The sequence below is a fragment of the Seriola dumerili genome, unplaced genomic scaffold, assembly GCF_002260705.1.
Source record: "Seriola dumerili isolate Sdu_G_001 unplaced genomic scaffold, Sdu_1.0 BDQW01000056.1, whole genome shotgun sequence".
In the NCBI taxonomy this organism is placed as follows: Eukaryota; Metazoa; Chordata; class Actinopteri; order Carangiformes; family Carangidae; genus Seriola; species Seriola dumerili.
Genome location: NW_019174311.1, coordinates 4,182,682 through 4,326,860, shown reverse-complemented (window position 1 = coordinate 4,326,860; position 144,179 = coordinate 4,182,682). Strand labels below are relative to the sequence as shown.

At 43.1% G+C, this 144,179-nt stretch overlaps 4 protein-coding genes across 8 annotated transcripts; 3 read left to right on the top strand and 1 right to left on the bottom strand.

Moving 5' to 3' along the window:
- The first annotated feature begins 28,297 nt into the window (after positions 1–28,297).
- Positions 28,298–76,964, top strand: samd11 (sterile alpha motif domain containing 11). 4 transcript variants are annotated; one of them, XM_022741521.1, is made up of 13 exons: positions 28,298–28,997; positions 30,129–30,220; positions 41,015–41,190; positions 49,787–49,896; positions 57,612–57,704; positions 61,340–61,504; positions 67,405–67,558; positions 72,500–72,615; positions 72,852–72,930; positions 73,148–73,932; positions 74,711–74,844; positions 75,922–76,032; positions 76,304–76,964. In XM_022741521.1, exons 1-13 carry the CDS (start codon positions 28,298–28,300, stop codon positions 76,586–76,588), a joined length of 3,000 nt encoding a protein of 999 aa, XP_022597242.1. In that variant the 3' UTR covers positions 76,589–76,964. The 4 variants fall into 4 exon arrangements, with proteins under 4 accessions (XP_022597242.1, XP_022597243.1, XP_022597244.1 ...); XM_022741523.1 differs by lacking the exon at positions 28,298–28,997 and adding an exon at positions 29,202–29,275; XM_022741524.1 differs by lacking the exon at positions 28,298–28,997 and adding an exon at positions 29,825–29,890.
- Positions 76,965–79,220: 2,256 nt separating this feature from the next.
- On the bottom strand, positions 79,221–97,923 carry noc2l (NOC2 like nucleolar associated transcriptional repressor). Its single transcript, XM_022741520.1, has 18 exons — positions 97,881–97,923; positions 97,328–97,468; positions 97,040–97,229; positions 96,704–96,947; positions 95,474–95,564; positions 95,307–95,385; positions 94,972–95,082; positions 94,752–94,865; positions 94,292–94,480; positions 91,802–91,941; positions 90,304–90,415; positions 88,237–88,350; positions 86,542–86,643; positions 86,066–86,209; positions 82,988–83,101; positions 82,718–82,853; positions 80,676–80,774; positions 79,221–79,492 (listed from the first exon to the last, which is right to left on the bottom strand). The coding sequence occupies exons 1-18, from the start codon at positions 97,898–97,900 to the stop codon at positions 79,368–79,370; spliced, it is 2,265 nt and encodes a 754-aa protein (XP_022597241.1). The 5' UTR covers positions 97,901–97,923; the 3' UTR covers positions 79,221–79,367.
- Positions 97,924–98,201: 278 nt separating this feature from the next.
- klhl17 (kelch like family member 17) lies at positions 98,202–110,885 on the top strand. 2 transcript variants are annotated; one of them, XM_022741831.1, is made up of 12 exons: positions 98,202–98,373; positions 100,925–101,189; positions 101,966–102,087; positions 102,197–102,418; positions 105,420–105,536; positions 105,670–105,883; positions 106,576–106,720; positions 107,057–107,224; positions 107,365–107,453; positions 107,603–107,676; positions 107,799–107,980; positions 110,580–110,885. In XM_022741831.1, exons 2-12 carry the CDS (start codon positions 100,976–100,978, stop codon positions 110,806–110,808), a joined length of 1,776 nt encoding a protein of 591 aa, XP_022597552.1. In that variant the 5' UTR covers positions 98,202–98,373; positions 100,925–100,975; the 3' UTR covers positions 110,809–110,885. The 2 variants fall into 2 exon arrangements, with proteins under 2 accessions (XP_022597552.1, XP_022597551.1); XM_022741830.1 differs by lacking the exon at positions 98,202–98,373 and adding an exon at positions 99,089–99,167.
- An 8,800-nt stretch (positions 110,886–119,685) lies between these two features.
- On the top strand, positions 119,686–133,266 carry plekhn1 (pleckstrin homology domain containing N1). The gene is made up of 16 exons (XM_022741786.1): positions 119,686–119,837; positions 121,568–121,658; positions 121,853–122,014; positions 122,947–123,027; positions 123,566–123,656; positions 125,517–125,650; positions 126,338–126,487; positions 127,695–127,775; positions 127,888–127,963; positions 128,222–128,367; positions 128,700–128,852; positions 129,555–129,797; positions 130,378–130,533; positions 130,946–131,227; positions 131,463–131,523; positions 132,451–133,266. Exons 1-16 carry the CDS (start codon positions 119,764–119,766, stop codon positions 132,633–132,635), a joined length of 2,166 nt encoding a protein of 721 aa, XP_022597507.1. The 5' UTR covers positions 119,686–119,763; the 3' UTR covers positions 132,636–133,266.
- Positions 133,267–144,179: the final 10,913 nt, after the last annotated feature.

The window sequence follows — 144,179 nt, the reverse complement described above, 5'->3', positions numbered from 1 at the left end:
TCTGCCTGTGTGGAAGTTGTGTGGGCACCCTCTGGATTGCCTCACTGCCGAAGCATGCCGGACCCTGTTATCCAGCTATCCATCTGTGTTATTGATTTTTTTCCCTCTTTGTAGAGTTTCATCTTTCCTCCACTTTTCTGTAGAGCGATGGAGAGGGAGGGAGTGCAAGAGGGAGGGGTGGTGGTGTGGTGGTGGGTGGTGGGGGTGGGGCGAGGGGGGGGAGCAAGGGGGCAGAGCAGAGATCTGAGAGCTGGTAGAAGAGGGGGGATGGAGGGAAGGAGCGTTGGAGGAGCGGAGCAGCAGTGGGGCTTCTGAGGGTAGGGGTGTAAGAGGTTGGGGGGGCTCTCAGCCTGGACTATGGATGAGCACAGGGAAAGAGAGAGAGAGAGGCTCTCTTGAAGCGTTGGAGCTTTTTTTTTTCTCTCTCTCTTTTCGTTTCTCTCCATTCTCATGGGATCACCCTCCCCCTCCCCCTCCTCTTTCTCTCCTTCCTCCTCCATCCTGCTCTGAGGCGCCTCTGGTACACACGCTCCACTCGCCACCCCCTCCTCCCCCTCCTTTTCCTCCTCTGCTCTCGCTCCGTCCGCCTGCCTGCCGTCTCTCCTTCCCGGGGGGCTTGGGCAGTGCTGGCGGCGCAGCCGTGATTTGCAGGAGATTTGTCTAAGTGAGAAGCAATTAGTGCGCCTAAGCACCGCTAATGTATGCATGCTGAGGCCGCCGCCGCCGCCCTCCTGCTTGGTGGTGCCAGGGCCAGGCCAGACTGGAGCACCACTGGTGTTCTCTCTCCCTGTCTCCCTTTTTTTTCATGTGGAGGTGTCATCTTGTTCTCACTCCCCTTCAGATGACCCTGTCCTCTCTGATTCTATTAGCACAATAATTAGTGGACCAGTGGTGCTGAAGTTTGTATTGTTATTTACCATGTCACTTTATTGCAAGTATTCAACTATATGCAACTGTATATATTACTGTCTCCAGTCCGGAATCTTCTCCAAACGGTGCCAGCTTAGAGTCGGGCTGTGAACTTTCTACCTTCTAAATGAAATGAAGGCTCATGGAGGTGACGTCTGTCCCTCATCTTCTCCCACTTCAGTTTCCATTGTAGAGTCGAAGGAGGCTTCAGTAAGCCTGGAAATTTAAGTCTGTTAGTGATGGTGAGTGGTAGCATAATTTGAGTGCAGTAATCCATCCACACACTAGAGTATACACTCAAATGAACACACATCACAAACACACACATGCACAACAAAGTGGAACAGTGGTGGGTGGTAGGATTCCCTTTGAAACTTGCGGTGTAGAAAGGCTTGTTTGCAGGCGTGCATGCATGAGGGACGTTCTGCATGGTGCGACTCCCCAGCTACTTGAAGATGAACTTTGCCCTTTTCTACACGTTCACTCCCTCTTACTCAGACAAAAACAAGATTAAGTCTGCTCATCTTTACGCCGCGCTTTACTGCCTTCCAAGTGGAGGCCTACATGGACCGTGGGTGGTTTTGGAGCGAGGTGCTCGTTAATTAAAGATAGGATAATTACTGGTGCTTCTTAGCATGGCTTTTGCGGAGCTGATAAGAGGATAATCCTGGAGAGAAAAGCGGAGATCGAAGTGGTCCCCGGTAGACCAGGCCTCCTGCTTGACTGGGCCGGAAAAAAATGCATCCCCAACCCTCCAACCCCCTGTCCTGTCTCTGCTTCTTTAAAGAGCAGGACTCGCAACCAGAGAGTATAGAATATTCAAGAAGGCTGCACTTCAGGAGGAAGCCTACATAAAAGACTGGAAAGACATTAGCCATTGCTTGTTAGGCTGAGGCTTTCTGAGGCTTTTTTAAAGCTACATTCACTGGTTTAACTGAATTTGGCTAAAGTAGCTTAATGCTGTGTTTTAACGTAACAGTGACTTTTGGAAAATATTTATTTTATATTTTTTCCCTCTCTTGGGAAAGCTTTGAGTACAATATGGATAAATCTACACTCCTGAAAATGTAGTGCCTTGCTCAAACACACTTCAGCAGGGTGGATGTCTGCCGCTTCGGATACTCTTTTATGGGCATGTCATTGAAATCTTACTAGTGTATTCATTGGAGCCTCCCCTCAATCCAGTTACACAAACAAATGCACAAACCAACACACACACACATATGTAAATAATCAGATTTACAGTCCACCTCACACTCACATGACTGTAAGGTTGCATGACCTAACTATCGTTCACGTGTCTCTAACCCACATTTTGTCAAGGGGAGTTAGCCATTAGCACTTGCTGAGCTGTTCCCATATGCTGGGCCTCCACAGATCTATAATTCAAGGGTGGCAGATGTCCCCACGCATTATTCATGAGTGCCGTTCCATGCCGGGCTAGCAAGCGAGCCAGCGGCAGAACCGTCAGAAAGTCCTTGCATATAGAGGGTCTCTTCCATGTTGACCTGCAAGTGCACCTTCCCCACAACTCCTTTCTGAAAAATGAGGCACAGCAAGCTTTTCATAGATGGAGAATCGCAAGTTGCTCTCTCAGAGGATAGACAGAATCATTGGACTTGGAAGTCACATGCATACAATAGTAATGGCCGTCTGTTTACTACATATAATTGTAATAGTCAGGAAAAATAAGAATCATTTTTTAAGGGGCACTCCATCAATGTTATTTCACCTGTTACAGGAGATCTTGGCCTTTGCGTCAATAATTTTTTTTTTTTTTCTTGCACACCTCCCATCTTAATGGGACTATAGTACTACATGACTGGAGTGCACCTCAGCACCTCTTTAACACAGTTTCAACAAAAACTGAAGATAGCCATCATGAATGGCGGACTGTTGTAGTCGACTGTTCATGACTTGTACGACAGGTCTGGACCACTGGTGGATTTTGTTTTTATCTGAGAGAAAATTTTAAGTATGAGAAAATTGGAGAATACCACAGGTTCCCTTAAATCACTCATACCTCCCACTTACTTAAGAAAGAATCTGTTTTCTGAACCTCTATTACTTTTTCTTTCATGAGGCCCATTGTCTCTGGGAATGCTGTAAAATTCACCTCAATTGTGCTTGGGTGGCAGCAAAAATCCCAGATTGATATCTCAAAATCAAAATAAAACACAAACTATTTAAATAGATTAACGCATAGAAGTGAGTGAGAACATGTTTCTTTGTAATTTGGGTTTAAAACTGCTCACTGCTCCTGTCTTATTACACTTGAGACTGTGTAATGCAGGATAGAGTATTCTTGGTGCTTTGGAACTGAAGAAGAGGTCAGATTTTGCACGTGTGCACGCATGAGTGTGAAGCGTCTACACTGTAAATCACACCTACATACCTGGAGGAGACAGCAGCATTGTGTGCCGATACCCTCAAAGAGTGGGAGATAAAATGTGCGCGCGAACACACACACAGACGCACACACACACACACACACACACACACACACACGCACACACACACACACACACACAGGCACCCAAGATCACAAGCTGCCGCCAGCGCCAAGCCTGGCCGGCGCTGAACTGGCAACCTGATACCTCCTCCGGAGCCCTGCGGAGGGAGAGAGTGGGTGTGGGAGAGAAGCTTCTATAAAGTCTGTCCCGCCGGTCGGCCGTAACCTGAGCTCCCAGCAGACAGCCGCGGTGCCTCGCAGTCAGGCACGGAGGAGTGTGTGTGTGTGTGTGTGTGTGTGTGTGTGTGTTGTGTGTGTGTGTGTGTGTGTGTGTGTGTGTGTGTGTGTGTGTGTGTGTGTGTGTGTGTGTGTGTGTGTGTGTGTGTGTGTGTGTTTTGAGATGGGATGGGTGACATGCTGCCACACGCTTGTTACCACACTTTGGATCAGGCCTATGTGATTGTGTAGATTACATGTACACACACACCAACACTAAGACCTCCCCTTGATTTTATGTCTTTCTCACAACTTTACACATACATCCCCTAACCCACTCTGAAATTCATTTCCGCAAACTGTTAATACGTTGATTCTTTTTTACTGTGACCCTCTCCCTGAAATTGATACAGATGACGAGATGACGGGACCTTTGTCACTCAGTCACTGAGCTTTTCTCTCCTTCAGGCTGTAGACTTGTTAGATATCTCCTTCCTCTTTACATCTGCGAGCTTCCAACGTGACCATCATTCAAAACATCGCGGACGTCAGCGAGCAGAAAACTGCCGTCAGCTGCCATATTGCTTGCTGTTGCTGCCAGGGTGCTGCCCTTTATGGATGTGAGCGAAGTGTGTGTGGTTGGGGAGCAGGATTGGAGGAGGAGGATGAGTGTGGTGGGGGGTGATCGTGCTTGTCTCTGGGCTGGCAGAGGGACAGGAGCCCCTTGTGCGGTTGCAGTGGGTAAGGAGGTTAACAGAGTCACAGTAGAGCCAAGATGCTGCCTGGGATATTGACAGGTTGGAACCTGAGGGCTCCTTCAGGATAGGAACACACTGCCAGAGGGTTGGTTACCACCACCGCCTGCCTGCCTCGGAGGGAGGGAGGGGTAGGGAGGAGAGAGGGATGAAGGGGGAGGAGTAGGAGGGAAAGATAAGAGTGGGTGAAGGCAGGAGTCTGTGATTTATTCCACCAAAATGGCTAAAAAAAAGAGGTTCATGGGAAGGGCATGGCATAAGGGTGATTGGGTTGGATCATATGGTTACATTTATTATCACAATTTTAGTAATGTTTTTCTAATAGCTTTATACACTCTCTGAGGTCTTAATTAGGAACACCTATGGACCTGCTTATTCATGCAATTATCCAATCAGCTGATCACGTGGCAGCAATGAAATGTATAAAATCATGCAGATACAGGTCAGGAGCTTGAGTTAATGTTCACATCAGACATCAGGGGCCAGATGCATAAATGATCGCGACACACAAAAACCATGCGTACGCCATTTCCCCCAAATAAATTGGTCACTTCTCACATTCCTTTGACCATGTGAACACATGGTTTTCCAAAGTGATTCAGGTCACAGTGAAGTGAAAATATAAAATAAGGCGAGACACGTAATTTAACATGAAATAAAATAACCAACTTCACGGAGCTTCATTTATTGTTTACACAGCAATAACAATTTTACAATTCATAAACAGAAATAATTGTATTTGTGTGCTCAGTGTTTCCTTTAGCATCATTTAATATCCTTATTATTCTGTATTCTGTAAACTGTTTCATACTATTTTAATATTTACTAATCACAGTTTTAGAGCCTGTCTGGAGCCTCATTAAGATTCTCTCATCCCAATAAATGACGTTCACACAAAAACAGGACTTTACATTAGCGTGATTGTACTAAAGTAAACTTTGCCTCCCGTTGTAAGAGCCTCGGTTTCACAATTGGCGAAATTGCGCTTCTTTCTGGTCTTTCTTTCTGTACCATGTCTGATCACTTGTGGTGCAGACTGTGTTTTTTTTCTCATGCAAACTGATTGCTTAAGGGAGTGTCTTCATCAATTTATGGATAATTGTGGGAGTGGAAATGAGGCTTGTGCACATGTGTCCAATTTCTCAATAAGTGAGATTTATAAAGTGGAACGGCTTTATAATTCTGATGAAAACAATACATATGTATATTTCTGGTTTTGTACGTACACATAGTTTTAGTTATGAATCTACACTGAGTTTTATGCATCTGGCCCCCGAATGGAGCTAAAAATGTGTTCTCAGTGACTTTGACTGTCGCATTGATGTTGGTACCAGACTGGCTGGTTTGAGTGTTTCTGAACCTGCTGATCTCCTGGATTTTCATTCACAACAGTCTCTAGAGTTTTTACTCAGAATGGTGTGAAAAATAAAAAACATCCAGTGAGCAGCAGTGGACAGAAACACCTTGTTGGTGTTGAGGTCAGAGGAGAATGGCCAGACTGGCTGGAGCTGACAAAAGGGCAACAGTAACTCAGATAACCACTCTTTACAACTGTGGTGAGCACAAAAGCATCTCAGAACACACAGCACGTAGAATCTTGAGGCGGAGAGGGTACAACAGCAGAGGACCATGTCGGGTTCCATTCCTCTCAGTCAACCACAGAAATCTGAGGCTGCAGTGGGCACAGGCTCACGAAAACTGGTCAGTTGAAGACTGGAAAATCATAGCCTGGTCGAAAGATCTTGATTTCTGCTGAGGCACGCAGATGGTAGAGTCAGAATTTGGCATCAACAGCATGAATCCATGGACCCAACATGTCTTGTGTCAACAGTTCAGGCTGATGGTGGTGGCGCAATGGTGTGGGGAGTGTTTTCTTGTCTTACTTTTGGGCTCCTTAATACCAAACAATTGTGGTTTAAATGCCACAGCCTATCTGAGTATTGTTGCTGACCATCTGCATCCCTTTATGGCCACAGTTTAACCATCTTTTATATTTTATGATGTGGTAGAACGAGAGATTGGCAACATGAATGTGCCGCTGACAAATCTACAGAAACTGTGTGAAGCAGTCATGTCAACATGGAGCAGAATCTAAGGAATGTTTCCAACATCGTGTGGAATCCATGCCATGAAGAACTGAGGCTGTTTTGAGAGCAAAAGGAGACACTACCCTGTATTAGTATGGTGTAATAAAATGCTTGGTGAGTGTAAAAGCAAAATGCAAAAACCTAAAGAACAAGCCCTCATTTCTTAATTTGTTCATTTTTTAATTTTGTTTGAATCATGAACTTGTACCACAAAATTTTGTGAAGCAATATTGCAGTTGGATTATATCACCACTGAAGTCGATAACAGTAATTTTGAATTACCACTAAACACTGGGGAGCGATGCAAAGAAAAGTGAATATGAAAAACATAGACCAAGCGTAACAGCATAGTTAAAAGCTTTAACTTAAGTTTGTTGTAGTTCCACCATCTTTGCTGAGCTCTGATTTGCTGCTTTCACTGAGTAAGGCCCAGAGTATGTGGTCTGTGTGGTTCTGTGTGGTTCAGGGTCATTTGCCATGGTAACCGTGGACGAGGTCAGAAGGTGATTGGCTTAGCTGAGGAGGGTGCTGGCGGCTGTTTGTTGATCCTCTGATAGGGGTGACCTACCCCTGACCTCTACACAAATCAATACTTCCTCCTTAAACTTTCATTTGTCCTCGTTTGCTCGCGCTCACCCCCGATTGGGAGCAATTAAAGTGGGGCTTGTTTTTGGCCTAAATTGATTATGGATGGAGATGTGTTTATTTATTATTGTTCATTATTACTTTGCATTATTGTGTAATTGGCATACATTGTTTTATACATGTTTGTGATAAAACTCCAAGAGAAGAAAGAAGTGATTGAATTTCATTGATATACTGTCAATATTTCAGGTCTACAGCAGATAAATTCAGATGTGTGTGGCTTTTGGATTGAAGTAGGTGAATATGAGGTTGGTAAATTTCCAGTTACACATGATTTCAGAGAACAGTCTTTGTACCGTGTTTATAGAGAATCTGCGTGGTGTAGGGAGTCCCTCCAACGCAGGAAAGCCTTTGAGAAGCTCCTTCCTGTCTCTTCACCTCCTCTTCGTTGCACTTTTGTTTCTTTCTCTCCTCTCACCCCCTCATTCTCACTTTCACTACCCCGTAATCTCCGATGTGGCCTACGAGGTTACCGTGTTCTTCTGCAGAACAGCAGGACTGTGTGGGCCCATGTTTTTTTTTTTTTTTTCTTGGGTACCTCTCATATTTATGTCTCCATTCTGGGGTCACCCTTTTCCACTCCCCCACACAGGGAATCACCTCAGTGAAAGGCATTGTGGTTGATTTAGTGGGTGGTTGCCCTGAAACGTTAGTCTTCCACAGTGAGTGACATGAGGCTGTGCTGTTGGTTCCTAAAACTGACAGGTCAAAATACAGTGTATGCCTCAGAGCATCCCTATTACTGTGTTTGAGGCTCCAGCTTCTGTACTTTATTGTCATATTAACATGGATGGCAGGACTTTGCCTCCGTGCAGCTCAGGTACGAAATGTAAACAGCAGCGGAGGTTTGCTTTACAGCTCCATACACAGCTCCATTCAACAGATTCTCATAGTGGATTTTATAATGTCTTATGTGAGCACACATTTTTGTATCCTATACATATTTTTGTTGCACTTCTGTGACACTTTTTGCCAAAAAAATACAAAATCTAAATGTTTTTGTTTGTTTTTTGTTAAGTAACAGTATTTAGGCAAAGTTTAGGGTAAATTATTGGAAACACTTTCATCTTAGTTTTCATGGTTTCAAATGCCTGGTTGAGTGCATGCATACCACACATTTCCATACAGTGTATGTATGAGGTGAAAGAGGGACAATTCTTACAACACGTACATTTCCTGGGAGAACAGGCTCCATAGTTACTTAAATGGACATTTTTAAAGTTTAAAAGAATCTAACCTCTGTCTTTTATTTGAATATTGTCTTTCTTTGTATGGGACTTTTTAAAACAGTCTATTACTTCACAAGAAACTATGATTAAAAAATCAAAAGTCAATTCAAAAAAGGCTGAGTCTGTTAGTCTGATCTCCTCAGGCAGGGCATAATTTCCACCTATAAATAAACTTTGTTTATAAGCACTCTTCACAGAGTGCTTTTCAGTGTGAAATACAAGACTTAATCCATTATAAACACACAATGTAGGAGTAATAAAAGTGGATAAAGATAAGAGTAGAGAGTAGAGTATTTTATCACAAAATGGAGTGGAAACTATAAAAATGCTGCCAAAATGCTGTGGTATAGAAGGTCAATATCTGAATATCAGACCAGAGATCTGCCATCTTAAAATGATATCCTGACAGCTTCAGCTTTTCTTCAATTTCTGTCTTTTTAAATGTTTATTCTGGACTGACAGCATCCACCAACAACCCACAAACAAACAAGCAGAAGACTTGAGGTTTACAGCAGAATTTAGAATTTAAAACAGTGCTGGTGCCCACAGAGATAGAGTATTCAAAAGATTTTTCACAGCACACATTTTGACATGTCATAGCAGGAAAAGCACAGGTGTAATTAATAACATTGATAACAACTGCATTCCATTTAGCTGACGCAGTTTCAGGGTCCCGCTGTTGTGCATGCTGGCTCACTCTCATGGCTTTCTGGTTCACTTAATGGACCAGAGCCATTATTAATGTTGTTAGTTACACCTGTGCTTTTCCAGCTTTGTCAAACTGTGAAAATGGTCTGTGTAATCTAATAACTGATAACAAAATCTACCAGAGTAAAATCACTTCTCAGTCTTGTCTCATCTTTGAGTGATCTTATCTATTTCTGTCAAATCTGCGTTTTTGTTTCACTTTCCCTTAACACTTGCCTTCCTGTAAATAATCTACTGTTTCTCCTTGGATTTTCTGTTGATGAATCTAAATTTTGATAGGTACTGGGATTTCCTTGGTATGTTCAGTCATTGCAGCTATTGATCTTCCAGCTCTTCCTTTACTCGCTAACAAAACCTGTTGAGGCTGCTGAAGTGAAACACATTACTTCCTCTTTGCTAGAGCATTTCTGCATGGAAATAGTGGTTGGTCTGTATAGAAATTGTAATGGCTTTCATGAATTGAGTATCACTCACTTCTCTGTTATATAAATATGTGATTGCATCAAAACAGTCATTTATTTGGAAATGTTGAAGATTAATAGTGTAACTCCAGTTATGATGTCACTCCCCCCACGTTTTGTTCTTTTAATATCTGTAATAACCTGAATGAAGCCTCTGTGCTGCTTCTTAGCGACACTAAACTACATTATGTTGTGAATGAATATCAATACACTGCCTCAGCCTCTTCTGGCCTGTTTCAACATTCAGTAGACGTGTGGTTGACTGTGTATTTGTGAGTGAGTTACAGTATATTATCTCCAGAGAGTTTGGCTGTCGTGGCGTTGGGAGGGCTGCGTCGTGGCCATGGCTGCGTGGAGCAGCAGCACAGGAAACGCGTCAAAGCACTGAGAGCTAACTGGAACCAGATGTCTGAGGCTACCGGCCGGGGGATTCTCACCGTGGAACAAGAGCGTCAGCGGGGGAAGTGAACTTCCCCCTGACTGTCTTGCTGTCTTCTATGTCTGTCTGTATCTCTGAATCTTTTGTCTTTGGGTTATTTCCTTCTTTCTCTCTGTCAAAACAACCTGATATATCAGTAGTTTGAGGTTAAGGCAGCTAAAAGACACCACAGCGGTCGATGAATAAAACAGCAAGTGAATAAAAAATTATTTTTAAATTTATTTTTCTCTTCTCTTTTTCTTTAGTCAAAAGGGCACATCTTCCATTCTTATGTGGAAACCAAATACATCAAAAGATTCAAAGATGATAGAAACCATGATGTGCACCATTTAAAAAAAAAAAAAAAAAAAAAAAAAAAAAAAAAAAATACAAATATGCGACCATATCCATCGTAAGAGTTGCTGTGTGTTGCAGCTGTTTAAATTTAAATAGAACATAACTCATAGCTCATCTCACGCAACTTCACTGATAGAACCCAGCGTATTCCACCGTCTCTGGCTTTACTACCCCATCTCTCTGAAGCTCTCCAGAGTGAGAGATGGAGTTGGCCTGCTTTCTATGCCTGGGAGCATTGCCTGCCCTCCTCCGCTTCACTGCCCCCTGACTTTCTCTCACATATACAGTACAGGCACACACACAGGCGCATTTAAGCACACGTGCACAAACACTGAGACATACTCTTAACTCATTCACTCATGCACAGAAATCATACATGGCACATGCGTACAAATGACGACCCATGCACAGCTGACACTGTATGTGTGTGACTCCAGCTGAGCCCCTGGTCAACTCGTGGCTTCTGTTGCCTCCCCTCAATCTTACCCCCGTCTCTTTGCCATTGGCAGATCCACTAACACAGGCCACGAGGCAACAGCAACCCACACCCACACACCCTCCTGCGGTGACAAGTGTTCTATAATATCATCTTCCAACTAATAGAAAGACTGACAAGCGACAATGTGTGTGACTCTGAAACAATGATAGTGATTGGCTAGAATGTGTTTTGAATGTGCATGACTGTTAATGGGCGTAAGATAAATACTCGGATGTTTTGTGGGAGCTATTTTCTTTTTCTTTGCTGCTTGGAGGTGAATCGGCGCAGCCTGAAGAACCTGGATAGCTCCAGGTGGGAGCAGCTTTCAGCAGGCTGTTAGTCTTATCATCACACACAAGCACACACACACACACACACACACACACACACACACACACACACACACACACACACAGACACACACACACTATCCCCTCTGACCCAGGCCGTTTCCTGCCCCTGGCTGATCTATTGGCTGATGCCTGCCCTGTGACTGCAGAGAAAGAGAGAAAAAGAGGAGGGGAAAGAAAGTGTGTGTTTGTGCATGTGTGCTTGCGGTCTGTCCCAGCAAATCGATATCCGTCTCGTATCCGTGAGCTGTTCCTGACCCCTGGTCAACCTTGCTCAGCATTGGCGGTTGGAGTTGGTTTTTTTGTTGGGGTCTGAAAACGTGAGAGGCACATCGAGTTTTACCCCCTCACTAATAGAGGTCTGGGGCTGTGGAAAAGTGAAAAGTCCTGACTTAAATGTGCCAGTCTGAAGAGGCAGCAACAATGTATCTGAGCGAGGGTGAAATAACAGAAAACACTTGCTGATGACTTTTCAGTTGGTCAAAGTATAGTTCAAAGTATTACCCTAGAAATTAGTCTGACATGATTTTAAACTGCAACAATGGAGACACTGGTTTTAATGTAAGCAGTGGAATCATGTCTTAGGTCTATCTTTTGGTTTCAGGAAAAAAAAGAAAGAAGTTTATCTCAGTTTTTAGTTTAAATTTTATATGGATGATCCTGTTATGCTCATGGCTGAGACACTAAAAGCCTCTGAGATTGTGTGTGTGTGTGTGTGTGTGTGTGTGTGTGTGTGTGTGTGTGCGCGTGCGCGCGTGTGCGTGTGCGCGCGCTCATAAGCGCACGTGTCTGTATGTGTGAGACCAACATAGAACTTGCCTTGACGTTAGTTTTCCTAGTTGGACTCAGCCTTGCGTGTTGTTGGTGTGTGCTGATAGAGGCTCCAGCTCCTGGGCTGAGCGGGGCTGCGGGTGCTAGCCGCCGCCGGCACTAATTGAACTCTGCCGCTAAGGTAAGGGGGGGAGGAGGAGGCTGTCAGCGAGGGAGAGAAAAGAAAAAAAAGAAGGAAGAAAAAAATAGCGTGGTGAGGGCGAAGTGCCCCTGGGGGGTTGGGTCCCTGCCTGCCTGCCTGCCTGCCTGCCTTTCGTTCTCCAGCTCCTTCCCCCCCTCCCCATCTAAATAGCCGTGCCGGCGCTCCAGGGCTTCCTGCGCCTTATCTGCTGATAATTGGGCACTGGAGCTCCACAGCTCGCTTATGAAATATAGATTCCTGACGGAGGGGAAGGATGGGGGGAGGGGAGGGTAAGGTGGTGGAGGGAGTGTGCAGGCAGAGAAAAGCCTCCGGTCGTATCAGAGAGCGTGGAGCCTTGTGGGCTCTGCGGTGTTGCTCTGGCTCGTTTAGCAAACACAGCCCCAATAGTTAGGGCGAAGGCCTCTGTGCTGAGCAGCCCACACTGTCACAGACAATTGAAAAACAATGCTTTGTTCCTATTGTTCGTTGCACCTACAGTGTTCAAATAGCTATAAATTGCGGGGGTGAATGCTTGTTGTGTAGTTTGTCACAGAGCATGTGAAATCTTCTAAGCAATTTCAAACATGTTGTGGAGAATTGCCCCATTGCAATGTTCACTGCTCTAAGTTTCTGTTTGCCTTATGGAGAGCGGTTGCATATTCAATACTGGAAATGGTGTGAATGAGTAGCCTGCGTAGTTACGGTGTCATTTAAGCGTGTCCTGATGAGGGTATGTTATGAAACTCAGTATTCCTCTGTGTATGAATGGAAGAGTGTGTTATTTTCCTGCAGCGAGGTTGGGATGCTATCTGCAGTCTCATGGGGGAACGTTATTGGATCACAACATGGAGACCAAAAAGAGCAGGGAATACTCTGCTGGGTGCTCAACACAGCAAGGATCCCTCTTGTCCATGGCTACTGTCCTTGATGGCTTTGAGTGTGGTTGTTCATTTAGCGTTTCATTTTATAATGTAATCTATTTAAGAAATACTTAATTACCTCAACTGAAAAACAAAATACTGTATAAAAAATGAACTATTTTATAATCAGATGCCCCTTAATGTTCTTTGCTGTCATGCCTGAAGTCAGTGGGAGAAGATATCTCTAAATGTCTCATGTTGGAATGAATCTCTGTAGTTGTGGACTTGAAAGTTTTTCTTCAAGCAGATTAGCATTGCTACATTTACAGTAATCATCTAAAAGGCTATTAGACTCAACAGCACAGAATGTATCGCATCAAAACATTGCTCTTCCCTGTGTCTTTTGTTCAGGCCGATTATACTGTGTCCTCAAATTCACACACACTCAGACAGGTCTGTGCATGTCCCAGTTAGCTAGTGAGCGATTGGGTTAATGAATGGGGAGCTACCTGCATGACTGTGAGAGATGGAAAGGGGGTTGGAGTTAAAGAACAGGCTGGAAGGCAGACTCCTCCACATGCATAAGTTTATGCATGAGTTTCTGCAGCTCTGTGCTCTCAGAATATAGTAGGTTACATACAGGCTATATGGCAACTGGCACATGAAGTTTTCTCACACTCACAGGGCAATGTTGCACACTTTTTGTTTTGAGGCAGTCAGTGAAAAAAAAAATCCAAAAAACAAATGGGCCGGGCTGTAGCAGCTTCAGGAGTGATTCCCCTCTGTAGCCTTACCACTGTATTTCACATTATTTTTTTAAACAATTCCAGCTCACAACTAAATTGTGGCCAAAAGTCAGAGAACCCTATACCCTGAGTAATGGCTTCATCATCATGTTGACCAAAGCTACCACAGGAGCCAACACAATAACTCACCTGTTACATGTTTCCCCTCTAAACCACTTTTATTTACGGGACACAAATACCAGCGCTGGGTTATGCATTGATCTTGGCACGGACATGCTGCACACCCCGTTTCATTTTGCTTGGACCACCAGGGCCCTTTTGGTCAATAGCAATTGCAATTCCCTGCACTATTTCAATTACAATTAGCATGGAGGCCCAGCGGCTGATTTATGGCCTTGTTTTCCTTCCCATGCCTTCCCCTGTGCATTAATCACCCCCGCGCCGGCCTGTGTGATCCTCACTTCATCTACCTGCCATAGCAGCCACCCTGCCGTGCCTTCGCCACCTCCTTTCCTTCCTAACTCCTGTCCTTCTTCCCTCTGTCCACAGGGAACAGTGGTTGTCCTTAAGTTTATACAGACCAGGGCTGCATGTAACTCAATGCTTGGACATCTGATTGCCACTCATTTACTATGTGTAATGAACAGATGTTCCTATGCAAAAAGTTGTGGTTTTTACCATAGGGAAACTAAAATGAGTTCAATACAGTATAATTCAATTTCTTGAATTGGATCCTGAGGAATGTGGAATTTAAAATGGTTCCTTGTCTTTGCAAACACACATGCAGGACACATACCTTCATAAATACATAGCTCTAATAGAGTGCTATCATCCCATGAGTTATGCTCATGGTAAATAACTACAAGATGAACATGCCCATATTAAATATATGGCCTCTGGTCATGTGCTGCAGGCCTGAACGCAGGTTTGGAAGTTTTCTGTCTTGACTGGGAAATTACGTTACAACTGACAAAGACTCTCATCCGTCAGTTGACATTTGGTTACCATCAGGCTGCGATTAACAGGCCTATTTTGGATAGTCTGGAAAGTGTTTGGGACAGAGCAGTGTCTCTCCACTCCTCCTGTGCCGTGTTGGAGGCTGAGTCATCCAGGGCCAGACGTTTCCACTGGGACAATGTACCATTCCCTGGTGGCCACACTCAGTCTTGTTTATACGGCCCCGTCCGCAGCCCCGTGGATCTGGCAGCAGCTCAGTTGCTTCCAACCTCTTGTCCCCTTCCCTGTTCCTTCATCCTTTTGACGTTCTACCTCAAACGCTTGGTGTGTGTTTGTGTGGGTCGGGCTGGAGTGTGGAGTGTGGGGTTGGAGGGTGGGGGTGGGGGGGTGGGTAGTGACCAAAGCAGTGTGGCCCTCAATGGATTCAGTGGGCCAATAAAAACACAAGGTAGTGTGCCGCTCTGGGCAGACTAAACATCTGTGCAGACAACATCCTGAGCTTCTCTGAGAGGTGGGTGGTGTGCAAAGCATGTGCATGTACCTGTGTAAAAACAGATCCCATATTTTCTAGCAAAATGGAAGGAAATTTTTCTGTTAGTTTTGATTCTGATCCAGTGCCAGACTGGTCAGCAAACTTTTTTATCACTTTATTTATTGTATTCTTGCCAGCAGAATGGGAAGAATGGGAAAACCTTCTTGCAGGTTATGCTCATTGCTATCCTTGTAGTTACCCCAAGTAATTGGAAATTAAGCCTCAATTAGCGATCTTTGTCATGTGATACATGTTGTATTTGTAGTGTTTCAGTAACAAGTGAAATAAGATTCAAACACTTCTTGATGTGCTTAATTGTTTGTAATAGTGTTATATTGCTTGATTCTATTCGGATGTAAATCGTAATTATTGCCATTTTCTCTCTCACATCCTGAAATTACAGCCAGAAGGCTGATGTGAATGGTTTTCCCCATCCGGCTTCAAACAAGGTCAATTATTAATTTTCAAAGTAATTGTTAATCCATGAAGGTCAATATGTGCAAAACCATCCCAAAGCCAAGAAAAGAAATTTTTATTGTCATGACGACATCCCAGTGGAAGTGAATGGGCAGACTGGGACCAGATTGGAAGCACTAGCATGCATTGTGCAGTTGGTCGCACAGTGTGCTCCAGGTGAGCAGTTTTTGTTCAAACAAATTGTGCCATCTTGGAGTCCATTATCCAGCTCTTCTACTTGGTTTGTGTTTGACCAGATTTATTATTTTATAAATTGTCACTACAGATGTAATTTATAGTTAATCATTATTATTAATGCTTTATAGCTGAATAATTACAAAGCATAAACAGAAGGAACATTTCAGGTTGTTGGGTTGTGAATGTTTATTTTTTGATCTTTTCTAACCTTTGACCCTTCTCAAACATGGCTGCTGAAGATCCTGGCCAAGAACCATTTATTAATGAGTCACTCACATTTATTAACTGCACACCTAATGGCTTGTTGTAAAGTGAAAAATACTGAGTAATGAAAGTTTGTTTGTTGTGTGGCCATCAAGCCTTCAGTTACGGACGTTAGTAAGTCATTAATAAATGATTGTTGACCCCGGCCTCTTCTAGAGGAGAGGAAGCCAAAGAATCAATGGGAGGGTCTTTTCTGATTAACGAGCTACCTTAAAAAACAAAGCCATAAAGACAGCACCAGTTCTACTCAGTACACTTGTGCACAATTTTTCAAGGTACTTGGCAGGTAGGTTGTTCCAAGCATCTTGGAGAACTTGGCACAGTTTTTTTTGTGGATTTAGTCTGTCTCAGTGTCTTCTCTCTCTTCATGTAATCCCAGACTAACTCAATGATGTTGAGATCAGGGCTCTGTGGGGGCTAGGCCATCTGTTGCAGGACTCCTTGTTCTTCTTGTCACTGAAGATGGTTCTTTACGACTGGCTGCCTGGCTGTATTTTTGGGTTCGTTGTCATGTTGCAGAATGAATTTGGGACTTGTCAGATGCCTCCCTGATTGGGATTGTGTAATGGAGATGAATCTAAACATCCAAAGTGCTTAACTTTTGCACAGTACTGTTTATAACTGTACCTTTACTGATTAATGCAGCTAGCTGTCAGTAGGCCGAAAATAATACCAACAGTGCCAATCTACAGTACATCCATTCACTGTGTATGCATTTGTATGACTCCTTAATGCTTCAGTTTATAAAAAGCAGCTTTTTGTGGCCAATAAAGGTAAAAATGATTTAGTTTTTAGGCATATGGAGGTAAAGCTTGTAAAATTAGGTTATTTATTAATTTCAGAGATTCTATTATTTGTAGCATCCTTCTCTTCTCGCACCTGAAACCTGACCAGAGCAAAAGACCAGTTAAACACAGGTTGTTTCAGATTTGGTTCCCAGTCGCATCATTTTGTTTGAGTTTTGAATATGTTTTTTGGCTTACATCTTGGACCTGCGAAGAGCTCTGTTATTGACCTTATCTTTTATGAAATAGTACCAGCCTTTCTAAACATTTTTCCCCACACGTGGTTTGCTTTTGTCCCAGGAGGTCATGTATTCACGTGACCTCTGCATGACCTGACCAGCCTCTCTTGTTTAACACCTGGATGCTGAGTGAGGAGGTTCAGCCAGTGTCTCCCTTTTCCACACAGGAAGTAAGGATTCCCTGTCTAAAAACAACACAGGAATCTGTAGGAGAAGCAGAGGAGAGAGGGAGGCAGAGTTAAAACCCAGTCCTCACACAACACAGGAAGCTGTCAGATAAGTAGAGGAGAAATTGAGAGAGAGAAATGAATGTTACCTCTCCTGCTTTTGAAGTATTTATGAGAATCTTCCACTAAGACTGAACTTCCCTCTCACAGACTTGAGAGTCAGCCCAGGTAGAACTTATCTTGGCCACTGAAGCTGTAAGGTATTCATATTTCGATAAAGTTAGGGCCAGCGAAAAATTGACCCATAAAATGAGCGCGCAGGGTTTTCTCATATTCAGGTCATCCAAGGCAAAATGGGCAAAGCAACTCTCATATTGCACTGATCAAACAATTCTACTCTTCCATTTAACATCACTCCAAACTTGTGTGTATATACATATGTATATAATATATGTATTTGTGTATATATATATATATATATATATGTGTGTGTGTGTGTGTGTGTGTGTGTGTGGTGTGTATGTATGTATGTATGTCTGTATATATATATATATATATATATATATGTGTGTGTGTATCATTTTACTGTGTGTCTTTCATACAAACACCTATCCAATCAAATAAACCCTATATTTGTCTTTCTCTCCTAATTGATTTATCACAGTATGCCAATTCACACAAAACCTTTCCTTCTCTGCCTGTTACACCTACACATTCTCATACATGGACACATGAGCATGTAGACAAGCAGTGCATACACAAGTGCGTGTGCGCACACACAGACACACGCAGAAAAAGCTACACTGAAAAGGAGTGCTGTATTGGGTTTTCTTCAGGAAGTGCGGCTCCTCTAAAGCTCTGGTCAGATGAAAGGCGAAGAGCTGCATCGATCGGCCCAGAGCGGGGGGTAGTGGAGCGAGTTGTGTGTGTGTGTGTGTGTGTGTGTGTGTGTGTGTGTGCGCGCGCGCACGCACGCACACTGGTAGGGGCCGGGGGGTGGGGGGGTGGGTAGCAGAGCCTGTGGTGTGTCTGCCTGATGCAGGGCTGCCAGCCAGGCGAGGAGCAAAAGGCCAGAGGGGTACGGGGGGCAGAGAGAGGGGGGCAGCGAGTTGTCGCTGTGGCCCCATGGCTCCACTGTAACCCCCGGCCCCTCTATACAGCACGCACTCGCACAAACACATTCATGCACACACAGCGCCAGCACCAGTCTGCTGTTGTTGATGAGAGCTGTCAGAGAATGAAACAACATGGCTACGAATGAGACACAAAACATTTTTCATCCAGTTATCTTGTATGACTTTTCGGCCTGAGTATCATTTCAAATTTTTCAATACCAGAGCAGATATAATACTTTGTCTGATACTTTCTTGCTTTGAGAAATCTAAACATGTTCCTCTATAAACCCTTTTTTCATTTAACAAAAGAAGCTTGAGTTTTGTAATGTGGTCTGAACACCAGCATCTGTACAAGAACTTTGCTCCAATAAAATAACCTAACATTACCAAAATTATTATTTAAATCAGGAGCTAAATGCTTCAAGAATCAATACATGGTTATGGATCTAACCATTTTCTGTTGATTTTCTGGCAGCCGAGCACCAATGTCACCTTTCCCAATAATAATATGCAGAGTTAATGATGTCAGTAACCTAATCATAATTACTCCAACACTAGAAGTGAATTAGAATCAGTTCGACTTATGTGAAATATGGTTGCAAAGTGAAATTGTTTCAAAAGTCACTTGCCTTTTTTACTTTTTCAGATGAAATCATTAAGCTTGTTTACATTTTTCAAATCCCCAACTTTTAATTTGAAAACAACAGGCAGTTTGGTTGGATAGCATCCTTTTTAACTTACAAAGATAAATTCAGCACTGTAAATGTGAGATGTCCTCTTACTTAGTGCTGTTACATCAAAAAATAAACAAAAATCCTCATGAAATACTTTTTATGAAATTCGCTGACACCGATAGTCTGCGCAAGTACAGAACATTAAGCTGTGGATAGTATTGCCATGGGCACACTATAAATGAAAACCATTTTCTGGATGGGCTGTTCAAATAAATAAGAGTTAAACAGTTGACAGACCATTATTTTACATCTCAAAAACATGTAATTTGAGCAGCTGCTGGTTCATACTGCAGCAGTGAAGACTTGTCCCACCACTCAATCTGCATCTCTCTGCCGGAAACAACCCATGTCAAACAAACCACACTCTCTGGAAGCCTTCAGAGGCTGAGGCTGGTTTGACCTGCAAACACATAAGTTTGTGTTTTGCACTTAAATGGAAAGATCTAGAAATAGACAAATAGTTGGCTGTGGCATGTATAAATTCTCTCACAGTGTCTTATCAGATTCATTTGAGCCAACACAAGACCATATGTGGACTTGGGCAGGGTGTGCCTGACCCTCTGTGCTTTGTGCCCCGGGGGAGAGATCGGCCAGGGCGGCTCGCTAATTGAAATGTGTTGGCGACTCATCGACGTCTCGGCTCCAGTTTCAGGGCTATTTCGAACCGCAGTGCTGATTGCTGGTTTCACATCACACAGGGGAAAAAATCAATAGTAGCTGGGAGAGCTAGGGTTTATTCTTTGCAAGCAGACATTAATGGTTTGCAGAGGAGGGTTTGATATTTATCATTTGTCATTTTGTCTCTGCAGATCAGCCTGAACTGTAGAATATATCCAAAATGCTGAGAGTGATAGCTGACACCGCTTGTGAAGAGTTTCCAAAGAATAATGCACATCGAATGCCGTGATGCACAGCAGTGTTCACAGGGCTGGCCAGGCCAAGTAATTATTCCACTTTTTCAATTTCCCTTAAAACTTTTCTTATGTCTGTTTTTCTCTGTTTACAACATGAAGAGAAAAACTCTTGACCTCTGGTAAGAACCAAATGAGCCTTGTTGTGGAAAAGTGATTTACAAGGACTTTGCTTGTGCTTTCAGCACTGCTCAGTTCAGAGGGCTGAATCTCAATATCTACCAAAGGCTTCAGTTTTCCTATGGACTTATTATTTTTGCATAGATTGGTGGCTACTAACACTTTTTAATGCAGTGAAAGCATTTCAAATGTTAAATTTGGTACACAATATGTCCACTTTGGGCCACCACTAAACTTCATAGGATCTATCGGACATGTAACAGTCCAGCTCTTACCACCTGCATCCTCAATTATACTGCTCTGCATTTAACTTGTGTCTGTCTTTGTAGTGGTGGTATTGGTGGACATTGTTTTGATCTTCTGTTGGATCCCAGGCGCCTAATTTGGTATTAAATCATGGTCATATATGGCACTGCTCATATCAATGAGTTCTGTTCTTATTGCGTTGTTTGAAATCACTAAGTCGAATCTCTTGAAGGCTAATGTAGCCTACTATCTGGGCTCTGGCTGTTGGCGCTGCTACCCTTCAAACACAGAGTGAGCCCTTTGAAAAATGGATTGCGGAAGAGATAAGAAATAATTTATGTTCCTATCACTGCCTCGCACAAATATGGTGGGGAATACTGTGCCAATAACTCCCACAAACTCAGAGAGGCACGCTATCTTTTACTACACAAATTATTAACGGCGCTGGGGAGGAAGGGGAGACGCTGTGCATTTTTTGCTAGATAGACCTGGCTCATTGCTCGTTGAAGCTTTGAGTTCACCACTGAGCCTTATGAGCAAAGATAAGGACCCCTGAAATGCAAAATGTGTTTAAATACAAAAACTGAAAAAAAAAAAAATCATGTAGAATTTTATAATTTTATAATTTCCAGCATCATCATAACGAGTGAAAGCTTCATTTAGACAAAATGAGAGGCTGTGAAATCATTATTTTCCATGTGTATGTGTGTGTGTGTGTGCTGTCCTTGTGCTGTGTGTTTGTGTGTGAACAGGGAATAGAGGGAGGAGGGGAAGGAGTCCAAAGGGGAGTGTTGAGGGAGGATACTCGGGGTCGGGTGTCCGCTCGCCTCTGTCGGCTGGCGTTGACAGCTACAGACGCTGGTCTAAAATGAGAATCCTCTTGGGCCGCCTGCCTGCCCATCCAGCAAGAAAATAAATCCCATGTGGAAGAGCCGCTGTGTGGGATCACAGACAGCCGCCTGACCCCCCAGATCCGCCGGGGGAGGCCAAGGGCGCCGGCACGACAGCATAAACCCCCCTCAGCCCCCTCCAGGGTCTAATGTTACTCTGCCTGCTTGCCAACTCTGAAATTCTGGAGTTGCAGTCCTGTGCTCCCATACTTGTTCAGTTTTAAAACAGTTTTTTGGGGAATTTTTGGACGAGTGTTTGGATGAAGATTTAGCTTAAGGCCCAAGTTATACCATATAAATAGCACAGAGGTGTCTCCGTGCTTCCAGGGCCATACACTGTTCAAAATGTTTTGAAACCTAAAACGAAGGGGAAATTCAACTTAAACCTTACTGAAAAGGGGCTGGTGTTCAGAGGCTGTGCACAGTGGCCAAAAACACCGCCTGGTGAGCAATTAGAGACACATACTGAGAATGAAAAGTTTTGAAATATGATGTGGTGTTTAGCACTACCACCAGATGGAGGGTATTGAAATGCCAAATTTAGTGCTTTCCAGAGACTCTTGTCAGACATTCAGCACTCTGATCCACATTTTTCCCCTCTAATGTGTGATGTTTCTCCATGTCTGCTAACATAGCACACCAAAAGCCCGGAGACTGTATCCCCCCTGAAACATTTTCTGATATTAAATTCCTCAAATTCCAGCTTAGGGGAACTAAACTCCCTCCAGGACCCCTGAGAAGTTTCATGTCTACATGGAATGAGAATGAGTCAGCTAAGGTAGCACCTTTTTAAAGGAGCAAATACACCTAATGAGTATGAACAGCTACAACAGAAGGTTGACCTGAAGGTGTTGTCTAGCTTCTTCTCTTTATCAAACAGCACATAAATGAAGTGTAGACAAAGTAGAGGAAGATACATGCCCTGTCAATCAGAATCAAGGTGTCCCAGAAATTTGATACATCACTGGTTCGGTCATCTCTTTGAACGGCCCAGTATCATAGGGATTACATTCAATTTGCCCTTTTTGTAGGGAGACTAAAGTAAGAGTGAGGAGATTGGGGTGCTGATGGGGGAGTATTGCATGTCCAGTTCATGCAGAAGACCAGAGTTTGTGTCCCATCACACACAATCACCACTGTCTTTCCCTAACCTTATCCCAGTATTTTAGATGCCTAACCCTAACCATGCCTTAACCATCACTGATTTGCCATAATCATGATCTTTCTCTAACTTTCTCTAATCAGTAATACTGCTGTTGCCATCAGTTTTGAAGAATCATACATTATCAATTTCTTGTCATGGATTTCTTGCAATTCACATATATGAATTTAAGGGGTTAATTCACCTAATGTACAGATAAGTCATTTTCTCACTTACCTTTTGAGGTATCTAGCCATGCAGATATGTTTGGTTTAATTTGCTCTCTAGATAGAAGAGACTTCATCTTCAGATGAAGTCTTGAGATATCAGACTTATAATTTTCTTTGCTACCAAACCAGTACAATAGAGCTGAATGGACTTTTGTCTGAGGCACTCATACCATTGAAAATTACATTTTAAAAAGCATCAATGTTTCATTCCAAAAACCTTGTCCCATCACTCTGGATAATCTACAAACCTCACATCAACAGTTTACACTGGAACTACTTAATACCAAAGAAACGTGAAACCTGTTGACAGTGAGGTTTGAGGAGCGCTGTGAGCACCACAAATTAAATCCTATTCACTTCCATTGTTTTGGATTGGTGGTAGAAATCCCGGACAGATATCTCAATCTCCTCAAAGCCTGTTAAGATAAAACCAAAACTATTTGCATGGCTAGATACCACTGCAGGTAGGTGAGATGATATATTATTTTCTAATTTTGGGTGAACTAACCCTGTAGGGTTTCATTGTAAACTGGGAATCAAAGCAGGTCACCAACTATGGACAACATGTTGGGATGTTTTCCAGTCTCCTGAGAAGTGGAACTCGTGGGTTAAATTTACACTAACAGGGTTCAATCTGTTCAGCTAAACACCTCCAGCAAAACTTAAGTTGCTTTCTTTTTCTTTAACTTTCTCCGGCGTGTTTATCCTCTCTTATATTTCTTTGGGGAAATTGGACAAGACTTACTGCGTACGCTTTCTAAAGAAATTCATACTCTGCTTTAAATAGTTAATTACTCTCGCCGTGTCTCCGGCGGTGTCTGGCTGTGGATGGGGGGAGAGAAGGAGACGCTTCTGTCTGTCTCCCTTTCTTTTTTTCCAGTAGGGGCAGGCCTATATATTTTGCAGCTCATGTCTGAAAGGCTGGCTCCAAGCGCTAGGGGTGGGCTCTCGCTCTCTGATGGTTTTCCAGTGAGTATTTGTCAGGTCAGACTGTGCACCGCCCGGCGGTCTCCGCTCCTCTCCCCGGGTTATTTATTACCTCTCTCCCCCGCCGGCAGCGCTGCGGCTCCGGGGCTGCTGCCAACAACGGCGCAGAGGCGGGGGCCGTGTTAGGGGGGTTCCCGTCGGACGAATAGAGGAAGGAACATGCATTAAATGCGTTTTGAGGAAGGACAGAATTTGTATCTCATTACATGGCAAAGTAACCGTCCTCGACATTTTCAGTAAACATCCATTATGGTTTGCAGAATTAGGACTGATCTCACTAAGTCCATTGACGGGTGTTTGGTTTAGAGATATACCTTTCTTTCTTTGTTTTTTTTTAACTAGTCAAACGCTGTAGAGCTGGAATTCACAACATTCAACACATTATCTCATACTATCACCTTTAATGATAAGATAATTAGTTGATTGAGTTGTAGATCAACAGATAATTAATTGCCAACACTTTAAATCCATGATTAATAATTTAAGTCACTTATCAATGAGCGTGCCAAACATTCACAGGTTCCATCTTTTCCAATGGAAGGATTTGCTGCTTTTCTCTCTCTTATATCATTATAGATCAAATATCTAGACATTTTACAAGGTAAACAGTTAGCAGCAAGAAATAAGTGAAATAAATTATGAAAATAATCATTAGTTGTGAGTTAATCACCATAGTCTGCCACATACCATGATAATGCTGATTGATAATAAAACCATCCACGCAAATCTTCAATATTACTGCATCTACGTGACATACTATAATTACATACTGTAAAGGGAAATGTCATTCCAACAGGCAAATTTTGTATTATTTAATCATGTATTATTTTTATCAACTGATTTTTGTATCATTTTCAGTTTCAGTGACTTTTATAAACAGCTGACAGCAACCCTGTGCACATGTAGACAGTATTAACAGACGGATGAGAACGTACCACAGTGCAGAAATTGTATTTGAGATTTGTCTAATACATTTACAGCAGTATGAGAGCTGTCATTTCAAAGTCATACATACAGTTTGAATGTATGTATATATGTAGGAAACTCCACAACAGTATTGTGATACTGGTGACAGTGTGATATTAGAAGGGTCATGATCTCTCTCAATATGAATTATATTGTCCACCTGAAAAGAAAAAATCCATCCTTGGTGGTAGATGAGCTCCTGTGGGTATCTAGTCATGAAATTTGGCTAACGCCTCAGTTTAAGATGTTGATGGTTTTGGTGTCAGACCCTGAGAATATATGAGTTAGGAGGAGATACCAGCGTCTCCAGAGTAGCTCGTATTGTTGCATTTTGAGTAACAGGCTCACGTTGTTGTCACTTGACTGGAATAAGTCATTCTGCTACAGCTGTCACTCCTCCTCGTGTATATTTGAAACCTACAGCTGCGTACAGAGTCAACCTCTGTGGAAATTGTTCAGAGGCTTCCTGGGAAACAAAAGGAGATCACTGACTAAAGAAGTTAGCAACAGAAAGTACATTATATCACTGCAGAAAATAAAACTCATTTCAGATTATCAGAGTATGAGATGCACTTTTTCTTGTGGCATTCATCAGTTCTGCAGTGAAATGTAAAATCACACCTATTAAAAAGTCATCATCAGATTAAATATATTATTGCTAGATTATCAGATCCATGCTTCACCGAAGTCTTGGATTAGAATTAAAATCTCTTTCAACTGTTCCATGTGAGAAGAGATCAGCAATATAAACAGAAGTAACTGTTTACTGTAATATGATATTGGGATTTCCTAATTCATTGTAAATTCATGGGCTGTAAAGAGCAGGTGTGGGTTTTTGTGTGACTTTTTGTGTGACTTTTTTTTTTTTTCTGCACAGGACTCCTATACACTGTAGTAAAAGTAAGAAAAGGTTATGGGAGGTAGAAAGGTTAAACAAGGTTTCCCCATCATATCAAGCATTTTTATAAAAAAAAGACAAAGACTGATGGAAAAATCGACTCAGTTAACACGAACCAACTTTTGAAGATGTGAAAGTTGAAGTTTCGTCACTGTACAAGTTTGGGGAACCCCTCCGTGATGAGCCACCGAGCATGAGTCACAATCAGGGACAGGGCGTGGGTGTAGGAGTGGGCACGGGTGTCCCCTTTATGACTAGTTTCATCAGGGCTCTCCCGATGGTGCAACCTCCAGCGCCCACGCATGCATCAACAAGGTTTCCATCGAGACATTTCGATGTGGCAAGGGCTGGTTAGATAAAGACACAATCAAAGAGCTTCTCATCTGAAATGCAGTGTTCCACTTCCTAGAAACGGCTTTGTAAACACACACCATAAATGTCAGCAGCTCATGATTTATGTCAGTGCTACTGTTCAGTGTACTCTCCAACATATGGGAAGTGACATTATTGTTTAGTTGAAAAATGTTGCCTTTCGATTTCATTTTTCAGGCTGTGTTCACTGTAAAGGTAACAGGTAACTTTTGAAGAGGTGATGTCAGGTCACCATTTTTTTTTTTTCTTTTCTTAAGCTGTGATTTTAAAATCTGTTTTTGTCTCTTCCTGATCCACAAACCCACTATTTCCATTACCTTCAGTCATCACAGCTCCTCAGCTCCAAAAGGAAAAATGTCAATCTACAGTCCGTCATCATTTTTGGTGATGTAGCTGGCCCATGTGTTTGCCTGCCTGGTCTTGGCTGTAGGCATAATACCAGTTCTGGCCAGCCTGTGGTCTCTGGCCTTCCCGTGCACCGCTTCCGCCTGCGGTGTGGTGTGCCTCCTTCCTGTGTGTGTCAGAGGCAGTTTGGCCTGATTTATAGGCCCCTGACACACAGCGCTTTGGACCCCACCTCTGCTGCTGGAATGGCTATTCCATGTGTCGGTGGTGGATCCACCTGGGTGGTTCTCCACTGATGGGGGTCAGATGTGGTCCTGCTCACGAGCTCCAGGAGCTCTGGGGAACATGCCCTGCAGACAGTGTGGAGAGAAAGTGCTTCCACGCTTAGGAGGTTTTACTCCAGTTAAAGCAACATGCAGCAGGAGTTGCACATATGATCTGTACCTAATTTCCTACACCTATGCTTGCTCGTAACCCAAAATTAAATCAAAATGCAATTCAAAGAACATCGATCAAGGTTATGTTTTATTAGTGTAAAAGTTAAAGATGAACAAACTTTAATAAAAGTTGTCTTTAGGCGAAAACAGTCTGTTAAACCACAAAAGCACATTAAGATTAAATTGTTGGTCTTCATTAAATAAGACAAACCTATCTTCTGAAAATAGCTTCATTTAGAACTCACAGGTGAGTCAAAAAGCACATCTCCACTGATAGAAGTTAAGCATCTCCCATCCAATATCACACCTTCTTTTTGTAATTATAAACATGGTAAGGTAAAGACCGACTGCACTTGATTATCAACAGGTTTCACAGAGCTCTTCTGTACTTCTAAAGAAAAGAAAAAAAAAACAAACGTAAAAAATAACAGTTTTTTCAAGATTTCTCAAGTTCAACTATCACTTTGTGTAGAACATTTCGAGGAGTGGTTTAGCACTGACATCTCCGCACACACATTTGAGCAGTGTTAGCTCGGCTCACATAAGCAGCTGCAGCAGGTGAGTGGTTTCATGTGGTGAGAGACACCAAGATGGTGTCGCTGTAGGTGGAGTATAACAAATAGATGGTTGGATTTAGATACACAACGAGAACAATAACACCCAGTGTGCTGACCTGCGGCTGATCTCATAGGCAGATCTAGTATCCGGTGACGTGCAGTCCAGGCGACTTCTTTCTGTATATTCAGTGGTGAAGGTCTGATTTGATTAAGAATGTTTTACCATCAATTGTTATAAGTGATCAAGTCATTGTTTTTTGGGGAGTAGAACATGTGTAGACACTGCCTGCCTGAAAGGGGAAAGCCTAATTTATGGCTGACGTTAGTAGGGTTTAAAATACAAGTTATGATTTTAGGTTGAATTTTACATGAGGAAACTATTAAATCAGGAAAAGTGCTGCACTGTGGAATACTCTGAAATCAATGTATGGTCTTTCTAAATTGCAAATATTAAAAAGGGAGCTGTCAAGAGTCTTAGATTCAGCTGCATGGGTGGAAATGACTGTTCACTTCCTCACTAATGATGGTTCCTCCGTTTACCCCTGAAGCGCCGTCCCTCGCAGTCCCCCCTCCTCTGTGTGGCTCTCGCCGAGCCTCCGCTGTTTAAATGGGCCAAGTTGAGAAGCGGCGGAGAGTGCAAATCTTGTTTGGTCTGGGTCTGTGAACTTCAGCGTGACTTCAACGACATACACAGGGGTTAAAAACAACTCTCTCCAAACTTTCAACTCTATTCATTTTGCGCAAATATTACTCAGGGATATCAAGCCTGATGTGTTTGGCTTATGTTTCTGATTAATGCCATATGCCACATTAGTTTAATTATCCTAACAGGAGAAATGTATCAGTTTCTCTTTTAATGTCTATTGGCTGTGAAATTGAATCTTGGCCACGTGCAAACTCCCCATAACTGAGTCGACGTGTCTTGTTTTTTTTAAGATAGCCGACTTAAAAAAATAGCCTCTACTCAGTGAATATTAAAAAAATCTCTTACTTCTAATTTCCCCAAAGGCAAAGAAATAAGAGACATGACGTGTGGCTGCGACTGGTAATGATCACCGTAGGTAACATAATGTCCGGGGCTCAGGGCTGCCCAGCATGTCAGGTATTAACAGAGCGAGTGTGATTAAATGTGGGAGGTAGGATCTGTGAGGCTGGCGGAGAGCGCTGCTGCCGCTGCGAGCTGGAAACTACTGAATGGGCATCTATCCGGCAACTTCAACAGACCGCTGTCTCACGGCGACACGGGGGCTCTGCGTAAAACCAAGCGGCGCGTCTCCAAGTCTGGGTCAGCCCAACTCACAGACGGAGAGGACGCTCAAGTTGGATCGGGCGAGCAGCTTTTCACTTGTTATCGGCGCTCGGCTCCCTCTAACATGCCTGCCATCAAAAAGGAGAGGCTGGATGGAGACGACATGGCATTGACTGCTTTCAACCAGTCCGAATACCTGGCCCCTTTAAATGCCACCGCTATCCCCGTGGTGACCCCGCATCCGCCGCCCTACGACCACATTTTCGCCCATCACCGCGCGTACTTGGGGCTCCACGACTCGGCGCTGCATCACCAGCATCTCCACCATCACACGGACGACTTAATGCTGGAGAGGTTCTCCTCCATCCCCGACTTTCAGCCCTTCTTCGATAACGGAGAGCCGTGCATCGAGGTGGAGTGCGGGGAAAACAAGGCTTTGCTTTACATCAATAAACTGTGTCAAGGTAGTAAGGGACCTTCAATTAAATACAGGGGTGAGTGGCTCACCCCCAATGAGTTCCAGTTTGTCAGTGGACGAGAGACTGCCAAAGATTGGAAACGGAGTATTAGACACAAAGGTAAGAACAAGCTTCACTGTCCTCGCGGTTCACGCGTAGAGAGGGGCACTTTACCATTACCGAAACACTTTTTAGACGCCGCTTATTCTGGGTGCAAACTTGGGTCTCGTGGTTCGGTGCTGAGTTTTGGAGTGAAAGGGTTACAGCAGTCAGTGCGTAAGGAGACAGATGAGAAAGGGCGCATATCCTCCACATACACTCCGAGGCTTTGACACAGAGTTCGGGCTGCGATCGTTCACCAAACCGGGGCATCAGGAGTAGACTGCACCGGAACTGAGGTGAAAAGTTAGACATAATAATTTAATGTGCGACAGTTAAATAGTTATTTTTCCTCATGATGTGATGACTCGTTCCTTTTAGTGAGGCTGCACTTGTGCTTGGGTGTTGACACTTTTACGCATGCTACGTTAGGTTTGAGAGAGATTTTTTTCACTGAACTGTTTATTGTGATAATTTTGCAACAAATTCAAATTTTCAACAGAATATTAAACGTAGAGTCGCTATTATTCAGTTTTATAGGTGTTTGTTGATTTTTTTTTTTTATTCGACTCAACGCTGACAGCATGAATACAATGATGTAGTTCGGCACCCTGTTTCTTAATGTTGACATTTATTGCGCAGTATTTTTATGCAATAATTACGCGTGGCGTTAAGCGCACCCTCTAACCACACGCACACACACACGAAGTTTATTCAGGCAGAGCTGACACGACTGAAGATGTGTGGGGGGAGGGTGTCGCCCCCAGGTCAAGAATGATAGCCTCATAGTTTAATATAGAAGCGATTCCTATAAACAGATGACAGTAGGCTGCTGTCTCTCTGGCTCACCACACTGGACTATGGGTAGAATTAAAGTTCATGGCAAAAATCTAGAGTGATAAGTTTGTCTGCAGGTACTGACTCCTCTTGAGTTTTATACTGTGTTTTTGGATGATAAAAAAAAAGAATTTTGTCTTGAAAACTTTGAGTACTGAGATGATGGAGTGAAAAAACAGGCCTTTTCCTGAAGCATGTTGATAATACCTTTTCACATGCTGTGTCATAGAGGAGATGAATTTACTGGCTGGACAAGATGTATGGTCATACACATTCCCTGAAAGTCTCTCGTTTTTTTTTTTTTTTTTCTTCCAGGGAAAAGTCTCAAGACTCTCATGTCCAAAGGAATCTTACAGGTGCACCCTCCAATCTGTGATTGTCCTGGTTGTCGAATTTCATCTCCAGTGGTAAGAAAATTTCATCTTCTGTCATACTGGTGTTGCTGCTGCACTCCCTTTCTCTTGCTGTGTCAGTGTGATAAGCTACTTAGGAAATTTGGTTTTTATTTGAGTTGAAGACAACTTCTTTGCAGTGGATATGTAGAGTTAAAAGATGCTGGATTGTGAAGAATTCTCACTGGTGAAGGCTGTAACTTGTCAAAGAGCACTATGCGTCTCGACAGAGCTGAGATAAATTGATGTGTTACTAATATTTGGGTTAAAAGTCTGGATATTGTCTGGTATTGGTATGGTAATATCGTGATAAAGCCTAAAATTAGTATTTTATAATGAAGCAATACAGAAGCTTTTTTGATTGTTTTTTTCCCCAGTTAAAGTAATGGTGATGTTTGTTTTTTTTGTTTTTTTTTTGCAAAGACCAGATCACTGTTGATTTAGATTTATTTTAGCCTGTATGAGAGCAGGACTAGGCACACTGACATTTCATTGCCGTTTTTGTGTTGTGTCACTCAGCTCCACGTGTGTGTGTGTGTGTGTGTGTGTGTGTGTGTGTGTGTGTGTGTGTATGAGAGCATTGTCTCTCTTTGTAACCTTGATGGTGAAGACCCTACAGGCACACATGTCAACTTTGATGATAATTTTTCTCAGCATGAATACCAAATCCACTTTCAGCCTTTCACAGACGCAGAGTATCAGACAGCCTTTTATTCAGAGGCATTGAGCTGTCCAGTATGGCTACTTGATGTAAGGTGTTGTTGGTCGGGCTCTTCTGTCCCATTGAATCAGTTTCCTCACCTGGCTGTTGAACTTTTGTTTGCCTTGTGCTTCCCTCAGGGCTCGGCCAGGGGCATGATGCCAAACCTCGAGGCCTTGCAGGTGTGTCACGATTACGGCATCACCACTGTGTGTCTGTGTGTTCGTCTGTGTGTTTGTGTCAGCTTTGAGCAAGCACACTGCCGGCTCACCGTCGCCAAATCTGTTCACACAGGTGCGGCGGGTTGTGAGTGAGTGTGTGTGTGTGTGTGTGTGTGTGTGTGTGTGTGTGTGTGTGTGTGTGTGTGTGTGTGTGTGTGTGTGTGTGTGTGTTTTTCTCACCACAAAGCGCATCTGTCGTCGCTCCCAAGCACTAATCTTGAGGGAAGGGTGTAAGAGGCTTAGCGAGCTACTGAGCGTGGCTACTGCTGATTATTGTGTGCGAGGCACGCAAGGCAAAGGCGGTTTAGATAAGCCGGAGGTGTTTGAGTGATACAGGTAAACTGGTGACATTTTTCACAGCCAAGAATGAAGACCTGTACCCTAACACATAGGGTTCAGCCAAGACGAATTTCCTGAGGGAGGTTGGGGGCAGTGAAAACAGATAATAGAAATGCTCATGTCTTATTTTTTTACAGAAGGATTTGAGAATCTCAGCATGTTTACTTATGTTTAGGCTCATTACAGATATCAGAGTGATTGGCTTTTTGCTTGCAAGGGCTTGTACAGTTCCACTTCAATTATAGCTGTGACGGAGTAAAACTTAGTTATTGACGTAAGCAGGGATATGAGAGCCTTAAGGTTGTTGTTGTAGCCTTTCTCTCCCGTTCCTTGTCTGGTGTTGAAGCCTGAAGTGCAACCCACCAAGTGAATACCACCGTGACACACATAAGCACACACATCCACACACACAGGCTAAGTATGTTGGCAGTTCTGTGCGAGGCGGTGAGGGTTAGGCGGAGGAGGAAAGGCAGTGGGACTTGTATGGCCTGTATTGGCGTCTCCCTCTCTCCCCACTGACTCCCCTCAGGGCATGGCAGCCAGCACTCCCTCACTGATGAGCTCTCTCTCTCTCTCTCGCTCACTCTCTCACTCTTACACACACACACACACACACACACACAAACACACATGCTATATGCCTGCCTACTGACACAAATTACCTCATGCAGACATTTATTTTGAAAGTTTGACGGCTGAACTTTGAGTGATCTTGTTTCGCTATAGGCATGAGGCGAGCGATCATAAAAAAGTGCAGCAGCTGGTGGGAAGACATTTCACCTGCCTGCTCAAAACCCGTGGAAGTTAATTTGCTGTGTCGGCCCAGGCACAAGCTGTTTATAACGACATGACACAAACTGAACTGTTGTTACACTCAACAGTTTACAATTTGAATATGATCATGATCATAACGATGTTTTTCCACACTCTGAAATTAAATCAGGTTGTGACTGACACACTGTTGATGACAGCTGTCATGGCGTGTTACCTTTCTATTAAGCCTGTCATTATGTGATAATCAGGTGCTTATGATTTCTCTGTCGTGGCAGCTTTAACTCTGAGGAAAGTTGCTAGGTGCTGCTCTTTCTGTGTGTGTAGGTGTGTATGTATCATATCTTTTTCATGTATACAATATAATGCTCAAGATTATGTGCATACATGTTGAACTAAATTCTCAGCTCTGTATGTTTGTGTTTTCATGTGTGCATACATATGTGTTAGTTTGTGTCTGTGTTTTTCTGTGTGCATGTCTGTGATTATTTGTCATCGTGACGGCTGGCTGACTTGCCTGCCTGCTGTGTGTTCGTGTGTGTGTGTGTGTGTGTGTGTGTGTGTGTGTGTGCGTGTGTGTGTCTCCTCCCAGGAGAGCTGGGCTTCCTCTGCTCTGTTATTTCAGCGGAACTGGCGGAGGCCGGGAGGAAATTACACTCCCCTCCTCCGGCTCGTAAAGACCTCCTCCAATCAAAGGCTGCTCTTGCAAAGTGGAATTAAACACACACACACATACACACACACGCACACACACACGCAAACAAAACACAGGCATACACACTTTAGCATACAACTGGATGTTGCCTTCATAGATCAACTTCCTACTGTACACTGCTTCTGTTGTATGTGTTGTGTGTTTGTGCGTGTGCTTGCATGCATGTTGCTCAGGCTACGTTGCTATGGTAACACTGGAATCGGTCATTGGCCCAGAAGTGTGCAGAACTGTGATCATGTGGAGTGTATTTGTGCACTTTTGTGTGCGTCTCTCTGTGTATTGGACAAATTAGGGATTAAGTGAGCCTCTGATGAGCTGTCCGCTCACTGATAGACATCAATACCAACTGGAATGTGTGTCAGACATATAGAAATTCAGTTTGCATGAAGAGGTTGCATCCATATACTTATCTCTTGTCGTCTGTCTGTCTAATTGAATTCAATAATTCAGTTAAAATAAAGTTTCCTTTAGCAGATAGCAATTAGCTTCCACTAGTGTCCATTTCAGCATGCCAGAGATTGATAGAAAGCTGAATGTGTATGTGTTGGCTTGTACATATGTACACATAGTGTATTGGCTTCCCAAAGTGTTGCACATATATATGTATGTGTGTATGGGTGCGGACCCGGACAAAAGGCAGCTAAAATAAGTTTGAGCATCTGTCTGTCAGCCAAATGTGGTTTATCACAGCAAAGCCAATGGTGATATTTCTAAAAACCCTCCTCCCAACATCTGGGTTGTGTGTGTGTGTGTGTGTGTGTGTGTGTGTGTGTGTGTGTGTGTGTGTGTGTGTGTGTGTGCGTGTGCGTGTGCGTGTGCGTGTGCGTGCATGCTTGCGTTTCTTTTTTTTCGCCATGTGATTTCCTCTGATAGTTACAGGCTCGCCCTTTTACATCAGGCCTTTGCAGACAGTACTGTACTGTCATAGTCCTATCATACATTCATAAATACACATAGACAAGTACACATGCAGTGTATATAAGCCCAGAAATACTAGGAAGTGAAATTCATCAATGGCGGGAAATTATATGTTCAGTGTTCAGCTATTATCACACTTTGTCAGCGATGTAGTTGTAAGAAAGTAGAGAAGTTCTGAGTTTGCTGATCGTTATAATCTGCATCTACTTTATATGTAAACCAAGGTAAACATACAGAATATATTTTTTTTGCTTTTGTAACTTGTTTTGTTTAATACTAATAATGTACCAAAAAGTAAGTATGAGAAAGATTTAAGACTTATGAAGCCCAAACTGTCGGCTAACTTATTTTTCCCACATGAACAAGGGTCATCTGAGTTTTCTTATCTTTACCTTCCTTCATTTCATGAAGGAAGGTAAAGCTCACCAAGGAGTATATGTAGTTAACGGTCCTGGTGTATTTTAAGTGTGCCAAACTTTAAATGAGGATCAAATTTTAGTCTTGTGGGGACCAAAACAACAGAAAACATGAGTTCGGTTTACCAAACACAACTTTGTGCTTGCCTGCACTTCCCCTGTGTTTGCCAGGGGAGAGAAAGACCCAGGCGTTACCTGTCTGTAAAGCTCCCCTGTGGCGGCCTCGGTGAGCCTATCCAAACACTGAGAGAGACACACAGAGAGAATATGGGAGGAGGAAGGGGAGAGAGAGAAACAAGAGGGAAAGGGGAGAGCGAGAGGCACACTGGCATGCTTGACTGCACCGCCACTGACCTCCCAGCGCTGCCCTAGCAGCCCCCCCACTCCCTCCCGCCCTGTTTCCCCTCCACATCACCGCCTCTCGCCCTCTGTGCACCTCACCCCCCTCCCCTTCCTGCTCCCCCCACCCCCCCCTCCTTGCCCTGTGCCGCTCCACTGGGCTGCAACTGCCCGCTCGACTCAGCGCGTGGGGGCCGAGGGTGCAGGAGAGTGTGTGTGTCTGTATGTGTGTGCGAGCGTGTGCGTGTGTGTGCGGGGAGAGGCGGGGGACTTGGTCGCATGCCTGTCCGCCCTCCAGTGCTTTCTCACTTTTTTTTCCTCCTTCTCTCACACGGCCTTGAACAACCAAGTGTTGCCTAAAGTCTGTACATGAAACACACACACACACACGCACACACACACACACACACACACACACACACACACACACATTTAGAAACAGATCAGATTTTTTTTGCCAGTACATTTTCACTTATAAGGAGTTCTACTTGATAAGGTGTCATCTTTTGAGATGCTCATCTTTTGAGAAATGAAAGATCAGATTCGTTGAGCCGCATCTGTTGACAATACAGATACTGTCTGATTTTATCCTTTCAGTAAGAAAGAAATTTTGTTTGTTATTTGGTGGTTGATAATATTTTTTGCGGCAAACCAAGAACAATAAGGCAAAAGGCCGTCACAAATGCATAATATATACACTCCGTCAACTATAATTTGAAAACATGACAGATAATTTACAGGGTATTTTACAAATATCTTCATGTCTTCCCTGTTTGTCACCACAAATAATGACATCATTATTGATGCTGTAAAAAGTAGAAAAGAAGATGTTTTCCTATTACATCCAAGAAAGGTGTTGATTATATACAGACAGACTAACAGAATGAAAAACTTTATAACTCTGATAAACAATAGTTATTAATGAGCAGTAGTTAGATGCAGTAATTGTTACCAAAACCGCAAAACATATATTGCCTCACTGGACAAATTAGTATATTTTACTGCATTGCATGCTTGTAGTTGAGTTTATTTTTGTATGTGTGGTGGAGGAATCTGTTTATTCAGTCTCTGTAAATAACAGTGTCTATATGAACATTTTATTTTTTATGCCAGAAGAGTTCAACATATTTCTAATTACATATCTGCAGTTTATTCACAGCCGGTCTTGATCGTTGCTGTTGTTGCAGATATTGCAGTAAGTGTGTTTACGTGCACACTAATAATTTGATTATAACCAGATTAGGCAAATATGAGGTCTGTCAGTTTTTCTGTGGCCTCGACCAGTATAGCATGCCTTTTGTCTGATTTTCACTGTTTAGATTCTGAACATACCCCTGAGAGGTCATGGAGAACAGTGGATACAAATGTGTGACTCTACACACAAACAGTGTCATGGTTAGTGGTAAATACAAAGAAAACACCAACTTTGTCTTGGGACGACGGCAAAACAGCTTTCATGTCAACTATAATGGAGATGTAATAGAGATTGCATTAAGGTGAATTCACCAAAGCAAAAACAATAAACTCTGTCTTTTCATTTACTTCTTGCTTTGCCGTGCCAATAAGACATTTTCAACTGGTGACTATGAATCATGACTATCAGACACGTCATATCAACTTTATTATTAGGGCACTGGGGAAATCTGCTTACAGCAAACCATGTAAACACTTTAATCAAACTATTGCTTTAATCTGATTATTCACAGTAATCAGGTTATATCTGTCATGTTTCCATACGAAGCAATCTCAATATAAACATTTATAGGTGCACCTGTGAAAATGTCAGGATGTCACCCCTGTGTGGGTGAGTCAGAGATAAGGAGGTGAGACTAAACAAAGTTAAGAATTTGTAATTTGTACTTTGTGATGAACTGGATCTCAGGCTCACACAAACACACAGCAGACCAATAGTTTGTTTTGGCCTTGTTTCAGAGCTCTTATGTGAGCGTGGTAATGACCGCTTCACCCCGCTCTCCCAACCTCCCCTCGCTCATTTTTTTTCTTCCTCTCTCCCACTCTGTCGTCTCCTCATTCCCCCTCCCCCTTTCCCCTAGTGCTCGCGCCAAGTCGGCCCTCCATCCCGCCTACACACACACACACACACACACACACACACACACACACACACACACACGCTGCGAGGTAACGGCAGACAGGCGCGTGACTCATTAGGCATTCGTCCCCCAGGGAGATCGCTGGGGGGGCGCGTGCGAGGGAGAGAGAGCGCCGCAGCTGCAGGAATGTCACGGGCGGCTACCGCTGTGTGTGTGCATGTGTGTGTGTTCTTGTGTAAGTGTGTGTGCGTGTGTGCTCACTAATGCTGGCTGGAGCCAGCGGCAGGATACTGCACCTTTCAGGAAATAACGCAAGGAGAAAGGGAAAAAAAAAGCCCACACTTATTAGTGCTGTTTTCCACCAAGAGCTCATTTAAAAGTCTGAAATAAATTTCGAGAGAAAACATTAGATTGCCTTATAATTTCTGCTTGAATTTGTGGGCCACTGTGCTGTAGCTGTGATATTAGCCTGTATTGTTTTTTTTTACCACAAAAACATTTTGTTGCTTTTAAACCAAACCCCTGCTATGGATTTATGAATTCAGCACAGCACCCAAATGAGTTACAGGAATGTATGTGGCTGGTTGCTCACCATACGTTGTCGCTAGATTAATGTTTTTCTTTGAAATATTTAAGCTTTATTACGCATATCTACCTATTATTAAATGACAATGTATGCGGAGGGTGTCTTTTGGCTCTTTTGGAGTACTTCTGACTTCTTGCCATTTCTCGAGATTGTTTTCAATAAATTTAGTGAGCCCACATTAATACAGTGCATCTAGTACTTCAGTAAATCTCAGCCCACCACACTAAATGGTTCCAATGCCATTGAAGTCTTTGGGAGACGTGAAATTTGGTAGGCAGTGAAAATTATGTGGATATTCACTAAAGCTAAAATGATGGTATTGATCATCTACAAACCTCTTAACTCAGTGAATTTATATCAAATCTCGTCCACTTTCCAAATTCAATTCAACTTCATTGTCATTACACTCGTTTACTACAAAATATACTGTAATCTTGTAAACTGTATATTCTCTTGTATACTGTATATTTAGTGGAGCATCTGTATAGATTTCACAAAGCTTACTGTCAATTACCCTGTAGTTTGGAACTTTTAAGTGTTTTTCCAGGAATGTTTAACATGAATGGAAGTGAATGGTGTTTTGTGAGGCTGACTGAGATAAGCAAACACCCTACACCCATAGTTTGTTTAAGACACTCATGGATAATGGGAATGGAGAATTGAGTATTTACACCTCATGCCATCTGAACTATGATATATCATGTAACTATAATGAACACAGTATCAAACTTACAGTAATGTGTCTCAATCATTCAGCGTTTTCAGTTCAAGTTGAATTTCTAGTGTTAGTCTCAGAGCATATTGTATCTATTGAAGAATTCATGTGTTATATGAATATATGAATGTGAGTGAAGAGAGTATTTGACTGTTTATGGGACGTATTTCTGAATGTCTATGTCATGACCCTTTTAATTGTCAGTCTAGATTGTGTAGTAAGTCGGTCAGTGTGTCCCCATGCATGTGCGTCTGTATGTACATGTGTCTTTTGTGTGTGTGTGTGTGTGTGTGTGTGTGTGTGTGTGTGTGTGTGTGTGTGTGTGTATATGTGTGTGTGTAAATGTGAAGCCCAGATATATTTCTTGGCTGCCTGACTGTCAGACAGAAAGCGTGGGAGGCGATATTCATAGAGGTGCTTTTAGTGGGACTTTTATGAGAGACTTTTTTCCATGGCTGAAAGGAGGTTGACCACACACAGTAAGGTTGCCTCAACTCTGCGCACAGGCTTGTGTGTTTGTGTGTGCACGTACGAGCCTGACTGTTCAGGCGCCCTTCCTTTCAGCGCTCCTACGTGGGCTGCCAGGGGTGTGTTTTGCTTCGTGTTTTGTTTCAGAGAGCCCTCCCCCGTGCTGCGGAAGTGTTGCCGGAAGCAGTGGGAGCTCACCCCCAGTTCTGCGTCAGTGCCACTAAAGAAAGGATCGGGGCTTTCCGGGAGGAGGGGGGAAAGGGGGGGGGGGGGGGGGGGCTGTCAGCCTGGGTATGTCACGGCCATGTGGGTGGTTGTCTACATGCTCACACACTCACATACACACACACAGCTAGAGTCACGACTGCTCTTAGACAAACTATTCTTGTATACACTATATTGCTGGCATGCTCCAAGTAAAATCCCCTGCTTTGGAGGGGAATTCTAAGGAACAGGAACAGGTGTGTGTGTGTGAGAGTGTACATGCATATATGTGTGTGAGGCTGACAGGCATATGCACTTGTGTGTTTTCCCTGATGTTGTGAGAAGAGCAATAAAGAAGCGTGAGGTTGAGAATTTGTGTTTAACAGATGTGTGTCTGACAGATATGACTGTGGCTGAATCCATAGAAGAGGGTTGTTCTGCTGTTGTGATGCAATGTTTCCCTCCTATTTCCTACAGCGAGGCCTTGTGTGGAAGTAGCAGAAGTATCAGAAAGTAATCCACTGTCCTCAAATGCTGGAGCTGGAACTTGTAGAAAGCCCTGAAAGGAAAGAAGAAAGGAGGAAAAACCTTTTTTCTGGCAAGGCACGAAAAAAAAGAAAGTAGAGAAATGAGCAGAACTATGTGGCCTGCTCATCCTGGGGGATGTTTTCATCTTTCTGCCCCCCCCCCCCCCACTCTTCTTAACGTCTGCCATTTGAGAGACTCCAGAGGGGCTGCACCTGTTTGCCTCTTGGCTAGGAGCCCCTAAATCCCTCCTCCTGCCCCCGTCTGCCACTCATGCTGCCGTGCCTCCTGGGATGGAAGGAGCGAGGGAAGGGTAGGAAGGAGCGGGGAGGAGTGGTGGAGAGCAGGGTTGCGTGTGGTGGAAGGGATAGCTGGAGGGCTTGAAGGCGTCCGGGAGTAAGAGCAGTGGTGTAGGCATAGACCGAAAGACAAGTTTCAAATCCAAGTCCACTCTCCCACACCGGACAGACCTTACTCCTGTGGAGCTTTCTCTTTCATGTTTTGACTCACCATTTTCTCTTTCATTTCTGTATTTTCTCTCGCCTTTTGTCTTCTCTCTCCTCTGCAAACCCACATCCGCTCTCACTATCTTCTCTGTTAACTTCTCTCCTCAGCCTGTCAATCCCTTGCTCTTCTATCATTTCCTACTGCGGCTCAACCTCCGTTACTTTCCCTCTCTCGCTGCTCCCATCTCCCCCTGTGACAGGACCACGTTAATCTGCAGTGACCTCTTCAGGTCACATTAAAGGTCACCCAGCTTTACTTCCTCACGACCCTAGGGCCACACTCTCCTCTTTATCCCTTCTTTTCTCTGCTTACTCCTGATAGCTTTGGGAAAAAAATAAACACTCAATGCACCAACTTTTTTCCCCATCAGTTTGGTTTTTGATTAGAAAAGTATGGTGTGTTGGAAACAGGGACGCTTTAGTGCTGCAGACATACCCAGTTGACCTAACAGAGAGTATTGGAAGATTTTTTCAGTATTACTTTATAATTTATTCACAAACAGTACACACAACTTGATGATATCTGGCTGGAGGCTGAGTGTCAATCTCAGAGATTATGTTGTTTTGGTTTCAGTTTGGCTCGTGGGTGCCAGCTACACTGACATTTCTATCATGGCTATTAAACCAATTTTTGCTCTAAGCTTGTAAATTATTTCAGCTTTTGATGAGAATGTTTTAAGATAATATTTTGTGTTAAATGATTTGATGCAGTGATTCCCAACCATTTTCTGATGTACTCCCAAGGCTCTGTCAGATCATCTGGCCTCAGTGACACCACATGGCACCTTGCAGATATATATGTGTGTTTGAGTTTAAAATCACATTTGTGTCAATATCATTAATTATAGAAAAATAGAAATATTAGCAAACAATTCCTTTTAATAATCTATTTCAATCCTTTATATATATATTTATATATATATATATATATATATATATATATTTAAATCAAATTTCAATTTCTTCTTTTTGAAAGTAATTGAGCTACTTCACAATCTTCCACATCTCCCTGGCAACTGCAGAAGTACCTCCTTGGGTGTGCGAGTAGCGCTGGCTGGGAATTACTGATTGAATTTATTCTTTAGGAGGTGTTTAATAAGCAAGATGACACAAAATAGCCAGTCAATACTACTCAATAAGAGTCTTGATCCATCTCAACTGTACATTTGAAGTGAGAGCTCAAACTTATAAAAGATTTGTACAAATGGCCAAAATAAGAATAAAAAAACATTGGTTTTTGCAGACAGCACCATCATATTTAGTACTTTAGTGTCTTGGAATAGTGAATCCTGTTGCTAAAATGTCTTCTTTTCTTTGTGCCATGTTGTGCAGAACCGTGGGCGCTTGGCTGAGAAACGCACCATCCCCCTTCCCCCCAACCGGGTACCCAAGAAGGAGCTGGCCTCCATCTTCAGCAGTGACGACAGTGAAGGCAGCGAGCGGGCCAGTGGGGATCATGCCCACATCAAGCAGGAGGACGAGTTGCATTACAGTATCATGAGAAAGAGGTGAGGCTCCTACTTTATGACTTCTATGGCCATGGCTTTAATGTAGTTTGAAGGGCGGCACAGACATGTTTGACGGTTGTGACCCATTTGATTATTATCCCAGACTTTTCTACTCTTTTCTTATTTCTTACATTTTCCTCTTTTCTTTTTCTGTGTGTGGTTAGACACTGACACATATTATTCTAACTGCTTTGGCTTTTAATGTGGCTGAAAATGCATATGTTGTGTTATGAAATCACCATGAGAAATAAATTGAGGTGTCACTTTTTTTTTTATTAAAAAAAAAAAGATCAGTAATAAGTCCGCTGATTTGTTTGCTTCTTTTCAGATCCTGTCTAAAAGCAGACAGATGCAACTTTTATTATTTCATCTAGTGATTTTAGGATAATTTTGAGGTGTTAAAGGCTCATTTTGAGACGAACAGACAAAGAGCCGCGTTTCAAAAATATACTTAGTATACTTGCTTTTGCTTTGGGATGTCTAATGGAGGGATGTGTGCTGAGCTTTGAAAGTGTTAATTGGCTTGTTGGTTTGCGTTTTGTTGCTGCTGCCAAGTCTCAGTGCATCTGTCTTGACTTGATTTTGAAAGACAAGTCACCTGAGTCACCGCTGTCTGCTTCATCCCACCCTGAGCTGTGCTTGAGAGCGGTTTGATCATAGAGTCTTTATTATAAAAAGAGTATAAGTTCTTATGTCTGAAATGGTTATAAAATAACTAGCTTTAGAATCTATTTTCATCTTGATATGTCCAGCTGTTCTTGCTACTCAAGTAACGGTGTAAGCAAATATTAGAGCTGAGAGTTTGAAATAAGTGAGAACACAAACATACTCAGAGAGACAGAGTAAGATTAATAATGAGAAGTAGCACTGCTCCTCAAAAACACAGCAGCAACAGTAAAAACTCACAGTTTCACTGTACACTCCAACATGTATCTGGAAACAGTCTCTGGTTCCTCGTCCTTCACACGTGTTATTTTCATCAAATCAGGAGGAAAGCAGAATACCTGACAGGAATCTTGTTCTGTTCTGTGTTGTCATTGCTATTTTTGAGAACAAGACTGCATCAAAAGTAGAATTTAATTAGCCATACTGGCCCTATTATTTTTTTCAGAAATGTCAGTGTTTTTTTGTTTTATCAAACAAGTCGCATTTTAGTGTGAATCAGTAAATGGCTGTTTGACAAATTGTCAAAACTGAAATTCTCCACAATAATGGATGGCTCAGAAGTTGTGCATACATTAGATTGGGTTTTTGGAAAAAAAAAAAAAAAAAAAAGTACTAAAAGCCTGTTTGGATTCAAGTGGATAACCTTGTTCATCTTTATACATGCAAACACACACATGCAAGGTTACAGTGAGGTCACCTCATTAAGATGAATCAAAAGGAGCGCTGCCTCACAATGATGGCATACACTCTGCTTTGTTAGGAGCTTGAACTGAATAAAACATAGGGTTGTATATTTAATAATTGCTCTCTGTACAATAAGTGCTTTGATCCATGCGAAATTAAGAGAAAGTTTTAATCAGGAATAAACATCACATGGATTTGTGATTAGTTGGAATGTACATAAACAGATTTGTTTGATTCAGAAATCAGACAGGCTATGGACAGATATAATGTAGAAGATGTTCATTGATTAACCCCAGAAAGTCCCCAGCTGCATTATAAGCAGCTTGTGCAACCTCATTACAGAAGGGGATGTTTTTCATGTCTTGAGACTTGCGTGTGACACGGCGGACAGCACAGCAACTTGTGAAGCTTAAAATGGATCCACTAACCTCATTTGAGAGGGCTTCCCCTCCCCCTGACACTTGTGCCGCTGGCGTGTTAAGATGATAATGAATTTAAAGAACACTTATGACTAATATGTCAGGCTTTTACCCTTTGAAAGGCGGCGGACTCGCTGGAGCCGCAGCTCCGGTCTGTCGTGGGCATCCATCTCAGCCTTGCTTTATCCCCCAATGCGGGTCTGGACGAACGGGATAATGGGATGTCCAATCACGGAAATCTTATTTTCATTGACCGCAGCTTCGTAAGTGAGTCGTAGAAGGGTCTTAACAAATTGGATTTGGCCAATGGATGTGAAAAATACAGGGCCTTTGTATACATGTGTGAGTGTATCTGTGCTGTCTCATCCACACATCATCAAGGCTGGCGGCAGCACCGCGTCACACCCACTTGGTTGCTGCAACCTGCCCACTGTAACTGCACTTTAATCTGCATGGGCACATCTGAGCAGCATTTGTGAATTATTTATCCAAATTTTTTTTTTTTTTTTATCCTTACGAAATTCCTTATGCAGGAAAATTTTGGTGGCATTACATTAGAGGATATTTTAGAGTCTCTGCCTCATTCCAGTTTTTCAGGGAATAGTTCAATATATATAATGTCACTTTGTGTAACATTAAAGAGGAGATTGTTTGCTTGGTTCAGGGGGCCAACTGTTGTGTGTTAAGGGGATTTGTCTGTCGTCAACAGGTGTTGTCTTCATAGCTCAGCGTTCTCGTCAGGACGTCTTCTCAGGTTCATTATAAGCTGGTCCATCTTGTTTTAACCAGATTAATGTTAATAGTTGCCGGCTTTACACACAGTTGTTTAATTGGTGCTCCATAGAGCCGCACTTATCCTGCTGAAGAAGCACAGAGCATCTCGGGACTGAATAGCAGCCAAGCCACAGAGCCAACCAAGTAATCATTATCACAGTAAGGTGTATACGGAAGCTCCTTGGGGTATCGAAGCCAGTGTGAAACACACAAGAACTGAAAGGTGGAAACAAAATCTTGTTTTGGTATCAGTACTGCAGATTGTTTGTATGTGACTTGGATTCGTTAACACTGATATATGGATTTCATCTCAGGCACTAAATATTTGATAGCAGTAACTTGTGATTTTAGTGTCTTACTCAAGGGCAAAACAAAGCCTACCTTAGTGTTTGTTTCAGTTGGCCGTAGATAACAAGGCTTTGATTGAAAATTGCTGACTGAGAGTCTGGGTAATTACCCGACAACCACTGTGGATTTTATAAGTTACACCCGCTGACGTCTACCTTTCAGCCTCTGCCCTGTAGAGAAAAAAAACCCCTCCATACCCATTATTAACCTTCACCAAGACAAACAAAGGCAGTTTCTCAGGTTTTCAATCATGCATGAGGCCATTTTCTACTTGATATACAAATGCTTTCATCTACAAAAGGGGAAAAATATTTAAGGTCTACAGACCTTTTTACCATAGACTGCCAAAAGTATAAAACATACCAGGCTGTTCAGTTTTTGTTGAGCATAGTCTAACTGTCAGAGGCCATCACTGGGACTCTTTATAAGGACCATCTCGTCCTGTGCTCATCCACTCAGCAGGGAGACCGGCTGATTGAAACAAGCAACATACTGAACTCAATATAACATCTTATTGGTTTTGGCTAGAGATTTTTGTCTTCACCAACAAGGTTATACTTTAGGTTACTGTGAATGTAATTTTGACAGACCTCGTCATAGTCTTTAACCATCGTCTGCTTAATGTCGTTTTTTTTATTCCGGTGAAACTTTGACGCAGCGCGAGCTTTGGTGCGCACTGAGAGAAACCGCGCTAGTGTTTGTTTGAGGTTCATGCTGCCAATGGGACGTTTGGTGAAATCAGACACAAACAGAAGATGCTCACATTCCCAAACATTTCCAAGAATCTAATAGTTATTTCATACTCTCACAGTTTTTTTTTTCCCAGTTTCCCTTTACAGTCTGTCCCTCTGTATGACAACAGATCTTTTCCTGGAGTAGCACGGGCTCAGATTTGTCAACGGGGATGCTGTACTCAATCTGTGCAATAACCACAGAAAGAGGAAGACATTGATGCTGAGTTAGCTACTGTATGTCTATTGCATTTGACATTTTGTCCTCTGGCTTTATTGAACAACTGTGTCATTGCCTTATGCCAGTCAGGGGTCACGGACAGTGTGAAATTACTGGAAATGGCTCTCCCCTGAAGCACTAATTAGTGAGCTTGGAGGTTTTATAGCTTTCTAGAGGAGCTTTCCGCTTCAAGAATTTTTGGCCTTGTTTACACCCGTTTACCATGGCAACAGAGTCACAGCAATTTAGTTGTTGATTGGGCGTTGGCTATCAGCAAGAGGTTCATTGTTTCCACATAGAGCAGTGTTGTGTCTATTAAGTCCCTGTCAAAGCACAGGATTAACAAAAAGATGGCCGGTAGTGTTCCAGCAGTGTAGTCTCAGATTTGGCGTTGGCTTGAAGCATGAGGTTCATCATTTCCGCATGTAAAGAACACAATGTTTACTATTCATCATTTGCTGCCATTCAGTATGTTGAAATCAGCTGAAGATAATAAGAGCTTTGGCCTCTCCTACAGTATCTACAGTCCAGTGGTGTGCTCTTTGAAAGCTCAGAGGGATTACATCACATACTGTGAATATAACAGATGTCTTCCTTTTTCATTCCAAACTTTCCTTAAATCTGTTGAAGAATTTCTTTCTGAGTTTGAAAAACGTGAATGATAATAGCTCATAAAATGTGAGCCAGAGGACAAATTAACATGAAGACCAGCAGCGTGTGCATGGATCAGTACGGGATGCAACATGGCGGACTTATCGTATATTCTATTTCCATTATACTTTTCTTTCCTTCCTTGGCTGCCTTATCGACCTCATGTCAGCCTGTACAGCAGAGGAACAACAGGGAGAAGTGAAGCCCAAGTGAAGCTGGGCTACTCTTACTTATTTATGTATCTATTTCTGTATTTATTCATTACCATCTCTGCTTGCAGAGTTCCCAGTTGCGAGTTGGCTTTCGATCCAACTGTGAGCAGCATGACAATTGTGTTTCCGCTGCTCACAGGAATCAGACAAAACATAAAATGTATATGGAAAAGATCCATATTCCTGCTTTAAACTTTATGCCTCCTAAAGTATAGGTATTTCCTAAATAAAAGACTTGCATTTTATTTCTTTTTTTCTGCGGGGCATCGTAGAAACTTTACTCATTCCTGCTTTTTCTCAGTATTTTGCCCAAGTCCACATCTTATTACGCTGTGGTTGCTGAATATTACATATTGCCCGGTAGTATTTGAATGTTGCTGTGGGCCACCTGTGCAGGTTGGATTGGGCTGTGTGTTGGGGCTGTTGTCTTGAGAGCAGATGAGGGTACACAGTAAACCTGAGAGCACCAGATGTTACACAGTGACCTGTCTCTCCTCTCTCTCTCTCTCTCTCTCTCTCTCTCTCTCTCTCTCTCCTCCTCCTTCTCCACTCCTCCACCTTCACATCCCTGCTGTCTGTCTGTCAGCACTTTCCCAGTGGTGGTGTGAGACATGGCGTCAGGGTGCCTGGGCTGCCAGCTTCTGCCAGCTCACACTGTGACCTCCAGCCCCGCCACCTCAGCTCCACGTGCCAATGCCGCAGCAGGCCACTGCTGGGCATTTATACTGAGTTGACTCCCTGTGCCAGGAGAAGAGTCTTTCCACATTGTTTGGACCATTTTGAATAGTAACGCCCACTCTAATGGCTGAGGAGGGCACAAGCTTCCCAAACAAAAGAAAAAGCCTCAGGCAAATGATTTGGCAGATGAAGTTAATCAGCTCATGTAGGAATAGTGGACATTTTCTGGTGTTTTTTATTAAATTTGTATTGACGTATGATTTATCAATAAATAAGCATTCCAATTACTGTGAGAATAAAAAACATCAGCATATTGTTATATTGAGTAGCTGGAACTGTGATAGTTACTGTATATTGTTAGTTTACTTAAAATGCATAGACAGGAATCATTGAAAGAAAACAGCAGTAGAAATTAGGGCTACTTGTCAGAACATTTCAAAGGTATTCGAACTTGGCATCGAATGCTTCTTTTCTTATTTTTGAATCAGATATTTCCTGACCAAAATCAGGAAAACCTTTTTCCTTTACTCAATATATTCACTTTAGGCAAGCGTCTCTATTTACAACAGATGTGTTTTTAAATGAAGAAATCCCCAAACTAAGCTCATGAAAAAAGTATTGTTTTGGTATCAGTACCTGAACTGATACCTGGAGGTATTGTATTGGCACCAATTTCAAAAATTATCAAATGATTAACAGACAAAATAGAAATTTAATTACTTGTACAGAGTTTGTGATATAATTTCAGTGATGGACACCAGTAGTATCCATGAGTGTTAACACACATTACTTATCCCAGTGTCTGGGTCAGTGTGTCTGTCCTGTGGCTGGGGATGAAGGGGCAGTATTGACCAGTTTAGGGATGAGCTGAGGATGAGATGATTGTCTCTGGCGTGCACCTGGGTGATAAGAAAGCAGCTCATGTCCTTCTTAGCTATCAGACCCAGCAGCCACAATATAACCCCCCACCATTCTCTCTGAGGCCCTCGTCCTCCCCAGCTAACGCTGGCCTTAGGAGCTCCTTTGGGAGCGCTGACTCAGGTGACTGGGTTTTAAACACCATCCCCACCCCCCTCTCCATCTTCCAGGGCTTGAGTATGACCTTGCCTCCACCCACAGAAAGAGAGGAGGGGAGGGGGATGAGGGAGGGCAGAGGTGGGTGGGGATAGGACTAGGCCCTCATTAGCCCAAGCCGAGGCGGGACAGCTCAGGAAAAGTGCGCTAATTACCCCACTAACAATGTCCTTGCCATTCATGGCTTAGAGCAGCCACTTTGCCACAGGATAATAACCCCATCACCTCTCTGAGGAGTTCAGGATAGCATTATCATGATCACTTTAAATGATGGACAGAGGGTAGTGTTAGAACGCTGCTACCTGATTGATGGATTTGGCTGCAGTTTCTCACAGTGGACCGTGTAACTGCAGCGTGTGTGATGTGTGTTTTGTTGGAGTCACTGGGTGACGCAGATGCTTTATTATATGACTCCAAGCACAATTAAAAAACCTTCCCTGCATCTCATTTTCTTTTTGAAGGAAACCATTGGGCTCTCAGACACAGATAGCTACTAATTTTAGCAAGATACACTCTAAAAAAGAAGTCTATCATTAGTCTAAAGAATTTGCAGTCGCAGTCCAATCAAGCGTCTCCTTGCTTAGCAACCAGTGAGGACTGTTTTGTCTGAGACCATTTTCTGAGTCATTGGTTCTCCGTGACTGAAAAGGTGACTGGTGAAGCCAGCATGGCCAGCATTAGGCCTTCTCCGCTCCCCTTCATTTTTTCTGTTAGCGTGTGGAAAACAGCTTGGCGACCGACAGCCTGACATTACAGCAGGAGCCTGTAATCATGGGACTGTAAAAACCCAAATCCAGCAGCCGCAAACAGTGTGGCCTCGTCATAGTGGTGGCAGCTAAGAACCATTCACCGCTTTTGTCCCATAAACTGTGCTTGCCGTGTCATACCAGACCCCCTTCATAGATGATTCTGCTTTCAATAAAGTTGCCAGTTAAGCCTATAAAGCAGATTTCTGCTGACACTAGAGGAAGGTGCTACCATCAGACTGACATGTCTCAATGCTGCATGTATTTAGGCTTATTTTGTGGACAAAGTGACAGTTTCCTGTTCTCTTGGGCTTTGGAGTGCTCTTCCATGTTCCATGTATGTCACAGTCATTTAACAGTAAATGATATGTAGACTGTAAACTAAAAAAATATTCAGTCCTCTACCTCTCCTACCACACAAGCTGTTTACCATTACGCTGTGACTACACTTGTACTGCACGGCTGCTGTACTCCCCTCAAACGCTAAGCGCCTATTTCCCATCATTATGCCATTTAATGCGATCAGGATGGTAATCAGATTGCAAATGAAATACCTCCATGACACAGTTGTGTGGGTGCAGTGGTGCGGGGTGGTTAGAAAGGCGGCTGGTGGAGCATTTGGAAGGGCAGAGTGGCTCCAACCAGATCTAGGCATAATCTGTAAACCCTCCTCCTGCTCCTCCTTTGGGTGCTGAAGGGCAGGACAGGGTGTTTGAGAGACTCTTGTGAACGGTTGTGTTGTGAAGGACCTCGTGTTGAAGTGTAGGCATGACAACAGAAAAGAAGACCATTGTTTTCAATAACACAGATTCAGTGTATTGTCTTATTAATATTACATTCCTAAGAAGTAAGACCAGTTCAAGTCTTGATTGATATTTTATTTGATCTTTAATATTCCTCACATGTCTTTTCACATTATTCAATTGCCATATTTCTCTAAAACAGCTGTTGGCGGCCGCAGTTTAAAAAGAGCCATAATCAGGTTTTAAGCTGCTAAACTACTTATGAGTTGTGAATATGTTCGTTAATACATCTTAGTGTGGAAGATGAGTAGGGATGAGGTCCAAAAGTGCTGGATGCGGTAGTCTGTCAGAGTGTATTACACACCTCAGCGCTAAGAGCCACTTTACAGGACAGACACTTGTAGCTGGTGAGTCTATGTGGAGGTATGCATATCAGAGAGGACAGGTCTGTCTGGATGGAGGATTTCTGTGGTAAGTAGTGTGTGAAATAGTGTGAATGTATGCACTGCTGCTTTATCACATGCTGGTTTCGATGGCATTGTGGAATTAAGTTTGTTCGGGGTGCTTTTAAATGCGTTTATCATCTCTTTCCTGTCTCTCTCTCTCTCTGTTTGTGTGTGTGTGTGTGTGTGTGTGTGTGTGTGTGTTAGTCGTGACAGTGACCTCTCTACAATCATCTCCAATCTGCACCACACCAGACAGCACGGCATGCCCGAGGGCGAGTCAGCCTCTGATCACAACACCAGTACTGGACACACAGGTAGGACCCCCAGTGATGGTGTGTTTGTGTGTGTATGTGTGTGTGTGTGTGTGTGTGTTTAAAGGATTGTCAGTATGTGTATGTAATACAGGAAGTGTAGGATGTGTTCTTTCTCTCTCTCTCTCCCTTTTCACCAAGACTGATGATATATCTTCCTATTCATCTCTTGTAACATATGTAAACGTTTCATTACCCATTTAATTTACTCTAATTTGTGTGATTGGAGGAATTTAACATAAGCTTATTACTCATTCCTGAAGGTCGCTCTCAAGTTGATTACTTAATGTTCTTCCCACATTCCCTGCCGCACTCCAGGATTTTTGTTAAACCCCCTGTTTTAAATTACCTCTGAATAAATAGCTTTGTTTGCCATTAATCCATTTTTATGTGAGCAGAGGAACCGTGGTGTGCGTATGCTAAGCTAAGAGCTTTTGTTACAGCTTACAGACAGAACATAGACAGCATTTAATCCCATCTATTTGTCAAGTAGCTTGTATGAGGACATTGTGCAGCCATCAAAGACATATGGTTGTAAATCAGCCTCTGTTGATATCACTATTCAGCGATCAACCTACTGTACTGGATGCTTCTGCCACATGGGGTTAGTTGTAACTGTTTACCTATTCACACGTGTGTGTATGTGTGTACAAGGTATGATGGATGGCAACAGTTCTACACTAGTTTCCCAGCAACCCAAACAAACCTTTCACATTATCATACATTATTAATGATGCTGACTTTTGCCACCAAGAAAAATGTATATCTAAAACACTAATTGTGACAATGAGTCAACTGTATTGACAACATCCATCATCAAATCTTAATCCACACTTTTAAACATTTACATTTACCCCTAATTAAAGAATGAGTTGCCTTTTTATCAGTGAAGACCAAACCTTTGCTCCAGTGTTGCCCGGGGTTCGACCCTGTCCCCTCTTATCCCATTAGCCAGAGGCACAGCAAGAGGCATAATCAGCCCAGACCCAACACCTCCATACCCTCTCTCTGTGTGCTCATCTCCTCTGTCTGCCAGATTAATTGTCCATACGGTGCCTGTGATATCAGGCAGGGTGGGTGGAAGGTGAAGGGTATTAGACTGCTCAACAGCCACCCCAGCCAGTGTCTTAGACCCCGGTTTGGGACGGATTTCCACCCAAATACCGGCCTAATCAGCTGCTAAACTTAATGGAGAAATCAGAGCCCTGAGTAGTTGTCTTAATGGAGAAAGACAAGAGGGAATAGAGGTGGATTGGGGGGGGTGGGGGGGGGGGGGGGGGGGGGGGTGGCGATGGAGGAGGGAGTGAGCACAGTGTGGCCTACGCCAGAGGGGGTCTAGGACCCTAAAATCTGTCCGTTTGAGCATTAAAGGGAGATTTAACAGGCTGCCTAAGCGGCTCGCTCCGTGTCTGTAAACAAGTCCAATCCGATCAGCCACTGGCTCTCATTTTGTCTGCCAGTGAAATTAGACGCACACACATTCACAAACACACAATTACACACAAGTAGCACATAGTTATACAGATGCGTGCCCACGCCAAGTCAGCACAGGTTCATATTTGCATCCAAATACATAGGTGGGTGTAATGTGTATGAAGTTTTAGAGCATTGGATTATTTGACTTGGAGATGAATGAGATGGTAAACGCAGCTAGCTGTCTATGATATTGTCCTCCTCTGTTCTGCCAGTCAACCCTCATATTTGACTTAGCCTCTAAAAGTGTTTAAGGTTCTACCAATGAACTGTGGAGGGAGAGAATCTGAGAGACAGGAGAGAAATTAAAGAGCACACAAAGAAAAGAGAAACAAAATCTGCAACAGAGAGAGACAGACACAGTGATGGAAGAAACATTTGGAGAGAGGGAGACAGAGGAAAGAGAGATGAATGAGTGCGGTGGTGGTATCGGGGGAGGGCAGGCGGCAGCTATGGCGGCGGACGGCTCCGTATGTTCGTGTGTGTGTGGGTCAGGAGGAAAGGGAAGCAGGCTTGCCGGGTCGTCTCTGCACCGGAGTGGGCCGTTAATTAAATCTGAGGGATAGACAGGAGGGCTGCCTCCCTCCTTCTCCTCTCCATTCCATCCCTCCCTTCCTCCCTCATTCGCTCTCTCACTCTCCAGCCGCTGGCTATTCAGAGACTCTGTGAGAGGTGGAGGGGAGGGAAGAGGGAAGGAGGGAGGGAGGGGGAGAGCAGGGGCGCCGACGCTGAGAGTCTGGCTGCCTGTGGAGACTGTAAACCGTGGCTCTGCGGTCAGACCGGAGACTCAAACAGGCAGATAAGGTGTTTTTGGACCGCCACTCTCTCTCTCCTCTGCTCCCTGCTCTCAGACTCCCAGAGGCAGTTACAGCCTGTCGGTGTGTGTGTGGTTGAGGGTTGTAGCAGTGGTTTGGGGCTTTAGCACATTTGTGTGTGTGTGTGTGTGTGTGTGTGTGTGCGTGTGTGCGTGTGCGTGCACGCGCGCGCGTGCACCTTTCCGTGTGTCGTTTTAAATGCCTGGTTTTAGATGTTTGCTTGCGTGTGAATCTGCAGCCTTGCGTGTTTGTGCAAGACCTTTTTTTTTTCAGTCTGACTGTGAGTGAGGATGGCTTTTAAAGTATTACCAGACAGATATTACATGATTAGCATAGAAAGGCAATTCTAAACAAAAGTAAACACTCAAGGATTTCTGATGATATTAACTCTGTCATCCATAAGTATAAAGGGAAATGTGGATTGTAAATATTTTAAAACATCCCACTGCTTAATAGGGATGTAATTGTACTGCAATAACAAAATGGCCTCTCAGGGTTATAATGCATAAAGACATACAGTATATTTATATAATGCTTCTGTCAAGAAACCAAATTCATAGATGGCAAACAATAAATAATTGAGTAAATAGAAAATAAAGCTTTAACTTAAAGATACATTTTTTTCCTGCGTTATAGGTCGAAACAGAAATCTCAATCCAAGTTCTGTTTTTTTGTGTTTCTCACATCTGTGCCTCTTCAGTGTTAAACAGTCATTGGTTGTTTTTTGTTTGTTTGGTTTTGGTTTGGTTTGTTTGTTTGTTTTTTATTCCACAAAGGTCATAATCGAGAAGGGTTTTGCTGGTCTTTTGATGTTTTTTTTTTCTGGTTAAACTACTTTTTCTGTTTATTCCTAGTGTTCAGAGTGATACATTACTAAGTAACGCTTCAGCAGAATCAGATTTCTCTCTCATTAAAGTAACAAACACTGAACTGTTACATTTTCAGTGCTGATTTAGTGAACTGGTGAAAATGTGTTACAGTATACATGTTATACTATGGATACATAGAATTTCAACAGAATTATTTGATGATGCTTTTGAAACATTAATAGCCTTTGATATCCTGTGACATGAGCATCGTTTTGTATATGTATTTTAGCAGAGGTGTTACACGGGAGGCGACAAACCACTTGAAGAATCCTGAATAGAAAAGTCTGTAATGCTAAAGACGGCAGTTGCATGACACATCCCGCCCCTCTCCCCAGTGCACCAATCGTCTGCTTTATAACAGCGGAACGGTAAAACATGTCAAGCCAACCGTGTTGTTGCACCGAAACCTTACACATTAATAGTAGACCTACAACCTGTGGGGAATGAACGTCTCTTATATTAGTCTGTTTTATCCTCGGAACTCGATCTCTCATTTGCCATTAAATTGGGAACATTTTAAACCTTATTTTAGAGGCAAAGTCACCAAACTTTTGAGGCAGTTTTATCGGGTGATTCTGTACGTGCATTTTTTTAAGTCCCTGTGATTAAAAGTGCAATTATGGCTCTCTCCCCATTCATTCAGATAGGAGCCTCGTATGTTTGCCCGAAATAACTGCCCGGGGGCATTGCCAAGATGGCTGTTGAGTGGCGAGACTTGCCTATAAGGACTTTGATATTCTGGCAGGAACAGTTGCCTAGCAACAGCCACTGTAAGCGGAAGAAGACAGATGAAGGCTGGGATGAGGGACACATAAAGATGTGACAAATAAAGTTTTACATTTAAGAATGACAGATGACACCAGGTGATTAGAGAAGAGGATATAGCTTTATTATTTTGAAATTCCTTAAAAGAAAGATTTCATCGTTCAAGTTATGTTCAGGAAACACCTGTTTGATAATGCAGGAGAAGGTTTATGTCCATCATTGTTTCCATTTTGATGGACTTTTAGAAAAACTCAAAAGCAAAATTTGTTGTATTACCTTTTATCAGAGAATAAATGAATCCCTTTATAATGAACACATGTAATTATTAGTGATTTACAACTTCTGGTAAGTAACTATCATCATGTCACAGCCCGGGACTTATTCTAAACAAAGCACTGTTCCTACTGACGGAAACGTCCCTTCTTGTGTATCACCACCTTTTTATTGTGTTACATAACTATATCGCATTGCAAAAAGGACATTTATATAAAGTTTTTCACTTTAAGGTCAGCCATATTTTTTTATTTTCAGTTGACTACCCATTCTCTTCTTCATATTCTCCTTCTCTCTCCGCCTCTCTTAATTTCTCACTTCCTGTTGAAAACACATAGAACATGAAAAACAGACGGGTATTGTATGGAGCAGTGTTATTGTGTGTGTACATTTGCACGTTGGCAGTGGTACATCCTCCCCTCAGCGTGAGCAGAAGCGCCTCTCTCCCCATCTCCATCACCCACCCCCCGTCCTTCCATCCCTCTCCCAGCTGCATCGGCCCGTAAGCCAATCAATGGCAGGGCTTTCAGGGCCGGCGGAGGCCCCGGCGCACGGAGGGGTGATCAATAAGTTATTAGCACCATTCTGTCAGCTGTAATGTGGAGATTGATCGGGGGGCTGCGGCTCGCGGCTCACCCCACGTCCCTGCCTGTCACTCCCCCCCTTCTTCGCATAGCGCCCCCCCCCCCTCCCCAGCCTGATAAAGATGACAGATTAACGGAGTAAGAGAGGAATTAAGGAGTCTGGCTGTCTGAGCTGTCACCACGCTCCATGGGATGGAGAGAGAAGAGGAGGAGGACTAAAGTTTGAGGGAGGGAGAGGAAATCAGAAAGTAAGAGAGAAAGAGGAATGCTCCCCTGCCTGATGGTTCACCCTGGTGGTGTCACATGAAAGAGAAGAGGTTTAGGTCCTGCTGTTTCCTCTATCTCTATCTGTCCCTCCGTTCTCATCCCTCTTTTCTCTCAGTGGGAGGAACAGCGGATAAGAAGGAGGTTAACTAGCAAGGAGGAACTGAGGCAGAGCCAGGAATATAGTGTGTTTAGGCCAACTGCTTAAAGAAAAAGAAAAAAGTTAGCCTAGACTGTCTGTTTACCATGGACGGCTAAAACAGAGGGTATATCATAGCAGCTAATGCTACTGCAGCTTAATTACTGCATTTTGACAGTTAAAATCACAGCCTTGAAGCTAAAATAAAACTCCTGACTCCATAACCACTAATTCCTCAGCAATATTAACAAGCAGGAGATATGGAAAGGCCCAGGGTAGCAAACTGTAAGCGGTGTTAGTGGGAGTAAAAGGGTTAGCATAGACGCTAGCAGAGCTCAGGGTTCGGCATTAAAAGGGAGCGCCGGTGCTCTAAGAAGCCCCATTTAATTGGCTTTAAAAGCTTTCCGCCCTCAAATCTCTGGCCCTCGGGCACTTGCTCAGGAGACAGAGTGTCTTGAGTGAGCTTGGCTCAAGAGACGACTCAAGTGTGTGTGTGTTTGATCATGAGAGGCTCTGGGTGTGGGTGTAAGCATGTGTGTATGTGTGTGTGTCTTTGGTAGAGGAAGGGGTTTAACTGATGGGGGTTCTCTCTCTCTCTCTCTCTCTCTCTCTCTCTCTTTATTAATATTCCACTAATAGGATAGATGGAAAGCTTTTGTGTTTTTTTTTTTTTTTGTTTGCTGTTTTTTCTTTTGACCAGTGAAAGAAACGTACTGAATGTGATTTGAAAATGAGAAGAAAAACAGAATAAGAGATCATAAAGGAGACGACAGAAAAAGAAGAAATTGTGAAAGACATTCAGTGTGAGCGTGTGTGTGTGTATGTGTGTCCATTAGCGCTCCCCCCTGCCCCCACTGTCTCTTTAGGGTGGTATAGGGAGTGGATTTCCTCAGGACCTGAGAGGCAACATCAAACACTGGATCATTAGTGAACCTCCTCCCTCTCCCTCTCTCTCCCTTTCTCATTTGCTCGCTCACCCTCTCATCAACACCGGGGCTCCTTCAGCAGCCCAACAAAATCCTCTGAGTCCTGTCTAAATCTCTTTCTGTCTCTTTCCCCTCCCTGTCTGTGTCTTGTTATAGAGAAGAAAGAACATAAGTTTGGGTGATAGGTTAAGGGTTAAAGGTCAGACCTCACTCCAGCTTCACTCCTCTGTTGATGACTGTCCTCCTTTTGCTACGATGACAACAATATCAGGAGAAGACACATGACAGAAATCGTCAAATGTTGTTTGCTTGGGTATTGCTGTTCATTGTTTCTCCGTGCTATTTACACATGCTGTGCAAATGATGAAAAATTGCTTTGTTGAAAAAGAGAGACACACAGAGAGGAACCATTCTCCTTGAGGGAGGAAAATAAAACACCCCCCCATCCCTAAAAATATGCACAGGGAAGTGAGAGAGAGAGAGAGTGAGAAAAAAGAGAAAGAGGGGAAGCAGTTGCTGCTGTGGCTTGGCTGTCTGTGTGGAAGAAGAAACAGAGTTAGAGAAAAAGCAGAGGTGCATGAGATAGAAATAGAGAAAGAAAGAAAGAGAAAGAAAGAGACAGACAGATAGAGAGGGAGAGAGAGAGGGCAATGACAAACGGCTTTTTCCTTCCTGCTGGCGCTGCGTGCGATGTGCTCTGGATCCCCTCCCTCTCTGATTAGGCCCGTATTGATTTGAGGTGTGTTTGAGGGGGGTGGACGTGAGGCGATGGGGCGGGAAGGAAGAGCAGGATGAGAGGGGAGGAGAGGAGGAGGAGGAAGCGACAGTAGGGGGTGCTGTAATTGTACACTAGATGCTCCTCTTTGGTGGCAGGGGAGGAGGAGGTGGGGGAGAACAGGGAGGAAAAGGGGATGGAGGAGGAGGTAGGGAGGGCGTAAACGGAGAGAGAGAGAGAGAGCTCCTGATGGGAGGAGGTTTCAAGTGCACCTAGAGGAGAGGAGAGAGAGAAGGAAGCAGAAGAGTAGCTCAGAAGTGTGTTTATGAGTGGGATGACAGCAACAAGGTGGGTGGCGCGAGGGAGGGGGGGGGGGGGTGACTGATGTGAAGGTACAAAGACTAGAAATAAACACATATTATAGACATAATATAGGCTGAGAGACTCGTGAACTTAAGTTCAGTCTGAGGCTTTTGTGCCAACATCTGGAAAAAGAGAGAGAGGAAGAACAGTGATAACACTTGAGGACAGACTGTTGGAAAGAGACACTGGAGGAGACACAGAGAGACACAGCCCTCCTCCCTCCCTCAAGTAGACCAACACACACGTGAATGAGTCGGGCAGATCTGTCATCCACAGCAGTGGAGGCCCCCAAACAAGCACATCTCCAGACGCCCATGGTTTGCTTCACTCGCTCTGTTTCTCTCTCTCTCCAACTATCACTTTTTTTCCCCCCTCTTTGGCTCCTTTTCACCCTCCCTCTTCTAACTCTGCATTTCCAAAGCAGCCACCATGTATACAGGTAGACGCAGAGCAGAGCTGCAATATCAAGCCTTTACTTTGGTCTTTTTGCTGACTGCTCTGTCTCTCTTTGTGTGTGCGTGTGTGTTTACAGATGCCCTTCTAGGCAAGAGGAGAAGCTTCTCTCCCAACAGCAGCAGCGAGTGTCCCTCTGACAGCAAGAAGTCACGTAGCGTATCCCCCAAAGGTAAGACCGTGTGGTGTACTCGTGCGCTGTGACGTTACAGATGTGCTTGGACATGTATTCTCAGAGAGGAAATGTGTGAAAACTGTAGGACAGAAGACAGTATGACTGAGTGTTAAAGTGGAAGAGAAATGGTGGAAGCTGCAGAGTGAAGAAGAGGGAGAAATGAGGTAGTATTGATTTAGCTGCTGGTGGTCAGTGTGTTAGGGTTAGTGTGACGATGGGAATATCTTTCTCACGCACTCGTTGACACACTTCCTCTGTTAACCCTCTCCCTTGTCTTATACAGTCTCAGTTGCAGACACACACACACACACACACACACACACACACACACACACACGTGTACAAACACACACACACACACAAACACTTAGCCAGTAGATCAAAACACCCATATTACCAGAACACAGTATTTGCTCTCTGACCACTAGTGGTATGGAAACATGAAGACAGGTTTAGTTTTAAGTGCCGAGTTTTGTCTCTGAGATTCTGCTGCTACCCCAATAAGATGGATGTTTTTTAGCACCGCAGAAGAAGAAATTGTGGTGCTCAAAATATTGAGAAAATGACATTTGAAAACTTTACAGCTACTTCTCTTTCCATGAACAGTAAGTAAGGTCGTTCTACAGACCTCCCTTTGGAGCTATTTTCTCCCTCAGATGAAAATGGTGATTTGAGTGATCTCGCCCTTTAACAGGAAAACAGAGCATGGGTGGCTGGCATGTCTGCTTTCCTCCAAATACAGTAAATACAGTAATATGATATCTAAATAAAGTAATATGTTACATAGTATGCCATTCAGGTATAATATTATCAGTCTTGCAGCAGATTCCTAGCATACACACTTCACTGTTAACTTTTAATTAGCTCTATATGACAGACCTTGACAAGGCACACCTTGGCAAGACGATGCCCCTCTGTAGCGTTGGAATCCAGTCGCCATCCTCTATTATTCATATCTCCCTCATGTGGTGTGAAACCGGGCCCCTGACGTGGAGCCGGCACGGCCACCGGGCCTGTCCCTCTGGGCTCCTGAGGTAGACTTCCTGACTGATGCATTATACAGGAGGCAAAGCCAAGGGCAGCTCACCGCACATCCAGCCTCATCTCTGCAGACACACGAACAACATGTACACACATACACACTCCAAGACAACGTGTAAGCCAAACAACATCAGCAGCACACACACACACACACAAACACACGTGACACAAATAACTCTGATTATTTAAGATATTACTATAATGTGACTCCATGATGGTTTGTGGGGTGTATTTGCATAAGTGCATTTGGAGGTCAGATTGAGTTGTGTCGAGCTCAGCATGAACCCTGCGTTGACCTTTGCCCTCTGGTTGACCTTTGACTGAGAGATGCCCTGCCTGCTGCCTCCTCCTCTTTCACCGTGCAGGGAAGCACTCATTCCTGGCCATTATAGTCTTACTTAGACACAACCAAACTCCTGAAAGATGCATGGATTTTTGTGGATGTGTTTTTGTGTCACAGTGTGTGTGTGTGTGTGTGTTTATCTGTGTGCATGTCTGTTTGTGTATTCTGGCTTGGCTTCCTTTTAAGGCAAATGGGGCTTGTGTGTTTTTATTCTGACTTTGTGCTTCAGAGTTTGTGTGGTTAGGCTTCTGGTTTTGAAAGCAAACAATCCCTGTATACGCCTTATATATAGTCTTTCTTTGCTGCACATTTGCATAAGGGAGACAGAGACTTTGTTTTTATGTGTGTAAGAGTGTGTGCAGCCTGCTGTCCAGTGAAGGGTATTCAAGCCAATTCAAAACACTGCTGATCCTGTGTGTTAACCTTGAGCTATGCCCACACTCAAACCTTGACTCCGCACCTGTATGTGTGTTCCTATATGGGTGTTATCAATGCGTGTTACATCTTTTTGCCTCCGAGGTTGGCGACAGACAGTATCCCTTAATGACTAATGCAGGTGGAGAAATAGATTGAGAGAGAGACTGAGAGGGTAGAGTTTGGATGGAGCCGGAGAGATTGGATGCCGCTGTGTAAATGATGTCTGTTTTTCTTTCAGTTGCAAAGTCGGCACCCCCTGCTGTGTTTAGAGAGCAAAAAAACTTAAGACAGGCACAGACTAGTTGCGCGCACACACAGACACACACACATACACTCAAGGACCTTGGGTGGATTAGCTGGAGCTTGGCGGTGGAGACAGAGATGCTTGCGTGCTCGCTTCCTCCCCCACCACCTCCACCCCACCTCCGCTCCTCAGCGCCACTCCTGCTCGCCTGCCCGGGGCCAGGCTCAGGTTTCAATAAGAAGGAGGGTGGTAAAAATAACCCCTGCTTTCCTCTGCTTCTCCCTCCTCCTCCTCCTCATCCTCTTTCTCCCTCTTCTAACTCCCTAACCACCTCCCATATCCCCCACCACCCTTACCTTAGATCATGTTACTATTGACAGAGAGAGAGAGGAGGGAGGTCAGAGAGAGAGATTAAGTGTGGGGACTGACAGCTAGATAGATATCATACACCACATTGTGTTCACAACACCTTAAACACCGCACAGCAGTACTACACACACATTCATACACACACACACACACACACACAGTGGTAGAAACTGAGTTTTTCTTGTTCTTTTGGGTTTTTTTTATTGTCTACATTTGATAAAGTCAAAATACAGCATTGCAAAACAACTCTACTTATAACCTTTCACCCTTTGCCACTGTCAGCATGGATACTGCTGCACTTTCTGAGAAATGGCAAGTTCATGCTAGGGTCAGGCTCAGTCCATTAACAATGCATGTCTGTATGTGTATAGCTTCACATGTAGAGGCCTCTAGTCCATCATTGCCGACTTCTTAATTAATGATCTGTGTACAAGTATGTCTTCTGGCGGATATTTGAGGAAGGCTACAAGTCAAAGAATGCACTGATCAAAAATATGCCTGTTGGAACAATGTATAAAATTAATTTGAGGCAATTCTTTGTTCGGGGTTTACCATGTTTACAGTGGCAATGTGTCCTTATTGTATTTTGTCATCTTTTTAGGGCTGTGCAAGGTGTGATTTTTATCCTAAAATACACCTGTCTTGCGAGCCAAAATCACAAAATGTGGCAGAAAAACATTCCTTTCCCTTCATATTCCTCAAATGAAATTGTGGTGTTTGGTTTAGACACTGCTCAGAGGAATTAACATGTAAAACAATGCAAACTGGTTCCTGAACAGCAGTGAATGAACCCTCCTTTCAGAAAAAGTCAGACTCACTAGTATTAGATTTAGTTCTTCTCTTGTCCCTTGGCCAAACAGCAGTGTTCTGTGTTCAGTTTAGTGATGCCCTGAAATGTGATTTGAACTACAAATGTTTAAAATCTGTGACCTCTGGCTGCCATTTGGAGACACAAGCGGTTTGAAGCTGCATTGTAAATTTGAGTATGTGCTTGAGGCAAATTCCACACAGTCATGCCTGACACAGAGATGACTGTGGACGACGATGAATACACAAAACAATCATATAATCATATGCTGAAAAGAGAGTTTAGTGTACAGCATTAAATTCAGAGCAAGTTAATAGCCTAACAGAGTTTTAGAGCCTGGAGTTTCAAGTTCATGTTTATCTTCTGATGAGTTGGATATTGACAGTCGAATGTCTCCCTCATCTTTTCAGAAAACTCCCAGAGTCCGGTTGTGGAGGCAGGCGGCAGCCACGGCCTCATGAGCCCTGAGGAGCACTACAGGCGCATGATGTCAGCGCTCAGCGAGCAGGGGTCCTATGAGGAGCAGCAGCAACGCCTCTACCAGCTGGCAAGCAGCATGGGTTTGCCCGGCCACGGTCAGTCCACAGCCTGTGTGTGTGTTTGTGTGTGTGTTTGTGTGTGTGTGTGTGACACCATCATCGTCATCTTCACCTTTACTGTCATTATATTGGCTTTCAAATATGTGCGGTGCACTCAGATTCATCTTGTTACATCATATATACCTCAGTGCACAGTTGGTTTTTAAATTCTCTGTAGTGTTTCCTACTCTACCAGTAAGAACTGACTCATGAAAGATCTAGAGGTACTTTTCTTTTAGTTTTTTTTTCTTTGTTTTGAAGTAACTTGAGAGTTAGTTTGAGATTTACTTCAAACTAAGAGTTTCCTTTGGAAGCACTTCACCAGCTTCTGTAAAAAAAAAAAAAAAAAAAAAAAAAAAAACCCTTTTCCATCACCTGTCACCAAGTCACCGAGATGCCGTGCTACTTTGTAACCTCAGAGTGTCGCGCTGTGTTCAGGGTACCATGTTAAGTTGTGCCACACTGCTGCCATTGTAAAACCCCAGCCATGGAGATGGCTGACATTTCTATTTGCGGTGCTTGCCCACCAGTGTCAAAGTGTCACTCAGGGTGATTTCTGACCACCATGGCTCTCCATTGTTAACAACACCCACAAGCCTTCGCATGCATCAACGCCACGACTGATTCGGAAGCTCTCATTGGCTGTCTGCCAGGGCTCTAAATCTCCCAACACTCTGGAAACCACTAGTGTGTCCCAAATTTTCTCAATTTCTACAGACGCATAAAATTTACTGGTTTTAGCATGAGAGAATTGTAGTTTCATGGGGAAGAAAGAAAATGAGAAAAAGTTGCCTTGTTTGGGTTTTATAAGTTGGCTTTACATTCATTTCACTTTGCCTGCCATTAAATGTTAACCTTTTTCTCACATTATTGTAAAGAATGTAACATAAAGTCCTACCAGTCTTTTATGAGCTCTTTCGCAGTAGCATAAATCCAATCGATGCCCCGGCTGAATTGTAGTTTGAGCTACTTTTATTTTTATTTGATTAGTAATGATTTTTAATTGCTGGCTGCAAATCTAGGGGGCGAAGCCTATAAATGCTTTAATTGCCTTTTCCCCGTGTCTTAGAGGAGTTAGAGGAAAGATGCAGTGCATTGTGGGGATTTTATGGCCCAGGGTGCAGTCTGATCGTTGGCTTCCTTTCCCAGAAGCCTTGCTGGTATGAGGCAGACGCTCTGGCGCAACACAGACATACTCGCTCCGTTTCTTCACTTCCACATTCCAAATCGTTTGATAGTTTCCACACTATCCTTTATTCTGCACTTGTGCATTCTTCTTCCAAGCTGCACTTAAAAGCTTTCTATGTGCAGAAGAAGAAGAGACGGAGGTAAAGAGACACCAAAAATAGGAGTCAAAAAAAATCTGAGGAGAGAAATGGTCAAAGGAAATGAGGGAGGAGCAGAGACGAAGGAAGAGTGAATAAATAACTTCTCCCAGAGCAAAGAATCAAGAATAAAAACCTCATACATACAAGTTTACGGTTTATTAACGGTTTATTTAATCACAAAATTAAATACCACTACCATTTAAAACACAACTTAACGTTAAGATTTCCATCAAGCGACGTGTGTGTTTGCATCCACTGTTTGTGCGTGTCAGATCCTCTAAGCGGATGATGAGCCATGGGCATAACAGGCTTTGCCAACGCTCCCTGACAGCCAAGCCTTTGGTGCTGCTAATATTCGTTTTCTTCCACACCTGGCAACTTCCTCCATCTACCCACTGACAGTTTACAAGTTTATGTAGAAAACTTATTTTAACACTACCTTGAAATCCCCTCTCAAATTAACAGTTGGAGCTTGTTAAGAAACTGACACTCTCAGACACAAACAGCCTAGGAGGTGGGACACAGGGACAGCTGTTTTGTCTCTTGAGAGGCTGATGAGAATAACTTCAGTGAGAGCCCCTTGACATTGACCTAGTCTCCGATGGGGCCCCTGTGACCCCCTTCTCCCTCCCCACTGGGCTCCCACCACCACCACCACCATCTCTCCTATACATCTCCCTCTCAAGCACTGCTTTTATACCCCCTCCTCTCCTCCTCCTTTCCTTACCCCCACCTCCAACTCTCCCTTTAGCCTTGGTCCCCGCAGAGCATCCTTTCATGTGTTTGAAGTGTAGGGCACAGAAAATGAAAGTGTGTGTGCGTGAAAGAGGCGGGGGTGAGATGGAACTCTGTGTGCATGTGTGTGCGGATGTGTGTGTGTGGATGTGTAGGTGCAAGGTGTTGTTTGAGAGGCTCTCTCTGGACCTGATGGGCAAAAGAAGAGTTGGAAGGGGGAGGAGGGGCTGAAATTTGAGGTGGAGGGGTGGCGGGGTTGTAGAAATGGCCAGGAGGGCTTTCCCCCCCTCTTCATATGATGAAAGGAGAGAGAAAAGAAAGAGAACGGTGGGGGTAGAAATCCAGATGAAAGTGAAGGGAGGGGTGGGATGGAAGGGGCGTTCTGTTTTGTCTCGTGCAGTTTAGTCTGATTTGAAACATGAAGCTACCCAACATCTATTTATTATCATCCCAAAGAGCTGGAAAACTCCAACATGGGATTGGTCAAAGTACAAACAGTCAAACACACTGAGTGTGACAAACAAGCCACAAATTTACTGCTGGCTAAGCCTACGATGCCGGTTGAATACCTCTTCCTGAAAAGATACTCAATTTTCTGGTGTATGGTGCGCTTTAGCGGATGGATGTCGGCTTTTGTGTACCTGCCAGTCCACCAAATCCATCACGAGGCCGGCCAAGCTGTATCAGCGCAGCGCTCCTCTGCATTCTCAGGCCGAGGAAAACCCGGCTTAACCAAGGGGATTTAGGCCCAACTCCAGGAATGATGGCAGGGAGAAAAATGAGATGGCACAAAGGAGGGATAAGCGGGATGGGTCCGAGTGGTAAACTGGGACCTCCCAAAATAACTCTTGCAAAGATGTGTGTCATTGTGTGTGTTTGTGTGTCCTCAATTAGGACTCTAATTTGCAGTCAGAGGGACTCTCCCCTTGTGTTCCAGCAGCTGCAACACGAAGAGTTTTAGAGTGCGAAATTCTGTATCTGAGTACCTACTCTCTATACACACACACACACACACACACACACACACACACACACACACACACACAGGGGTAGAGCCCCAGGTGACCCTGCTCCTCTCAGTTCACATGATGAAAGAGAATTAGAGAAGGAGGGAGGGGGGTGCAAAATATGGAACCTATGTCGAAGTGAAGCTTTACAAACATGGACTGGATAAAAAGAGAATGAAATAAAAAGAGAACTGGAAGAAATACTAGACAGAGAAATGTTCAAAATAAATGTAGAGTTCCTACAGTGTTCTACCGCTTGTATTGTGTGGGTTTAAAGAAGCACTCCACTTATTTAACATATCGAAGTCAGGGCCATAGCTACAATTGACTCATTTTTGGATTAAAAAGGAGCCTCGTATGTTTTTGACTAAATTTCTTTGACTGATTTGACAAACGTCTACATAAAATAAACATTATTTAGTGTTCTCCACCAGGATTACCTCCTACCAGTGTAAAGAAGGAATTCATTAAACAGAATATCCATTTTTAAAATGGAATTCATAAAATGTGAAATTTTATTTATTCATTTTATTTATTTTTATTTGCATTGTGGCTTAAGTGGCTGGGTCCTGCTGGAGGAATTTGGACTTATGACCTCAGTATTTTTAAATTCCTGATTATAGTGCTGGTCAAAGTCAATTTACCAATCACAGGGAGGACTACTCAGCCTGTGGAAACAGTTGTTTAAAGTCTTCTGTGGCTCTGGAAAACCCAGAGTCTAAAAGGAGCTATGTTGAAGAAAATTACTCTAGTGAAATCAGTTAAGTAATTTCAGCTTGGAAGCTGCAAATTTTTTAACCCAAAGTAACTGTCTCACAACCTGAGAGCACGGAGTTTGAAGGACATGGTGTTTACCAGGCAGGGAGGGTCTAGTCAAAGACGCTGTTGTGTGGCATTGTGGGACGTGTCTTTGGTGGAGCTCAACCCTAATTAAGGTTTGAAGCCAAAAGTTAGAATCTCTTCCTTGTGTCTTATTTCGGCTGTAATATAACCAGGATATCTCGAGCTCTACTGAATTGATTGACCATTCTTTTTAAAAAACGTGTCTCTTCAAAGTCTCCAAACTTTACAGAATTGCAACACTAAATCACTGGAGTGGCCCTTTAACTGAGAGTCATACTAAATAATTGGTGAGGTGGGATAGTGACCACAGTTAAGTCTTAGAGGTCAACTCTTCCACCCTGTCACCCCTACACCATGTATGCAAGTGCACAACAGTCTGTGTGTGTGTGTGTGTGCGTGCGTGCGTGCGTGCGTGTGTGTACTCTTGGGCTCCAGTTCCCTCTGATCCTTCCCTTATCTCCCCTTTACACACACACACACACACACACACACACACACACACACACACACACACACACACACACACACACACAAACACCCTTGTCTGCCGCCAGCCGAGTCCCCTGCGGCCTGGCGCAGCAAACAGATCGATACACCGGAGCTAGGCCGCATTAATATCTGTCGCTTCACCCCCCCACCCCCACCCCACCCCGGCGCCTGCTCAACTGCTTCAGCACACACAACACACACAGAAACACACAGTCAGGCACGCACACGCAGGCACCTAAATCACACAGACACACATCACACCCGCACCGGCGGCGGAAATGGCCCCTAGCTCCCGAGGGATCTGTCTAATTAAAAAAGTGGGGAGGGGGGGAGAGGGGAGGGGAAGAGGCGGAGAAGAGCAGAGAGAGGATAGATAGATTGAGGCAGAGAGAGAGAGAGAGAGAGAGAGAGGGAGGAGAGAGAGAGAGCAGGATGGATTTTTCTCTCATTAGAAGCCATGTCTCCTGGTGTGGCCTGGCCTGGCTGATAATGATGAGGCCTCTTCTCCTATGAGGGCGAGAGAGAACAGGGGTGGCTGGGAGAGAGGGGAAGAGTGAAGAAAGAGATGGAATGAGGCGAGTGGTAGAGGGCAAGAAGGTGGAGAGGAGAGGGCAGGCAGGCAGAGATTGAAGGAGAAGGTGTGATGATGGTGGCAAAGGTGGGGAGGGGTAAAAATGCTCGGCACCTGATGTGTGAAGTTGCTTTTTGCTCTCTCGATTGTACAAAAACACGCCAGGATTTGTTTTGAAAACATTATCACACACAACATCATTTTTCATGGCATCTTTTCTAACCTTTTAGCCTTTCCGCGTCCACCTCTTTATTTCCTCACATTTACTTGAAAGTGGTCAGCTCAGTTCCAAAGCGTGGCCGATGGATTTGAACACCGTGTGCTAATTTCATACACCTCTGCCAAAATGTCTGTTTCGTTTATCTTTGTTCAGTGCGAGTGTGTTTACATGCTCATGTGTCTGTATGCGTGTATGGGTGTGACATGGGGATTAGAAAGTGCATCACAATCATTTTCAGTATTAATGTGGAATGAGCCGAGGGTGGGTTTTTAAAATGACTTATTGGTATTTTTATGAGCTGTCTGCATACTTAACCCTCACATCCATCACTACAGGACAATAAACAACTTTTTAAAGTATGCATCACTTCTTCAAGTCATGTTTACACTTACAGCTAAACACACTTAACAACTATAAGCTGGTGAAATGTATAGTTTTTGTATGTTTTTTTTTTTTTTTTTCCTGTCTAAACTTTTCCACACAATGCTGATATTCTTTTAATCTCTTAGTATAGACATGAGGAGCTGGATGCTAAATTTGTTTTTATCCCCTCCTCCCTCTTGCCTCCCCTTTGCTTTTTCCCCTCTGAATCCTTCTTGTCTTTCCTCTTTGCCTCAACTATTAATCATCTTTTTAATAAATCATCTTTGTCTTGTCAACTCTCCCCATTTCTCTCCCTATTTGCCCCTTCGCTCCCTCTTCAGACATACTGCGTGCTCGTCAGGAGGCGCTGGCTGCAGCGGTGAGGAATCCAGTGGCCTTAGAAGCTCACCTGCCCTCGGCGGGCAGCTCTTCTTCATCCAGCCAGAGACGCAAGCAGGGTCTGCCGCAGCACCGAGACGCACATTACACCGACAGGTAAGAAGCAGATACAGATGCACACTTGCTTGATACCTAGGTCCCTGTCAGCTTTGCCAATAGCTAGCTATTGAAACTGCAACCATGCTCTGCTTGCAATACCAGTATTATTCATCATTAATAAAGCCCAACACCCACATCTGCACACACACACATACTGCATAAGAGGCCACAATTGATGTGACCACACATAAATATAGAAATCACAGTGAAAAAATGTGGAGAGAACGCCTGTAAGTGGGGGAAAGAGTTGAAGGAGTTAATCAGCTGCCAGTCTGCATCACTACACCACTGCACTTCTCTTTCCGTTCTCCCTCCCATTTCCTAGCACAAGATCTGATCTAATTTTTGGCTTTTTCAGTGTGCTGCAGTGCATGTTTGTGTGTGTGTGTGTGTGAATGTATGTGCATCTCCACATACATGGCTAAACTAAGGATCCAATAACCTCTTGGCTACCACGGTGGAGCTGCACGCCTGCATCCCTGGCTCTTCCTCCCTCCTCTCCCCCCAGCGCTGGCCCCTGCGCCTCCCAAACAAAGCCGGGGGCAGCGGGAGTGGGCGGGTAATTGCTTGTCGATTATTTATGTGGCGCGGGGAGAGGCGGGGGATCGATAATGGGCCGGCGGTGCGGCAACAGGGGGGGAGGGTGTGAGTGCGAGAGGGGGGTGGTGAGGGGTAGGGGTGGGGATGTAAGCAGGAAGCAGAGCGGCTGGTCGCTGTGTGGTGCAGCTCTGGTAGGCTGTGGGGGTGTATATATTGTGTATGTGTGTGTATTGAGGCGAGGGGGGGGCTGATTGTTCGTTTGTGTTTGTTTGTTCCATTTTTCAAGCTGGCCGTCTGCATGCGTGCTCATCTATGCGGATTGAATTTGGGTTTGTTTGTGTGAATATGTCTGCTAATTTGTGCGTGTGTGTGCGTGTGTGGCCAGTGGTGCAGTGTGAATGTAGTCAGTGAGCCGCGGCTGTTCTCCAACAGCACACAGAGTAATTAGCCACACAGGACCAGGGAGAGTTAACTAGGCCTCACCCTCCCTCCATCCATCCATCCATCGCTACCTCACCCCGTCCCCCTCTACCTCCCCCTGTCTCCTCTTTAACCCTTTCACTTTCAATATGTTTTTTGGAGTGGGGAAAAAAGAGGGTTAATGGGGAAAAAATGTTGAAGTGCCCTTTCAATCACTTGTACTAATGTGCACATGAAAATGCAAGAAGAAAGAAAAGGGAAACAGACAAAGAGTGTTGCAAAATCTGTATAATGTTGCACCTGCATCTACATTCACTGTAGGTTCAAAAGTACATAGATACACACTTTAGTGTAGTTTTGGTCTAGGGTTGTTTTTATGTTCTGGGCCGGGTCCCTTACTGCCTATTAAGGGAAGTCTTAGTGCTACTGCATAAAATATTTTTTTTGACAACAGTGTGCTTCCAACTTTGTGGCAACAGTTGAGGGAAGGCCCCCTTGTGTTTTAACAAGTAATGCCCTCGTGCACAGTCCATGAAGAGACAGATTTCCCAGTTTGGCCTGAGAGAACATAAGCGACCTGGATAGAAGCACCTTTGGGATGAACTGAATCACAGACTTTATCAAAGGCCGTATTGCCCAACCCCAGTAATGCTCTTGTGGCTGTGGCTTAAAGCAACATGGGTTTGTGTAGAGAACAACAATGTCGTGTGGATGTAATGTCCACATATTTTCGGCCATGTAGTGCACACGTGTCTAAGTGCTAGACTGTACCCGCTCCCCATAAAATACACACAACCTGCAGAAAAGAGAGATTGGGAGAAAATTAAGAAGAGACATGAGAGTGGAATGAGTGCAAAGTGAAGAGAAAATTAAAATCAAGATAATTGGGGAGCAAAAGCAAAAAACAGAATGAAAAGGCGAGACGGAGGAAGTGAGTTAGAGACAGAAGCTCTTCCCCTCTCTAACTCTCTCCATGGCTCACCTTTCCATCGACCCCTCATCATTGATTATCTGGGGCCCATTAGGGCCCATTGTTAAAAACAAATCATTAGGGCCGCTCGATGGGCTTAGAGCCTGGCGCTCCATTTGTCTGGCCTTAAATGGCACTAAGCTCACCAAGCATCTGCAAGGCAAATAGGGGAGGGATGGAGAAAAGTAAAGAGAGAGAGAGAGGAACTGGAAAACATGGAGCTTAAAACGGGGATGAAGAGGGGAGATGGTGAGAGGACGAAATGACGGAGAGAGAGAGAGAGATGAAGCAAAATAGGGAGTGAGGAGATCGAGAGAGTGTGAGATAAGGGGAGGAAGGGAGGGACGGAGAGAGCAAGCGAGATAGAGGGCGGGAGAGAGAGAGAGAGAACGAGCGCGGAGGGAGCCTCATCCATTTTAATGAGCTTCCTGTGTAAATGTGTTCCTGCGGAGAAGGAGCCGAAGGCGGCCGCGCGGCGCTCCTAATCCCCCCACGCTCCCATCATTAAGGGCAGCCCTGTCACACACACACACACACACACACACACACACACACACACACACACAGAGCCTGGGCTGCTGTGGGACGGGACCGCTGTCGCCACTCTGACAGGTCGTCACACACCAGTGAATTCCCCAGGAGCCCATGGCCTCACTGCAGGCAGAGAGAGAGAGGAGGAGAGAGAGAGATTGGGAGAGAGGTGGGGCGGGGGAGAGAGAAAGAGAGAGGGGGGCATTCTGTGATATCGCTAGTTCTGCCTGATTATGAGCGCACCTTGCATTTGTGATTCTGACCATTTTCAGTCTCGTGCTAAAGCTAGGTGAATGTTTCTCACCCTTTTATAACATGTTAGTCATTTGCCAACTAAATGCAAAGATAGGGCAAAAGACACACACACACACACACACACACAAAAACCAAGCAAGCACAAAACGACTAATGTCTGCCACTCCTCCCTCAAAATTGCCGCCTATAAAAGGAGGAAGAGAGGGAGCGATGGAGGAAGGGAGTGGAGGGGAGTGTCAGACTCTCTCTCTCTCCCTCTCTCTCTCTCTCTCACCGTGATTAGGCCTAATTATGGTGGCGCAGACGCCTGGCAGCCCCAGTCATGCAGCTTTAATTGACCGTTATTCATCTGCGGGCTAACGCCAGGCAGGGGTAGGCGGTGTAAGGAGAGGGAAGAAAGAGAGGGAATATCAGAGAGAGGGGGAGGGAGGGGGCAGGGGGTGATGGGCGTTTGGCGTGCGGGAGCCATGGCGGGGGTGGATGGGAGTTTTGCGGGCGCCTTGGCGAAGCCTAGTGGAACTGCGCGTCGCAAGGCTAATTGCTAGCCCCGAGGGATTAGGCCAGGTGATTACACACTGGGCGGTGTAATTACATAAGCAGCGGCTAGCAGGGCCCCGGCTCGCGGCTCTGGGGGTCACGCGCCGCAGCCCTCACCCAAGATTAATTGGAGCTGCCACTGGAGTGCGAGGCACCGCCGGAGAGAGCGGTTATACGATTAGCATTAACATTTCAGCGGCGGAGGCGATCGATGAATGGTTTCACCCCTCCCTCCACACACGCAGACGCACTCGCACGCACGCGCACCCCCCCACCACCCGCACGCACACACACACACACACACACACACACACACACAATCTCATCTCCCCGCTCTTCTATGTGTGCCCTCCCTCCTTGCAATTCCTCTCTCCTTTTCCCTCACCATTTAGTGAGGTGGGAGACATGCAGGCGCTAGCTAATTTGAACACGGTTGCAAAACAATATTTGCGGTTGCATGCGTCCCAGTGTTGGTTTTGATTTTGTTGTTTTCCTCAGCTTGTTTCCCATGTATGCTTTCGTGCGGCGGCAGTCACACACAGCTGAGTTCTGATTGGTGTGATAGCAGCAGCTCAGGAGGAGAAAAACAAGAGACAGGAGAGGAAGAGGTGTGGGTCGCATGAGCTCAGAAAGGCCCAGAAAACAGCTGAGCATCATCATCCACTCCAGACCCTACATCCATGAGGATGAGCACAAAACTGAGAGAAAGAGGGATAGGATGAGAGAAAGGATTACAGTGAAAAAAGAAGTGGGAGAGAAACTAAAAGAAACACACAGAGGCGAGACAAGGCCGGGATAAAGAGAAAGGGTGAGATGGATGATGAGTGATGAAAAGGGGAGAGAAAAATATATAGAGGTGAAAGAAATAAAAGTGTAGGGGGAAAAAAGAGTGAACAAAACAGATTTTTAGAGGTCACAAAAAAGTAGAAAGACAGGAGTAAAGAAAAGAAAAAAGATGGGTAAGACAGAACAAGAGACGGAGAGAGAGGGAGAAAGGTGAGAGGCGCCTTTCCCCCTCAAGGAGGACAAAAGACGAAGCCAATAATGGAGAGGCCTTTTCAGAAGCAGAGGTTGCAGGACGCTCCATCTTTTCACCGGCTTCAATGCAGCCTAGAGAGAGAAGAGGGAGAGAGAGAGGGGAACAGGGAGAAGGGTGTAAAAAAGGGAGAGAAAAGAGAGGAGGGATGAGTGTTAATTAGAAGGTCCTTCAGCCCGTGGCCCCGGTCAAGACACAGGGGCCGCCCCAGCTGTCGGAGCATGACACACTGGCATTGTGCATTCAGCCCTCATTATGTGTGTGGGTCTGGAGTTGTGTGTATGTGTCTTTCTGTGTGTATATCGCTTGTGTGTGTGTGTGTGTGTGTGTGTGTGTGTGTGTGGCGGCAAGGGGAAGGAAAGGCTGCAGTCCAGGGTACAGAAATGGCTGGCGGCGCTTGTTGCGGCGTGACAAGACTGATGAGGCACTGGGGCGACACGGGGGCCTCTGGAGCTACACCGATAAAAATACACCGCGTACATTGGTGTGGCAGTGTGCACACATTTACCAAGATGGAGTTGAGAAAAAACACTACTCACTTAACCGTCATGTATTATACATACCTCCTGCTTAATGATTGTGTCATTTTAATTTATTCAGTAAAATCCAAATTCAGCTTAATGTCGTCTTTTTATATTTATGTCCACAGAGAACTGTCTCATCCTCCGCCCCTACTGTCCCCTCCAACTGCCCCTCACATCGCCTTAGGACCTCACCTGCGGCCTCCTTTCCTGGGCATGCCCTCTGCTCTTTGCCAAGCTCCTGGTGAGTAATCAGTCATTCTAAATAGTTGATATTAGCACATAGAACCAATAAAAAAAAAAAACATCCACATTTGCATTGACATGGAAATGTTTGATGGTTTTGTATCAAAACAGAACATTCAGTTCCAAAACACTGTAGTAGTTGCACATCATCTATTAATTTCTAACTGTTTCTAAGATGTGGGAGGTTTTTACATTGTTGCTTACAGGAGTGTTTTCTTGCCGTTTCCATCACAGGGTATGGTTTCCTCCAACCAGCTCAAGCTGAGATCTTTGCTCGGCAACAGGAGATGTTGAGGAAACAGAATCTAGCCAGGTGTGTGTGTACATTGTAATGTCGTTGTAATGAGTGATTACATAAATATATCGACAGCTAAAAGTAAGTTTTAGGATGTGGGTTTACCGGTAGAAGAAACTTGTTGACATAATTATAAGTTCTTCATAAAGACCAATGTAAATATTATTGTGATTTACTGTCAAATTTTAATCATTTGACCTGGATGTTAAAGTTCCTGCATGTTTCACTGCCTCAGACTTGAGATGTCAGCAGAGCTGCTGAGACAGAAGGAGTTGGAAAGTCTCCACCAGCGACAGCAGCAGCGTCTTCTGGGCTCTGACCCTCTGGGAGCTCTACCTCCTAGCCTGCCCCCTGACCATCCTGCCCTGCGGAGCCTCCACGACATCCCAGAGGGCCATCCTCTCCGTGAGGAGCTGGCCCGCCGGTCAAATGCAATGCTGGTGCTTCGCCATGGAGCTGCCACACCCCTCCTAACCCTCAACCACCAGCAGCACCAACCAGGGGCATCCACCACACCCAAAGACACCCAGGCACAGAGCTCCACTGCTGGGCCAGATGCAGAATCCAGGAAGGCCCCCCGCAGGGGTCCCCAGATACAATTCCGTGCTGGGGATCACATAGGAGGAAGAGAGGACAGAGGAAGGGAGGGAGACAGGGAGGTGCAGGATGAGGAGATGAAGGACTCCGACAGTGAAACAGAGATGTGCACAGAGAGGCAGGAGGGCATCAGTGCCAAGTCCACCAGTAAACCCAGGGACAGGGAGAGAGATGGGGGTAAGGAGACTGGCAGCAAGGGAGTGTGTGACAGTGCCAAGGAGACTGGAGAGTGCTCAGGCAGGCTGAGCGCCCCTTGTAGCTCAGCAGGTACAGAGTCACCCAGTCGCCACCTCTTCACTCCTGGACTGGGCAAGGCTGATGTTAAATACCACCTGCCACCTGGACTCATGCCACCTCTGCCTGCTCTTCACGCCCAGTCGTTCCCCTTTGGATTCCCCTACGCCAACCCTTACTTTCACACGGGTAAGAGACTCTCTCTCTCTCTCACTCACACACACACAATGCTGAAAGCAAACATGTGAAACCCATTAGCGTCACTCTGTGTGCGTGTCTCCAGTGTGGAGACCTCTCCCTGTTAGGGGCCCTGCCTCTGACCCCTGTGTGACCCTTATGCACACCACCAGCAGAACAGCCACGTGGGCAGAAAGGAGGGAGGAGGGGATTGTTTGTTCACATACGTTTAATACACACACACACCTTGTCCATATACGTTATTACTAAATAAAACAGAACACTTATACTTTTTTGCAAACACTAAAAATACTAGGACAAACTAACTTTATCATTATACAAATTCCCACCATGAGCAACTAAATGACAGGGATGAAATCTCGTCAGTAGAGGTGACCCTATTTGTTGATTTATCCAAAAATACCAATATAAAGTTATTCCAAGACAAGTTTGATTATCAATTAATAGTTTAAGTGATGTATGAAGCAGAAATACTAGATATTCATACATTCACCTTCTGTTGATTTTCCTTTATGACTTTGTAAATGTAATACCTTTGAGTCAATGTTTTCATCATCATGACAAAGCTTACCATGACAAAAACAACAATTTTGTAAAAATGCAGTTCAAAATACTTTAACAGGAGACTCTGAGGTGTCTCTCAGTTTGCATTGTTTGAGTCCTGCATCACTAAAAATGTGGACCAGAAGCAAGATCCTCAGTATTACTAGCAGCTTTGTACCCAGTGTTTACATTGACACATCATTTTCACCCACTGCTGCTCTTTCAGGCTCTGTGGGAGGTCTTTTCATGGATGGGGAGGACTCGGCCACAGCAAATCCTGTGGAGGACATCAGCAAGTGGAGTGTGGAGGACGTGTGTGGCTTCATAAGCAGCCTGGCCGGATGTGCTGAATACACACAGGTGAGGACATAGGGAGAGGGAGGAGAGAGAGAGAGAGAGAGGGAGGAGGGGAAGGAGGCCAGGGGCAGGCTGACTACTAACAATAGAGGAAGAATAGTGACAAAGATATAATTCATACTGCTGCGCTACTGTAGCATTTTCTAAGGCATTTGATTATGTTTAGGGTAGAAACACTAAACCTGTGGAGCACAAACAGTTCTTTCAAGTTTATTGTGAATGCGTGTGGATGCATGAATGGTCATGTTCACAATTGCCATATTTGTGGGCTTTGTGTGAATGAGGATGAGTTAGCAGTACATGTAGAGGTGTACACCTGTAGCTTGTGTGAATGCAATATGTACGTGTGTGTATAGAGATATATCGTTCCAAAATGAAGCATCCAGCATTTGAGAAAAGTGGACCAGTCTTACCCTTTTTTTTTAAAATCTTGAACAAAATAGGACATGGCACAATATTTTAAAACAATACTCACATGTTGACATGCATGTTTAAAGAGTTATTAGTTGCTGTTATCATTCTGGCCATGGTGTGAAGAGATTCCTTCCCAGCTTGACTCCTAGCTTGTGGGCAATGGGAGACATCCACACCACTATGTTTTAAATGCATTTAAAAAATGAAAACGTAGTAGTGGGGACGCAGCAAAAATCATATTCATGTTCTACGCAACAATGATTTCCAGTGTTCAGCAGCACAAATCAAAATACAGGCCTCTTAGTACAGAATACATTGTTATTAGCTTCGGATGAAATTTAGAAAACGTTTTGTTTTGGAGCAACATGACGGGATTTGTCCCTCATCTCCAAAATTGGAGTCACACCAGGAACAGATTTCTTTAGGTCCACTGTGAACAGGAGAAATGATTAGTAGCCAATAATTCCTTCCATATGCATCTGTGCATCAATGTGAATTGGTATTAAATTGAAAAAATCTGACCCAATCCTTAAAGAGACAATATAGGTATGTAACATTTTGGAATACAGCCACTGTTTTGTAGGTTGTGTGAGTGATTGTGTAAGTTTGTGTGTCGTGTGTGTGTGTGTGTTGGGGCTGAGGCTGAAGCAGCTGTGTCTTCGCCAGGTGTTTCGGGAGCAGGCCATTGATGGAGAGACATTACCGCTGCTCACTGAGGAGCACCTGCTCAGCACCATGGGACTAAAGCTGGGGCCCGCACTCAAGATCCGCTCACAGGTACACACACTACAGACCTGCGTGTGTGTTTGTGTGCGATCCAGTGAACTTGCTAGTGAGCTGTGTGTTGGAATGCGTGTTTCTGTCCGTAGGCCCACAACAAACGAAGTGTAGCATAGCTGATTCCCTCAAATTAGCCTGCCCCCCAGATTGCAGCCTCTCTTCTTCTGCGCTCTCTCTCTCTCTCTCTTACAGTACATACAACATTAGTCCATTACACAATACTCAACAGAATGTACCAACAGTCACGTGTCTCCTCTCGTCTCCTCAGGTGGCGCGCCGTGTTGGCAGGCTTTTCTACATGACTGGATTTCCCTTGGCGTTCCCATTTCCGCCTTCTGCCGCTCTGCGCCCCCCAGAACGGGATCGGGACCCCCTTGCCACGCCATCTGACACCCCCCTGCCCCTCTCTCTGTCCCTGCCCCACAGACCCACCTCCACCAGCAGCAGCTCCTCTCCCTATAGCGGGCCTACCCCAGGATGCTCCTCCCCCAAGCAGGAAAACGGTAATGGCTCCACGGTGGTGGGAAGATACGAGGCCAAAACTCCTTCGTAGGAGCTGAGAGGCATGGGGGAGCAGGGCAGACCTGCCTCAAGCTAACCAGAGAGCTGAGGGAGGAGCAGGAGAGAGAGAGGGGGGGGTGTAACCTGAACCAGAGAGATTGACTCCTAGGCTCTATTTAACAGACCCCCCCCCCCACCTTGGGACCTTTATGCTAAAATTTATGGGAAAACATTGGACTGGAATAAAAGACAACTGGACGATATGAACCACATCCGGCAAACCAATCAAGAGTCTGAGTTCCTCTGCAGTGGCTGTAGCTGAGCAGAATCCAAAGAAACTGTGTTGGAAGGGAGACACGTGAAGCGACAGAGGAACAGAGAAAAAGAAAAAGGAGGAAAAGGAGACAGCTGGTCACAGAGAGCTTGCCAAAAAAAAAAAAAAAAAAAAAAAGGAGCGAAGCCCTGCCACAAATGCGACATTCTTGCGAGTCAGACAGTCAGACGCTAGCGGAAACTCTTCCTTCCTTCCTGAGCTGGAGGAAGCTCTGCTCACTCACTCTCTTTCTCTAGTCTCCATCTCTGACTGCTCTCACCACAAGCCCTGCAGAATCCAGGAATTAAAAAGAGACGCCTCTCCCCTCTTTTCTCTCCCTCCCCTCCTTCTGCTCGCTTGTTTTCCGAAGCCAAACAGCAGCGTGGAGCTATCTTTTTGGAGGCTGGAGTTGAAGCATATGTTGAGCAGCACCAGATCTGACCATCTCCCTCTTATCACTGCAACTATGCATTCCACTGTCCCAATACCAAAGATGACCGGATGTGTGGAATTGGAAACACGTTTCACAATGTGTCCGCTTCTTTTTGCATTAATAGTCTCAGAGAAAGACTGGTCCAACAGGGGAATGCTAGGCTAGTGCCTCACGTGACGGACTGTGTTTAGGGTGACACAGGTAGATCTGTCATTTCCTGACATACAAAAAAGGCTTAAAAATGTTGGTGAAATGGAGAAGCCTCTATGGTGTGTACGGCTTACGTCTTTGTACGCTTGTGTTGACTACTGTGGGAGGTAGGAAAAACATGCAAAATTGTACAGAATCATGCTTAAGATGAAAATATCCTGAAGGTTACATACGTGGTACTTTTACTTTTTGTTAAATGTAGTTGCACGAATAAGGTTTTCTTTACTGAAAAATGTGACTTGCTGAACTTTGGTGGTACTTCTGTTCATAATTTTGTTCTGCCATTTTTTTTTTGAAAGTGTAATATTAAAAGACGCTCCAATCTCGAATGCTACTTCGGCATATAAATATGAGGAAAAAAATATTTATAGGACTTTTGATGTAGTAGATAAAGCAGATTATGATATGTATTATAATTAGCCCTTCAGATGGATTCCAAAGATACTTTTACTTGGTTTTCTCTTGGTTGCAGGGAAAAGTAAGGCACAAAAGCTCTTAATGCAAATGTTTTGAATTTGTTATGGATTTTTTTTTTTTTTTTTTTTTAAACAACGCAAGCAATGAATTAAAATGGTCTCTAGATTTCCCTTCAAAAGTTTTGTCTTCATCCTATTTTTCTATTCACCATACAGGTGAAATAAATCCTAAAGAAATTCCTCACTTCTCTCATTTGTCATTTGTTTCAGATGATGTATATGTGCCTTTTCCTACTAAGGTGTTTGTGGTTGTTCAGTAAAAACTTGCAGGAGGGAGTATGTGGTCTCCTCGCGTGTGTGAAGGGGAGGTGACCCATGGGGGGCACAGTTCAGGTCAACACCAGCTGTCAGAGTGTGAGGTTCAGCCGCAGGCTAAGGCCTCCCTGCCTGTGGGGATAAACCTGACCCGCCTCATACACCCACACACAGGACCAGCACCAGAACCAGGAATACACCCCCACTCCCCGCCACTTCACACTTACCTTCCTGCTTCAAAGAGTTCACACTGAAGCAGAACACTCTACAGACTTTGCTGGGACTTCCCCTCGCTTCAGGCTGGGCCTCTGCACCAGAGGGTTCTGTATTCACTGAAGATGACTACAGAGGAAATGTGGCGACACAAATCAAATCCTCATTTGTGGTGTTAAAGTCCATGTCAAACAACAACTCTGCCCTGTATTGTACACCAGTGAATGCATGCGATAATCGTTCACCCAACAAAGCCCAGTATCACCTTTACTTTAGTGGTGAAAGCTACAGTAAAGCTGAGAAAGAAAAGGGGAGAAGTTAGAGTAGGAAAGCTGTGTCTGAGCATGTGAATACACAGACAGAAAAGACAGTGGTCCGGGAGGGGGGTGGGGGGGTTATGAGGAGTTGGCACAGAAACAGACCAGCCTGTGTTGCTGCTCTACCACCTGGGCAGAGAGTCTTGGCACAGCATCAGACGCCACCCTGCCAGCCTGGCACAGCACTGCTGCCTCGGGGCTCAACACCCGCCTCTCTGTACCCCTCCTCTTGGCCGGCCCAGCCTGGCTCGGCCCGGCTCAGCAAGGCTCACAGCTCTCTCCAAATAGCCTGTCCTCACAAAGCCTGAGGGTGCCTACAGGTGTGCACATGTACGGAGGACAAAAATGACTTTTTTCAGGTGCACTTCTGCATCAACATGCACATGCACGCTTCAATTAATTAGCATCTTAGGGGAAAAAAAAAAAAAACAAAGACTCTTTTTTTTTCTTTTCAATTTCAATGCTTCATAAAATTATACCATTAACACATTTGTACTGTACAAGTGAAGTAATACAAAATTCAAAAGCAAAGAATATAACAAATAATCCAAATATATCGGAGGAGAGCATAAAAAGTGTCTCAGGTGAGCTCGATCGCGTGAACCCATGATCCCTCAGTCATCGTCAGACAGCTCCAGGTCCTCCACCAGATCCTCGTCTCCCTCGGCCAGCTTTATCAGAGCAGAGGAGGACAGCGGCTGAGGAGCCTTGGATGCCTTTTCATCCCCTTCATCATCATCTGGAATACAGACAGGAAACACTTGTTATTCAGCTGATGGAGTCCAGCAGTTACCAGAGTTACATTCTGTGCACAAGTTAGTAATTCCCATACTCATACACATTACTACACTATGTGATTGAACAGGGTTATTGTAGCAGTATTAAGTTACAAGTTACAAACTGTTGTTGCTACTCCAGTCAGGTAGGGACACCTAGAGAGTTAGCAGCAGGCTAGCAGCTGTTTTATTATTCAGTTGTATGAAAAAGTTTGGACAAATTAAATAAAATACATATTTGTTGCTTTCTTTGAGGTGAAAAGAAGTAAATAAAAAGTGAGCCTGTTTGTTTCTTCCAATGTGAATTTCCTGTTTGCGGTTATTTCATTAAATTAAAGAACGTAGAAAATGATTGCATACTAATTGTGGCATATGCAAAAGTTTGGGTCAGTACTTAAATGGCCCCTCGCCCTCATAGTAATTAAGTGATTCATAATATTCAGACAAAGAACAGCAGTAAATTCTGTGAAACTAGGGAATATTATAACAGTTTATCCATTATTAACAGTTGCTGATTATTTTTTGATCAACTAAATGTTTTAGTTGAGTGTTCACATTTATTTAACCTTTTAATAACAGTGCTGCTCGGATTTATACAGTTTTATTTAGTGTCTTGGCTGGTAAACTACAACTTTGTTACATCAGACATCCCTTAAAAGTATTTTACATAATAGCAGATGGTTCCTGTTCCGTTCATTTGTGCATTACTTCCTAATTCAAGGGACTGGATTAAGTAATTAGAAGGTAGGAATTTCTGTGCAGCGGTTATTACTTTGAGGGTGTGACTTACTCATTTCGATTTAAAAATTTAGGTCTGCAACTAATTATTTTCATGATTGATGAATCTTTCAATACTATTGTTGATTAATTGATTAGTCTTTAGAATATCAGAAAATAACTAATTATATTAAGTTCAAATCATCAAGAAAATCAACTAATCTTCAGTTGGATAGACTGAAATCAGATGATTGCTTTTGCATGAAAGAAATGACTAAAATTCATGAATTATTAAAATAGTTACTGATTACTTTTTTCTCAACCGATCAATCATCATGAAGAAATACACAACAAATGAATAGTTACGCAACAAACTAATGATTTGTTATTGCTATCAGAATGCTTCTTGGACACTGATGTTGCACTAACCTGAGTCTTCTTCCATTCCCTCATCATCGCTCATGTCAGACAGGTCGTCAAGATCATCATCATCCTCATCATCATCTGACCCACGGGTGCCCTTTTTACCTGAGGAGAGACAGCGAAAAACATTACACTGCATTGAATTTTGTCTACCGTTACTTTTGACATTTTAAAGTTTGCGTTGGTGCATCGCTGACGTCTGAGGACTTTGGAGACATCTATATGTGGGCCAGGTATCAGAGGCAGCTGGAAGAGTCTATTTCCTCCTGAGATGGAACTGAGAGTCGATTACAGACGCCGCCGCTGCTGCTGCACAAACACCCATGACAGTTTACTACCTGCAATTTCAGACATCTTATGCTCACGGCCTAAATATAGCAAATGGAGATAGCAGGCAGGTTCCACAGCTACGATGATGATGGGAATGTTGGTGTGTGTGTGTTTGTGTGTGCCAGAGAGAAGTTGGGAGTTTGTCTGAAACTGTGTTGTGCTATCTTCAGAGTACAGTGTGTGTGTGTGTCTGTGTGTGTTGTCTAGCCAAAGGGACAACTGGGGTCCACAGGCTTTGAAGTTGAGGTGTGATGAGAGGCTGGGGGCGTGGAGGAGAGAGAGGCAAAACAGAGCTACTGCGAGCACGGGCGTACACACACACACACACACACACACACACACACACACACACACACACACACACACAGATAAATAACATCTATTAAAGCATCAGCCATTTCCCTTCCTATCTGAATGTAAAGATGACAAACACACTTTCACTCCCTCCCACTCTCTGTTGCTCACATGGTGCTAAGCAGACTTCAGTAGTACCTTAGAGGTTGCCCCGAAATGACCTGGAAGACTTATTACCCCCACACACCGACACCCCCACCACAGAAAACACACACACACACACACACATCAATCTAAATCATCAGCCCCCTACTCTCACACTCCCCCTCTTTCCGGGAGTGTGTGAAACCACAAAGAGCTTTGGTGAGCTGCCCGAAAGCTTTTGGCTCTTCAAGACTGGACGACAAGGTGGTGGGTGTACATTTGTGTGCTATCATCGAGATGTGTATGTGTGTGCACGTGTTGTGAGGACATGCGGGGGCAGCTGGTTGAGGCCCTCAGAGCCAAAAAGAGAGAGCGAGAGGAGTAGAATGAAAGAGGTAGAGAGAGAGAGAGGGAGAGGGAGAGAGAGGGAGAGAGAGAGAGAGAGAGAGAGAGAGAGAGAGAGAGAGAGAGGAGTGGGAGCGGCCACCTCTGGCTGTTCCACTGAGCTGGTTTGAATTAGGAACCCCCGCTGGGATCCAAGCCTGTACTTCCTGTCGGGGGTTTCAGTTCGTGTGTGTGCGCAAGGGGTGGGAGGGGTGGAGGAAAGATGAACGAGGGGGGGGGGCAGAGAGTGAGAGGCGGAGGCCTGCCGCTTGCCGGCAGCTGCCCATCCGTTTGTGGGGACTCTCCCTACAATGAAGTCCAGATGCATCAAACAAAAAAAAAATCCCCCCGCCGCCTACTCTTTTCCTCTGTGACCTTGCGAAGGGCTTTTTTAGCTTGGAGTGTGTCCGAGTGTAAAGCTGTAAAGGCGAGGGTGCAGCTGCCTGTGACCTGTGGACGACCCCGAGAGGACAAGACACACAGGGTTTAAAGGATGAACGAGCCGACGGCTCCTCTTACCCCAGAAAGAACAAACTATCTGATTAGCAAAGAGATTTTCTCTTGAGTTTGATTTGGGATTTAATTTTCCATTCCTCAAAAATGGCCACCGTGGATGTTTTAATAACTCAGAGCCTCAGTCATCTGTTTCATGTAGCCAAATCTTTAAGATGGGGACTGTCCCAGAAACAGAGACAACAGTAGAGAAATCAGACTCAACTGTCATCACCTCTTAACTTTGCTTTCAGTAGAAGTCCAGGCTGTAACGAAACACAGCCCCCTAGAGGCCAAGACTGGCAGCACATTGTAACCTCGTGTTCCACAAGTAAAAAAACAACCGCCTCGTTTGCAGAACAGTGTTGTGTGTGAGAGAAAAGTACACATGAGGAGTGACTCACCTTTGATTTTGAACCCTCCATCATCATCATCTGATTCACTGTCAGACTCAAACAGATCCTTGAACTCCTTCTTGTCCTCCGCTTTCTTCTCTTGAATCTTCTTCCGTTTGATCTCAGGGAGGTCCAGATCCTCCATCTTTAATAAAACAGTCAACAGGGTCAAAACACAAGCCTGTCCTGATGACACTGATGATCTTAAGATAATTTTTCACGACAGAGCATGAGTTTTTCATGATTTAAGTGAAGGAGCAAGTCTTGTTGGATATTTACCCTTTCTTTGCCAGAGATCTCCAGCTGGATCTCCTTCTCCCTCAGTTTCTTCCACTGGCTGTAGTACCTACTGAGAGGAGTCCCCTCCTCCTGGACCTGCTTCTCCCAGGCCGCCTGACAGAGAACATGGTGATCAAAATCTTTGCTGAAGAATGTATATAAAAAGGTGTGGGTGGTATATAATATTAAAAAGGTAGAACCAGATCAATGCCTAAGCTTGTGGATGAACATAAATGTCCAAGGTCGTAGTTTGTTTTTTTTAAATATCTGTTGAGAGAGGCCTTTTAGCAGGTTCATTCAGGCTCTAGATTATCTTACTATAAGTGGCTTTCTACCACAACTTCACATCCATTGACCAGGAGAAAGAGATGGACAGACAAGACAGTGATGAGAGTCAGAAGATGTGGAAAACAGACAGATTGAAGAGGCCTGAAAGCGGAGACCAGCGGATCTTCTCCAGCCTTCCCCTGAAGGTATTTGTGGATGATATTGATTAGGCCCAATCACATTATCTGACCAACAAATCCAATAGAGTGAACAGACCACGGCCTCCTGCTCCCGTTAGCTTAACACATTTACCAGTTTGCTGCGTCGCTGTTAAGATGGGTGACATGTACGCCCCCAAAAAAGACTGAATAAGAAAATGAAAATGGAAAAGCTACTTCTGAACTCAGCCAAGACTGAGACAAACAAAACAAAATATTTCCACAGGAGAGAACGACAAGAGACCCCAGTGCGACCTGGATGGAGGCAGGGCATCATTAATTAGGTGAGCTCTCAGTTTGGGTGACATGTCAGTGGGGGGCTGGTGGCCAGAGGGGGGCCGTGGCCTTTTCCACAGCAGCAGCAGGGCTGTCCCCTCTCCTTCGCCTGCGGTGACACCTCTACTGCTGCCACGATGCCAGGGAGTGGATGCCATGGCGACAGCCTCCGCTGAGCAGAGAGCCGTGGCGACAGGGGCTGGCGCTGCCGCAGTGCCGTGCTGTCTGTCGGTTGTATTTTGTTAACACACACACACACACACACGTATACACTCACACTCACACAGTTCCACGTGTGTACACACACATTTTCTCATCAGCTAAATTACACAAAGACCATGCTCTTTAATTTCATCCTTAAACGCTCTTTAATATTAATCAGCAGAACACGTCAAGACTCTCAGTGGCAGCAAAGCCACATGAAAATGTGTGTGTGGACAGGTAGCATAACATGAGAGCACAGACACACAGACACACACTAATGGCTACTCATTAAGGCAGAGGCGCCTCTGGTTCAAAAGCCCATAAGAGCTTGCAATAACCACACAGCCATTCTCAACCAGGCTGAGAGTTTACACAGGGAAGTGTCCTCCATTATCAGTTGCTGCATGTCGGTCAGGACTGTCATGGCCTGCAGCCTCTACTTTAACTGGACCAGAGCCCACAAGAAAAGTTTATAGTCAACCAGAGGAAAGTTTTTCATTATCATTGTCCTGCAACTGGAACTCTACTCTCTTTAGATGCTTCTTGAGAACATTCAAATAAAACACCACCTACACGTTAGAGCTGAGTGAAACAGACATGAGTAATCTAGATGATTAAAATTTAAAGAATCCTGCTGTTGCTGTGGAAACAACTGTTACATTTAACAGAAAACATTGACTCAAACTTGAACCAACTATTAGCAATTTCCAAGTCAAGTGGATAGAGTTGTCTAATTGTTGAGCATCGTCATTTACTGTGAACACCCAACAAACCCACCACAGCAGCTGGCACCATCTCACCAAGAGCTGGCAAAGTGACAACGACCGACTCCTCATTAGGTCTGATTTATGTATTAGTAAGAGGGATTAATGGATAGACATCCCAGACTAATTAATTTCCTATTTCAATTTTGTTGATAGTCTTGTGCTTCCGTTGGCACTGAATATATTTATGTTACATTTAATGTCAATTTGAGGTCTCACCTGCACCTGAGTAAATCAATACTTTTTAGATTAAATTTTAAGGGACTCTTTTACTCAAAGTAACTGAATTTATTTCAAATGAAATGGTTCAAACCAGGGTTCCGTATTCAATTAAATAGTAAAAACATTTCAACTTTTTTGACCTGTAGGACTAAACTGAGTAGGAAAAGCAATAAAACCGATAGTCATACAAGAAACAAAATGCAAAATCCTAAAGTATAGTTCATAGTAACTAGTACTTTTCAGGGTTGTAATTAATTTTTAATTTAATCACTAATTATTAAAGTTTTTTACTGGTGGGACACTCCATATATTGCCGTATTGCTGACATTTTGCTTACGGCTAACGTTACTATTTACGGGAAGTCGATTCTTCTTCGTTGCTCTAAAACAGTAGTTGACAGTGGCCACACAGCACAACTTCCTGTGTAAGCTACTATTTTGGAGCAGCGAAGAAGAACTGATTTCCAAGAAAACTGCCAGTTTATCCAAGTGTGAAACTATAAAGTTTATCAAAAGACTTGTGTACTCGCCCATACCGGATACCATATTTTAGACAGTGGCAGAGGCATTTCTGATACTGGTACCTGTTATTGGAAAAACTGTAACTATAACCAACCAGATATTAAATCTCTAGCCAACGATACAAAACTGACTTCCATAATCACAAAACAGTTGAATACATTCAAATTTCAGGAGTCAACTAAAAAACATTTGACTCTGCAACGACCGAGCCATAAACGACTGTGCTGTGGTTTTTGTGTTACCTTTCTGTTTAAAGAACAGGTGATGTTATGTGACGTCAGCTATCCATTTATAACTCCAACAACTTCTACATTTTAACACTACTACTACTATTATTACATCTTGTTTTAAATCACCTGTATGTGTTTTGATGGACCTGAATACAACTTACAATTCAATTGGTCAAAAGCCATTTGAAAGTTTACAAAAACTAATATTAGGAAACAGAAGAGCCAAACTGACGAGGAAGAGGTCAAATAAGAACTCTGGAAAGGCAGCCTGTAAATTCAGGACAACACAGACAACCCCTCCCTCCCTCCCTCCCTCCCTCCACCTCTCACTCTCTCTCTCTCTCTCTCAAACACGCACACACACACACTCTCTTACCACAGCGGTGGCATCGGCCACTCCGAAGGCGGCCTTCTGTCTCCGTCCTGTGATGTGGCTGCTGTTCTCCTGTACCTTCTCCAGCAGCTGGCGCACCGGCTTGCAGTAATTGGCCACTTTGCATTCCTTCAGGAACGCTTTCAGCTGCAGGGACATGGAGGGGGAGTATGAGAAAGAAGGAACCAGTGTAAAGGATCATCCAGTCCGCCCATACGGTGTATTCAGGGACAGCAGAGGAGGGTTTGTGGTTGTTTCCCCTGAGGGGAGCAGATTCTGCCTGGCAAGACGTGAACCAGATCCTGAATCATCTATTCAGAGAAGAATTTAAACTCTGGGAATGTCACTACTTCTTTATGAGTTTGTAACACCTGAGTGTGTCCTGTAAGATTTTGTGGATATGAGGAGATAAAGTTGCTTCATTTCACAGACCCAGGTCACTCAAGTCCATTCCAGCATCAGTTCAAAGGTTGTGTTACCTGAATGATGGTGGGGAGGGCGAGCTCTGGGAAGCCAATGGTGAAGGCCTGAGTGTGGAAGTGTTCCAGTATCAGGTCATACAGCTGGTCGATCAGTCCCTCCTAAAGAGTCACAAACAATATTCACACTTGTAACACGTGTAAAACGTCACGTCATCATTGTCCTCTTTGGTGTGCAACTACATTCAGTGAAACATGACTTGTTACAAAAGGTACTGTGATGACAGCTTGGCCGAGCCTGTTGGTGGACGTCTGAATCTCTGCCCACATCTCTGACTTGTGCAGCAATTCAAATAGATCTGTGGTGTGACGCTCACTGATGACCGTTTCCAGCAGATAGAGAAGCAATCCAGAGTTTTTTAGGCAGAATTAACAATGGGATGTCATTTTCCTACATAACTACAGTCATGAAAAATTGCATCAGAAAAATGGTGACGATTGACACAGCTGTGCAAGTCTCTTTACGTCCATGAACAGAATTAACACCTCTTAAAATCAACAAAAATAGTTAAGCGCTTCTTGCAAATGCAGCGTCCACATCAAAAGGCGTTGGATACGCAACTCGCTGCTGACTGCACAGAGCAAAAATAAAATAACTCTCTCTTCCAAATGGAAATCAGCTAACATGGTGTCAGACTGAATGACTGAGGAGAAATGAAATTCCAATTCAGTCTGATTGTCAGGCTAAGCTTAGCCTAGCAGTCTGTCACCTCTGGCTTATAAACAGAGAGGATTCACAGTTTACGCGGAGAGCCATTCGATAGGAAACAACATGGCAAGTCAACATGCTACACAAAGAGAAGCAGCACAGATTCAAATATTTACCTTCAGCAGCTTAGAGCCAGCCTGTAAAACCTTTGCTTATTAGTGGCCACAAGTGATACTAACACGGTAATGGCACTTTGAATTGTGACTATTGCTTAGCCTTTAGTCATCCATGTTGTATTAACTGTCAACAAACTCTACATTAATATGGAAAAACCTGAGTGCTTCCTGCTACAAGTAGTTACCTTTTAAAGTGGTGCCTGTCAGTTAAGGATGGCCCTTAAAAGTTGAATCATACTTGCATCAGGTTGTATTATGTATAGTATGTACTATGGCTCTTTAAACAATTAAACAATGTCTGACAAAGACTGATTTACATGTAATTTCAAAATGCAACTCATGTGAACACATCATCTGCAGTACAAGAAGCTTAGTTGCCTCTCTTTGTGAAAATGAAAACCGTTCAATAAGCGTTTCCCATCAATCAGATCAGTGTTTGTTGAGTTATGTCTGTTGTGAGTCTACGAGGCGGGGGTTCGTGGCAGCTGCCCAGGTGACAGGAGTGAAAACAGCCCTAGTGAGCGGAGTGAGGAGGATAATCCCAGAAGGCCGTGCTACAATCCTCTTGGCTCCAGTGCTGAGCGTGGTGACTCCGGGCCAGTTTTAGAGCCCTGACAAGGGGCTTTCAGTGCTGCCCTCAATCCCCTCATGCTCACATGCAGGCTAACACACACAGTGTCGGGGAGCAACATGGAAATAACATTAACTAAGACCTGAAACACTCATCTGATCAGCTGCTGCTCCTTCTTGGTGCAACAAAGACCCGAAGCACAGATACAAGCAGCAGCACACAGCGGATACTCTTTCCCTATAAGAAAGAAAAATCTGTCCTACACTATCTAGTGGTGGATCCACAACAGTAACACATACCTTGTAGGCTTTCTCCATCAGGTTGACTTTGCTAAGCTTCAGGATGACTGCAAAGTTGATGGGTTTCTTGCTCATTCGGCCTGGTTTCTTGTTGAAGTCCACTTGTTGGAAGATCTAGAAAGGAAAAGCAGAAACCAGCCAGAATTAATTTGGACCCAAATAAAATGATAAGATTTATTGGTACAATGCATATCATATTCAGAGAACGGAATAATAACCTAAAGCAAATACAAAACATGGGCAAGATTTTACCTGATAACCTTTATTTACTTTTTATTTATTTATTTATTTTTATTGTTCTTCATTATTAGTGATTGCGTATTCTTTTGGTTTGTATGTTTTCACACTCCTCATTGTCCACCAATTATTCTTTCAAGACAAACCTGATACTGAAGGAATGTACTGGAAAGGTGAGGCTGACGGCTGACAAAAGGTCAAAACCTGTTGGTAAGTAATAAGCTATGAAACAAAGTATTTTGTCATAACTCCCGTACATGTAGGGTTTGCCTTTTCATACATCTAATAAATCTCTTCCTTCTCATTTCCAGGAGACACCACACTTTCATAAGTTCAACATGAGGAACCAAGCACAGCTTAAGTATATATGTATTCAGCTATAATGACATTAGACAATAATCATTCTGCGCTGTTCGTTTTACATGCAGTGGTGTTAGAGAAATTACACATTTCTATCTTAGTCTCTGAAAGTACATTCTAGCCAGCGTGTGGGCTTTTTGTCTACAAGCTTTAGCTTTCACATCTGCCCACAGTGCACAAGTGAATTTCTGTCTTGTATTTGTATATCAAGCTATTTCTGACACCACGTATCTCAGTGTATTTCTGTGTGTTAGTGTGTGCGTGTATGTGTGTGCTTGTGTGGTCGTTAATGTGCTCAGTGTGCGAAGCAGAGCAACGCTCCTGGCCAGTGCTGTCTGTACAAACATAGGATGTGGTGGCGGTCTGCGGGGGAGCCAGGGGGAAGTGGGAAGGCATGGGCCAACCCTGATGCATGCACATGCGCGCGCTCACACACACACACACGATTTCTCACACACTCACACACACGCGCACGCGCACGCACACACACACACACACACAGCTACTGAAGCAGGAAGCTCCAAATCATACACCCCCCTCGGAGATGCGAGAACACACACAGGCAGACACACACAGGAGGAAGGGGCTGCTTCTGCTGCTCTAATTAAAACAGTAGCAACGTACCTCAGCCTGCCTTTAACAAGAGGAACAGTAAAGGAGAAAAAACACAGGAAATATCGTGCGTCACAAATAAATACGGCTTGCTGTTGGGGGTTGGGGGCTCTGAGTGTGTGTGCAGGGAAAAAGAGGTGGGGAGTGGGCCATAGGCAGAGAGGATGTGGTCTGCACAGCGTGTTAGGACCAGCGTGTAAACCACAACTGTGTCTTTATCGAGTTGGTCAAACTGCTTCACGCGCACACACACACTGACCACTCCCAGTGGGCCAAGCTAGTCGCTGTCGCTAGCACACTGTTATCCTCCGGCAAACCACAACATCGCCCAGCACACCACGCAGAAGCACTGACACGCATTCGCACACAAACGACACACAAACACCACACGGTCACGTGCTTAACACCTGACCCAGAGAAATGTTGTCAGTTGGTGACCTGCGATCAGTCTGATAACAAAGGTGTGTCTCTCTCTCTCTCTCTCACACACACACTCACAGAGAGAGAAAGAGAGTTCTACCCTTCGATGTGTTTCCTCCTGAGCTCCTTCAGTTGTGGCCGTTGAGACCAAAATGCATCTCATACGCCACTGATGTTTTTCCACAGCAAACCACCGACGGAACATTTCATCACATCTACCTTTACATTGTTTCCATTAGTGACAAAGACAACAACTGACTGCTGTTTACTCTGCATAATTTCAAAGTATTTGAGCTCTTCAGGCATGTATGTTGTACTGGTGTATGAAAAACTACACAGCAGACTGCTGGAAACCTGACCATCCCCTCAGCTCGTCTCAGGCTGCTGTGATCCTGTCGGACAGACATGGTGGCTCCTGGAGACTACGTGAAGCCTTACCTCCAAGAGGAAAGGCAGCACAGGTACAAATGTGTTGGTGCTGCTCGACAGCAGGGTGAGGGCTCTGCAACAGTGCATCCTCAGGGGGTAATATCTTGATGTGGGCACCAATCTGTTCACACAGAGGAAACAGTGGTCAATGTCTCCACCTGCTGTTGGTGAAATGTACAGGACCTGATATTATGTTATAATGCATGTAAAAATCAATGCCAGACAGCAGCTTCAAGTTTCTGTGCCACTGCGATTACTGAAGGTGAGAAATAATCAACAAATGACTCATTAGACTTTTGAGTGATGACACCACCACTCCAAAAATTCAGCTATGTGAAGCATTGTCCAATATTACAGTTTAAAAACAAAGTGTGCGCATCAGTGTTTCTGTTTGTACTGTACATCAGGTGACAAATAAATAACTGATCAATATGTAGATCATGTCCATTGCTTCACATTGCATCAAACAAATGATAACCCTCAGTGACTCAGGTCAGAGTCAGTGATTATACAGTACAATACAGAGAGCGCCAGTTAAGAGACAGACAGGGAAACTGAAAACTTTTTTCAATTTGATATATATAAATCTACGTAATTAATGGGAAACACTGGTGCATACAAACTCACACAATGTAGTTACCACAGCACAATGACAAAGATACCAGAGTCTGGATATTTCACAGTTAGACAATAAACTTAAAATCATTTCTAACAAATATAGAACTTATGATGTACTATTCCTCAGTACTGATATATCTGTTCAATTTCATTATTCACTCTCACCCTACAATTTTCAGCACCACTGCAGTCTTCTGTGCATAATCTTGGCTTATTTATCACTTTCTGCCAGCAGTCATTCTGTCACTCAACCAGTATTGTCACAGCAGGAGACTCTTTGTTCTCAGTTCTGCTCAGTTCATTTGCTGCAGTGAGATTATGTTGATGTGTAAAAGTTACAGCTGATACTAAGTGGGTGTTCAGACCCAAAGGCCCTGCATTTAAAAAAGTGTTGATTGGGTGCTGGTACTGGTGGGGTGATGAGCTGATCTGGCTAACAGATCCATGAGTTTAAGGTTTATCAGACACTAACACAGCAGATCTTTTTTGTCCTGTTTGTGGGGAATGTTGCAAGGAAGAAAAAAAAAAAAACTGTTATGACTAAAAATGATTAATTTTCTAATTTGGCAAGTGCTGATAATTTCTTAAGAGCTGAGACAACAGGCTGATTAATCAGTTACATGATTGACAAAATTGCTTAAGTAATTATTTAAGCAAAAATGCAAAAACATTTTTTGAAAAACTGGATTGCTCCAGTTTTTCAAATGTGATGATTTGTTGCTTTACATTAAACCAAATATGTTTGGGTTTAGAACTGAGGCAGTTTGAATATTTTACACAATTTTCTGACATTTTATAAGAGAAACTATTAATTGATTAGTTGAGAAAAAAGGGTCATTAGCTTCATCAATAATGAAAACATAAAAACATGTAAATGTTATATACTCACTTGATGGTGCCGATTATGACCTGGCAGAGTGGATAGATGAGAGGTTGTAGAACATCACTGGGGTGCAAGGTGCTGAGGACGCGACACCACAGGTACAGACAGTGGATATACTGCCAGTTATACACCGACTGATATGTTTCCTACAGAACACACACAAGCAGAGTTTTGTCTTATTACAAGGGTTTAAAATTAGCCCAAATAAACCGGAAGAACTCAACTGTGAATGTTCATTCAACTACGCGTTCATTTTTGCAATGTGCTGCGCTTTGAGGACAACAGACAAGCAAAAAAGTCAACATCATCATGCTAACTGGCTCGCATTTGGTTCAAATGAATGGTCAACATAAACACTTAATGCATGGAGGGCAGATTTGAAAGAGGGCATTTCAAGGAATAACTGGACCGTAGCCTGTAAGGAGGCTCAGATGCAAACAGCCAACACCAACTTAAAGTTATTTCAATATAACTGGTTGATGCAGACTTACATAATCCCTGCCAAACTGAATAAATATAATAGTAATATACCTGACATATGCTTTAAATGTAATGAGGTTCAAGGAACATCCATACATTGTATTTGGGAGTGTCACAAAATAAAGCAATCAAGATCATTTTGTCTGAAAAATCCACTAGACTCCAAGATGGTAGTGTTTGACTTGTATCCTACTAATCTCACTTTGGTGGATTTTGGTAAACTGCAGGCAAAACGCATGATAGCTCTCAACAGGAAGAACATGGCGCAGTGTAGGCCCATGGAAAGAATAACATGTACCTTGAAAATCAAATTGGATGCTTGGCAGGAAATTTGGAAACCATTTAATGATTTTATATAGCAAAATAGTATATATACAGTACTGTGCAAAAGTTTTATGTTTGGGGTCGTTGTCCTGCTGCAGAATAAATTTGGGGTCAATCATACGCCTCCCTGATGGTACTGCATGATGGATAAGTATCTGCCTGTATTTCTCAGCACTGAGGACACCATTAATCCTGACCAAATCTCCAACTGAATTTGCAGAAATGCAGCCCCAAACTTGCAAGGAACCTCCACCATGCTTCACTGTTGCCTGCAGACACTCATTATTGTTCCACTCTCCAGCCCTTCAGCGAACAAACTGCCTTCTGCTACAGCCAAATATTTCAAATTTTGACTCCTCAGTCCAGAGCACCTGCTGCCATTTTTCTGCACCCCAGTTCCTATGTTTCCGTGCGTAGTTGAGCCGCTTGGCCTTGTTTCCATGTCGGAGGTATGGCTTTTTGGCTGCAACTCTTCCATGAAGACCACGTCTGGCCAGACTTCTCCGGACAGTAGATGGGTGTACCTGGGTCCCACTGGTTTCTGCCAGTTCTGAGCTGATGGCACTGCTGGACATCTTCCGATTTCGAAGGGAAATAAGCTTGATGTGTTTTTCATCTGCTGCACTAAGTTTCCTTGGCCGACCACTGCGATCCTCAACGTTGCCCGTTTCTTTGTGCTTCTTGAAAAGAGCTTGAACAGCACATCTTGGGTCTTGTTGCTGTGCTCAGTCTTGCCATGGTGTATGACCTGTGACATGAAACTGTCTTCCACAGCCTCACCTTGGTAGCAGAGTTTGGCTGCTCCTCACCCAGGTTTAAGCCTCCTACACAGCTGTTTCTGTTTCAGTTAATGACTGTGTTTCAACCTACATGTGAAATTGATGATCATTAGCACCTGTTTGGTATAATTGGTTGATCATACACCTGGCTATGATCCTACAAAATTCCTGACTTTGTGCAAGTGTACCTATAAGAATTGATGCTGGTTTGAAGGCAAAGGGTAGTAACACCAAATATTGATTTGATTTAGATTTTCCTTTTGTTTGCTCACTTTGCATTTTGTAAATTGATAAAAATAAACAATTATTATTTATATTTTTGAAAGCATTCTTAGTTTACAGCATTTTTTCACACCTGCCTAAAACTTTTGCACAGTTCTGTGTTATATATATATATATATGATATAGGAGAGCTTCTGCGTGAGGACTCAGGATAAGACACACATCAGAATAGTGGTAAACCCCAGAAGTGGATAGACATATTTTAAAATGTATTGCAACGGCTGTTTATGTTCTGTGTTGATTGGTTTTAAACACAAGGGAGAGAGAGAACGAGTATGTGTTTTGTTTTTTTGGGGGGGTGGTGGTGGTGTGGGGGGTTGTATATTCTGTAATATGTTGCATAATGCTAATGGCTGTAAAATAAAATGAAATCTCAATAAAGACATTGCTAAAAAAAAAAAAACAACATCATGCTGGTGTGTGTCAACATTAACATACTAGAGAGTAGCTTTTTGCTCTTTTTATCTGTAGCAGCTAAGTGAATACATTAGATTTTAATGTAATGTGTTTAAATCAGTGTCCATAAAAGAATAATAATCACTATCATATCATTCATCATAAAATGGCAAAACAGTCTTCCTATACTTGTACAGGTTCCATCCAGGAGAGCATTTCAAATCTATAAACCAACCTTTTTCTTCATGGTCATGGCGTTTCTGAGGTGGATGGCCAGCTGTCGGATGTAGATGAAGGCGTGCTGATAGGTGGCCTGTGTGTCCAGGGAGTACATCTCCGTTAGCGTTCGCTGCATGAAGTTGATCATGGGCAGCGCATTGGGAGATGTGAACTTACAGTTTTGTACGTAGGAAATGTACATTTGCTGCAAAGAGAAAGAAAAACACCATGAGCAGAAGAGCTCAAAATACAGAAGTGAACACAACTTGGCACTGGTTATAAAGGCTTGATATGGTTTTAAGTGTTTGTAATGAACACCAAATAAAGAGGAATTCTAAAAGACAGACGTTTAACACTCTGTTTTTGTGTCAGTAATTTTTTAAGGCAAGTACTATCTGCAAAGTCCCTGTTCTAGTCTATTTTACATCCAGGTTTCTATGTCCGCCTCTTGCTGCGTTACTCTGCATTTAGCTCACCTTGAGAATAGGGTTAAGATATGTTTCCTGCTTGTGTCGGCAGATTTTGTTGAGGGCCAGGAAGGCGAGAACACGACTCGTTTCTTCCCCTGTGCTCCACTGTTTCAGCAGTTGCTATATACAAAGATGTAAGGGAAAGAAAAATAAAGCCACATTAAAAGACTATTGTATATCCCAAAGCGTCACATTCCACGCCTTCCTATGGTGACTTGTGTCCTACCTTAACCAGGTGCCGACACTGTTTGGGTAGACAGAGGTAATAAGGTATGAGCTGGTTGGCGTGCCGCAGGACAGCGCTGATGACTGTAGCCTCTGTTAGACACGATAATAGCTACAGGTGAAGAGGGAGACGACACAAGTGTTAGGAGAAAAAACAAGGGAACAACACAGTGATGTTTTCAGGACGCAAATGAAGAAGAGGAAAAAAATGTCACTGCAGAAATACAGTACAACTCTTTGTTGTAAATGAATTGTTCTGTTTTCAAAACCAATAAAACACATCTATGTAACATCTCTGACGCAGAGGAAAGACCTGAAGTGAACAGCAAAACAAACCTGAACTACTCCACTGAGATACATCTTGATGTCGATCTGATTCTTCTGCCATTTTGGACTAGACGACGGGAGCACTAGCCTGAGAGCAAAACAGAATGAGAAGTGACCAACCTTTCCACCGCTACATTTACTGTCAACAGATCAGAGATACAACATCCTCTTTGTACTTTTTCTGGTCTTTATCTGGCTTTAGGTTGAGCATCCTCTGCAGGGCCACGTAAACATCTCTGATGCAGAACAGGACCAAAGCGTTGAACACTGCAGACCAGACAGAAAAAGGATTATTTATGCATATTTACAAGGAGCGAAGCATGTTGTGTTCTATCATACAAAAAATATTGCATACAATATAATAATGCTTGCTATACAATAATGTGAGAAATCAAACAATGCATCAATCCAGTAAGGTATCATAAGGTAGAAGAAAAGGACTCCAAATAGACACAAAATAAAATGTCAGGTGTTGTAGCTGCTTTAGTATCTAAAACTTTCTAACAATAAGCCGTTCTTACAGAAGACATGTTGACACGTCACAGTAGGAAAAGCACAACGTATCAATAATAAAATTAATGTTGTCACGGCTTAATGGAGCACTTGAGTGAAACAGAACCACAGTTCAATCAATGTTACTAGACACACCTGTGTGACAAGTCGTCGTATCTGCAGTGAAAAAATCCTGCACCCAGCCCAACTTGAAATATCTCACCACACCCAAATAAGGGTTTAGCAATATGACTACTAGGGCTGCACGATGTGCAAAAAAAATAAAAAAAAATAAAAAATAAAATCATATTATGATTATTTTGGCACATATTGCGATTGTGTTTACAGTTGGAATGGTAGATATGCATTTTATTTTCAAAAAAAATAAAATGAATTTAATCATTTAATTTTTGTACCAAACAAACGTCTGGAGAATATAATTTGTAGGCCAGGGTGTCTCTGTAGCACCACAACACTTGTGGTGTTAACAATGCACAACAATGTGACCAAAAAAAAAAAAAAAAGCTCCTGTGATTTGGATATTGCAGTTGGCCTTATAGTTATTTTGATTATATTTTGATTAATTGTGCAGCCCTAATGACTACAATACTGTATGTGTAATATCAGTTATTCTGGTTATTGGATATGTGTATAAATGTCAATATTGTGCAGCCACACCATAAATGAAAGCCATTATGGTTAACATTTACAGTAAATTTGTCCCCAGGTTGTTTGATGCGATACTGACAGTATTGAAGGAATACACTGCGAAACACTGTCAAGTTGTGTTCAAATATTCAATTTAGATTTTCAACTGCAACACTCAGCAATAATTATAACAATGTCATATTTCCATGATGATGGTACAGCTTGACTACACATATCAGCACTTACAGGTAAACATGGAGTCCTACCTGAGCTGTCAGCCACTTTGTATCGACACTGTCCCCCTCCTTCACCCTTTGTTGTAGCCACAGCTGCCTTAAAGGCCTGGGTGACTTCTCTGAAGAGACGAGGTGTGGGCTCCTGCTTCATAGCAGCTCTCCAGTTTTCAATCATTTTGTCTGTGACTTTGATGGTCTCCACTGATTTCTTGGATATTTTCGAACCTTTCTGTCCATCCTCATCATCTTCACCATCCTCACCAGAGCTAGCCTCCTACATGTAAAACATGCCAGTATGAAGATCTCTGCTTTCCATAATCAACTTTAACATGCACGCATGCACACACACACAAGCAGCAGGCCTACCTCCAGTGTGGATGGCAATCTGTGGTACTTTTTCTCATCCTCATCCTCATTCTCAGAGCTGTCTGTGTCCTCAAAGTTTAGGAGCTTTTGGTCGTTCTCTTGCAGAAACTTGTAAAACTCTGGATCTTTATTCTTTAACCTGGACAGCTGCTCCTTGTGTTCAGAGGCCTTTCCTTTCTTCGTATCGTCACTATAGAGAAAAATAACCACAAAAAAACAAAAGAGATGCTTGAGGGGACATGATGATGTTAGTACCATCACAACTGTGATACATTATAAGGGACTTACGTGTTGGGAGCTGCAGAGTTCAAATCTTTCTTCTTGTTCTTTTTCTTGACTTCATTCTGTTTGGGAGCCTCTTCTTCAGATTCACCGTCAGAGTCAAAACCTGACAGCAGGAACTCATCCACACTGAGCTCTTCCAGTTTCCTACACGACAGACAAATGTACAATCACTGAAATAAGTTGGCCAACATGTGGGGAGGTAACTTACATATGATGCACGGTCTACATAGTTTCTACTGTCAATTGTAACGTTTCGAGGTTTAGTAGTCATTTAGCTAGCCAAGTTTCATATTCATGTACAGTACATTTTCAACCAAGAGAAAAAAGACTGAAGACTGATGTAAGCTAACTGCTAACAAGAAGCCCTATGACTACGCTAGCGAGAGCAGCATGGGTAGCTAAGACTGTCGCACACTATGTTAGCTAACTAAACCGAGTCTATCAAACGCCACTAATTCTCCCACTGCATTGACAACACTTACACTTATAAAATCAAAACAAATTTGCCCTTAAAAATCGCAATAAACGACACATTTTAAAGGAAATATCTACGTACCTTTTCTGTTTCCCTGCCATGCTGGATCCAAAACGTGACAACTTCAATACCCACAATGCCTCGGTGCAAAACGGAGGAATTGGTTTTATGGTTCACAGGTAGTGAGCCCCGTAAGCTATTTGCGTTTACAAACGTGATAAAATAATCATGGTTGTTTTGGTCCAACGCTGCAGGTATTGTTTTTTGGCCTTTGATAATAAATGAAAGCATTGAATTTATTCATCATAAAAGTAATCAAATCAAATTGAAAAAAATAAGACGGCGAGCACACCAACCTCGAATTTTCACTGTCAAAGCTGTGCGTACAAGAACAAGCAGTGTTTTGATGCTACACGTGAGGTTTTAATTAAATGCTCAGCTTCACCGCACACCCACAGAGGAGAAATTCTCCTGTTTATGTTTTCGTCCGTTACGTTGCACACCTACAAAGCTGGGCAAGCTTACAGACCGGAAGAAATCACTGCTATCACATCAACACCGACGACGGTTGCTGGTGAGTGCTGCTGGATTTAATTCGGCTGTCAGGCAGAGCTATCGTTAGCTAATCCAGTTAGCTCATACATAGACAAAAAACAATAAATTGTTATTTAACCAGCCGTGATTCAAAAGTCTGTTTTATTTAAACAGAAGAATGACAAATACACTTATATACTGCCCTCAAAAAAGGAAAAGAGTATTGGGATCTATACATTATTGAATAGTGAGTTTATGAGTCAGTTGCCGTTTGTTTGATTTTTATGTACAGGCCAACAGAAGCAGGTGGTGGTTCAGGTTCTGACCAATCATGCTGCTTCTAAGCAAAACCCCGCCTTTCGCGGTAGCACAGATGTCTATATCGAACGCACTTCCGTACTCTATTCAGACAAAAAGGAGCAGTTAAGGTCGTTTGTGTCCCGTGAAGTATTAAACGAACATCCATTGTTAACAGTTTACAGTTGTGCTTAAGAAATAACTTCCTGCGTGGGGTAAGGTGCGGCTCTTCCTTCAAACGGCATCATATTTCAACAACATGAGCAGCGTGGCTCCTTTCACCTCTGGCAGTTTGGGCTCCACCTTAACAAACCGATGTCAGCTTTCATGCAGTTTTTTTTTTTTTGCATTGACGTCAACCGCATACAGCACAAAACAGAGGCTTTCTCTATATTTCGTATGCTTGAGTCAGAATATGGACAGATAGCCAAATACTGGTACCAGATTTAAACCAATCTGACTGCGACAGCTGTTGATTTATCTGCCATCACTTTGGAGAAGACACTGTTTCCAAGGATAACCGCGACACAACCACCGGTAAAGAAATTACACATTCATTCTCTGTATTGCTGCCGCTGCAGCTGATAGCTGCTGTTATTCAAAATAGATGGAGTGGGGGTTGGGGTTTCTCCAGTTCACATATGGAGGCTGATATATGAACAGAAACATCCTTCTGCCTTAAGAAGACTACAGTGCAACATTTGTGTACCCAACAAGCTTGTGCATGTTTGTTCAAGTAGCCACTGTAGCTTTGTGTGGATGACAGCCAAGATTTTGAGCCAGAGAGGGGAGAGAGGATTTTAAGAGACAAGCCCGAGATGAACAGGACAAGTGCTTCACTCTGTCAGTTTTGACTGTGGCAATTGTGTTGCCACGTCTGTCCCAACCTCCTGTGTATCAGTGTCTCAATTTGCAGCAATGTCTCATGTTATTTCCTTGTCCACGAGAGCAGATGTTTTCCTCCTAGAGGAACATGGTGTGTTTTTGTTGTCTGTTGTGTTTTGGAAAATGGGACCCAAAGCTGGTCGCCAAGCAGCTGTGGTGACATTTGAGATGGTCCTCAGTGGGACAGGGCAGAGTATTTAGTTGAAAGAGTGCCTCTGAACAGATGACAACATTATTACAATGCACTGATCCCCAGTCTATTTGACTCTAGAGACATGGGGAACTTTACTTTATCAGAATCAATAATGTGTTGTTCTGTTGCATTTCTTGGACTTCAGACTGATCATGGAATACTCTTATTGAGATTGTACTGCTTGTGTTATTGTCATAGAAACTACTCTTTACCTTTACATACATGAAAAAAAAGAAAAATGAAAATAAAGCACCACTGAAGGGTACGATTTATCCTCATCCCACTGTAGGATAAACTAACATGGCAGGCCATGTGGTAAGAAATAATAATTATATTTATTTAGCCAGTTAAGGGTATTTTACACATTATCTATGAAGGAGCTCTGGATCAGAGGAGCTTGGAGTACCTTCCTTCACACTTTTCTGCTCATTATCCTGTTCTTCTACCCTTGTAAGGGATCACTAAACCGAATGAAAACATTTTCTTCCTGAAGTCTGTTTCAGTCCTGTGATGTTTCTAATTTAGTTCTAGCTGGGTTTACCTCGTACAGTAGTTTGCCTTAGGGCATCCTAAATATTCGGCAGACAACAACTTCTCAGATGCCACGTGATGACCGTTATGCAACGTTCTGAAGTGTGTTCTCCATCCGAGAGCAGGGCAGCGGAGAGTACAAAGGAAAAGGCTAACTCAGGCTACATCCTTCCCTCCACCCACCCTGCCTTCCCGAGGCTGCAGCTGGGGTGAGGTGGGAGGGGGCTTATAGCTAATTCTGGTGCAATTAAACTTGCAAGTCAGGAGTCTTTGCAATTAGATAAACCAAGACAGTCCGCTGGATGAGAGGCCTGCATTGATTTGATTCCAGTTTAAGTAGTAATGTCCATCTTTTGACATTCTTTCTTTTGCTATAATGAGATTAATCAGTCTTGACACTTGATGTCAAATAATCAGGTCAGTCAACCTACTACACTTTGTAATGGTACTGATATTTCTGTCATGTTGTGGCCTTCCTGTCTAAGCTGTCAAGATAGATGCTATAGCAATAACAGTAGGTACATTGATTGCTCAGGGCACCTGTCATAACACCTGCATCCCTGCAGATAAACTAAGCTTTTGTAGGTGGAAGACTTCTCTGTTGACAAAAGACATTTTTATAGGACATTGATAATTGGTGTTAAATAACATTACACTAAAAACAGCAGTTTTCTGGGGGTTTCAGTTGCCCAGAGTGCGGCCCAGGCAAGAGCCCGTGACCGCCACATCAGGCACCATGATGGAAGGGGGCATGCAGCTGCTCAACCGTGATGGCCACAGCATCTCGCACAACTCGAAGCGCCACTACCACGACTCCTTCGTGTCCATGAACAGGATGCGACAGCGTGGCCTGCTGTGTGACATTGTGCTCCATGTCTCCAACAAAGAAATCAAGGCGCATAAAGTGGTGCTGGCATCCTGCAGCCCCTACTTCCACGCCATGTTTACCAGTAAGTTCAGTGCATGTTGTCTGATTTATTCCTGTACACGCCACCACTTCCACTTCACTCTTCATGCTTTCATCTCTGAAATCCATGAAGCCTAGCATGTTGCATGCCTCAGACATTTTAAGCTCTGACATCAAACTGCGCACCATTTCGCTCTGTTGCTCAAAGTTTGATGACACAACCACTTGTGTGCGCAGTGAACGTATCGCTACTTCCTTCTCCCTCTTCCTGTCTGGGACACAGGTGGTCAGATGAGGTGTGCTTTTGTCTCAGATTTCCTCCTGATTCTAGACCCTTGTCAGGGTACAATGTGTCTCCAGACAGTTGGTTGTCTGGCTGTGAGACTCTGCTGCTAGGCTTCCACTCGTCTGGCTCAGTCAGTAATTGGCCCATTTCAACAGAATCTGTTGATCTTTCATGACCATCTAAACAGTAAAATCACAGCTACCATGCAGATACTGTGTATGTGATTTCTTCAAACTAGATGAAACATTTGACTGCTCTGTCGATGTGAAACCCTCTGACCCACTGTTCTGCAGGAACACCCACGTTTGCACAAGAGAGTATAGGTTCAGAAATTTCAAAAACGTCCTCAGTTACAACAACTGATTAAATGGAAAGCAACAAATGAGATGTGCTGTGATATTTGGCAGCGGTGCTGTATACATTAGGAGCTGCCCTGTGCCAGCATGATTGAACTGTGAAGCAGTTATATTAGCCAGAGTTTAACTGGTTGTAACATAAAAATGTAACAGCTCTCATTCTGTGCGGTCATGCAGACGAGATGTCAGAGAGTCGACAGACCCACGTCACCCTTCATGACATCGACCCTCAGGCCTTGGAGCAGCTAGTCCAGTATGCCTACACAGCTGAGATTGTGGTCGGGGAAGGCAACGTGCAGGTATAGTACAAGAATCCAGGTTTATGGACAAAATTTTGAAATTAGACTTTTTGATAAAGCGCGAAAAGACACAACAGACTCACAGTGTATTTCCACCTGTAACTGCTAGACGTTGCTCCCAGCTGCGAGCCTGCTGCAGCTCAACGGGGTGCGGGACGCCTGCTGTAAGTTCCTCCTCAGCCAGCTGGACCCGTCCAACTGCCTGGGCATCCGAGGCTTCGCTGACACGCACTCCTGCAGTGACCTGCTCAAGTCGGCACACAAGTATGTCCTGCAGCACTTTGTAGAGGTGTCCAAGACAGAAGAGTTCATGCTACTGCCACTGAAACAGGTAGGGCTGATGCTTCTTCTGTCTCCTGCAAACTAGTGCTTTTAAAGAAATAAACAGTTGTTGGTTATCTCTCTACTGGAAAACAGCTCCCTGTTTTTGTCATAATGGTAAGTTGCTTCCCATGACATTTAGCAGTGTTGTTGTTGTTTTCAATGTAAAAGCTGCTGCCTAGTAGACAAAGCATTTCCTGATATGTCCCAGTCTCACGTTACGTTGTGACAGCTGGGGCCAGTCGTATTACTTTAAAATGTCATTGTTTTTAAATTCACGACAGACAACTATTGACTTTAAGGTCAACAACGTGCTGCTATTTACGCTTCAGTGGCTCAGCTTGATTAGTCCACCCAGTTCCTTAGAAATATGCCAAATAACACAGAGATATTGACATAATAAGAAGCATTTTGTCTTGTTCCTGCATATTGTTTGGGATGTTTTTCTCACTAATCTGAGCACAGTTGCCTGCAAACACACCAGTCATGTTTTTTCCCCACCACACAGACGCCTCAAGGGAAGTGGCCATGAGCATGGCGTAGTGTTTTTAACATTCATTAGAAACCCTCTCCTCTTCCTCAGCAGGCTGCATCAATCACTGTCTCATGTGGCTTTATCATCCCACTGTGCTGCCGTGGACTACTTTATCTGGCACATCAACTTAGCTAAACTATCTCTTATTCATCAGCTGGGCTCAGCAGAGGCAACGCTGTGGTTCCTGCCCTGGAAGTGGTAATTAGGCAGAGCCAGTGACATTTTCACAGCTGCTATACTGTTTATAGAGCAAACAGCATTGCTTACTTCTCTGAGGTTTCAATAGGGGTTTCTTTTTTGGTTGAACTAATTTACTGTTATTTATTCAGCCAAGATTGTTGGGGAAATTCAGGTTAGATTTAGGCAAGCTAGTTGAGTATTGGAGCAGCGGTGGCCAGAAGGTTGCTAGCTGGATTCCCAGAGTAGTGAGATAAACTGCTAAAGTGGCCTTGAGCAAGGCACATAACACCAGCTCCTCATTAGAGCTGCTCAGCTGCCAACAGATCCGACTGCAGCTCGATCTTAGCGTGAGTGTGCGTTGGGGAGGGCATTCCTAAAAAAGGAAAACATTGTTTTCAGAGAAACTTCCCCGGTTAAATAAAGGTTAAAGAAACAACGAAAGCACAGTCTGTGATCCAGATTTAAACAAAAGGATAGCCCCACCACCCAAAATCAACACACAGCACTGGGCTTTACAAATCTGATGTTAAAGCACCACTGCACATATTTTTCAACTATACTTGTAACTCTTCCTGAAAGGTCATAAACATGATGTTAAAATACCCAGAGTACAAACTCAGTTCTTTGGGTAATATTTCAACCTTTTTTTCATTTTTAATCTTTTGTTGATTCTTATGTTTTTGCCTTTATTTACAAAATATCACACTACACCTAAACGCCCGGCATGTTAGGGAGAAAACCGCGTCATCTCTTGTATGAAATGGCGTCTGTTTCAAACAAATGCCTGTTGAGCCGTGTCAGGTGACAATGAATTAAAGTGCCGCTGAAAAGAAATAACAAACAGCTGCCAGCATCACTTTCCCATTATCTTCTCACCTCTCTAAGGAACAATCCCCACAGCACTGACGAGACTGTGCTCCTTGAGGGTAAAACTCAAAGCTTCTCTCTCCGTCTGTGGCTTTCAAAGTCTTGAGACTGGATGTGCAGTGTGAGTGTGTGGGCACAGTCCATTAAAACAGTGAAAGTTAAGCGGCATGAAGGCAGATTAAAAATAGACCATTTTCTCTTCTTCATCTCTATTCTTCTGTCTCAGTCTTTCCTTTGGCGTACCGCCCATTCTGTCTGCAGCTGTTCTGTCATAAATCTGCAGATCTGGATTTATGTACTGGCTGCTCTAAAGGACTCTGAGCTCATGGAGCTGTGAAATACGCCCCGTTTTTCTTTCGTTGTTCTGTGAAGGAAGTGGCAAGGCATGACAGGATTTTGACTGGCCTGCTCTGGTGATTCATCACTGATGTAGCATTACATGTGTGACATTATGAAGACAACAAAGGATGGGTGTATCCTGATTTATTGTGTGCATAAAGACATCTTAAGCATTGTGATTTAGCCTTTTCATTCATTCATCTCTCATTCCTGCTGCCAAACCACAAGGTCAGTTAATACACTCAGACACTCAGGCGATCTTCTTTAAATCTCCTCTTCAAACTCACACTATTGTTTGAGTTTACATGATGTAGTATGTGCGTGCAGAGGTAAGAGGGACTGCAGGGTGGAGCAGCAGCAGTAGCAGTATTCCTCTGGGTGACTGGATTAGTGGAGGCTGTTCCTGGGAGGCTGTTAACTGTTGCCCTGATCTGGCCAGGAAGCAGCAGCAGCAGCAGCTGGCTGCTCTGGCCCCACCCAGCTCTGCCAGCTTTGGGTTGATCTGGGAGCAGAGCCAGCCAGCCACTCAGACTGCAGCAGTCATTGTGTCACAGACACACACACACACATATACACACACACACACATACATACACGTGCGCGCTCTAATGGTAACTTAAATATATCACAGCACTACTACGTACAGAGACCTTGATGTGACACGCAAGCATCTTTGTGTGAATGGTCAGAGATAAACGGGTTCCTAAAATTATTTTGTTTTGCTTTATTTTTCATTGATTGATTCAATTAAACGAGTGTCATTTTAAAACAACGCAGACAAAACAGAGCGCCAGCAATCCTGTCAAATATCAGTCTGGATAAAGTGTAGCAAGACAAGGGAGAGAGAAGAGAGGAAGAAGGAAGAGAGACGACAGCTCAGCAGAAAAAGTCAGGTACAATGAGGAGGAACTGTCTGAACAGAACTGTCTGTGCCAGCGCAAGTTACTTCCTGTGTGTTGACATGTTCACCACTTCCGCAAATGCGTATCTGATGGTCACAGTTGAATTAAAGACACTGCGAGTTTAAAGTTGTTCTTGTAAATCATTATGTAGAAGGTTTCTGCCCATCTGCTTTGTCCTCTGCATCCAGGTCCTGGATTTGATCTCCAGCGACAATCTCAACGTGCCATCTGAGGAGGAAGTGTACCGGGCTGTGTTGAGCTGGGTGAAACATGATATAGATGGACGCAGGCAACATGTACCTTGGGTAAAACTTGTCCCATCTCACCTGACAGAAGCACTGAATCTTTTTTAGTTTGACTATAATATACATAAAAAAGCCCCATCGTGTTGGCTTAATTTCTGCATCCTGACCTCCCGTCATCCTCTGTCCCCGTCAGCTGATGAAGTGTGTTCGGCTGCCACTGTTGAGGCGAGACTTTCTGATGAGCAATGTGGATACTGAGCTGCTGGTGCGTCATCACTCGGAGTGTAAGGACCTGCTGATCGAGGCTCTGAAGTACCACCTGATGCCTGAGCAGAGGGGAGTCCTCAGCAACAGCCGAACGCGCCCGCGACGCTGTGAGGGCGCCAGCCCTGTGCTCTTCGCCGTTGGTCAGTGTGCCCCTGAAGGTACCCACCAGGGTACACTTAGCCACACATCTCATGTCACTCATAAACTGTACAAACATCTGTATTTTTGTAACTGAGAGGTGAAAAACAGTGATATAATTATATAAGATCAGATATTGTCTGGGAGTTTTGCAGTATATTGTTTTCCAGTTTGTAATGTGCAGTAAAGTGAAAAACGTGTTTGAACTGATGTGACTGCAATTTGAGTGAAACAGAGAATGCCACTTCCTGCTTTGCTGTCGTCTCTAGATAGGTCTAGAGATCCATAACCATTTTTTAAGTTGCATGAGTCAGTCCAATTCAATCAGTGGTGATTTGTTGCTGTAGCCCTGCATAGCTTCAAAATACTCTCACAACTAAAAACATACAAATTCATTTCAAGTTTTTTTTTTTTGTCTTAAGCCTAAAAACTTTAATTTGCAATTACAAAATACTTGTAGCGTATCAAGTATGAAGTGTATCAAAATGTCAATATCCAAATAAAAGCCAATTCTTAATGACAGTTAAGACAGTAGCCAATGTGTGTCTCAGCCAGAATTACCCCACAGCTTGCAACAGTTCCTCTGAAATGATAGCACACATTAGCCAAAGGCACTATGCTTACAATATTACATTTTCATGTTTACATTACTGCTTGATGTTAAAGCATTTTGTCACAACATTGTGTGTCCCAGGTGGTGGCAGCCTGTTTGCCATCCATGGAGACTGCGAGGCGTACGACACCAGGACAGACCGCTGGCACATGGTGGCATCCATGTCCACCCGGCGGGCACGGGTGGGCGTGGCAGCCATCGGCAACAGACTCTATGCTGTTGGAGGGTGAGAAATGAAGACCGTTGACCCCCAAACTAGTCAACCCACCATCTTATCTTTTATTCAAACATTACATCGTGTGATGTGAACTAAACCTGACTTTTATAAGCAGGAAGCTTTGGCAGGCAGGGGATTTACATGATAAATGATCCTGAGTGACGGTTGTGCAAAAACTATTAGATTCATCTATGTGCTTCGGATAAGCTTTTATGGTCTTTCCTCTATTAAAAATGCCTGACTGTTTTTCTGTTGCCATGCATTTCATATATGAAGAGATTATTCAAGGCAACGTTCGGTCATGAAAAAGCCTTTTCTGGTTCATTTATATCCACATGTCCTCAGGTATGACGGCACCTCAGACCTCGCAACCGTGGAGTCCTACGACCCCATCACTAACTCCTGGCAACCTGAGGTTTCCATGGGAACACGGCGGAGCTGTTTGGGTGTCGCTGTCCTGCATGGGTTGCTGTACGCTGCTGGAGGTTATGATGGAGCTTCCTGTCTCAACAGGTACACACAGACTGACATTTTGGCTATGAGTGCCGGACATTTTGATTTTCTTGGCCAGATCTCAAAGACAGTTCATCTAATAGGACAGCCTTGCAGTGTCACTATATCTAATACATGTAAGTGTTTTTCTCCTCTTACAGTGCAGAGCGTTATGACCCTCTGACCAGTACATGGACCTCAATTGCTGCCATGAGCACCCGAAGAAGATATGTCCGAGTCGCAACTCTGGGTAAGATGAATATCGTGAACAAACTGCTCTACCGTATGTTTATGATTCACTGTCTATATTCTAATATCTGAAATCAAAAGGGAGTTGCCGCTTTGGTATTTGACTGCTGATATTTACATTCTGAGTGTTTACTCCCTTCTCCCCTCCAGATGGCAGCTTGTATGCAGTGGGAGGTTATGACAGCTCCTCACATCTCGCAACAGTGGAGAAATATGACCCTCAGGTAAATTGTATGCTGTTAAATTTATCATCAAAGTAAGTTGTCTGTTGCCTGGTTTAGATCAGGCGAACGTGGAAGGAAAAAAAGACAGGTGCAAATGTGCAGTCTCTTGATTTAACGAACAGAGCAACACATGGACGGCCATCGCCAACATGCTGAGTCGGCGCAGCAGTGCTGGGGTGGCCGTGCTGGACGGCATGCTGTATGTCGCAGGAGGCAACGACGGCACCAGCTGCCTGAACTCAGTGGAGCGCTTCAACCCCAAGACCAACACCTGGGAGGGAGTGGCCCCCATGAACATACGCAGGTTAGTAAGAGCGATATGCAAAAAAAAAAAAAAAATCTTACTGAATGGTATGGAATGGTAATATTTGCATTTCATCTTCACAAACCTATAAAAATCATGATGATGTGATTTTTTTTTTTTTTTCTGGGGTTTGTACCAAACAAGCATGTAGGTACGTATGTCTGGAGAATATGATTATTTGGCCGGGACATCCCTGTAGCACCACAATGCTTTATTTATAATGGAATGTTGTGACGCATTAAACCTTTATCAGTGTAGTTTCAGGTTACATCCGTGTTTATCCAGAGTCATGTAAAATATGAACCGTTCATGTGAAATCTTCTCATAATTACTGTCTGAAGTCTTGAGCAATGGCTAAAAACTGTTTTGGGGGGTCACCGTGACCTTGACCTTGAACTTTAACCACCAAAATCTAATTAGTTCATCCTTAAGTCCAAGTGCACATTTGTGCCAGCTTCCATCAAGGCTTTACTGAGATCTCATGTCCACGAGAGTGGCATGTACAGACGGACGTACAACCCGAAAACAACAACAATATGCCTCTGGCTCTGACTGTCGCTGGCTCTGGCTCTGGCTCTGGCTCTGGCTCTGGCTCTGGCTCTTGCGATTTGAATATTGCACATGGCCACATTGTGATTTTGATCATTTTTCAATTAAATGTTCAGCCCCAGTCTGGGTCCAGAATTCATGTTAAACAGCACAAGCGAGGCTTTGAAAAACAAGTACTGTATGTCTTTCAAAGCCGTTAAAAGTGAAATGAACTCTATCCACTGTGAACAGTGTAGCAAATACATTATTTTATACAACATTAGAAAATACAATATTTGTAACTGCCACAACTCACTTTCAACATGAGAGAGTGAAAAGGCACAAGAGATTCGAGCTCTGCAGAGATACGTTCAGCCACCAGGGCAGGTTAGAAAGCAGCTTGCAGCCAAATGAACTTCTACTTGTTATATCACAAAGATGCCATTTACTAAGTTTAAAAACTTACTAAAACAAGCAGAATCCATCCGTCACATCTATACTAAAGACACCTTAAGCCAAAGTTACACAGCTGCTTTATGTTTAACAGTAAAAAGACTCTCTATTACAATCTATACAGAATTTTGCTGTGTCAAAAATATGCTTTTTTTTTTTTTGCTTTTGTTTGCATGACCTCGTACAGTTGAGAGGGACAGAGAAAGATGTGAGGGGAGATGACGTGACAAAGGACCTGGGATGGATCCAGGGAATTTAATTAAATGTGACACACCTCAGCCAACTGAGCCATCAGGACAACCCGGTCCTGCTATTTCAAGTGCACAGGTTCATCTCATAGTAATAATGATGATGAAATCTACTGGCCTCAAGTGCACTCAATATTTTGGCCTATCCAGTCTGTTCAGCTTTTATCCTTCTTTTGTGCTTCAAATGGCACCTTGGTGAGGAAGGGTGGATGGTCCAAACCCCAGTTTTGCCTTCACTTAGGCAGAGGATGAGATCTCCTTTGAAGTGAAACTGTAGTGCTGTCTGTATGGAGCTTGTCAAAGCTTTTACCACGGCTGTGATTATTTTGCTCTGTGGAAAATCTTTGCTCCTCAAGGCGTGGGATTTGGGGCATCTGAATGTCTTCTTTACTGCCTAAACCTTCTTACCGCATAATCATCAAATGACCTATTTTACACAACAGTCGTCTCTGTCTTTTTTCTTAGCAGATGAAACTTGTCTTGATTATCAAAGCAGGCTCGCATGCACAGCGTCACAGCTTTGTATTGATACAAGATCGGCATCAGGGAGGGGATCTAGAGACGTAGCAGTCTGATTGGTGAACACATCAGCAAACTGACTTATTCCCCTCGGACCAGACGCACACACACAGACACACAATACCTTGCCTTTGAGTCAGGTTTCCCTGCTCCTACACTATAATGACAACAGTTGACTGCGCAGCTCCATGAATAACTCATGTGTTAATCAGCTGTGTGGCTTTGAGTGCTTTTCTTATCTAGTTGCCGAGACGCTCCATTTTCACAGTTCCAAAACATCACGCTGTGTTGATCCCTCATCTGTCACTCCTCTAAAGCCACGTTCAGCACGTGCTGATGTGAAAGTATTTTGGAATGATTGTCTGGCTCAAAATAATCTTGCTACTGTATATCCTGTTGATGAAAAGATTTCTATTTCCACTGGTCCTCTGCTATAATTTATAATTAACTAAAGTATTATTGGCACTTCTTGGTGTCCTCAGACTGTGTGGCACAGGAGGAATTATTAGTTACTGCAATAATGATGAAGGGTCAGTATTTTTTATTGAAATATATCAGTTATTGTTCCCTATGTAAAATGCTTTCATCTCACAATCTTTCAGTTTTTCAATGCAGTCACTGACATTGTTCATCGGTGTGACTGTAATGCAAAACCCACACTGCATCCAATGTAAATTAACAGGCGCTGACTTTTATTGTCACTCTGTAATAAACCTAGAATTAGGTAGATGAAACAAATCGCACAGAGATTATTTATATAAGAGCCACAAAAATGATTTGTTATGTGGCTCATTAAAAAATATGACTGTACAACAAACGCAGAATTTCGATTTTTCTCTCTGTCTTTCCAGGAGCACCCATGACCTGGTGTCTATGGACGGCTGGTTATACGCAGTGGGGGGTAACGATGGCAGCTCCAGTCTCAACTCCATCGAGAAATACAACCCGCGCAGCAACAAATGGGTGGCAGCCTCCTGCATGTTCACACGGCGCAGCAGTGTAGGCGTGGCAGTGCTGGAGCTGCTGAACTTCCCGCCGCCCTCCTCGCCAACCCTCTCAGTTTCCTCCACCAGCCTTTGACACGGGGTCACCGCTTGGCTGAGCTCAGCCTCCGCTGCTACAGCCCAGACTGGCTCTGGGAAGAGACGCAACTGCTCAGTTTGTCACGGGGAGGAGGAGGAGGAGGAGGAGGAGGAGGACAGGAGAGGAGAGGAGAGGACAGGTAAATGGATGGAAGGGGGAGAAGAGACAGAGGAATGGTGAGGATGAGGCTCCTGGTTTGGTTCATAAACAGTCACCTCAAGAATTAGTGGCACTCTTGGTAAAGATTTGCCAACCAAAATGTGCAACTTAAGTCATGAATTTAGCAATTTGATTTAAATGTTCCACAAGTAACTACTCATTTTTCATGAATAGTTAAGGGACGACAGATGATTCCTGAAAGATCCACCATCTCATTTTTTTTATTTTATCATATCGGTCATTGGTCAAACCAATCTGGCTGCTTTTTACCAAGTTTGCCGATAATTCTAGACCCCACTATGCTGATGCCTGAAGCTCCACTGTACAGCTCCACCATACAGACACCAGCTCCCACTCTCTTCATGAGTACAAAGATATTCCTGGATAAAGATGTGTGAAAACTGACCGGTCTTTCCCCAAGCCCCACTTTTTTTTTCCCCACCACTCCAGTGTTTGACACACTCATCGTGAAACGTGGTGGACTCTTGATTCTGTCATGTGTGATGTAAATGTTTTTTGGTTTGATGTTGCTGTCTTCTGCAAGATTTTTTTTTTTTTGATGTCAGGATTTTTTGCAATAATGTATAAAACAAAAAAAAAGAGAAAGTGAATGATTTTACTTTTGGAATGTAGCCTTTGACTGGTTGTACCATGCATGTTTACGTACTGGCATTGACTCCTAACAGGAGGATAAAATGTTGTAGTGCTGCTATGCCACACTAGGTGGCAGTAACAGGCAATGCTGTAAACCCTTCCTGCACTGCAAGAGAGCATGGACACCAATGACATAGAAAAGCTAGGTCCTCAGATCTGTACAAGAGTTTGGAACTTTTTTTTTCTTTTTATAAAAACAGAGAATAATTATGTTGAACTATATGTATTTATAAAAATGAAATAAATTCTAATATATTCTGTTTTAAAGATGCTCAGAAGGAAACGGACAGACCTATGCCTATTTAAGAGTGTTTTTAATATATTTATTTAGGTGTGTGATGTGCATATCGTCAATGGAAATGACTAAGAGAATGTCTAAGTGTGAGAGAGGTAGTTGTTCAGCTTGTGTGTGTCGGGAGTTTCTCCTGAGAGGACTGACTTTTGCATTTTAATTTTAATTAATGTTTCTTCACTGCCACAAGCATGATCTCATATGACACTGTATGTTACATTTGTGCAAAAGGCTTCAGTTGCTTCCAAACTTATTGACCAGTCAATGACGGGACTCAATGGTTTCTTTAATCCTACTTCTCTATTATTTTTAAAAAGACATGGAGGTGGATATCCCTGGACTTGTGACAGCTTACAATGACATTAAAGCAGCAAGTACTAGTTTACCTTCAGTATACCAACACTTGACACTAATGAGTAACGTTGTTGACACTTGGTGCTGTCATATTCCCCTCTACACTCTCAAGTGTAGTGTCTTGTTATATTACCTCATTGTTGAAATGGATCCAGCTCTTTTGCAACAAACATGAACTAGGAACCACCGTATGATTAACCACACATATACTGGCTATAGAACCTGTGGTGAGTAATTTTAGGAACGTCACCACAGAACTCGCATCGTCTAAAAGAAATGGGTCACTTTGAGTCTTTTCAACTCAGTTGAGAGTCAATACCTGGGTTCAGTTCATGTGTAGCGCGGTGATACCATTCCAGACTTCTGAGAAGTTGCCTTTTTTTTCCTTATTTTGAAGGATTTTGTTGATTCGGTTATGTTTATCTAAAACTACCTTACTTTTCATTTATACATTAGTGGACCCAGTAGAATAGGGGCTGCGGTGGTCTTATGGAGACGCTGTTATTCTGTAAAGTCGATGTGCGTCAGGGACAGACTAGAAAAAAAGGTACATGAAACCACATAAGACTTTGGCCTCCATTCTGCTGATCAAACTGTAAATAGAAAGATTGCTAAAGTTATCTTTAATCCATTTGTGCAATTTCAGTGTGACTGTAACTTTTTTTAGTTTGTGTTTAATGTGGTGACAATTGTTTATTTATGTTTGTTATTTAAGAAGAACTTTAAAATATTGAATTTTGCACTATTGCGAAATGGGAGCAATACTACACACTGTAAAAAAAAACAAAAAACAAAAAAAAACAAAAGAAATAAAGTGGTTTTCAGATGTGATAACTGTTCTGACAACTTTGAGTGCACACACACACACACACACACACACATACGTCTCACTGTACTTACTATATCTCACTCTGGATAAAAGAAGCAGCTAAATTCCCAATGAAAACTGAAAACATACAAACACACACAAAGACTCAAGGTTGCGTTGCTAACAATGTTTGTTGCTAGGTTGCCTGTACACTGTTGCCTGGTACCTTCCCAACATACTCCTCTTTCACAGTGATCTGAGCAGACAGCTGAACACTCTCACTTTACCCTTCTTGACCTCAGTCACATGGCATTCACACCTGTGGCTGCCTCTGCACACACTCAAACCTATGAACTCCCACTCTCTAAAATACATACAAACACAGGAGCAAATACACACAGAGCTACAGCTTTGAACGAGAAGAAAATAAGGCTACGACTGCACACACAGCTGGTTTAACAGTGCATAACACATGGAGACACATCTGTGCATTTGTTTGAGGCTTTGCTACACTATATACTACACACACGCAAAATTAAAATGTTATGGTGAGACACTCTATTTTAAAAAAGTGAATCTTTTGCTTTTTCTCTCACCTATAATGTGAAAATGACAGAGTAAGAATATGATGATCTCTATTACAGTTTTCATGAACCAACATGGAGCACTACATTTGACTTCATGTTGGTTACAGTTGACAGGATGTTCTGACATGTTTTTCTGCAGCTTCTGGAAGAGATACAGAGCTTCCATGATGGTTGGTCGGTAGTACTACAAGCAAGCAGCGTATTTAGCCGTTTAGCCACACTGTATGTTGGTGGCACATACTGGACATGTGGACGGTGGTTTGAGAAGTTTCAATGGACTGGCACTGTTGGTCACTGTTACCACTGACATCCAATATGATAAACATGAAGTCAAGCTGACCACAGCCACTGCCCTCGATCAAAGACAAACTTCCAACTTTTCACAGCCACAGTTTGAGCCTGACTGGTTGGAATATTTGAAACTAAAATGATACGCGTTAGGGATTCACTTGGATTTCTGTGTTGGCATGACTCTGATCCTTATAGGTGTGTGTCACCGCTGCTTCTATGAAGATGCTAATGAGTTTACAACCTGCCTGCATGAATGTGCTCACTCTGGGGGAGCTGCTGCAGCTGATCTGGGGGACGGTCGGTTCCTTCCCTCCGTCTTCCCAGCATTCCTGCCACTGGAGCCTCTCCTCTTTCCCTTGGTGTCAGCCATTGCACAGCCCTTATCGGGCCATGGAGATGCTGTCACCCTCTCTGGAAGGACTGAAGTGTCAACAGGACCACTGCACCCACTGTGAGAGGACATACACTTTTTGACCTGCTACTTAGGATAAGAGCAAGCCTGTAATGGAAAATCTATCAACCCCATCAAAACTATTTATGACTGTACAGCTCATGCCAGTGTGTTCATAGTCGAAATAGTAGAGCAAGAGTTGTGCTCAATGGCAGACCGGCAGTGGGTGCACAGCACGGACAAACAGAAACACTTTATACAACAGTCTCTCTGCAGTCAAATAGCAGCGACTGTAGATCACAATTCAAAAGGCAGCTACACAAGTGAGTTACATTACTTACAGTTGCAATTCATTTTGTCTGTCAACTTTGACAACCCTTACAAACCCATTTCAGAAGATTTTCAAGGTAATGTTGGGGCAACTTACAGAAGAACAGAGAGGACAGACAGATAGTGACGTAGACAAATTATTAGACAGGAAAATTATGGAGCAGAAAAATAAAATTAGCTAATGAGAGATAAAAAGAACTGTAAAATAATTAGGTTTTAATTAAGTTCATCTACTGAATGATAAAGTAAAGTAAGTTTTTCTTTTTTAAATTTAATAATTTCACTTATTATTTATTGATGTACTTTTACTACATGTTGTCAGTTTCAGGGCTCATAAGATACTGTAGTAACAGGACACTCAGTCACAAACAGCAAAATGAGAAAATGTGGCACATTAAAAGTCTAAAAAACCATCAGGTCCTGCTGAACAAGGAAAGGAAAAGCTGCTCTGTTTATTAGAATTTAACAGTATCAAAGTGCACCCTGAAGGTACACAACAAGGTACTGCATTGTAGAAACTACACTCAAAAATGAGCACTGATTTGAATCAACACCTCAGACAGTTCCCACAAAACTGCCCCCAGTACATTGGTTTTACCAGTGTACATCAGTTGGATTCTTTTTCTGTTTATTTACCATAATATCACATATATTATTATTTATTTCTACATTATATGGATTTCTTTTAAGTGTATACAGAATACCTTGTAATAATTAAGATAGATAAGCGTTTTTGAAAATTAAAGTATATAAAATGGTCAGCTCAATATGTGCAGTCGTTTCTCTCATTAGTTTTTGTTATTATTATTTTAACAGTTAAGATGTCAGCCAGATAAATCATGAATCATGTTGTTTACAACACTTATTGTAATTTGTCTTGTTGCTGATGTTGTCTGTTGCTTTTCACACAAATGACAGTAAATCATAGAACAAAAGATAAATTTCAACAGTGAGTGTCTATGTGCATGTCTATAGTCATTTCACTAGTTTACTATAATCACATAAACTTGTACCGGGCATCCACAGAATTTAGAAACTGAAACAGTTAATCTGACTTTGACTGATCTTGTCTTCAAAGGAGGACCACGGTCCAATTAAGAATCCTTTATGGTGGTCCTGTGTGAGAACTTTGGCACGTCAGAGTCTCTGTTGGACACCTGATGTTGGGGGCCTCATCTCCAGACTCCGTTTTAGTGGCCTGAGGTGTGACTTTAGCACCGCCGCTCTCACCCACTGAGTCTGGATAAACACAAGCAAATGACTTCTCGGAGAGCGCCAAAGTTCAGCCCACCAAAAATGCAGGGAATGACATTATGAAAAAGGAATTTAGGTTTCTTCTTTTGAACAGATGTAATCTCATAAAATGAAACAGAAACAAAAACACAGATTAAGCATAATTTACATTGGTACTGTTCCATATGGTCTGATTTAAGCACAGTGAGATGTATATTATTTTGGTGAGCACAGACTGAAAAACTGAAACATACCAAAACATAAAGTCATTCATTTTAATAGCAAACTATGTGGGCTATTGTTAGGAAACTGCTAATCCAGGAACTGTGAGCTCCACCATATGAAACAGTGTGAGAGAAAATGAATGGACTGTTTGTCTAGATATATTGTTGCTTTTGGCAAAGCACCTGGTATTTCCTCTTTCCGTTGAGCAGTGTGAAATGAAACTGTAGGAATGAGATCTTGTATAGTGATCTACACTTACTCACAAAGTGATAACAACAGGCACATTTGCTGCTTTTGTACAATCGCACGTACATGTCCAACCACATGTAACAAGTGTCTAAAGCCCTTCTGAGCAGAGAGCCTGTTGTCATTTACTGTACAGGGGAGAGATGTGTTAACATTAACACTGGTGTAGCGAACCAAAACAGTTTATGTTCATATATTGAATTTCCATGTATGAAATATATTTCCATATTAAATAAAAGCACATATGTAAAAATTATATATGAAACCTATTAAAAATTGGAAGCATTTCATATATTGACGTATATGTCAATCCTATTAAAATACATATGTTTACGTACTGTATGCTTATATTGTATACGTTACATAAATATATATTCATCCCAAAGCCTGTCAATATATGTAAATATAAACAGTAGGTCCAAACGTCTGAGACCAATCTTTCATGTTTGTAAACTACAGTTAAGTTTAACTGGGATTCAGTCGTTAGTTTTAGAGCTTTCTGAACTGAAGTGTTGCCGAGTGACAAAAGTCAGTGATTCATCCTGTGGAGACTGAATGCAACAAAACTAAGGGCAATTCATGTAATATTGGGTGTGATATTTCACTTTTGAAACTTCTAGCAAAAAATTAAAAAAATGAAAAAATATTTATATCATAAGGTTCAAGCTAGTACCTAATAATTGATTGTATTTCTGAGACAGATTTACCCACTCTGGGTTTTGTAACTGGTGTACTGTAGCACCCCAGGAAAAACCATAAAATTCTTGGGAGGTTTTATCTACCTGGTAATTGTAATCTTGGTCAAGACTGGATGATGCACATCACCTGAGAAATCTAACTGAAACTGGATTGACTTCACAGTAAAAAAAAAAAATCCCTGGTTATTTTGTTTCCTGTTGGCTGCCTTCCTTATATTTACAGCATACTGCAGCAGAAAGGTGAGTCACTGATGGCTGCATGTAGTATCAAGCCCATCCTACTGCTTTTCCATGATGATCCACAACCAGACTAGAAGCATGTTTGCAAATGATGACATCAGTGGCTGAATTACAGGGAAACAGAGCAATCAGTTGGATTACTCAGTAAAGTAATCAGATTACATTCAACGGCTCCAACTCAAATACAACATAATCCTCCAACAGTTAGAACAGTGAGTCAGAGGTCATTTGTTTTTCCTGTTCAGGTATGAGGTGGACAAGTAAGCTGAAAGACTGGGGGTAAACTTTGGCATCAACTGTGCCATCTTTTTCCTAAGTTCTTTTCTGTTAATTGTGGTTTCATTTGTCCGTAGAAATCTGTAGAATAAGATGATAAGCATGTTTCAAATATATTGAGAGTTGATAAAATTGCAATTTTACATACAGTAACAGAACGGTTTGCACCTCTTCAGTCTCACTATTTGTTTGTTGTGTGTATCTGTTCACTACTGTTTTATACTTCCCTATCTTGATATACATAGCATAGGAGTGAATGTTATATCGGTCTCAAAATAATGAGGGCTTGAATGAGGTCAGCAAACATCAGAGACACATAAAACAGCCACAGTACATCACACCAGTTATTGCCTCGTGTTAAAGGCAAGAGACAGACAAAAGAAGCAATCAGTGTCAGTTTCCTGATCTATAATATCAAACATTCCACTCTATATATGTGGACATGGTCTAGTTGAACTGATTCCTACTTCTTCCAGCAAGAGTACGTCCGTTCTTGTTGGAGATTAAGAAGCATTTCACAAGTTGCTTACATGTAATTCTGAAGAACAAGCAGCTGTAGAAATCAACTTTGTGAAATATGTGCAAGATAGCACAGGTAGTCTTTTTCATCTGTATTTACATCATCTATGGATACAAGAACATTTCTCTGATGGGCGTCATCTTATCAGTCATTATCCAACATGTTTTATGTTCAGTTACACCACATGCAATTCAATCAGTATTCTTCATTGATTAAATTACTAGACCTTGTGATGAGCTCTGGGATCAATCAAACAAGGTTTTGAGGAACAATAATACTCTATCTTGATGGCTGGAAGTGAAAACGACTCTGCCGTTGGTTTTTAACAGGCTGATGTCTGCTGCTGCCTCAGGTGCATCCGTTTTTACAATCCAGTTGAACAGGTTGGCATTACCTGACAGTGAGCAGCACGCCTCTCATTTTATGACAACAGTGCAGCAGCAGCAGCAGCTGCAGCAGCAGCAGCAGCAGCTCACCACAGACAATGATCTAATGAACAAACACAAGACGGTCATGAGTGTTTGACTCCTCTGGCTGACTGATAGGACCACCTGTCACTGTCCATTTAAGGAGACCAACAGTGGAAGATTTTCTGGTATGAGTCATGAACACTGAAATCTAAATGGAAAAGTAAAAAGGTTCATTTGATTGAATAGAATTAACTTAACAATTAACTGTACACTAGGTTGGCAGGAAGAAACACTGAATTCACCATCCAGGCTTATCCATGTTGTTCGGTGGCGGTTATATCATTTACGAACAAACTCCTTTACATGCAAACAAGATACGTATGTTTGCATACACCTGTTGCCTTATGAAAATTAGAGCCTTTGACTACACAAGCGTCCTGTTTAAACCATCCTCCCTCCCCATCCCAGCGACAAAAAGTGAAGGTGAAGTAAAGGCAGAACAGGACCCAGAAAATCTCATATTCACAGTGTTGGAAAACAAGGGGGTACATGACCTATGACCCCTATTTTTAACATCTATACTATGTTTTCTTTTCAATTTACTAGAACAAAAACAATCTAAAAATACATATCTGTAATTTAAAACTTCCCAAATACTTAAGTTTCAAAATGACACTGATGTGTTTCAAGTATGTGAGCCAATAATAAACAGACTGCTTGAGACTGCGGGCATTTTTCATGTCTGGGCATGCCAATGGAAGCTCCCATCCTTCCCCACTGATTGACACACACCATCCAGTGTGTTTAGTGACCACTCAATGCAGCGGTGACCCAACAATGAGCTCCATTTGGCTCCTGGAAGGTGTGAAACGGCACACTTCTCCCTGAACCCCCCCGTCTTTGTTGTTGGGATTGATTTAGCAGACAGAGGCAACTCACAGAAGGTGTGAGTCCTACTGGTTATTCACCACACACACACACACACACACACACACAAACACACACACACACACACACACACACACACACACAGCCTTTGACACAACCCCAAACTCCACCCCTTCTACGCAGACACACGCTCACCGGTCTGACTACACAGCCCTCACCCTGCCCACTTCTCCCTCAGTACAAGTCTGACTTCAGCAGGGAGCACACTGCACTCTTGGATTACACTCATCCATCACAGAAGGAGTAATTTGTCTACAGAGCAGCGCAAAGCACCGCAGAACCACGGCAGCATGGGGAGCAGCATGTCATGTGTCCCCCAGCACAACTTCAGATTCTCCAGCAAAACTTTCATACGCAGAAACAGGTAGGAACAATCCAACTTGCCCAGGTATTCTTACTGTACTCGTGTCAGTGTGCTCACCCTACACAGAGCACATGTCATGCCCTTGACTGCCATTTGTTATTTTAGACTCTGCATTTCAGCTGGAAGGAATTCTTGGTATTTCTCAGGGTTTGAGCAGTGAGGTTAAACAGAGGTTGTGAATTTTGTGAGGCCAGGGTTGGGATAGTATGGTACAGCAGGATAGTCCGGGAGTCATCATGCCTGAGTGGTGCCCGTCTGGCCAACGGTGTCAATGATCCAGTTACCATTTGCCTCCTCTTTGCATCTCTCTGAAGATGATCTGCCAGCTGTCAGTGAATCTGGTTTCCCTCCAGAATCAGGGCCTGACCCCCATTCATTATTATTATCACATGTGGGCAGTTATAGTTATTAAATGATAGGATCTGGTCTATGACACTTGATATTATGAATTACTAGCTTGTAGCGCTCTAAGCTGAGGGCATTGAACATGAATACAGGAAATAACTGACATAAATGGGTTATACTTGCTTTTCTATCTGGTTTTCTTTAATCCTTTAAGATTAGTTGCCTGGGCATGTTACACTTGGTACAGCCCACTCTGCTGGACCACCACATCTGAATCTAATTAGCCTCTACTGCAGTCTTCTGCTGTGTGCTGTGTGATGATTCAGGGTCTGGTTTTGTGAAACGTGCCATGATTTTCAAATTTAAAAAAAGTTTGGTTTTCACACTTGAACACCTTCCAAGTTGGATCGATGGTTCAGCATGAACAATACATTCAGTGTTCTTGTTTCCTGTGCACCCTACTACCTCTTTGTGCTGATGAACCAGGCCAGGCTCAGGTATTCCCCTCAGAGAAGGGGAGTGAGTGGCATTGAATACCACAGCAGTGACTTGGAGAATGTTGGGCAAATCCACTACCTGTCTATTATCTACAGTACATTCCTCTTTCACTTTGCAACTTCAGGTTTTTTTTTCTGTGCATGAACAAAATTTAAACAGGGATGTAGTGGAGCAGTATCACTCACTAAATGCTAATCGGTGATTGATGCTGGACTGATTAGACAGACCTTGATTCCCACCATGAAAACAAAAGCCTGCGCTGTTGCACTGACACTGGCACACACATGTGCAGATAAGCAGATAAACCACGAGCTGAGATTGTAAAAGCAGGCCCTAGGTCTTATCATTGCAGTGAGGGAGCTTCCTCATAAAGATGTGACACTAATGGTAACAGATGAGGGTCATGCAAAACAAAGAGGGGCATTGAATGCTGATTTTCCTATGCATATCCTAGCTATCAGAAACACAAGACCTGATTGTTCTTATCATTTAAATGGCTGGCATTGATGGGCCAAGGACAAAGAAAGGGCCACTGGTTAATTTATAAGACATGACACAAAAACCATGATTCAAAGTCATTAATCTGCTGTGAAAATTGAACTCTGTTAGTGTGACTCAATGTGACTTGATTAGTACTGTGATCTAAAAAGTGGAAAAACAGAGAAACAAGTTACTGACACTAAATTTGAAATGCAAAACAGTGGAGCAAAGACTGTTGTATTTAGGTCAAGTCTCCATCTGACAACAGTAGATGACAGTGAACTCCCATAAACAGGAAATGGTCCTTGTTGACAGTGAAGTTGGAAAGTTAACTAAACAGCAAACATGGAGTAGATGGTAAACTTTGGAGATTAAGTGGTAACACAGTTTTCTTTTCTCTTGAGCAGCAGCCGCCTGTTTCGCAAAAAGAATCCCCAAGAGGGACAGGAGAAGTCCAACAGCATCATCAATATCCTGTGCACTGTCACCCCCAGGAAGGTAAGAGCCTCCATCAGCGCGTATGAGATGGTGTTAACATGAAAGTCAATCATCTGCATACCACACAAAACTGCTCTGCTCTAAATGTCGACCTGCATGTGATTTGATTTTTTCATTGACGTCTCTCTGACTGATTTTAACAGCAAGTCTAACTGCTTTATTTATGTCTTCACTAACATTATGACTGGTTGCAGGAAATGTCCTCTAAAGATCTGCAGACAATAGAGAACATCAAATGGGATCCTCCGTTTCCTTATGACCCGGCCAGTGGCTGGAAGAAGAGCAGCATCAATGTGAAGAATTATGGAAGGATGATTCACAGCTCCAAAGTTCGTTTTCGCTTCCTCCACTGCCAGGTGAGGGGAAGAAAATAACTTTTTAATGAGTGTGTTGAAACATCAGGAAAGCAACTACAAAAGAAAACAAAACTAATGCTGCACAATCCTCATTGTGATTAACGAGGTCATAAACAATGAGCAAGCCTCCAATGACACATCATGCCAGTCATCTGTGTGAACCCTGTGAGTGTCAAAACCAAAAACGCACGTGGAGAGCAACAGGATGTACGGCCAGCAGGCGCACTGAAACTCGCTGCTGGCATTGACGTGGTGGCTGGCTGTGATTAATCCAATCAGTTTTCCACAAAGCAGCCCACAGCCTGTGTTTGGACATGCTCACTTCTGCTGCTGTTGTGAAACATCTCCAAGAGAAAACCTCAGGGTAGAGAGAGTTCCTCTGATCCCAGGGACTGATAGAGGACATGCCGGCTCCTCACTGTGGGAACCGCAATTTATCAGAGCTGTGACACAACAGCTTTGTCAAAAAGTGGGAAGAAAAGATTGATTGAGGGGGTTGGCGTCATGATCCGAAAGAACACAGTGTATAAAACAGAAAATAATACAGCAAAGGAAACATGTATTGCCTAAGTGTTGACATAGAAAGCCATATGTGAGCCATTGCAGAAAGAGAGGATTGCAACAACCTTATTGTTTGTGGTAGCGAGGCTTTAATTGCTGTAAAACATGAGTCTTTCCTCATGTGAGACCAACATCAGAGAAAACATTAGTGTACAGCATCGGCCTCCAGACACGTGCCTATGTGCAAGGTTTCATTTCATCAACACTGAACCAGCTGATCTTAGCTGTTAGTTTTCTAATTAGGGCGACAATCTGTGAAATCAGCTGCTGTTTCTGTTTTAAAACCTGCACACATTGTATGCAAATTTTGATAGCAAGCTCTTCGTTCTCACAGACGTGACATTTTATCACTTCACTAATTGTCTCTGCAGGACGTACATGACTGCTACCTGGATCTCTTCCAGACACACCTTCATTTTGTCTCCAACAACACAACCGGACTGACATACCAGGTGAGTTTTTTTTGGGAGGTTGTTTCTTCTCTTTTAATATCTTCCTTCAAATCAATGAATCCTCAGTATCAACTATTATTCTCAGGATTGATCTGTTTACTTCTGATATTTCTGTGAGGCAGAGTTTTATGTTACGTCGTCATACCTTTTGACATGCGTACCCCGTCAACCAGCAGTGTGTTGGTAAACAGAAAGTATGATTATGTTTCTCTGCCACTCATAAAGCATGAGCAGCCATTAATCATCATTTTACTGTGTCTGTGACGAGCTTACCTCGGCACATCAGCTCCTGTACGCAGTATTAGTTAGAGTTAGATGACGGCAGATGCAAGGCAGACATGGATATGTCCTCGGGTTACAAGGCTTACCTCAGTGTCATGGTGATACATTTTTTTTTGTTACGATTTAGAGCTGAACAGTTGGCTCTAATAGAGCACAACAGCAGGGGAAACGTTGCAGAGAATGCTTTTGGTGAGGGAATGAGAGAATGTTTTTGTCTACAGAAGCATGATTGAACTTTTTCTTGTTTTGTGTTCAGGGAACTCTTCCATTGAAAGAACTCACCATCTGTAACCTGCAACAGAACTGCAACCACAGTCAACCCCAGGAATTCGCCTTTCAAATAAACGGTAAGTTCGACTTCAGTAGAAAGGACAGTGGTTGTTGGTATCGAGCCCTGGAATGTCAGAATCATCTGCTTTGAATTTTATTGGTTTGTGCTGAATTTTGCTAATCAATCACTCAGACTGGAACTGACTAATCCAGCAGGATGTCTACAAGTCAGTGACTTCAAAACTTCAAAAAAGAAAGACGGAGGATGAACAACACCTGGACTGAGAGTATTATTTTTTGGCCCATTATTTGTGTCTTTTCCTCTGCTGGTGGTCTGCTATGGACCAAAGTAAAAATTCAGCTCACTTAAAACCCAGCAAGAAATCACACGCTATTTTCAAGCTGCAGCATTTCCTATGTTGTCACATTCCAGTGATTCAAAGGTGCCGCGACCCTCTTCACCTCCACTCAACCCCAAGACTAACTAGAGCTGGGCCCCCTTCACCCTTGGTCAGGGGGCCAAACCGGCTTTAAAGACCCCGCTTGTTAGACAACAGGTGCACTTCAGTCGGCCCAGCTGTCGTGCAGAAAAGCCCAGCTACCGCTCTTAGACTTGTCACTGCATATAATCTATGGCACATTCCAAAAACTGCTCAGGTTAATAACTGGTAGAAATGTCACTTAGCTTTTGATCTCTGAATGGACTTTTCATTAAGATAAGATGCTGTCGGGACTAGAGGCCTTTGGTCCTTGCCTGGGAAATAATAAAATCACTCAAGTCAGGGATAAATATAAAATGATTGAATTAAAAAAAAACAGGTGAAACATCAATCCCAGTCATGAAGAGTATATGGTTTCTGTGTTTATATTTCTTTATCATTACCATCTTACTGAAATCTGAAACATCTCCGCTGTCACAATATTGACACATTGGTGTTGCGCTCTCATCTCATGATTTTCCCAGATCAAGCTTGTTATTGTGTGGTATTGTATTTCAGTTGTTTTGATTGTCCGGTTGGACTTTTATTTACTTTACGGGATGCATCACTGACAGGAAACATGTAGAGGCAGCATGACGAAATTCTGAGTCAAGTGAGAGATCCCATTTAGCGATTTGCTCTGTGCGACCTGAGTCTTCGTCTCACTGAGCTGAAAATATGAATCAGCTTCAATGGAAAGTGTAGGTAAGTTAGTGGGTGACGACGCACAAATGCAGCACGAGAGGGTCTGTGAAAATCCCTTTCAGATTTTACACAGTTAGAATTAATGTTGCTGTGAAAGTTAGATAATGAGAGTTGATTACTTTTAACGACAGTTAATGACCTCTGTAAACTGACTGAAAGTTAGAATGAGACAAAGCCTGAGTATGAGCTCCCAGCCCCAAGAGTTTTCACTTCACTCGACTTGCTTGAAATGTGGAAGTTTTCAAGGGAGTGCTACGGTCAAGGTCTACAATTACGAGCTGGAATGAAGAGAAGGTGGAACAGATGAGTCCAGAGTAGCCGCTTAAGGAGCAGTCAGTGGTCCATGGTTCCAGACAATTACAGCACAAAGCCATGGGGCAGGAATGAAATCTGTGCTGGTTATCTCTGGTATGTGTGGGACTGATAGATAGAGGGAGATTCCAGCTCTTTTCATCCCAAGCCCTGTTCATTCCTCCTGAGTAAACAGTGTGAGGGAGGGGGAGTCTGCTATGATTTTTAAATGCCAAACGAAGCAGGTCAACGGGGATCTTCTGCAGTAGGTCTTATAGGTGGTGTACTCCCTTGTGTTAACATTTATTGTTCTAATTGCATAACTTGTTCTAAACAACCCAGGAAGCAGAGTGTGAACTCCATCAATGATTCACCACCATGGCAGAAAGCTTTCTGAAAAAAAGGAAGAGAAGCCCGGGTGATACTTTCCTTTTTTGACCTTGTGACCTTTGCACTCTGCAGGTGTCAGCCTTAACCCCATCATCGTCTACTGTGCCAACCAAGAAGAAATGGACCTATGGTTTGGCCTGCTCAAAGAAAACATTGAGGCAAATGGAGGCACCGCAACTCTACAACAAAACTACACCAGAGTGAAAGTAAGTTCAATAACACTTTTTTGATGCCACCTCGCTCCAGATAACCTATGTGACATTACATCAGGCTGCATGAAACCGGCTCTTGTGCTGCAACGAGGACTAACATCCTTTTTTTTCAAATCCAAACAAGCACATGAGTGTGGTCATCTCTTAATCCACCTGGTGGATTAGCCAAGAAAAAGCTTTGGCTTGAACCACTTCTGTTAAAACAGGATGTGTGTGAGCGTGCAGATTTGGTGAGTCAAGTAGGTCACCGCTGGCTCTCCCTGAGGCCTGGATACTAGGGAGTGGCCTTGACCACATCACAGCCGATATCAAACTAACCCTCACATCTGCATGGGTTTAAAGTGCTGACTACACACCCACAGGCAGGGAAATATCCGATGATACACATGAACCTAAATGTGTCATGGCAGAACAAAATAACTGAACTGATGATGCTTTTATAAGCTTTAGCTTAGAAGCCTTACCAATGAACAAACATGAGTGACACTGCAAGAAAAAAAACCCCAAATCAACACGTTTAAGCTTCAGGGCAGAGCTCTGTTCATATTTACTCTGCTGATGATTGTGTCTGAAAAAAAAAACCCAAATCAACACGTTTAAGCTTCAGGGCAGAGCTCTGTTCATATTTACTCTGCTGATGATTGTGTCTGACCTCCGTCATCCCCTGTCTGCCTCCTGTAGCTAAACCAGGACGAGTCTCCCGAGGGCAGAGAGGAGCTGAGGAACTCCATCAACAAAGAGCACATCTATGAGTGGGAGGGCTCTCAGCGAGACAGCCTGGGCCCCATCACCTATGTCACTAAAGTCCGACTGCAGCACCTCCCCTGTCAGGTACGACATGACTGATGCTTATTAAGAGTGAATCACTTATTTCACACAGAGGTAAAACACACTGTACATCTGAAATGTATAGTCCAGCAGACTGTAATCCATGATACACACGTGATTTCAAACTCTGGGAATTTTTCACATGATAAATGTAAGCAGCATGACATCAGCCCTAATCCAGGTGACTCACATAGTTCTTAAATTGCACAACACACACATTACCTCAACACAATGTAAAGAGTGAGTGAGATGGGTGGAGTCCATATTTTGGCTGATGGCAGCTCTACTGCAGATAGAACTCTATTGTCTTTATTTTCCTGTCGAGGTGTAAGACAGTGTCAGACACCTGCACTCCTTGCTAACCAGATCAGACATGAGCAGCGAAATAAAAAGCTTCACGCACCACACAATAAACACAGCAGTCATGACACAGCTTGTATGGTTATCTGTCATTAATTCTTTGTGGGAAATAACGGCAGCCCTATTGAAGTGTGTGAGATTTAGGGCCTGGGTGTGTGTGAGAGGCATTTGCCTGGCTCTCACAGTGACTCAACTCACCTCACAGCTGGAATGTCAGCTGTCTGTCCAGACACACCCTCCGAGAGGGAGAAGAAACATAAACTCTTCCCTCTCTGCCGCACCTTTAAATGCCCAACTAACTGGTTGGGCTGAAGATCTCCCTGGGAGTTAAACTGTGCCTCTCAACAGAGTATTAAAGCATAACACTGCTGTTTTTTTTAAATGTTCGCACCTGGTCTCATGGTTGCCTCTGTGCTTTGTATTATTCATAGTCTTGTCTTTACACAGGCGGAATGGCTTGCTGGAGTTATCAGGGCTTATTTTCTCAGCTTCAGAAAAAAGTATTTGGTGCCATATCAAAACTTTCCAGAGACACATACATGACAGCTACAATTAAGCTTTAATTTGATTAACTCCAAGTTTCTCTTTGACTTCAAAGTGCCTGACTCAAGAATTTTCCTTCTACCTTGCGCTGGCAGGGAGAAAAACAGATGTCTACACAAGGGAATAATCCCTCGTGTTGCCTAAAAATCCTATGGTGCATCATTACCTTCCTATTTAGCTATTAACTGTTCTTACCTATAAATGACACTAGTATTCTGCTAATGGATAACAATGATTATATACTGTCCCATAATAACTCTACACACATGCATAAAGCTCACTTGCAGCTATAATCTTGTGTCCACAGGAACAGAATGACAGACTACTGGTGATGTACCCAGCGACACTGATCATCCTCTCGGAGGAGAATGACGGGCTCTTCTATAAGGTACCACTGATCACCTTTTACTCTTTCACTTATTCATATCCTGAGCTGCGTGCAAGCAGTGCTCCCATTGTTTCTGTCAGAGAGTTGTGTTTAAGAGTCTCTATGATTACAGGGGAAACTGCCACTCAACATGATAACTGTGACCACACCCTGCCAAGATGTCAAGCCTAACACCTTTATGATTGAAGGTAATATATACTGATTCAGTGAGCGGCTCTACTACACACTGTCATTCAAACAGACATGTGAAAGCGATTTTAATGTGTACATTCTTATGCACGCTTTATGTAAAGTAGCCTTTTCCATGACGGCGCTGGCGTCACAGAGTGTAACTCTCCATGAATGAGCTGGTTTTATCCCCAGTGAATGACAATCTGACTATAGCACATTCCAGTGAGCGACTGGACCGAATGACAGGCTTTGTCCTCCCTCTCCTCTCTTCCCAGGGAAGCTGATCAACCCCATAGTGGTGTCGTGTCTGGATAGGGCCGCGTTCTGCGACTGGATCCAGCATTTCAAAGCTGCTGACGTGCCCGTTCTCAGCCCCCCACCCCCTGTGTATGACATCATCTACACCCCGACGCAAAGAGAGGTGAGGCCCGCCCTCCTTTTCACAGGCCAAAAACAATTACACTGTTCACAACTGCTGATGATCCATAACTATCGAGCAAGTTATCTCCACTTGGTTTGTGAAGCCGCGGGTGGGGTGAATTCAAGTATGAGGAAACATGATATAGGAGACAGACAACATGGCCCTGCCTCTTTTGTAAATTAACATTCAGCATGACTGTGAAATGATTTACCATTACTACATCTCCTAGTGCTTCTGAAGGCTAAAAAACACACAAGTTTGCAAGCTTTGCTGATTTGCTCTTGGTCAAATATTGTAATTTATATTATCGTTTTGTGTTCTATAATCTCCAGGCTCCACAGTTTGACAGGTGGAGTGGAAACAGCCAAGGACAAACCGAGTCCCTAAAGTTCAGCCAGTCACCGAGTGGGCGAGGGTCCCACAACCTTCAGTTACCCATTCACGAAGACAACCCTCTCTCCCCAGGATACTCTGAACCCCTCTGTGTAAGTCAGCTATGTGATACTTCTCAAGTTCAAGTATTCTTGGACTAATAACCTGAGTCAAACACCAACAGTACAATATTTGCACAGAAATAAATGTGGTAGGAGTTAGTTGCTAAAAAAAAACCTTGTTTGTTTTGGTGGCGCTGAGCTGCAACACCTTTCTTTTACAAAGTTAATTATTAAGTGAGATCTAGAGACCAAATGACTCCTGTTGCGGTCACAGAATCCTAAGTGAGGGCTTCCAGTAAAAATAAAAAAACCATAACAAAGTCAGTCATTTTTACCAATACAACATCTACCCAATAAAAATAACTTTTCGATGTAGGGAAATATGAGACCCATGAAGGCTGATTCAGCAGAGAAAAGTTTGCTTGTTAGCTTCATACTGTCTAAGAAGTACTGAAACACTCTGCATTATCAGGACATTTGACCAAACTCCCCCAGGAGAGGAGCTATGTGGGCTGACTGCCCATCAAATTAGTTTATAGTGGAGAGGGCTCAGTGCCCAGAAGACGTGTTGTTGTTCAGCTTTTTCTTTAAAAAACACTAAATGATACTGAAAACAAATGTTGTAGAGAGAAGAATCTGTTTATAATATTCGCTCTACTGGGACTTAGTGGTTACACTCCCTGATGCCAGCCATGTTGTAAAGCAACACCTCTTGGCTGACTTTTACCCTGGGTGTGTTTGTTGTCTCTACAGTACAGCTCCAGCCGTCCCTCCTCGACTGAGACTGCCCGCCTGGGCAGCAGGACCAACAGCGTGTCCTCCCACACCAGGCCTGAGCGTGACCTACGACCTTTGTCACTGCGCTACTCCTCACCCCAGCGCAGTTCCTACCTCCAGCCTGCCGAGAGCTCGGTGCTGTCTCAGATCTACAGCACACCCTACTCTGCAGTGCACCGTGCCAGCCCACAGCGGCTGGAGAAAGCCCCGCTAGTCAAGGTAATTCAGTCTGGCGTCTAACTCGATAACCGAATATTCCCTTCGAGACTGTTGACTTATTTTACATGTCATGTGTGCAGTAACTAAAATAGACACACCAAGCAGTAGGCTGAGAGGGGTCATGATATATAACAAATTGGTGTTAACAAATGGGGTAATACTGGCCCTTGTGCAGAATTGAGGTTGACAGATCAATCTACGTGATGTTGAAAAGAATTAAATCTCTATTACAGTTGATAAACAAAACTAAAGTCACCAATCAGGAAACATATGTTATAGGGGTATCCCTACATTATGGCAGTTAAAAGTGCAGTTTTAAACACAACACTGACAGCAGACTGCTGATTTCTGAGGCAACAGATTGTTATCACACCAGCACTGCTGCAGATCACAACTGGCCTTAGTCCAAAACCTCTACTTGGTAATCTGATCCTAAATCATAAAGTTAAGTGAGGATTATGCGAGTCTGAAGAGCGTGAGAAAGACAGACAGAGCGACAGAGACAGAGAAGGAACAAAAAATGTTTGCTCTCATCACCTGGTGTTTTAAACTAACTCCTGGATCTGTCTGTCTGAATCAGTCTAACAGCTGGAGCACACCTCAGACATCCCTGAACTACTCCCTGAACATCCCCCAGCGCCACTCAGACATGTGCGCCCCTCGACAACCCTTGTCACCCCTGTATGATGAGCCCTGCAGCCCCGAAATCTACTCCCTGGATGAGGCCAGGCCGCTGGTAAGTGGGTCAATGATACTGGATCCATAGGTTCAATTTACACCTGCGCAGCCTGTCTGATATCAAGCAGCGCACACACACACACACACACACACACACACACACACACACACACACACACACACACACACACGGTAAGTTAATAAAATACAACCAGTAATCATTATATTAGGTGGTCTGCATAATGAAGCTGATTAGCGAATGTGCATATACCTTTATACATGCAACAACTTTCACCTGCATATATAAACAAATTCCCACGCAAAAGTAAAGTTTATTTACAGTCTTTGGTCACAGTTGTAGACATGATTTTTTTGAGCATGTAAGTAATTTCTTTATAGTAAGATTTTTTCATTACTAAATCAAAATTTATAAATGATTAAATGATTTGTTTCTCTTTTCTTGTTTAAAGCAACAGAGCTGGCAAGAGCCAATTCATCAGCACCACCACCACCACCACCACCAGCAGCAGCAGCAGCAGCAGCACCAGCAGGCCCCCGAGCTCCTGCCCTCCTCCTTCCAGCTCCGCACCCCTCCCATGGGCAGGCGCTACAGGAGAAGCCTGGTCCTGACCAACTCCCAGGGACAGGCTCTGGGCCTGGAGATGGAAAGTCCTCAAAGCCAAGCAGAGCAGAGGGCAGATGCTGTTTCTAGGCTAAAGCTGCTGCCTGTGCCCGGCCAAGTGCAAGAGCAGGTGAGAAACACAAAGACTCATCTCCTAAGACACTCCTGTTTCTGGAATTCTGTGGTACAAAGTGCAATGATGGAGCGCTATATGGTAGCAGAACAAGTTTATATACTTGTTCTGCAGGTGGTATTTGAACAGGTGGCTCAGATGAAACAGTCTTTGATATTTTAGGAAATAGGAGAATATTTGTGTTAGTTGATCACAGGAAGTAACTTTCTTTTGTTTTCATATCTGTTGACAGATGCTTCTCCCATCGAGCTCTGCGAGGAACACCTCTCAGATGCCTTACGGTTACTCACCAGGTAAGAACGGAAGGCATGCAATCACAAACCTGATGAAACATTCTTCTGTTTATGTACGTCTTTAGTGTGCGAGTGTGTTGACTGGACTCGGAGGTCAAGCATGTTCAACGGTTTTTAATAAATCAGTATATGCTTCCAGTCCTGACAAAAAATCGTTTTAATTAAAGATTTTTCATCATGTCAAACAAAGAAAAAGGAGGATGCTTGTTTTCATGGCTGGATAAAATGTATGTTTCTATTGAGAAACAATGGGCGCTCAGTCAAATCACAGCAAACACTGCGGCATCATATTTCCTCACACGCTTGAGTTATGAAAGTCAACACTGTCTGCTGCCACCAAGGACAGAGAACATTGCTCACACTACATTATATCTTAAATTAGACACTGCAGGCACTTTGGATTGATTGAACTCTTGGGTCTGTCAGACAGAAGGTTAAAGGCTGCAGGATTGAAAGTACAGGAAATGCAGAAATGTGCCAATGAAATGGAGCTTAGTGCAGCTCTAAATGCCATTTGTGCACATGTCCCATGCGGGGTAACCCAGTGTAAGAGAACACTGTTCCACAGACAGGATTTACTCCTGCACTGTGATTGACAGCACACAACTGGGCTATACACGTATCTACAGGCTCTTTTATCACACATGAAAACTAGACCAGAATTTACCTGCTGATTGCAGATTAATTTGTAACTGTGCTACGACCAAATGATTTCATCTGGCAGGTTGCATGCTTCTATACTATTAGAAAGTGAAGAATGAAGGTGGTGTAGTGTCACGTTACACTACCCGTTTTACAGTAAGATTATATGTTGAGACAAAGCCAATCACACCATTGGGACTATGTCCAAGTTTATTCAGTCAGGACGAGGTTTTGTCTTTCATTGTTTGGAACTAATAGCCTGGGAATCTTCTCTCGCTCCTATAGATCACCACTCGTACCTCGAACCCACAGAACCAGATGACCAGGAAATGGACTATGACAACATTTGGGAGTACGACTGTGATACTGGAATGATTCAGCCAACGTCTGGAATTTCGACACACTGGACAGGATTAGACTTTGGGGCCAGAGGCCTTGGTGCCATGGCAACCCAGCAGAGATGGTCATAAAACAAAACAATAGCCCGGCCACTCGTCTGGACGTGTGCAAACAACAGATCTCTATCAGAGGGATAATAAAAGCCAACTAGCACAGCCTGTGTTGCTACCGCTGCGTACAGTGTGAACCAACAGATCCCATGAACTGCATTGTTAGATGCTGGGTAGTCGAGCAGCGGAACAATGAGTGCAAGTATGAAGAGCAACGAGCTAAATCAAAACATTATGAAAGTGAGCAACAGACTTCAACTGTCTGTTTCATATGTAGCATTCAAGAGAGAAAACAACAAAGTGTACATACTGTGCAGCTTTAATGTTATTTTTTAATGTATTTCATAAATGCACTAAAGGTTTCATGTTAGTGCAAGAACCTCCATTTTTTTAATGTATAAAGTATTTTCTAACATGCTGTCCAGTTTACTTGTTATGTTTTTGTTTCTACCTAAAGCTATAAAAAGCATTCCTTGTCATAGTAAAGGATGTATATTTTTGTAAATATTGTACATTTATTATTTTATTATGCTACATTGTCAAGGCACATAGATGTGGCTTTAAATGACTACCTTAAAGGTGCTATCACTATGTTACTGTCACTACAGCAGTGTACTGATATCTGTGTGGCTTCCTTTTTATCCATATTTGTTTGTGGTGTTTATTTATATTTGGAAATAAATGTAGAAATCAACACGTTCCTCTGTTTAGTCTTATTCTAATGATACTCTTACATCTGTTGTATGTATAGTAAATACAGGATCTTGGCTGTTTTAAAGCAAACGAGATGTTGGCGATAAACCAAATGACTGTCAAGATTATATTTGGTCATGAAAAACTAATGAGATACAGTAGATGACAACAAACATGTCTTCACTCCCTTTCTGGGCCTTAAAAGCCAGTATGTTTCTCCATGGGTGAATCAGTGATATTTTGAAATGCATGACCCAGTTTGAGATTTTTCCAAACTGCATAAAAATCCAATCAGCTGAGTGTTTGTGCTCTGAGAATACTCTAACAGCTTCTTTAGCTGTGCTCAACAGCAGGACACTTTATATTTTATGGCTCAACCTTGCCATCTGCTGGAGAAAAATATACATAACTCTTGAAGAAGTGTCTCCTCTGAATTCTGGCAATAATGTAGAATAAGCACATTGTTATCAATTACCATGTTGAACTAGTTTGGGTCTATACTCCAGTTCTCAAGAGAAAAATCAATCATTGTAAGTTACTTGAAAACTGCAGCTCCCACAGCTGTTCCAGTTCAGGTTCTTAGATGAGCTTATGTCGCCCTCTAGTGTTTGAAAAGTTTCACTTTCAGGTCTGAGTTTCTGGAATAACAACAGACATGGTACAAGTCATAAATGCTGTTTACTGTAGTTGAACTGAAAGGCATCAACAGCTCACAGAGCAGCCCTTATGAAACAATACTGTACAACCATCTATAAATCATCTATCATTAAATAAAATGCCCTTCATAAAATATATAATCCATACTGGCACAGAATACAGTCCCCTAAATTAATTACACAATTACAATTAAGGGTCTTTAAAATATTGCAACAGATGTGATCGTACTCATTTTGTAAAACATTTCCAATTATTGTTACGGGAAATATTCAACACTTTCGCTTTGGATGAAAGCATTCACTACATAAAAGTAATTTGATGGTAACAAACATGCTCCAACAGCACCATTCTGAATTCTTTGAGTGCCTCAACTTAATCCATTTATCACATATCCATCTAACATCTCAACTTGGTACAGGTTTGAGTAAACCTGCTGCTAATCTTACTTTCTGAAACCTTATTTACAAACCCGTCTATGGCCTTCTGTCTGATAAATATACATGTCTCATCTCGCCTTGCAGAAGCAAAACAAGTGTCGAAACCCTTTTCCTCCTTTTTCAGTGAAACTTAAGATTAATAAAGCAATTAGAGTGCAAATGTGTAGTGCAAACATGTAACAGCACATCAAAATGTGTCATATTCCTTTCAAGAACCTGCAGCGACTTACATCGGGTGTTCATGGAAAAACTGAGCATTTCAATTGTGACGCATATAACGCAGGGAGATCAGGACTCAGATGGGGTGGTGTCATGAAGTTTCTTCTCACTGGCTGCCGCCTCCATCTTGACATACTTACGCAGGTATCGGATTGCTGACAGAGCACTTACATTCGCCAGCAGAACTGAGTGAAAATAAAATTCAAACAAAAAGTGAGTCATCATTTTACTCATAAGACTTTGCTTACCCACATTGAATTTATCCGTTCATCTATAGTTCACTTTTCCTGCAGAAAGTTTTATTTCAGGTACTTTGTTGATTTTACTGATTTTACAGCCTGAGACTACGATTGAAGGTCAGAGTCCTTACAGTCCTTACAAAACTGATTTCAATCAAATGTAACAAAAATAGAAATATAGTAAACGAATAAGCAACTACTTTGTACTTTCAGTCTTTAGAAAAGTCTTTGGAAAAGCTACATGTGTAGGTGTTCTGTTATATTAAAGTATATTCATTCTACATAAACATACGTACCAGCCTTCCAGGCATCGCCAACTTGTGGGTTTGCAGTCTTCAGTACCCATGAGGCAAATGCAATACAAACCAGACACATATCTGACTGTCTGAGAGGCAGGAGGGAGGCATCCAGTCCTTCAAAGATAGAAACAGAGGATTACGTTTTGAATCATTTAGATGTTCATACAAATACAATGCACAGGATGAAAGCAACCATCTACAGATCCACAGAGATGTCCAATGGGCGACCAGGGGCTTTATAAACAGCTGAGCACAAGCTCCCAATAATATGTGGGGACTTCCTGTTCTGTCACACTGTGACCCGGTCAAGTCCCAGCACTTGCACAGATTCCACTTCTGCAAATACAAGGCTACTTGATGCTAGTGACGTTTGACTCTAGTGGCCTTAAAAATAATCCTTTTAGATAAGTGCTGAACATTAGATGCCACATTAGGATGCTGTGAGTTATTACCTTAATTAAAGCTCAACTGAAGTTCAAGAAGAGGGATTTACATACACATAAGGACTCCACGAGATGAGGTCATTTCCCTTCACAACCAAACATAGATTAGATCACTCCACTGGCAGCTTAGAGGAGACACTCATTGAGTGAAGTCAAGTTATCACGTACAACCATTCTTCTTGGCTTTCACCACTACGTGCGTGCAGTGCAGAGAGGATCCTCTGACAGCTGAGGTAAGGGAGTCCGACCCGGTCATGACTCTGACAGCTGACTGAGTAGATAACATATCTTACACTACAACTGTCCACATGTGAGGAAAACAAAAAAAGCTTAACTGAGGAGTTCCAATACTGTGGAAACCAGCTGTGAAATTTTATTTTATTTTTTCTAAAAAGGTAGTCCAATCATGATTTTGGTCTTATCATCATGCTCATGAGGACAACCTGTAAAAAGCATTGCACACCTATAACAATGTCTGACTCGCAATGCAGCGGAACCAGCCTACTTTACCCACAATGCAACTCAATCGCCAACAGTTCTGATGAAGATTTGGATGCGTTATTCTAGTAGCAGCTAATGTAGCAGACAAAAGTCTTTACACAATTTTCTTTCACACATGCAGTCATACTCCCACCAGCTGTAAACAGGCTTTGATGTGTGAAATCCGTGTTCCCCTTTGATTGATTTTTATATTTCAAATTTCAGTGATGATGCTGCACTTGTTTACATGGATTAACCTTTCCCCTTTATTCCATTAAATCTCTAGGAGAACAAACAGAAACTTTTAATTAGAAGATAGATGTGCTGATCTAAATCTGAATCAGGAGTCACCAAAGCACTCAAAATGGAAACTGTGTGAAGATACTTTATATCATATTAAATTATAATATGATTTTATCATAATATTTATATTAAATCCTTTTTTTCAACTCCCACTCATTTGACCACCGCACATTAATCCAGCAGAACAACAAACAGCAGATGGTAAAACCTAATTCTTATCTTCAGTGATGCATTGTTGTGTTCATTGTGTGAAATTTGACTTACTTGGATTTGAAACAGCTGTCTGTAGGTCCTCATATCTGAAAGGCTGCTGTGCTTGTTGAATAAAGATCCTGTCCTCCAGGTGGTAGAGAAGTGGATCAGGAAACATCACATCTTGATTTCCCAGAGCATTGCTGGGATAAACCGTCCTTCGCAGGGATCTGCCACTTTGCCTCACAGGTACATGAGCCAGGGAGCTTGAGAGAGTCTTCTTCTGGACCGTAGATCCAGCCAAATTAATATTCCTGAAGGAGAGTGCTGTTTTCCAGAAAAAATTCTGTCTGAGGTCGCTATCTGTGAAGAAATTCTCATAAACGTCTGTAGAAATCTGAGATGCGCTTGCCTTACGGCTGAACCTGGTCACCACCCTAACAGGACTGCAGTTATCTTCTTCTTCTTCATCAGACTCAACAGAAGAATCATCAGTAGAAGAAGATGAAAAGAAATGGTCATAAGCCTCAGGGAACTGTAGATTTCTATTAGCTGAGCGAGAGTAGGAAAAGATAGGAACCATCTTGTCTTTGGCCTGATCTTCTGCTGTGATCAGAGGGCTGAAGAAGTTTTCTGTATCAAACTCAGAGAAAAAATGATCATATGTTTCAGGAACAGAATTTCCATCAGTGTAGAAAGTGGTTGTGTTATCTGGAGCTGATTGGCTGGGAATCGATTGTTTTCCACCAAAGAAGTACTGAAATATATCCATAACAGAGATTTTGTAGCTGTCTTTTAACGAGGAAGGTAAAGAGTCCATGTCTTTGTCTTGTTCAGACATATGTTCATCAGAAAAATACTCTGCTTTTCCTGATTCTTCTTCATCTAAGGTTTGTAAAGTTTGGCCTTTCCATTTGGAGCTGAAAGACTGAGATTCCAGGGCATGTAGATTTTGCACACTTACATTTTTGGAAATCTTTCTCAGGCTGTTTCGAGAACTTCCAGAGAGGACTGGTGGAGAATTGTCACTCACGGGTGTCAAGGTCATACTCTCAGGGTAAATATCAGTAACATGGCTCACTGGGACGGGTTCACTCTCCCACATAACACCTCTTGAAGAAGAATCAACTGCCTTAAAACAACCTAGACTTGATTCTGCAGTACCAGGAACACTGGACATGTCCTCATTGGTTGGCTCGGGCTTGGACTCATCCAGTTGCGTAAAAAAGCCTGAATCAGTTGTAGCAAACATGCTGGTCTCCTCACTTTCCTGTAAAGGTGGCAGGGAGATGGGTGGAGGAGCTTTGCTCATTCGTAAATGCATAATGTCATTTATTGTCAGCTTCTCCATCTCACTCCAAAAAGAAGACATGGCAAACACCGAACGTTTTGAATCTGGTGCCTTTTTAGGTTTGCATTCAGCTCGGGATTCTGTGACAGCATCTTCTGCTCCGCCCAGTAAATCATATTTTGATTCTGTTGAGTCATTTGATGCGGACTGGCTTTTGGGTTCAGATTTAGCTTCTCCTTCCTCATGTTTTGCCAAGATTAGTGGGTTTTTTTCGCCACGTCTTCCAGACTCATTTTGACTTCCCGACAAGTCTGTGATATTTTCATTTGAGAGTGACCTGACAGATTCTGTGTCCAGAGTACAGCAGGATGATATTGGTGTAAAATCTGAAGGATTTGTTATTGAGTCTTCAGACATGGACAGTTTGGTTTCTCTCTGACTGCTGCCTGTTGGATTAATTTCGTCAGATGGGCAGGGACTAGCCATTAATTGTGATGCTGCTAATTGAGCACTCCCAGCTGTTGCATCTGTATCTGATAAAATAACCTCCAGAGGATCTTCTGTTTTCTGCACTGTGTTATTTATATCTAAACTGGAGGGACTTTTAGAAAGACACCTTTTATCAGGGGATGAATTGACACAATCTGATGTTAATTTGCCACAGGTCACTTTGCTGGGAATCTCCTCTAAGAGTGGACAGGCTCTGGTTTGGAATTGTTGGGGTTTTGTGTTGAGGCCATAAGTCTTTTCCAGTGTAGAGCTATATTGGTCTGTGTCATGACAGTCAATTTCCAGCTGCTGTTGGGGCTCAGCCTCTCTTTGACACAGTGTGTGGTTGTCTCTGCCAGAATTTCCAGCGTCTGCAGCCAGGACTGACTTAGCAGTGGATAGTTTGTCATTTTGGCAGATGTCCATAGCGCGACCATTTGACTCCGCGCTTGATAAAATACTGTGAGTGATTGATTCGACCTCTGCTGTACAGCATTTTAGATTTTGTTCATTTTCACAACCAATGATAGATTGATTCATTTCATCAGACTGCTGGAGACTTTCTGCAAGAGTGTCCTTTCTGTCACTGTTTCCTGTGTTTCTGACCAGGTCTGATTTACCAGTTACAGTGGCACTAACTGAAACAGGCAAACAAGAATATTTGTTCAGTCCAGTTAATCCTTCTTTTTCTAATCCAGTGCATGGCTGTAAATTTGTTACCACATTACCACTGTTGTTTGCTGCTGACATTACACCACCATCAGTTTGACTCCATGGGGTTACTGACCTATCATGAGTTCCATTATTTTCAGCTGTGTTTGTTGCTCTACACCTTCCCTGTCTAACCATGCTCTCTGGTAAATATTGGTATTGACCATCACATGGAGGAACAGTGTGAGAAAGACCATTTGCTTTTATCTCCTTATTAGATATCCTCACAGGGAGATTACTTGTACCTGAATATAAAGAGACAACATTTTTTTGTGGTTCATTTAAATGAAATAAATTCAAATCCTCAGATAAACTCGTTCCTCCTCTCCATGCATACTGATCGTCCTCCGAGTCACTCGGCTGAATCAAAACCTGCCTCTCATTTCCATGCGCACTCTCAGCCGGCTCAAAGCTGAGTCGCCTCTTCTTCCTTCTCTTCCTTTTGACAGAGGCAGATGGGGACAATTCTTGGCTTGCTGATTTGTTTATGCATGTTGCGTCTAACTGTAAAACAGAAGGGTTTTGATCTTCCCTCCATTTAATATTTGTCATCATGTATAGATTCCTGGGTGAATTAGTGTTGCACTTATCACTGAAAGTTGATTGACTTGTCAGCAAATGTTCCTGCTCAACATCCTTCAGAGGTGAGCAAATTTCCCCCTTCATCACTTCATCTTTGTGAGGTGGTGTTTCTGAGCTGACAACCCCGTCCAGTGAGTCATGAGATTGATGCTGCTGCGTTACCTCATTTACTCCGGTTTCTGTGCAGGCTTCCTCTCTGATGAATAACTCTGTTTCAGGGTAAGCTGATTTGTTAGTCTTGAGCACTGAGTTACTGGCTGCAGGTTCAGGGGAAACATTGGAACCAGGCTCGACTTTTTTCATTGTGTTTATGTTGCTGATGGTGTCGACAGGCCTCATGGTCTCTTTGCCAACTGCTGTTTCACCCCTGGCAGGCAGAGAGTTTAACTTGGGGATGTTTTTTGGCAAAGAGCTGCTGCTGGCTTGTTGCCCATCACTATACTGCTCCTCCTCCTGTATTGCCTCTCTGTTTTTTCCAGCTCTCACTTGGCTTGGCTCAGGAAACCTCTCAGCCTCTGTAAGATTTTTCAGCCTTTCAAAGAATATATTGACAGACTGCAGGTGTATGTCCTCCTCACTGCCTGAGAGGACGCTCTCCATTCCACTGACGCCGTCTTTGCTGAGGTAATCCTCCAAAGGAGAGCCTTCACTGTCTTGGGGGCCGTCGATGGGGCGTTCGGCCTCTGAAAAGCCTGGTGTTAAGTCGACTTTCTGAACCCTCTTAAGAAGTAGGGACCCTGTATCATCAATGTCACTCATCCCCGAGTCATCCACACCTGCTAATGAAGGAGGAAGCAGGTTACATTCCTCGCACTCCGCAAAGAAGCATTCCCAGTCACGGTCACAGATCTCCACACTGTATTCAAAGTCTTCCATTTTGACTCGAGGGGGGTGGGTGGCAATATAACCTGGAAAATCAATCAAAAGAGGTAGAATATGAGAACAGTCACTGTTCAAAGTATTTGGATTTCTTACAGGTGATTTTAGCATCACCTTATCCTTCAAGGATAAACACCAATGAAACATAAATTACTAGCATGAATACTAAACCCCCACCTGCCACAAGATACTAGACACTACTAAGACTAAATCAGCAGATGACGAAGGCATTCATGCAATTAAAAAAACACAAGCATGCTGATTTTAAATGAGCATAAGTTTAACAGCACAATTAAAAAAATTAAATAAAATGCAACAACTTGTTACAATATTTTCATATATTAATGTGATGTTATATAATATAATAATATCATTTATTAGAAATATTGTAATGGCAGTGAATGAAAACTAGCCAGCAAGCTAAAACTATCATCGATATCACCAAAATGGAAATATTTAGATGTATGACAACAGGAAGCATTAGTTATATCTGCACTTCTAGCTGTCTGCATATGTACATATACATCTGTTCATGTTCCCTACCTGTCAGGTTTCAGCTGTGATCCTGGTCTACGGGAGGTGAAGGTCTAGGAAGTCTGGAGTCTCAGCAGCACCATGCTCTATGTCCTCTGGTGGGCGTTCTTTTGCATGAGCACGCAACACTGCAGGCCCCATGATTTGATAAATATAGAGCGGTGCTTCTAATCACGTAATACACGCAGTGTTCTTACGGCAACCATCTCCAACAGAGGAATAATGTTTCAGAACTTTAAATAGACTCTCCACTAGCAAGCTGCTTGACTGGTTACTAGGTTTTATTTTTCATTCTACTATTGTTTTATTTGATAAGTACTTGAAAAATCTATAATAACACTGGTCTATGTGAAATTTATGTTTGTTTTATGCCTTTATTTATCCATTCTATATCATGATATTTCATCAAATAAGTTATAAAAGATCTCAAAACCCAGCAAAGGCCACAGTAGCGTCCCTGGCAGCTACTGGTGGCCAAACAACAGTCAGGCCCTCAGCACATATGGCAGTCATGCGGGGTGAGTGTGAGTCAGCTGATACCTCACTGATGTGACGTCATGGGGTGACAGCGGATCAGAAATCATTCCAGACGCTGCAGGAGAGCCAGAAACATCTGGAGAAGACACTGGAGCTGCAACACATGAGACTCATGTGACTCATCTGGACTCGTAAAACAGAAAGAACAGACAAAAGACTTCATGTCTACTTCATCTGAGAAAAATGAACATTGGTTCTGCCTTGTAGGAAGGCATACTTTTAAAATGGAATCAGAAGAACTAATCGATTTATTAATAGTTCAATTCTGTTTCCAGTATTACTTCACTTGGATGTTTGACCTTCATTGTGCAGAGAAATGTATGTGCAGAGTTTGACACTAGAAGGCTGTTTTCACAGTCATCTGCTTTAAGACCTGTTTAAGAGTTTAACATGTGTATGTACAAGCATGATTTTGTGACATGGAGGTCAGTGTGATGAGAAAACCTGAAGCCTACAGTGCACATACACTGAGAATGGACCTCACAGTGAAGTAGGAGATGTCTGGTCTAGCAGTTAAACCTTTCCTTTGAAATAAAAAATAAAAAACATTTGGTAGATTTTTTTTCCATGAGGGAGATGGAACAGATTTTAAGAATTTTTAATGAGTTATCATATCAAACAAAAGAGGCAAATAAATATTCATAGCATTTAAAAAAAAAAAAAATTCTTCAAACGTGTCTGGTCTGGATCTTCAATAACCAATTTATTAAGGCTTTATGGATCAATAAGTGCAGCTTTTGCCAGATCATGAAAAATCAGTTTTACAGGTGTATGCGCTCCTCCAGTGTAACTCTTTGAGGCTCACATGCTTCTGACTTTATAGTAATCTACCAAGTCAGCAACTACAAAGGCATCAAATCTGGAGCTGGAAATGTTTAGAAGTTGTTATTGGATAGAAATAAATAGACTTTGGCCCAAATGTCCAGTAGCTCGTTTGCAGAAGGTGACTGGTTTGTTTGAGGCGCCTTCCTCATGAATTCAAGAGCTAAATTAGAATACACTCACCAGTCAGATGGGTTTTACACAGGCCTGGCAACCCCAAAATTTTTCTTATTGATGGATTATCACTGATCAAGACAACAAAATAAAATTATTTACTATCCAAGCTATTACTTCAGCTTCTAAACTGTATAAATATGCCTTATTAGAAAGCAGCCTCCAAAAGACAAATGTGTTTAACTACGTGTTTCTGCAAGTTTTTGCTTCTTGTCTTGCTACATTTGTGATCTTTAACTTTAAATTTAACATATGGACATTATAGATACTCTTAGGTAGCTGAATTTATGGCACAGATGTCAGACTAAAACCAGGGCGTATTTTCTGCTTGAACGTGAAATCTACCATTAGAGAGAGCAGCTAATCTGAGGAGGACTTGAGCCTTTGTTTACAGCTATCAGTAAGACTTAGTAAAGACAATGTGATTACGGGGCCATCCTCGCTGTCAAAATGTCACTGACACTAAAAGATATCAAGATAAGATATCAGTCCTGATCTCATTATCTGCTGTTAAACTGTACTTAACAGATGCCTAATGTGCCTTAATTGCTGTTGAATGTATTGATTAACAATGATGGGATCCCACTGGTAATTTAGAACAAAAACACCTCATGATATATTTTACTGCTAACAGTGTTTGTGTATTAGATCCTTCACAATAAAAGCCTTAATTTTGCAGAATGCTAAGTAATAGGCATCACAGAACTTCAAAAGATCCCATTTGGAAAATCCTTGCATTTGCAAAGACACACATCACCAAGATTTTCCTTCACAGTGTCACTCTGCATTCAGAATTTGCATCTCACTTTTGCACAGGCTGTAACTACAGCCTTTATTTGCCTAATTTTCATCACTATAGATATTTATGAGAAAACAGACCCTCTAATTAGCCAAACCACAGCCTGGGCTGTGTGCCCAAGAGGGTCCTCTCAATTCATCAGCTGTGATAAAGGGAGACAAGCCAGGGCCTGTGTGGCTACTGCACCTGGGGCAGCGGGCCGTTTTGACACGGGTGGGATTCTGTTTCCATCAACAGGATTAGGCTCTTATGAGTCAGTTCTTGGAGTTAAGATTGGAATCTGTTTGGGCTGTTTCACAGCAGCTAATGCGACAGAATTTCACCCTAATTGTTTTCCATGTCAGCCCCGGCAATTCATCGTCAATTAAACAAAGCCCAGTAAACAGACGCATTCAGCACCAGCTCAGTGACATGATGTTTAAACAGAGAGGAGTTTGTGTATGGTCCCGTTACCAAGCATCCTTGGTTGGTGGCATCTTTTGTGTCAAACAGGGGTGCAAAGTCTTAATTATGGCAAAGTAAAGGGTAGAAAAACAGAAAACAGAGGACAAAGACTCCTATTTGGGATCTTTGGAGACTGTTTAAAAAGCATACAGGCTGTTCAGCAATTTACAAATGCCACACAGGTTGATGCAGACTTAACTGTTAAGATAATGAGTTAGAAGTGAGTCAAAATCATGTGGGAGAATAAGTGAAAAAGTACTTCTATTACACAGTATATTGGTGTAAAAGAATGAACTAATGATTAAAAACTAGACTGTGTTAAACGTAATCACTCTCCAGCT

Excerpts from the sequence above, each read along its gene's own strand:
- samd11 (XM_022741521.1), top strand. The coding sequence starts at position 28,298 with ATGTGGGAGGTAGGATCTGTGAGGCTGGCGGAGAGCGCTGCTGCCGCT. Across the intron at positions 28,998-30,128 it reads ACGGAGTATTAGACACAAAG|GGAAAAGTCTCAAGACTCTC; the intron begins GTAAGAACAAGC and ends TTTTTCTTCCAG. Across the intron at positions 72,616-72,851 it reads TGCTCTTTGCCAAGCTCCTG|GGTATGGTTTCCTCCAACCA; the intron begins GTGAGTAATCAG and ends TTTCCATCACAG.
- klhl17 (XM_022741831.1), top strand. The coding sequence starts at position 100,976 with ATGATGGAAGGGGGCATGCAGCTGCTCAACCGTGATGGCCACAGCATC. Across the intron at positions 106,721-107,056 it reads AGACTCTATGCTGTTGGAGG|GTATGACGGCACCTCAGACC; the intron begins GTGAGAAATGAA and ends ACATGTCCTCAG. Across the intron at positions 107,677-107,798 it reads TGGAGAAATATGACCCTCAG|AGCAACACATGGACGGCCAT; the intron begins GTAAATTGTATG and ends TTTAACGAACAG.
- noc2l (XM_022741520.1), bottom strand. The coding sequence starts at position 97,900 with ATGGCAGGGAAACAGAAAAG. Across the intron at positions 97,230-97,327 it reads AACTCTGCAGCTCCCAACAC|TGACGATACGAAGAAAGGAA; the intron begins GTAAGTCCCTTA and ends TTTTCTCTATAG. Across the intron at positions 90,416-91,801 it reads GTCATAATCGGCACCATCAA|ATTGGTGCCCACATCAAGAT; the intron begins GTGAGTATATAA and ends CTGTGTGAACAG.
- plekhn1 (XM_022741786.1), top strand. The coding sequence starts at position 119,764 with ATGGGGAGCAGCATGTCATGTGTCCCCCAGCACAACTTCAGATTCTCC. Across the intron at positions 119,838-121,567 it reads ACTTTCATACGCAGAAACAG|CAGCCGCCTGTTTCGCAAAA; the intron begins GTAGGAACAATC and ends TCTCTTGAGCAG. Across the intron at positions 128,368-128,699 it reads ACACCCCGACGCAAAGAGAG|GCTCCACAGTTTGACAGGTG; the intron begins GTGAGGCCCGCC and ends TATAATCTCCAG.